The sequence below is a fragment of the Narcine bancroftii genome, chromosome 9, assembly GCF_036971445.1.
Source record: "Narcine bancroftii isolate sNarBan1 chromosome 9, sNarBan1.hap1, whole genome shotgun sequence".
Classification (NCBI taxonomy): domain Eukaryota; kingdom Metazoa; phylum Chordata; class Chondrichthyes; order Torpediniformes; family Narcinidae; genus Narcine; species Narcine bancroftii.
The window spans coordinates 69,922,887-70,067,065 of NC_091477.1; the positions used below are offsets into that span (position 1 = coordinate 69,922,887).

Here is a 144,179-nt window from a genome sequence, read left to right on the forward strand (position 1 = left end):
TCCTCATCTGGTCAGGCATACAGGATTTTGTCCCCGACATATGATCGAGTCCTCCTTGAGCATAGACAGATTGAACGCTTTCATGGTAGAGAGAAGATGGATCACCCCGACTCAGCCCCTATGCTAGATTCTCTCCCTGAGAACCTGTGGTCAGTGGGATCAGCAGATGTGGGTTTTTGTCAGCAGGTTGATCCCATAACCTTCGAACTGTCAGATTACACCCCAATTTGGCAGATGCAGTATCCCCACAAACCTGAAGCTGAGGAAGGTTTGGCAGATACCATTGATGGCCTTATGTATTCAGGGGTGTTGGAACATTCGTGTTCTAGTTGGAATACACCCATCTTACCTGTTCCGAAACAGGACACGGGCAAATATCGGATGGCCCATGACTTAAGGCGCATCAATGGTATTGTGAGAACACCCACAGTTTCAGTACCAAACCCATATACTGCCATGACTGCTTTAACCCCTAACCACAAGTGGTTCTCTTGCATAGATTTAGCGAATGCTTTCTTTTGCTTGCCGCTGACAGAACCATCAAGAGATGTGTTTTCGTTCACGTATAAAGGTAGAAAGTTACGGTATACTAGGCTTCCCCAGGGCTTTATCTTATCTCCAGGGATTTTCAATCAGGTGTTGAAAGAACAGCTGGGGGGGGCTAGCACTGCCAGGTGGGGTAGTTCTGATCCAGTATGTAGATGACATCCTATTAGCAGCACCTGATCATACTTCCTGTTTGGAGGCCACCTGTCTCCTGCTAGTGCAGCTGTTCAAGGCAGGCTTTAAAGTCTCTTGCTCAAAGCTGCAATGCTGCAGACAGGTGGTCACCTTTTTAGGTAGAATGGTCTCAGCGAAAGGCACAGGGATTTCCTCTGCACATCGAACAGCCATACTACATCATCCAAAACCAAAGACAGTTGAGGAAATGCTTTCGTTTTTGGGTTTGTCAGTTTATCCCATCGTATGGTGAGTTGACACATCCACGGCGAACTTTGGTGAATGAGCATGGGATGAGGAATCTGGGAGCTACACTTGATTGGACTGCACAGGCTGAGATGAGTTTTATTCTATTGAAGCAAGCACTTACAACAGCTATAGATTTGACGATTCCAAATTATAAACTACCTTTCTTTTTGGATGTTTCTGAAAAAGCACACACAATTGATGGTGTTCTTTTTCAGAAAAAAGGGGGTGGAAGATATGTGCTCATGTATGTGAGTATCACACTAGACCCGACGGAAGACAGACACCCACCATGTACGAGACATGCAGCGGGAGTAGCAAAGATTCTATAAAAGGTGGCACACATAGTAATGGGACATGGCCTGACAGTATTAACAACACATAGTATTGTAGCATTTGTGAGCTCGACAGCATTTACAATGACTTCGCTAAGGCAGACGAGACTAGAAAAGATCCTGAATGCTCCAAATGTTACGTTTACCCATGAAGGCATTAACATGGCAGACAATATGGGAGAGAGAGAAACACACTGTTGTGAGAAGAGGGTAGTAAAGGATATTAAAATAAGACCTGACTTACAGGCTACACCCTTAAGAGAACCAGATGAAACCTTGTTTACAGATGGGTGTTGTGACAGACACCCCACAGATGGATTGAAAGCTGCCTATGCGGTGGTACGAAAAACTACAGGAGGATTTGAAGAAATCATTACAGGGACAGTGAGAGGAAAGGAGTCAGCACAACTCGCAGAACTACAGGGAATGATAGCAGCATTAGAATGGGCAGAAGGGAAGGAGGTCAATATATATACAGATTCGGCATATGTGGTAGGGACAATACAGGTTGAGCTCAGTCAATGGATTAGAAGTGGGTTTTTAACAGCAGCAATGACCCCAAATAAACACGAGAAGGACGTTAAGAAACTGGCTGAGGCTCTCCTGAAACCAAGGGCATTAGCAGTTCTTAAATGTAAAGGACATGATAGAACAGATACGATGGTGGTTCGGGGAAATCAGGAAGGGCCGCTAAAAGGGCAGCAGGATACGGCCCTCAGTTTATTATGATACAGGTAGACAGAATAGCACATGACTTATTACCACCGTGTAGGGTAGAAGTAATAATACAGGAACAAGCAAAGGTATCACCTCAGGAAAGGATGGTATGGGAGGAAAGGGGGGCAACCGAGGATCAAGGACTATGGAGATCGATAGACGGGAGGCCAGTTTTACCATCTGGACTCATGAAACCCCTCCTCGAGGAGGCGCATGGGCTAACACACTGTGGAAAGAAGCAGATGATAAGGTATTTGATACATTAGTGGCACCCCTTCCTGCCGGCGATGGTGGAGAACCATATTAGAGAGTGTGAGGTATGTATAACTTTCAATGTCAAGGCGACTGTAAAGCCACATGAAGGACAGTTCCCGTTACCTAAGTTACCAGGGCAGGAAATTGTACTTGATTATACGGACATGATTGAGAGGGTAAGTGGCTATCGATACCTCTTAGTAGCAGTAGATGTGTTCACAGGGTGGCCGGAGGCAATTCCTGCCAAAAGAGAAGATGCAAGGACAGTATGTAAATTCCTGATCAACCAGTATATTCCGAGACACTGATTTCCCAGAAAAATTAGGTCCGATAATGGAAGTCATTTTAAGAATAACGATCTACAGGAGGTAGAAGCAATGTTAGGATTGAAACATGCCTTTGGAATGGTGTACCATCCACAATCCCAAGGGAAAGTGGAGAGGATGAACCAAACAATAAAAGGTAAGATCGGGAAAGTACAGGCACGGAGCAAACTAAATTGGGTGGATGCGTTGCCCCTAGCATTAATGTCAATAAGGAGTTCGGTAAGTTCTGTGACAGGATTTACTCCATATGAACTACAAACGGGGCACCAGTTTCCGGGACCGGGAGCTGGAATTCAGACTACGAAGAATGAGGTAAGTTCAATGGGACGCAAGCTTTATTATGATAAACTAACGGCTCTGGTGTCAGATTTTTCACAACAGGTCACAAGTCCCAACAGAAAAGGGGAAACACAGATACCTTCAGTTGCGGAGTGGGTTCTGCTAAAGGTCATCAAGAGAAAGTGGTCGGAGCCCTTCAGGACCCTACAGAGTGGGTCAGACGTCCCACGTGGTTCAACTACTGGGAAAAGGAGAGACGTGGTATCATTGGAGTCAGTGAACAGCAACGGACCCACCTACACGGACACTGGAACAGATTCGAACGGAGGTGACCGAGAACCTATGAAGCAACTACGGACTAAGAACTTTTTGAACGGGTCCCTTTAAAGAGACTATTGGACTACGGTGACTGTATATCAGTGGTTGAATGTATAATCAATTTATTGGCATCAAAACAATGAAGGGAGCTGGGATGAATACTATGTGTGGACTATGGGTACTGGTGTTCCGAGCCCTTGAAGGGGCTGGGGAAGAAAAGCATTGTACGAAGTGTTTGCACCAAACCCCAAGGCATGTATTTGTCCCTACTGCCCTCCCAAGAGTATAATGACTACAAGGGGTCAGAAATGCCGATCCTGGCAATAACTCCGGAGGTCTCGGCCGAATAAGGTAACAGGTGGTTGGTCTCAGTTTCCTGAGACCAAAAGGGGGACTGTTGGAATCTAGGGGTTAAAACATTATGAAAGAAATGATTAATTAATAAGTTTATATTTACTGCATGGTTCAGGGGAAAAGAGGAATGTGATTAAGTGGCAATCACAGCATGGAGCAAAGTTGGCTGAGCAAAATTGTCTGCTCCCAAATACAGGGAGAGGAAATGCATAAAACGATTTAGGAGGAATGCTCAAACTGAAGGAGGTGGTGAGTAGCACAGGAGACACAGGCCAGACCAGAACAAAGAATGGCCTGCAAGAAACAAAGGGAATGGAAAACCAGTCTAGGAGGAAGATTAAGGCATGAGGAGGTGTTAAATAGAACAGCAGAAATTGGCCAGACAGGAACAGAATGGTGATTAGAAATATCTGGGGATGAATTAATTTCTGATCAAAACAACAGGATAGTCTGGCCTGGAGGATTAAGATGGGAGTGCTACACCCCAGATATCTGCAAAACAGGAGATGACTTGTGATAACCCTTATGCAAAAAGATCTAGCAAAGGAAGACAACTTTTGTTCTGTATGACAATGAAATCTAGCAAAGGAAGCCAACTTTTGTTCTCCCTTCTTTGGCTTGGCTTCGCGGACGAAGATGACAAGTCCGATGCGGGACAGGCAGACACGGTTGCAGCGGTTGCAGGGGAAAATTGGTTGGTTGGGGTTGGGTGTTTCCTCCTTTGCCTTTTGTCAGTGAGGTGGGCTCTGCAGTTCTTCTTCAAAGGAGGTTACTGCCCGACGAACTGTGATAAGGTTGATCTATATAAACTGAGCCAACTGGACAATAGGGGTCAGTCTTGGGGGTTCATAGGTCACTGTGCAGGTGACCTATGAACTAACGATTGACCCAGAGCTCTGTTAAGTTTTATTCTTGTGCTGTGTAATAAATTGACTGTTGAACCGAATACCTTCTCCTATCACTTCATTCAAAGAACATGCTGGACTCAGACCACACATAGACTAAATTAAGAGTAAAGTAAAGCCAGAGTTGGACAATACTATGGGCATTCAGATAGTGTCCTTATCTTCATTTGATCACCTTTACCTTGTTTGCACTTAACTTTTAACCCCTCTGCTCTTTATCTTTTAAACTTTTTCTTTTACTTTATCCACACTCTTTTCTTTTGCCTAATCCCTCTCCAACCCGTTGAACCCACCTGAGAACCATCAGATATATACAGAAATAAAATCTATGAACAAAATCAGGACCCAGACACCTTCCCTGAAATAACACATTTTTTCTGGGTTATTTTGTCTTTACACTGAACTTCTTCCTGGCTGACTGTGCTCTGCTGGACGTGGTATCTCGCACACTTCTCACGTGGAGATGGGAATGTTTGCTTCATTTCCCACAGGGATCCTGTTTATCGTGCGTTTCCTAATTGTGGTGGCTACCCTGTCCCATTTTAGCTTCACTTCCCTGTGGTTGACGATTCCTCCTTGCATCCCACTTGGTTCCTTGTTCCAGCCAGGATACGAGATTGGGTTTCCTGCTTCCACACTAGGTTTCCCATTTGGTTTGAAAGCCCATATACTTGTGCATTAAATCTCAGCTGGATACTTTCTCCTCCTTGCTGGGTTTCCCCCACACCCCCCCACCCCACCCCACCGCGGCCCGTCGCAGTCGCTTGGTTTTGGAATCCCCCTTAGAGGGGCATTTCTGGTGGCCTGGAATCCCTTGGGTTGGGGATGCGCCACGGTGGGGGCCGGGGGATTGGGGATTAAATCCCCCTTGGAGAAACTATGTCAACGGTTCTTTCTCCCCACGGAGACTCATCCCCCATCATTTCAGGAGGCAACCTCAGCTGGTTCGGGCAGAGGGGTGGAGAGGGGAGGGGAGCGGCCTACCCGAGCGGGAGGGAAGGAAATCTCCGCGCCGTCGCGGGGCGTGCCGGGAGACGTAGTCTCGCCGGGGGCCGAGCGGAGCGGCGGCGGGCGGGATCGGGAACTCCGACTCCCAGCGCGCTCCGCGGCGCGCGCGCTTGCGCAGTCGGCGGGCAGCGGGAGGGCTGGAGACCCAAACAGTGAGGCGCTGACGGGGTTTTTCTCTCTCTCTTCCGCGGAGGTTCGAGGCGGCCTTCGGAGGGAAGCGATGTCTCCTTGGGCCTAGGTGGAGAGGTTTGCGCTGCAGCCCTCGGACCAGCAGCGCGGCCCGACAGGCCCCATGGAAATGGCTCACATTCGAGACTTCAGTTTACAGGTAGGAACAGAGGCGGCTACTGGCGTTTCCTTGGCTGTGGCTGTGGCTGGTCCAGGGGTTATTTTCTCTCTCTCTCTCCCCCCCCCCCCCTCCCGCCTCCTCCCTCACAAATAGACGCCTCAAGACTCCCATTTTGGTCAAGACCAAGTGCAGCCGGACGACGTGCCGATCTGGCTGCCACGTGTGGGGGTGAAGCCGCCTGATTGGAGCCCACCGAAGGCGACCCCGGTTCAGGTCGGTAGTTCCCAAGTGCCCCCTCCCTCCCTCCCTCCCTTTCTATCCCCGAACCTTGTCGTAAAAGTCACCACCAGTCGTGTGTTTATTTACTGGTTGAAACGTCCTACAAATGTGTGTCTTTAGAGTGATAAGAACTGAACAGTGTTTTTATCACCCTAATTTGATAAATGATTGGAAATCCATTCCAGTACTTTTTATTTTAGCCAACCTACAGAATTCACCTGGTCCATGAGTTCTCATTATCTCAACTGTCCATTGCATTCCAGTCGGTGGGGGGAGGGGGAGGGGGAGGGGGGGAAGGGGAATTGCTATTTATATCAAGATGTTTTACAAGCCATCCAGACAACTCAACCTGTGTTTTAAGTACAGCTGGTAGTGCAACAAAAAAAAACAGTTAGATAGTGCAGAGGCATCATCTCATACCAGTGACGGGTTCATTCATGAGTCGGATAACAGCAGAAAAGAAACTCGTTGACCTGGAGGTTTGTATTTTCCACTTTATCTTTTCTGCTGGAAGAAATTGGGGGGTGGGAATTAAAAACATGGTACTGGAGAGTGGTGACACTTTGCGAACTGTTCCTTGCAGATTTTCCATTCATCTTCATTGGCTAGCTGCACAATTGGATTGGCCACTGGCAATAATTTTCACATGCTCACGTACAGGACTGACGGCAGCTTCTTCTCCCTGGTTTGAATGTCATCAGTTCTGTTCTTGCGCTAAATGTCTTCATTATTTGATAAAATACAACTTCGCTCATTGCAGTCAGTTCAACATTATTTCTTGTTGATCCTGTTAGTTGGGAAGCTGGTGATTATTACATAAATCAAATCCAGGTCCTATGGCATTAAATCAAAACCCCAATCATGGAAGACCAATTATGATGAATGTTTAATCACGTCTGTTAAAAAGGCATACTCAAAGTTTTTATACTGACATTTGAAAATGCATCAAAAGTATCTTTTACATAGAGCCTTCAAGGCAGATTATATCTGGATTTCTTACACTTCACTTACCTGCATGAATTCAAAAACGGTGGATCTGCATCTCCATTTCCTTCTTTCCACATAGGCACCTTTTGTCAGAAGTGACGCAAAGTCACATCGTCTCCTGCCTAAATGGATGAGTGCTAAAACTGGTTTGAAAGGGGGATGGCTAATGATGCAATGATGTCCTTAGCTTGCAACCAAAAGATTTCAAGCACTCTCATCATTTTAACAACTGCAACATATTAAACTGGATTGTTAGTTGGGTGTATACACTAAACCCCGAAACAGAAGCACTGTTTTGACCAATTGTCCTTGGCACATTGAAACTTATCCACGATGACACCCTGTTCTACATCTGCACTGGGAAATAAAGTGGGGGGGCTCAGCAGATGAGTAAACATCCATGGAGAGAAATGAATAGTCAACTTTTTGGGTCACGACTATTCCTCTCCATTGATGCTGCCTGACCTGCTGAGTCCCTCCAGCCTGCCTTTGGTCTCAAGATTCTAGCATCTGCAATTTTTGTGTATCTCTGGGAAGTAATCAGCATCTAAAGTCGCTAAGGGAGATGGTGAAGTGTCAATAATATAAGCATAACCGTTTACAGATGCCATTTAAAATGCCAAAACCAGGGGCTTAATTAATTCCTGGTGGAAAAAAAACTACAAAGTTACTTGGAGAAGCGCGAGGTGTCAGTTTAATTGATTAGGATGGCGTACTTCTCAGGTGGGAATGATGTTCTAGGGAGAGGTGTTCAGCGGAGTGGTATTCGGGAGGTAATGCTGCTCAGGGGAGTGATGTCGGGGGGCGGGGGGGTGATGATAGAGAAAATGATGTTCAGGGAGAGTGATGTTCTCTGAGACACATAATGGCCCTGAAGACTTCTTTCTGTCACAAACTGCCTGGTGCGCATGTACTACATCATAGCAGAGAACGATGCTGCTGTGAATCATGTCCTGCCCCTTTTTCCCCGGGAAACTAGATCCCTCTGTAAAAGGACTCAGCAGTGTACATGCTGAATCCATCTTTCAGATTTCTTTTTTGCATAGATCATGAGTTGGGCAATAAGGTGGCTTCTCTATGTAAAAAGGGTTGTTGATACCAAGGATACCATTATGATGGGCAACAGCATTCAATTGGTGTAAATTTGATTATGAATTTATCATAACATGATCTGCAGAAGGGGCTTGTAACTATGTGGATAAAAGACAAGAGTTTAAGATAATTACCATGTTCCAAGATCAATCTCTGATCAATCTGTTGAGTGTGGCTATACAAGTAATCTCAGATCCCTTCAGTGTTAGTTAAACCATAACCAATGCTATTGAACATTTTGGTCCTTATTGATGATTGTGAAAAGTCAAAACACTGTTAAAACACTGCACTTTGTTGAAACCGATCCGATGATGTGCCTTATGGGTCTTTTGGAACAGAAAGAGCAGCATAGAAACTGCTTCTTCAACCCACCAAATATGCACCAACCATCAAGAAACCATGCACTCATGCTACACTGATCCCATTTTATTTTATCTTTTATTGTATGATGAGGTAAAATATAGTTACAGAATAAGTGTATCACAGCCTCTTCTATGTTTAACCTTCTCTGGTTTGGGTAAAGCATGACAGCTGCTCAAGTTGGTGAATGGGGAACAAAAGGTTGAATTGAGTTGCAGCTGATCCAAAAAAAACTGAAAATTCTGAAATAAAAACAAAATGTTGGGAACGCAGAATTGAGGAGGGAGAAACATCTTAGGTTGTTACCTTTTTATCTCTTCCACAATGCTGCTCAGTATTTGAATTTTCAATTTTTATATTGGCAAACACTGTCACACAGGGCCTTTTTGTCAGCCTTTAATAAATAATTCATCCTAAAAAAAATTTGAGCTATGATAGATATTTAATTGGGTACGATCGATCAGGAAATTTTCTATAGCTTATTATTAGTTTATTTCAAACAGTGTTGTCTGATTAAAAATGTTGGTGTGGCTCTGGCAGCAATATTTTAATAAAAGCAAAAAATGTATGAATATATTCTTCAGTTCAAACCTCTGGGTTTCAAATTCTGGCTGGAATTTATCATGCCATGTAACTTGGGGGGGGAAACAAGAAGGTCTCCAGGTACTTATCTCTAGACTCCAATAATTTTAATACAATTGAAGTTAAGATAATTGATCTTCATCCCTTGCTGCCTTGAGAAATAGGACTAGACAAAGCAAATACATGCACATGAGAAAATAAACTGAAATAATGTGAATTTAACACCCTTCAATGGTACCATTTGTTTTGTTGCGAATTAGTTAATATTAATTTTAAGATCCTAGCCAGGTTACCTTTTCCTTCATCAATCAACTGATGCAAAGTAATTATGCAACATGTCTGCCTTTTCTCTCTATACAGAATACTGGTCTATGTTTATTGCTCCTAGCCCCATTATTGTATTAAAAAATGCACACAGATTGAGTAGGGGCTTCATAGAAGTAGAGGAAACCATAAGCAGTCTGGAGAAAGGTCATGCAGTGGACGTTGTATATTTGGACTTTCAAAAGCCCTCGGACAAGGTGGCACATAAGGCTGCTTAATAAGATGAGAACCCATGGAATTACAGAAAAGATACTATCATAGGTAGAACATTGGCTGATCGGCGGGAATGAGAGTGGGAATAAAGGAATCCTATTCTGGTTGGCTTTCGGTTTACCAGTGGTGTTCTGCAGGGGTCGGTGTTGGGGTGCGGTGTGGAGAATTTTTGGAGGGTTCAAGAAGTGACAAGTCTAAACACAGTTTAACCACAGACAAGGATTTGTATTTACTTGCGGGAAAGTTGCAACAGGGATCTCACACACACTCTCTCTCACTTCATGCGGGTTGGACGCTGGTTAATCACTGATAATCACATCTCCCAATAAATCATTGATAACACTGGACAACGAAGATTTTGCTTCCTGAACACTTTTGGGTTTATTTTATGGATTTTGGGCTGCTGATCACAAAAATCACCTTAAAATGTTACTATTACTTTTTTAGATATAACCTATTTTTGTGATTTTTTTTTTTCTCTCATATTTGTCTACTAGTATATTGCCCAGAAGGCAAGCCCTTTTGGTCAGTCCAAGCGTGCCTGGACATGCATTCAGTGTAGGTGCTATGCAAATATAGTCTTGGGTCTCGACATGCTTAGTCAGGATAGATGTAGACAGGCTATAAAAGCAGCTGGTGTATACATATGCTGTGCATTACATTAATATAGATTAAATGTGTGTTGATGCACATATTCAGACAATAGCATAGTTCTGTACTTTTATTTATTGCATTTGTACTTGGACTTCTTCCCTGCTGATCTTGGTGCAGTCAGTGACGAACATGGTAAAATATATCTAGACAACAAGAATCGATCAATGTGATGAAACATGCTAAATTCAGTAAAAGTTAATGGACAGAGTAGATGTGGCAAAGTTGTTTCCCATGGGGAGTTGAGGACATGAGAGCACAACTTTGGGATTGAATAGTGCTCATTTAAAACAGATATGGAAGAATTTCTTTAGCCAGAGTAGTGAACCTCTGGCATTTGCTACCACAGGCAGCTGGTAGTCCCCGACTTATGACTGTAATTGGTCATAATTGGTCGAATTGGTCATAATTCAGAATGGTTGTAAGTTGGGGACAGCCAGGAGCTGGGACATAGAGCTGCCGCGGGGAGTGGCGACCACTGTATATCGTATTTTTAATACAAAATATGTACTTGTACAGTAGTTTTAGTAAAGATTTTTTTAAAAATTTGGTCATATGTGCAGGTGGACATAACTTGCGTAGGTCAGAAGTCGAAGACTACCTGTATTAAGATATCTGAATGGTTGGTATCAAAGGTTATGGGGAGAAGGCAGGGGAGTGAGCGTGAATGGGACAGCTCATGATAGAATGGTGGAGAAACTCGATGGGCCAAATGGCTTATTTCTGCTCCTATATCTTGTAGTCCAAAACCACTTTTCAGTCTGTAGAGATAGCTCCGAGCTTTTGGCTGGCTGCCACTTTGATTCTGTTCACCACTCCACTCCTTTTGATTTCCCGCAGTGTTGCAATGAAGTTCAATCTAAAGGAATACCACCACCTCTCTGACTTGGCACATGGCAGCTTTCATAGCTCAAAGTTGAATTCAACAACAAATAATCAGTATTCCTTGTTTGATGTAGTTCTATCAAATACCTCTCCCTTGCATTTTAGATTTTGTTCAGCAACTTCCACCTGCACTTCTGGTCACACTCTTTACCAAACACTTTCAGATGGCATCTTCACCATTTGGGTAATTCAGTCTTTTCTATATGCCACAGTAGCAAGGCTACATCAGACCCACATCAAATTTATTGTCATATGATTGAACAAGTACTATCTAATGAAACATTGTTCTCCAGTCTTCAGTGCAAAACATGCAGACACACAACCAGACATAACACACATACAGACAAATAATACACATGCAGTACAAGTATTACATCTAAAAAATATATATATTTCTTTGTACAGTTGAAAGTCTCGGATGGTTAGTGTGAGCAGTTCCTTTGGTCATCCAGCATTCTCACTGCCCATGGGAAGAAGCTCTTCCTCAGCCTGGTGGCGCTGGCTCTGATCCTCCTGTATCTCTTCACCGTCAGGAGCAGCAGAAAGATGCTGTGTGCAGGATGGAATGGGTCCTCAATGATTTTGCATGCCCTCTTCTGACAATAATACCGGCAGATCACGCCAATGGGGTGGAGGGAGACTCCAGTGATCCTCTCTGCCACTTTTATGGTCCTATGCATTGACTCTCCCCCCCCCCCATTCCATTTCTCTGCAGCTACTACCACACTGTGACGCAACTGTACAGGACACCCTTGATAGAGCTCCTATAAAAGGTTGACATTAATGGTGGCCAGTAGCCTTGCTTGCTTCAGTCTTCTCAGGAAGTACAGTTGCAGTTGTGCCTTCCTGTTGTTGAGTGTCCATGATAGATCACTAGTTAAGAGAACCCCAAGGAACTTGTTGCTCTCCACTCTCTCTACTGCAGAGTTGTTGATGTGTAGTGCAGGGTGGTCGTTCCTGGTCCTCCTGAAGTCCACAATCATCTCCTTCATCTTGTCCACACTGAGATTCTCACACCATTTCATGATATTTTCCACCTCTTAGTAGTGTGATTCATTGTTGTTGCTGATAAGGCCGATGACTGTTGTGTCATCCGCAAACTTGATGACTCTGTTGGAGCTGGATCTGTAGCGTGAACAGGAGTGGGCTGAGCACACAGCCCTGAGGTGCGCCAGGGCTCAGCATGACGGCTCTTGATATTCTGCTACTGACCTGGACAGCCTGTGGTCTTTCTGTTATGAAATCCAAGATCTAGTTACAGAGAGGACAGCTTTTCCACCAGCCTCTGGGGGATGATCGTATTAAACCCTGAGCTGAAGTCAATGAACAGAAGTCTGGCGTATGAGACGTTGTTCTCCAGGTGGGCCAGGTGAAGCGATAAGGCTTGAAATTATGGTCACCAATTTATGGGAAATAAACCATTGCACTGAAAAAGGTGTGAAATATATTTGTAAATTTTATCAGAAAAGATTGGATTGGCTGGATTCATTTTTTTTTAATGTGGAGGAGAAAAGGCTGAAAGGAGATTTGAATATATAATGGAGTAGATAGGAGTTCCTGATTCTACTTTAAATAGCAGAGGGGTCAAAACAGAGGGCATAGATTTAAATGATCTGGAAGATGGATTAGTGAGAATCTGAGTTGGGGGTGGGCTATAACTCACTTCCTGGAAAAGTAGAAATCTTCAATGCATTCAAATAGTTCTTGAAAAATCATAACATGACTGCAGACTTGTGCTGGAAAGTGCAATTAAGATAGAACAATGACAGAATGGCCTCTTATTGTACATTTTCCACAATTCTCTTAAATTCCACTCTATCACAGATCTCATCCTATTCTGCACCTTCCCTTACACTTCTCAAATCTCAACTTCCCCAGTTCTGATGAAATATTGGTTAGTTTTTCTCTTCTCCACTGATGCTTCCTGACCCACAAATTATTTCTGACTTTTTTCTTTTTACCTTCCATAATTTTGATGGGAAATTTCTTTCCCTACTCTTGGATCTCTTTTGTCCCTAGTTGTATCTCTCTCAGCAGCAGATATCTGTGTTTTTACATTTTTGTATGCTTTTTCTTTTATTTTTACATAATCCCTATTTTGTAATGCATTGTTCTTGGTTGTTAGTGTATTGCTTTCTTAGAAAAATAAATAATTGCATTACTCTGAATGCCTTCCATTCATACTTTTTCACCCATTCACTTTTGTTCAGTTTATGTTGGGCAATTTCATTCCATTGATGTCAGCCTCACCTAAATCTGTCTTCACAATTGATTTCATGTTGGATTTAATCATGTTATTGCCATTATTAGATCAATGGTAATGTAGTGTGAGGTTAATTACATCTGGAATTGTAACTAAATCCATTGTAGTTTGCATTCCCCCAACTTGGTGAAACATAGTTGCATCCTTCTTCATGCCCTTTTAGCCAATCCATAGTCTGCAAAGCGGTGGGTGACTGTCTCCACCCCATCTCAGTAATCTCAAAGGGGATGAAGAAGGATTGGGAGGGCTCATCGCCCTGCCAGCCAGACCAAACCCTGGTGCTTATTAAAGAGCTCTGGCAATGAGGCATTCTGTCAAATGATCTGGATAGTGCTCAAGAAACTACCCCACAGTATCTATCCAATCCTTGTCCCTCAGTGTCTGCGGGTTGTTCCTTGCTGATAACTGCCTGTCAGACTTTTGTCAAATGAGCTTATCTAGAAAATCTTTTGTACAAAGGATAGGCATGGTGACATGTCCAAGGGAGTTGGACACTGACAGGGTCCTTATTACAGTTCATCCCCAGCAGCAGCAGATCAGAGGATTCTGATTTACGGGCTGTTCCTGGGGAAGCACGCAGTAATGTCCAGAGCTACTGAAAGATCATAAACTCGATGAAAGACTGCCCAAAACTTGTTGATCTTCCAGCCCAATACGATGTTAGTGAGGGAATGCAGCCAACTGAGACTGAAGGGGAGACCCTCAAACATTGAAGGGGAATTAGCAAATTAGAAGATTAATTTTGCAATGTCCTGTATGGAATGTGTATATGAATATGACACTAAGGGTGCAAAAATAATTTTGCACTATTCCCTTTTATAATTTTTAATTTAGACATACAATACTTTTAGCAGCCCATGAGGCTGTGCCGCCTAATTACACCCAATTAACCTACAAACCTTGGTACATTTTTGAATGACGAATAAAATTTATTTTAGAAAAAATATTGCAGAAAATTCAAGAAATTTCCTACATATTAAGCATATTGCAGATTGATTTCACTGGTATGAAAAATTGAAAACATCATTATGCCACATCCTTAAGTGAATTTATTTTTCTCCTCATAATGTTTCCTCTGCCTGCTTACCTCCTGTCATTTAAGTGTCTTCATTCTCATTCACTGAAGTTCCACCACATCTACCTTTCCCTCAGTTTTTTTTCTGCAATTTATTTAGGTTCTGATATTAACCAAATTTCTGTGTTTCAAAATGACTATCATGTCATACCATCCAAGTTAAATTTGCACTTGCAGTTATTTAATAATTTTCCTTCTGCTCCATACATTTGCTTTTGTTATTCTATACAGTAATTGGCTGCCATTGGTTTAAATTGCATTTTTTGGTTTGCACCCAAGCCTCATCTGTCCAACTGTTTCTTGTTTTCACCTGCTGAAGAGGAAATGATTGGATGTTTGTGATGCATTCCAATAAGCCAAAATGTGTTGGAAATCCTTTCTGTTGAATGGCGTGATTTTGTTTTTGTAATTCTTTATTTATCGTACTATGAACTATATCAACCAATGTATTTACAGATGCATCTCTAAATATTCAGTGACATTTTCTCTTTTTTTAATCCCATCCCTCCCTTCCCACCCCCTCCAAAAATAGTAAATATTAGACATATAAAATACAATAAAACAATATCTTTATACAAAAGGAATTCAAACAAAAAAGATGCATCATCTACTTATTCGCATTAAATCTGATCGTCTTTATGTTCGTATCGTTTTAGGTGGTGGTGGTCCAAGGCCTGCTTTTTCTGCCATGTTCCATATATGGTTCCCAGGTTTCCCCAATCATTATAACTTTGTTTTTTAAATTATATGTGATTTTTTTTTTCCCAATGGGATACACTTAAACTTGGTTAAATATTCCATTAATGTTTTTAGTCATTTAGTCCAACGTGACTATCTTGTATCTTTATTTTCACATCTTTTCCACCTCTTCACCACCTCCATCCCTTTTTTCATTACTGTTTTTTAAGTTTTCCTTTTTAATCTCAATATATGACAACACATTTAAGACATGAAATCCCCTAACAATCCCCACAAGCAATAACCCTTTAACCCCAAATTAACCTCCCCTCCTTGGATTGCCTCCTGTCCCTTGACGGCAACCACAACTCCCCTTTCCGTTTGGTTTGTGAACTTACTCGCAAGCGTCAACCGATTTCGCAGTGACCCTTATTCTCCCCACCCAGCCCCCCCCCCAGAGAACATTATTTTCCTATACTTATAACAAAGCATTTTTTATCCTTCTTCCCCCTTCTCTTATCCATCTTTAAATCTTTATATATACATTATCTTTACTTTATATTTATTGCATATTTTTGTATATTTTCTTGCCAGTTATCCTTCTTGTCACTCCTCCTCCTCTCTTCTCCTGTCCTGCAAATGTTCAGCAAATTCTTGGGCTTTCTTTGAGTCTGAGAACAGTCTATTCGTTCCCCAGGAATGAATACTTTGAGTACTGCTGGATATCTTAATATAAAGTTATACCCTTTCTTCCATAAGATTGTTTTCGCCATGTTGAAATCCTTCCTCTTCTTTTAAAGTTCAAAGCTTATGTCCAGGTAAAAAAATATTTTTTGTCCCTTATATTCCAACGGCTTATTGTCTCCCCTAGCCTTCTTTCTTGCCTGCTCCAATATGTTTTCTCTTGTCATATATCTTAGAAATTTTACCAATATGGATCTCGTTTTTGATGTGGCGATTTTGGAACTAGCGCTCTATGCGCCCTATCGATTTCTATTTCTTCATGTGAATCTGTCGTTCCCAGCACCTTCGGGATCCATCCTTTTATAAATTCCTTCATATCTGACCTTCTTTCAGGCCCACTATTTTTATGTTGTTTCGCCTACTGGAGTTTTCCAATTCATCAATTGTTTGTGACAATAAATCTTGTCTCTTTATTTTTTCGGACTTTTCCAACTTCCATCTTAAATCATTTATCTCCATTTCTACAGCAGCTTCTCATTCCTCCACATTTTCTACTCTTTTCCCTATTTCATTCATGACCAACTCAAAGCTTTGCATTCTGTCTTCAGCTCTTTTCGTTTTTCTTTTGATTGAACTAAATTCTAATGATAGCCATTCTTTTAATGAACACATTTGTTCTTCGAAAACGGCTTCATCTAAACTTTGTCCTATTTTACCTTCTTCTTTCCTTTGAAATTCTTGGTGGTCTTCCTTCTCTTCTTCTTTGTCTGTATCTATGCCTGTGTCATCCTTTTCTCTATATCTTTGTATCTTCATCCTTCTCTGGTGAGCTGCTTCTGTATCATTACTGGGCCTCCAGCTGGTGTGTCTCTTGTTGTTGGGCCTCCCGCTGCGGGTCGACCCGTTGTTGGGCCTCCCGCTGCGGGTCGACCCGCTGCTGGGCCCCCCCGGCGGTCGCCCCTTTGCCGCTCATCCTCTTCCCACCCTTCGTTTTCGTTCTCTTTCTCACTATTCCTCTTTTCTTCTTTTACTTCCCCCAGCCGAACGCCCTGATACTGGGCGTCTCTCAGATGGCTGCTCCACAGCTGGCCACTCCTCAGCTGAGTCCCCCTCCCGTCGGCGTTTACATTTTCTTTTACTTGCGCATGCGCAACTCTTCTTGGATCTGAGAGCCATTTTTGAAGTCCGCCTGTTGGGAGGACAGCGCTCCTCTGGGGACTCACCATCATCGAAGATCGGCCGCTCCTCTCCACGGTGGCTCTCTGCTCCGACGTGCAGGTAAGGCCTTCTTTCTTCTCCAGTGATTTTCCTTCTTCCCTTTTCTCTGTTATTCTTTTTCTCCTTTGGGTGCCACCTTCTGTCTCTTCTCGGTAACTTTATCTTTCTATTCCTGTATTTTATGTTTATTGTGCTCTGTTTTTTCACTTTTTTTCCTTTTCTCTGGAGAGGGCTGTTTCCACCCGACCAGCCACTACTCCATCACGTGACTCCTCCTCTCGAATGGTATGATCTTGAGAAATCTCATTATTGAGCCACAGCAGCACATAGTTGTGGTCATAGATATTAAATCCACAACATATTGTTCCAAACCTCTAAATTTAAGGAATCATCAAGCCAATTGGATGGAAAAGGGTTTTAAAGCACATGATTGATGTTTTTTGCTGGCAAGGGGTCACATCAGTGAAGACAATTCCCTTTGTCTGAATTGAAAAAATCAAGTTCTGACAACATTCTGGTTCAATCAAGAGCTTAATCCTGTGTATGTGACCCATTTTACCTGGTGGAATTGTGTTAGAGTTAGAATTACTGACTTGAACTGATTTACAAACGATCAAGGTTTCTAATTGGATAATGTTCTCGTAAGGGAGTTCAAAGAAGAAAATTTGCAGATGCTGGGGTTGAGTGCAATGCACAAATAGCTGGAGAAACTCAGCAGGTCACACAGGTTCCATAAGTAAAGGGTAACTAACATTTAGGGCCTGGGCCCTTCATCAGGTATCCAAAGAGTTTGATGTGATTCAGCAGGAATAATAAGATTTTGTTCATAAAATATTTAGGGTTCAAAGCAGTAATTGCTACCATCTCCCAATGTCAAGGAAACCTTCAGCTTTGGCAAATCTGTTCAGTTGGTTACTTTTAAAGTTACCCATATCTTTGAGAGGAATGTTGGCAATGTAGGTAATGTGGTTGAATGTTATAGAAAATAGTATGTGGATTTTCAGGCAGAGAATTATCAATGTAAAATTGGTAAAATCAATTTTCTATATTCTGTGCGCATATGAATACAATTTCATGTATTTTTACATATATTATGGTTGCATACACTATTCATTTGGTTAGGTAGTTACTTCCCTGTGTGACAGATTATAGATATGTTTTTGGGAGATAAATTAGGGCAGGCATTTTAGTGTAAGTCACATACAAACACTTTAAAAGAGATCTTATTTAAAATACTGGAGCTCTGCTCATGCTAGACAGGCTGGTGCCAAGAGCCTTTGCAAAATCTTTGGAGAGTGCCCAAGAGACTTCATTAACAGATTGTTGCTTACAAAAAGGCAACAGATGAAAGAACTTGTCTGGAGCCACAGGCTCTTTGGAGTGAAACTTGTTGTTCTAAGAGGATCATGTGGTTTTGCAAGCAGAGAGAGAGAGTAAAATAGGCTATCTCTCAGAGAGAGAGAGAGAGAGAGAGAGAAAATCAGTTCTGCAGTTTTACAGTCAGCAACAACAACTGAGACTGGAACAGGACAAGCTGGCAAGCTTGTGGAAAACCCCATTTGGAAGACAGGTTTTGAGTCAAAGCCTGGTCAAAGCCCTTGAGGTTCCTGCAAGAGGAGAGGTCTGGCTGCCTAATGTTTCACTTGAAATAAGTGAAACAAAAAGGAACTCTGTGGTGACCTGAAAGAAAGTGGTTATCATCTGGAGAACCCTGATGGGGCAAGTTTCTTCGATAAGACACTGAAGTGGCTGATTAAAAGGAATCAGTTGTGGATGACCAGTGAACAACAAATCTCTCCCTGAAAATTGACAAGAACCTTCCTGAGTGGTTACCATTTATCTTACAAGTACCAAAGCCTGGTGAACTTCATAAATGTTAAATTCTGTGCACTGTATAAGAATTGCCTGCAACATGTAATCTTGGAGGAATGAGAAGTGAGATTGGTCTGTGAATCAAATAACTTTTCTAAACTTACACACACATTACATACATGTGCACTTAGAATTAGTTAATAGTGATAAGATAAAGTGTGATCTTGTTTTCATGTTTTGTTTAAGTAACTATTTGTCTTGGTGAATATCTATTGCTGCTGGGTTTTGGGGTCCTCTGGGCTCGTACCACCTGGACAATACAAACTAGGGCCCAACTAATTGCAGTTCCTTAATGTTGTTTGCTGTGTTTTCTTGGTATAATTATTTTGTTAATTCCTTTGAGATTGATGTGATCCTTCTGCAAACCTTGGAATCTTATCATTATACTGTGAAAAAAATTTGCTGAGTGTTAGTTTGATTTTTTAAATATGTTTATGGATTCAATGGGGCAGTAATCAGAGAAGTGCCTATTGAGCAATTTACTTTGGGTGCATTCAACAAGACTTTGTAATGTTGCCACAGCATGTTTGTCCCTGGTCCATGAAATGTGTTATCTCTTGCTGGGGTTATAGCCATTGTTCTACATTAATCATTTTGCTGCTAACACCATTCCCTGAAAAGGGTCCGTAATCACCATCTTAACAATTGCTGTTTGTACAACTTTTGAGATTTATAAACAGCTTGATATCCTTGACCTTGACAAAATGTGTATTAAGTTTAGTTCAAGAAATAAGTAATATGACTTGAATGTGTTTAGCATATTTCTCACCCACAATACTTAAATTACTTCAGATCCAATTGTGCTTTTGAAGGTCACTGTTATAATGGAGATTAAGTATGAACGATTTCAAACTAGAGAGTGAGTATAACAACTTTGTTTGCATAGCATCTTGTAAATTAGTAAAAAATTCAAGATCACTTTCAACCCCATTCTCTTGCCTTCTCCCTGTAACCTTCTTAATCAAGAACCTAACCATCTCTGTCTTAATCATACCCAATGACTTGGCCTCTTCAGCTGTCCATGGCAACAAATTCCATAGATTCACTACCCTCTGGGTTTAAAAAAACCCCTAATTTCTTTTCTGTAGGGATAGCTTTGTATTCTAAATCTGTGCCCTCTGGTCCCACAGTCCCCCACCATAGGAAACATACTCTCCACATCCACTTTATCCAATCCTTTCAATATTTCATACCTTTTAATGAGAGTACCCTCCCTCACTTTTAAAAATTTCAGCGAGTACAGTCCCAGACCCATCAAACATTCCTCGTATGGTAGCCCTTTTATTTCAGATATCATTCTCCTGAACCTTACCTGGACCGTCTCCAGTGCCAATCCTTCGATTAGATAAGGAGCCCAAAATTGATGTCAATGCTTTGTGTGGTCTGACCAATGCAAGGCCTCCACATTGTTTCCCTGCTTCTCTATTCTCTTGAAATGAATGCTAGGATTGCATTTGCTTTCCTTGCCTCGTGCAAGTTAACCTCTGAGGAGTCTTGCACACAGGTTCACAAATCCATCTGCACCTCTGATTTTTGAATTAATTGCCTGATTTGAAAATATTCTATGCCTTATTCCTTCCACCACGGTGTACTTCCCCGCTGATTGTACACTTTCCTACATTGTTCCATCTGCCATTTCCATTCACATTGAGACAAGCTGACTAAGAACCAATAGGCCTTTTACACAGAGCTTGAAAGATGGATTTTCTCCACCTTTGAGCTCTGGGTAAAAAAAAAAAATCGAAGGCAAATTGTGAGGGGGGGGCCCAAACTCTCCCATCTCCGATCTGTCAAGAGGGGTACTGCCAGCGGTGGAGCATAGTGCTCAGTGACCAATCTAAAAGGTATAGCCGTTTTGCCGGGTCGAAATGGGAAGGGCTGATGACGTCGTGATGATATCTTCAGCCCATGACGAAAGTACGGGAAATACAAATTCATTTCGAGTGCGCAGCTGTGACAGTTCCAGGAGTGAATGCTTTCTGTCACAGTTAATGTTGATGCGATAAACGTCCTGCCTCCTTTGCTTCGGGAAGCCAGCTTTTTTGTGCTCAGTGTGAACGGCTTCTCAAGACGGGTCATGTCTATGGAGATGCTGTGCTTTGCAATTTAAAATGGCCTAATGTTTCCTCAACACTACCTGCTGTCTCTGTTTTGTCCGCAAACTAGGCCACAAGACATCAATTTCATCATCTAAATCATTAACATATCACGTGAAAAGAAGCATTCCTAGCAGTGAGCCCTGTGGAACACCACTGATCACTGGCAGCCAACAAGAAAACCTTTTTATCCCTAATTTCTACCTTCTGCCAGTCAGCCAAACTTTTATCCATGCTAATATTTTTCCAATCTCGCTAGGAACCTCTTGCAGTACCTTGTCAAAGGCTTTCCAAAATTCCGAGGAGAGAACACCCACTCCCTCTTTGGCCTTCCTTCAATGAATTACAACAGGTTTGTCAGGAAAGATTTACTCTTGAAGACACCATGCTGACTTGCCTATTTTGCTGTGTGTTCTGAAACCTATCATTACCAATAAATACCAAATTTTAATTTTTTTTAAAAACTTAGACATTTAAAACGGTAATAGGCCATCTTCCCAACCATAGCAGTCAGGCTAACCGCCTATAATTTCCTGCCTTTTACCTCCCTCCCTTCTTAAAGAATAGAATGACATTTGCAATTTTTACATTCTTCTGGGAATGTCCTGATATTGTCTCTGTTTCTGTGGGTAAGCACCTACATTTGTATTGTGATCAAAACTTCCTCTGAAACCAATTTTTCCATATTTACTCTTGCATTCATAATTTTCAACAACTTTTGGACTCTTCTTGAATTACAACACTGAGTGCTATGCTATCTACAAGTTTATTCATGACACCACAGTTGTCGGCAGAATCATAAACGGCAATGAGGAAGTGTGCAGGATGGAGAACAGATCAGCTCGTTGAATGGTTTAACAATAACAAACTTGTCCCCAACATCAGCAAAACCAAGGAGATGATTGTGGACTTCAGAAGGAAGTTAGGGGAACACAATCTATTCCTTATCGAGGGCTCAGTAGTGGAGATGGTCAAGAACTTCAAATTCCTGAGTGTCACATCTCAGAGGATCTGTCCTGGAGTCCAGATTCAATCACAAAGAAGGCTCACCAGCAGCTATATTTTGTGAGGTGTCTGAGAAGATTTGGTATGTCACCGAAGATTCTCGTAAAAATCAACCATGGAGAGCATTCTGGCTGGTTGCATCACTGCCTCGTATGGAGGCACCTACTTTCAGACAAGAATAAACTCCAGAAGATTGTTAACTCAGTCTGCGACATCACAGGCACCAGACTTCACTCCATCAAGGACATCTACATGAGGCGGTGTCTTAAAAAATTGGCTTTTATCCTCAAAGACCCCCATCACCCAGACCATGCCCTCTTTACTCAGGGAACATCAGGGGGAAAAGGTACAGGAGCCTAAACGACAGCTTCTTCCTGAATAATCAATGAACAAAGACACTGCCTTACTTTTCATGCACTATTTTTCTATAGTAATGCTGTAAGATGGTTATAATGTGAAAGTTTGTACTATGATGCTGTCGCAAAACACCGAATTTTATGGCTTGTTCATGACAGTAAATACTGATTTTGAGTATAGTTCAAGCAAGACGACATCTTAGTTCTACTGCTGAAGATGTACTCCAGAACATATTAGCTAAGCTGATGGATAGTTACAACCCAAGCATGCAAGCAAGTGTGCAAAATGTCCCTAATAACACAGAACAAGTTCAATATACTTTGTTATTGCATTATCACAACATAACTGTAGAGCCACTGCCTCTCATTGCCAGAGACTCAGGATTGGTAAGTCGAGATTCAATTTTATGTCATAGTAATAAAACAGTGTCATATTACATGAAAGTTCTTCTCCCTGTTGCAAGGCAGACAGATTTGCCACCGGCACTAATTGCCTAAGCGCCTCTTACAGTCAGATTTACCGTCAGAAAGCAAAGCAAAAGAGAATTCCCCCCAGTCACTGAGTCTCTGTAGATTCTCCTCCAGTGCTAACACAGCCCCTGTAGCCACACAGAAAATTGATTGGCCACTGAGGATTGCCAAAGTATGTTGGAGAGTGGTGGGATCTGGGACCCGTTGATAAGAATATGGGCAGAATTAAAAGATAGGATTAGTTTAGGACTGGTGTAAATTGGTTGAGTTAGCTCATGGGTTTGTTCCTATAGAAACAAGAACTGCAGATACTGGAATCTTGAGTGAAAAAATGAGGCTGGAGGGACTCAGCAGATCAGACAGCATCTCTTGATAGAAATGGTCAGTCAGGATTCTTTGCAGAGAATAAACAGCAAAAATATTTCAGCTACCCTAGGAGCAGTTGGTTTAGCAGGTGGAAGTCAAAGTAAATATATTTAAGACAAGGTTGGATAGATTTTTTGCACAGAAGGGAAATAAAGAGATATGGGAAAAGGCTGGAAGGTGGTGATAAGCCTATCATCTGATCAGTCATGATCTCATTGAATGACGGAGCAAGCTCAACAGGGATGGATGGCCTGCTTCTATTTCTTATGTTCTTATTTTGTATTTCTTATAAACATTGGTCATGACAGAAGTCGATGGCAGGTGAAGATACACGAGATTGCAGATGATAAATACTGTACCATCTGCTGGAAGAACTCAGCAGGGTGAGCAGCAACAGTGGAGAAAAAGGAATGATGAAGTCTTCCACCATGTAATTCTTTTATCCCCACTGATGCTGCTTGTCCAGCTGAGTTCCTTCAGCAAATTCTTTTGGGTTTAATGATAGGTGTTGATTACAGATGCTAAAGATCATGTGGAAGCAGAGGGCGTGGCATGGTAATACAGTACAACTCCGATTATCCAAAATGGTCGGGGCCAACCTTATGTCAGATAAACTTTTCCAGAGAACTGGTCATTTTTTAAAAACAGCCCAGTAACAACAGGAAATTACTTATATCAGTGTTTAAACAATTAAAAAAATGACAAGGGAAGGCTTTTTAAGCATTTAAATAATGTTGAATTATCTCCAAAAAAATGCTGGTCGCTGTTGATCCCCGACCCTGACACATTCCCGCTGCTGACACCCCACAGAGAAACATAGAAAATAGGTGTAGGAATAGACCATTTGGCCCTTCAAGCCTACACCGCCATTCATTATGATCATGGCTGATCAGTTCTCGGTTCCTGCCTTCTCTCCATACCCCCTAATCCCCTTGGCCACAAGGGCCAAATCTAACCTACACTTAAATATTGACAGGGAACCGGCCTCAACTACTTCCTGTGGCAAAGAATTCCACACATTTATCACTCTCTGAGAGAAAAAATTTTTCCTCATCTCAGTCCTAAAAAAACTTCCCCCTTATCCTTAAACTATGGTCCCTGGTTCTGGTTTTTCCCAGCATTGGAAACAACCTTGCTGTGTCTAGTCTGTTTAAACCCTTAAGAATTTTATGTTTCTATAAGATACCCCCCCCCTCAATCTTCTAAATTCCAGAGAATACAAGCCTAGTCTATCCAACCTTTCTTCATATGCGAGTCCCTCCATCCCCAGTATCAGCCTAGTGAACCTTCTCTGCACCCCCTCCAAGGTAAGGATATCCTTCCTCAGATAAGGTGACCAAAACTGCACGCATTACTCCAGGTGTGGTCTCACCAAGGCCCTGTCCAGCTGCAGCAGGATCTCCCTACTCCTGTACTCAAATCCTCTCACTATGAACGGCAGCATACCATTCGCCCTCATCGCCTGCTGCACCTGAACGCCCACTTTCAACGACTGATGCACAGCAACACCCAAGTCTCGCTGCATCTCTCATGTTCCTAAACAGATAACATTTAAATAATAATCCTCTTTCCTGTTCTTACCTCTAAAGTGGATAACCTCCCATTTATCCACATTATACTGCATCTGCCACATCCTGGTCCACTCGCCTAACTTGCCTAAATCACCCTGCACTCTCTGAGCATCCTCCACACAGCTAACCCTGCCACCCAACTTCATATCATCTGCAAATTTCGAGATACTGCTATCTGTTCCCACATCTAAGTCATTGATATATATCGTAAACAACTGCGGCCCCAGCACTGAGCCCTGCGGTTCCCCTCTAGTCACTGGCTGCCATTCTGAAAAGAACCCATTTATTCCTCTTTGTTTCCTGTCCCTCAACCAATTCTCTATCCACCTTAATACCATACCTCCTATACCGTGCTCTTTAAGTTTATACTCTAATCTTCTGTGCGGAACCTTATCAAACGCCAGATATACCATATCCACTGGTTCTCCCCTATCCACTCTACTGGTTACATCCTCAAAACATGCTATTTGATTTGTCAGACATGATTTCCCCTTCACAAAAGCATGCTGACTCTGTGCAATGGTACCACTACTTTCCAAATGTACTGCAATTGCATCTTTAATAACTGATTCTAGCACCTTCCCTACTACTGATGTCAGGCTAATTGGTCTGTGGTTTCCCAATTTTTCCCTCCCTTCTTAAAGAGTGGGGTTACGTTGGCCACCCTCCAATCCTCAGGAACTAATCCAGTATCCAAAGAGGTTTGAAACATTATCACCAACGCATCCACTATTTCCTGGGCTACTTCCTTCAGCACTTTCGGATGCAGACTATCCGGCCCTGGGGATTTATCCTCCTTTAATCCCTGCAGTTTAACTAATAAACAGCAAAATTATTTTGGCTAGCCCAGGAGCAGTTGGTTTAGCAAGTGGAAGTCAAAGTAAATCCTGGGCCCGTGGAATGCTCAATGGTGAGTCAGCGGGCTTCTGTCTCCCCAGCCACCTGGGCTCCCTACGCCTGAGCCCCAACTCCAAATCCTTCCCTAGGCCTGCCGCGCATACACATCAGGGAATCCAGTGTGTGTGTGCGGTAGTAAGCCTAGGGGAGAGTTCCGAGTCAGCATCTGGAGCTCCAGTGTGCCAGGGAAGGTGGGGTGGGGGGAGGAAGGGGAGAGGTGGGAGCAAAGGGGAGAGAGGGAAGAGAACGCCACTGAGCCTGTGGTCCCGCTCTTGTCCGGATGCCACTCTCCTTGATTACTCTGGGACAAGGGATTCTTTTCATCACTTGCAACTGGGAGACAGATAGTGGCATACAGTTTGGGAGGGATAGATGGAGAGAAAAGTCAATAGAGGAAGGTAAAGAAGAAATTGAAAGAGAGGGAAGGGAGTTACCTGAAACAAGGATAATCTTCGTTCTAATTTCATGTTGAGTGAATTTTTTTTCAACCTGTCAGGTCAATTTGGCTCCAAAAAAAATTTGGATACGAGGATTTGTGATTCAGATATCCTTATTTATCCAAAAAAATGTTTAAATTGGATTTCAGAGAATCCATTTTTTGGATAATCAGAGTTGTACAGTAATTCCTTTCATCTAACTTTAATTGGGAAGAACAGCTCTACTGGATGGAGATTTGGATTAACTTTTTTTGTGTGTAGGTGAAGCATTTGAGAATCTGGTTTCATTTTGCAATTAGTCCAGAATGAAAATGACAAGCTGCTAGTTATTTTGTAAAATATCTGTTTGGTCACCGTCAAGACAATTGTGTGCTGAGGTCCAATTCTACAGGCAGTGGCTGCTCCATAGTGACTCAAGTGATCATTCCTAATTGTATCAGGTTTGGATCTGGAGCTCGGGTTGCTGATGGATGGCTGCATAGCCTCTGGAGGCAAATCCATGGGCACTCATTGTCTCTGAAGGGACTCTTTTGCTATTCTTCCTTTATTGTTAGGGGGCGCCGGGCAATACTCATGGCGACTCTTTGCCTTGCAGTGGACAAAAGTTGAAATGGATCTAGTTTACAGTAAAATCCCTGGTATACAGCACCTACAGGGATCATGAATGACTGAGAGACACTGTTATAATGTCTAATACAATTGCATTAAGAATAAACAGTTTAAAAGACAAATTGTAATGTAATTTGAAAAAAATCAGTTTGCTGTCCTCAATTATGTAAAATTCATTATAATCAGGTAATTCCAGTATTTACAAATTTAAATTTGAACCCCAGTCTCTGGTGTACTAACTATGCCTCTGTCATAATTAAACAAACCTCCCCCCCCCCCGCAAGTTTACAGATAAAGCCTTACTAATATGCTTAGTCTTCTTTGGCTTGGCTTCGCGGACGAAGATTTATGGAGGGGTATGTCCACGTCTGCTGCAGGCTCGTTGGTGACTGACAAGTCCAATGTGGGACAGGCAGGCGCGGTTGCAAGGGAAAATTGGTTGGTTGGGTGTTGGGTTTTTCCTCCTTTGTCTTTTGTCAGTGAGGTGGGCTCTGCGGTCTTCTTCAAAGGAGGTTGTTGCCCGCTGAACTGTGAGGCGCAAAGATGCACGGTTTGAGGCAATATCAGCCCACTGGCGGTGGTCAATGTGACAGGCACCAAGAGATTTCTTTAGGCAGTCCTTGTACCTCTTCTTTGGTGCACCTCTGTCTCGATGGCCAGTGGAGAGCTCACCATATAACACGATCTTGGGAAGGCGATGGTCCTCCATTCTAGAGACGTGACCCACCCAGCGCAGTTGGGTCTTCAGCAGCATGGATTCGATGCTTGCGGAATCTGCCAGCTCGAGTACTTCGATGTTGGTGATGAAGTCATTCCAATGAATGTTGAGGATGGAGCGGAGACAGCGCTGATGGAAGCGTTCTAGGAGTCATAGGTGATGCAGTAGAGGACCCATGATTCAGAGCCGAACTGGAGCGTGGGTATGACAACGGCTCTGTACGTGCTTAGTACTATTAAAGATAAAGACTCTTACCAGGCAGGGATAGGGAAAAACTTTGCGAGAGTCACTCCAGCGGCATCGCCTGGCTATTCATCCTGGTCACCGGCATTTTATTCAAACACAACTTTATTTAAACAGATGCTGCAGGCGTGGTACTTTGCTGGCTGAATGTTTGCTCCCATCTTTATCAAGGCGTTGTGTGTAACTTCAGAGAACATTTACATTTACAATTTTGAAAGTTAAATTTTTGTTTGTTTTTTAAAATATTTTTATTGATTTTAATAAAGAACATACAAAAAGAATACAATTCAATATGATAATATGAACAATTACATAAGCTAAATAAAATATTCCATACATCACTAACATAAATTGTAAATCATATCCATAATTTATATACCAAATATATACCTTTTTTCTTTTATCTTTTAAAAAATATTTTGTTGTTTACATTATACACAATTAAATGTAAAATTATATATTGTAGTGTAAAATTCAAAAGAGCACAATAAAAATATCCTTACAATCCAGAACCGCTAGCCCTAAGCAAGGTTAAAAGCTGACACTGTAGTCACACTAGGCACACAGCGTGCGAAAGGACCACACAGTCAAAAGTGAGTTTAATCAACTGAGTTTAATAGAACTCTCACATGCGTTTAAATCCCTCAGAACCTGATGATGCTCGCGACTCGCAGGACCTTTATGACATCAGCTGCTAGGCTGTGGGCTTGCCCTGTACCCAGAGCTCTCACAGTCAGATCTGCCATGGATTTGTCCATTACTCCGTGAGCCATTTCGCCTATTGCGTGGGCAAGCTGCCACAACATGTAGGAATCAGGTGATGACAATCTGGAGATGGACAGCACAGCTTTATTTAAATGGGGGTATTTTCCTTGTCATATGTAGAAAGATATAAGCAATACAAGTGAGTCAAAAAAGGATTTGGGAATGAATATTGGTATAGATTGGAAAAAATCTAAAAACTTATGTAAAATGTACATTTTAATAGAATTGATGTGACCAGTCATGGAAATGGATAAAGGTGACCATCTTGATAGCAGTAATTTGAGTAAATAAAGTAGAATTTTTTTTTCCTTAAAAAGATGTTTATAACTCTGAGTAATTGTAATACAGAAATAGGTAAATTGATCCTTGACAATCTTAAAAGGAAAATTAAAAGAACTTGATATAGAACCATTTAAAGGTAAAAGTTATGCAAATTCAGCTTGTACCCAGAAAACAGACTAATATGAGAAAGCAAGGTTAATATGCTTTGTAAAGAAAATCTGTATTAGATACAAAAAGCAAAAGATCATCTACATAAGTAAACCTTATGTTCAATGCCATTCCTATGGATCCCTATAAAATTTCTACTTTCACGAAGAGCAATTGCTAAAGGTTCTAATGCCAGTTCAAAAAAAAAATGGTCTTAAGGACAACCTTGGCGAGTACCCCATTGAAGGTTAAAAGGTTTTGACTGCTGTAAATTAGTAAGAATTGAAGCAGTAAGACATAAATAAAATAATTTAATCCATTTAATAAAACATGGTCCAAAATTACATTTTTCCAAAATGGGAAAATAAATAACCCCATTCCATCCAATCAATAGCCTTCTCTGCATCTAGAGAGAGAACACATTCAGGGGCAGGAATGGGAGATGTATGTAAAATCTTTAATAAATGATGTATATTGAAATATGAATAACAATTTTTAATAAAACAGATTTTTGATCCTCAGAAATGATGAATGGTAAAATATTCTCCAATGTACAGGCCAATATTTTAGACATAATTGTCATATCTTCGTTAAGCAAAGAAATGGGCCTATAAGAAGCACATTCAAGTGGATCCTTTCCCTTTTTCAGAATGAGAAATACAAGCATCATTAAAAGATGATGTAAGATTCCCTTGTTTAAATAAGTCATTAAGTACGAGCTTAATTGGAGTACAAGCAATTTGGAAAAGAATTTATAAAATTCTATAGGGTACACATCAGACAAAAAAATACTTCCTCTTGAAAAATAGGTGTTTCCAGTCTCATACGATTAGTCTGAGAAAGCATAGGCAAATCAAATTGGTCCAGAAAATCCGACATGGAAGTACTATCATTATTAGATTCAGAATTATACAATATACAATAAAATTCTCTAAAGGTATCATTTATTTTAGAATGGTCAGTGGTGTCTGTACCATCTTCCATCAAAAACCATTAATTTGTCTCTTAGCAGCCATTCCTTTCAATTGGCCAGCCATAAACTTGCCAAACTTTTTGCCATGGATACAGAACTGGCTCTTACTCTTCAAAAGTTGCTATTTAATGATCAAATTTATAACCTAATAACAATTACAGTTTAGAAACAGACCATATCGGCCCTGCGCACTGATTTAAGTGAAACTCCACTAGTTTCACTTACCTGCTCCCTGCCCATAACCCACCAACCCCCTCACATCCATGTACTCAACCCATCTCCTTTTAACTGACAGAATTGACCCTGCTGCAACCACCTCTTCCGGAAGGTCATTCCACTCAGCCACCACTCTGAGTGAAGAAGCTCCCTCTCATGTAACTTCTAAACTTTTTCCCCCTAACCCTTAACTTATGACCCCTCTTTCCAATCTCTCCTACCCTCAAGGGGAAGAGCCTATTCACATCTATTCTATCTATCCCACTCATAATTTTATAAACCTCTGTCAAATCCCCCCTCAACCTTCTACACTCCAATGAATAAAGACCTAGTCTACTCAATCTTTCTCCATATTCTAGATACTGAAATCCAGGCAACATTTTAGTAAACCTTCTTTGCATCCTCTCTACCTTATTTATTTCCTTCCTATAATTTGGAGGCCAGAACTGCAGACAATATTCCAAATTTGGCCTCGCCATTGCCTTGAATAGTCTCAACGTCACCTCCCAGCTCCTATATTCTATGCTATGATTTAAAAAGGCCAGCATGCCAAAAGCCTTCTTCACCACCCTATCTACATGAAATTCCACTTTCAAAGAATGATGAACTGTTATTCTTTTTTTAAAATTTTTTTTATTTTTCACACCATAAATCACATTAACCATGGTACACACTTTTTCCTTTTCACACATATACAGTGCCATTTTCTCCCCCCCCTCCCTCCTCCCATCCCACCCTCCCTACCTCCCCCCTCCCGTCCATTTAAGGTATACAATCTAGGATAGATTAAACCAGTCAGACAATGTTGTCATTCAATAAAAATACACCAGAAATTCTACTGAGTCCATTCTTTTCATTTCCTTTTCCTTCCGTTAACTTAGGTAATGATTGTCCCCGGTAGGTTTTCGCTATTGTATTTAATGTAAGGCTCCCATATTTGTTCGAATATTTCAATATTATTTCTTAAACTATATGTTATATTTTCTAATGGAATACATTTATTCATTTCTATATACCATTGTTGTATTTTCAAATTATCTTCCAATTTCCAGGTTGACATAATACATTTTTTTGCTACGGCTAGAGCTATCTTAACAAATCTTTTTTGTGCATCCTCCAAATCAATTCCAAATTCTTTATTTTTTATGTTACTTAGGAGGAAGATCTCTGGATTCTTTAGTATATTGTTTTCTGTTATTTTATTTAATATCTGATTTAGATCTTCCCAAAATTTTTTTACTTTCTCACATGTTCAGATTGCATGAATTGTTGTTCCCATTACTTTTTTACATCGAAAACATCTATCAGATACTGTTGGGTCCCATTTATTTAACTTTTGAGGTGTAATGTATAGCCTGTGTATCCAGTTATATTGTATCATACGTAACCTCGTATTTATTGTATTTCTCATCGTTCCGGAGCATAACTTCTCCCATGTTTTCTTTTTTATCTTTATATTTAAATCTTGTTCCCATTTTTGTTTAGTTTTACCATTTGTTTCCTCATTCTCCTTTTCTTGCAGTTTAATATACATATTTGTTATAAATCTTTTGATTAACATTGTATCTGTAATCACATATTCAAGGTTACTTCCCTCTGGCAAACTCAAACTGCTTCCTAATTTATCCTTCAAGTAGGATCTCAATTGGTAATATGCCAGCGCTGTATCTTGAGATATATTGTACTTATCTTTCATTTGTTCAAAGGATAAGAATCTATTTCCTGAAAAACAATTTTCTATTCTTTTAATCCCTTTTTTTTCCCATTCTCTAAAGGAAAGGTTATCTATTGTAAAAGGGAGTAACTTGTTTTGCGTCAATATTAGTTTTGGTAATTGATAATTTGTTTTATTTCTTTCTACATGAATCTTCTTCCAAATATTGAGGAGATGATGTAATACTGGAGAACTTCTATGTTGTACCAATTTTTCATCCCATTTATATAATATGTGTTCAGGTATCTTTTCCCCTATTTTATCTAATTCTAATCTCGTCCAATCTGGCTTTTCCCTTGTTTGATAAAAATCTGATAGGTATCTTAATTGTGCGGCTCTATAATAATTTTTAAAGTTTGGCAGTTGTAAGCCTCCTTGTTTATACCATTCTGTTAATTTATCTAGTGCTATCCTCGGTTTCCCCCCTCTCCATAAAAATTTCCTTATTATTTTCTTTAACTCCTTGAAGAATTTCTCTGTCAGTTGTATTGGCAATGCCTGAAATAAGTATAATATCCTTGGAAAAATGTTCATTTTAATACAGTTTATCCTTCCTATTAGTGTTAGTGGTAAATCTTTCCAATGCTCTAAATCGTCCTGTAATTTTTTCATTAGTGGATAATAATTGAGTTTATATAGTTGGCTGAGATTTTTGTTTATTTGTACACCTAGGTATCTTATTGCTTGCATTTGCCATCTGAATGGTGATTCCTTCTTAAATTTTGAGAAATCCGCATTATTCATAGGCATTGCTTCACTTTTATTTACGTTTATCTTGTAACCCGACACTTCTCCATATTCCTTCAATTTCTTATATAATTCTTTTATTGATAGTTCTGGTTCTGTTAAGTACACTATAACATCATCCGCAAATAAACTGATTTTATATTCCTTGTCTTTTATTTTTATTCCTTTTATATTATTATCTGTTCTTATCAATTCTGCTAGTGGTTCTATAGCTAACGCAAACAATTAAGGTGATAGTGGGCATCCCTGTCGTGTTGACCTGCTTAAGTTAAATTGTTTTGATACATGTCCATTTACTGTCACTTTCGCTAATGGTCCCTTATATAATGCTTTAATCCAATTAATATACTTCTCCGGTAAACTGAATTTTTTCAATACTTTGAATAAATAATTCCATTCTACTCTGCAAAGGCCTTCTCTGTGTCTAAAGCAACTGCTACTGTTGGTGCTTTATTCCCTTCTACTGCATGAATTAAGTTAATAAATTTACAAATATTGTCTGTTGTGCGTCTTTTTTTGATAAATCCAGTTTGGTCTAGATTTACCATTTTCGGTACATACTCTGCTAATCTGTTTGCTAATAATTTAGCTATTATCTTATAATCTGTGTTAAGTAAAGATATTGGTCTATATGACGCTGGTGTGAGTGGATCTTTCCCTTGCTTTAGTATTACTGTAATTATTGCTGTTTTACATGAATCTGGTAAGCTTTGCGTTTTATCAATCTGGTTGATTACTTCCAGGAGGGGCGGAATTAATAAGTCTTTAAATGTTTTATAGAATTCTATTGGGAATCCATCCTCTCCTGGTGTCTTATTTGGTAATTTTTTTATTATCTCTTGTATTTCTACTATTCCAAATGGCTCTGTTAATTTATTTTGTTCTTCTATTTGTAGTTTTGGTAGTTCAATTTTAGTTAGAAATTCATCTATTTTCCCTTCTTTCCCTTCGTTTTCAGTTCGGTATAATTGTTCATAGAATTCTCTAAAGTTTTCATTAATTTCTTTTGGATTATATGTAATTTGTTTGTCTTTTTTCCTTGATGCCAATACCATTTTCTTAGCTTGTTCTGTCTTAAGCTGCCATGCTAGGATTTTGTGCGTTTTTTCACCTAGTTCATAATATTTCTGTTTTGTCTTAATTATATTTTTCTCCACCTTATATGTTTGTAGTGTTTCATATTTTATATTTTTATCCGCCAATTCTCTTCTTTTAGTAATATCTTCCTTCATTACTAATTATTTTTCTATATTTACTATTTCCCTTTCCAACTGCTCTGTTTCCTGATTATAGTCCTTCTTCATGAACTTGGTTACATAACTTATTATTTGCCCTCTAATGAATGCTTTCATTGCACCCCATAGTATAAACTGATTCCGTATTTATTTCAAAATACATTTTAATTTGTTTTTCAATAAATTCTCTAAAATCCCGACTTTTAAGTAACATGGGGTTTAATCTCCATATATACATTCTTGGAGGGATGTCCTCTAACTTTACTGTCAATATTAAGGGTGAATGGTCCGATAGTATTCTAGCTTTATATTCTGTTTTTTTTACTCTATCTTGCATACGAGCTGATAACAAAAATAGGTCTATTCTTGAGTATGTTTTATGTCCAGCCGAGTAATATGAATATTCCTTTTCCTTTGGGTGTTGTTTCCTCCATATATCCAAAAGTTGCATTTCTTCCATTGATTTAATTATAAATTTGCTTACTTTGTTCTTTCTGTTAATTTTTTTCCCAGTTTTGTCCATATTTGAATCCAAATTCAGGTTGAAATCCCCTCCTAATAATATGTTCCCTTGCGTATCTGCTATCTTCAAAAAGATATCTTGCATAAACTTTTGATCTTCTTCGTTAGGTGAATATACATTGAGTAGATTCCAAAACTCCGAATATATCTGACATTTTATCATTACATATCTCCCTGCTGGATCTATTATTACATCTTCTATTTTAAATGGCACATTTTTACTAATTAATATAGCTACTCCTCTTGCTTTTGAATTATACGATGCTGCTGTTACGTGTCCTACCCAATCTCTCTTTAATTTCTTATGCTCCACTTCAGTTAAATGTGTTTCTTGCACAAATGCTATATCAATTTTTTCTTTTTTCAGTAAATTTAACAGTTTCTTCCTTTTAATTTGGTTATGTATTCCATTAATATTTAAAGTCATATAGTTCAACGTAGCCATTTTATACTTTGTTTATCTTCCCTTTCCATTTCTCCATCATTACCTTTCCTTCTTATCCATTTCTGTTTTCTTGTTTTGAATCCTTTATAAGACAACATTCCTAAAATATCAAACATTTTCCTTATTCTCCTATTTAAAACTTCTTTAGCCCCAATCCCCCCTTCCCCTCCTGAGTTGTCCTTTATCCCTTGTCGGACAACCACATCTCCCCTCTCCATTTGGATTTGTGAATTCACTCGCAAGCGTCAGCTGATTTTGCAGTGACCATAACACCCCCCCACCCAGCCCCCCCAGAAAAGATTTCACTTTTCATATGTGACAAAGGTCACTCTTTTAATTCCCTCCTTATTCCCTCTATTCCTTTTCCTTCCCTTATTAATTCTTGTCTATACTATCTATATTTTCCTCTAAATACGGATACATTCATGTATGCACATTATACATATACACACATATACCTCTTTACCCACATACATATAAATCGTGGTCATTTTTACTCTTATTACATGTGTTCATCTCTCTGTTTGTTTTGTAGTTGTTCTGCAAATTTCCTTGCTTCTCTGGGTCCGAGAATAGTTTTTTTTCCATAAGATCGTTTTCGATGTTTTGAACTCCTTCCTCCTCTTCAGGAGTTCAAAACTTATGTCTTTTTAGTTTGCAGTCTTTTGTACTCTCGTTACACGTCTTCATCTCTCAGTCTATTTTGTAATTGTTCTGCAAATTTTCGTGCTTCCTCTGGATCCGAGAATAGTCTGTTTTGTTGTCCTGGAATAAATATTTTCAATACCGCTGGATGCTTTAGTATAAATTTATACCCTTTCTTCCATAAAATCTCCTTTGCTGTATTGAACTCCTTTCTTTTCTTCAGGAGTTCAAAACTTATATCTGGATAAATGAAGATTTTTTGCCCTTTGTACTCCAGTGGCTTATTGTCCTCTCTTACTTTTTCCATTGTTTTCTCCAGTACCTTTTCTCTTGTAGTATATCTTAGGAATTTTACTAAAACAGATCTTGGCTTTTGTTGTGATTGTGGTTCAAAGGCCAATGCTCTATGTGCCCTTTCTATTTCCATTTCTTGCTGTAGTTCTGGACATCCTAGGATCCTGGGGAACCAATCTTTTATAAACTCCCTCATATTCTTGCCTTCTTCATCTTCCTTAAGGCCCACTATCTTTATGTTATTTCTTCTGTTATAATTTTCCATTATATCTCTTTTCTGAGCTAACAGTTCTTGTGTCTCTTTAACTTTTTTATTAGATTCCTCTAATTTCTTTTTTAAGTCCTCTACCTCCATTTCTACTGCTGCTTCTTGTTCTTGCACCTTGTCCATTCTTTTTCCTATTTCTGATATGGTCATATCTATTTTATTCATTTTCTCTTCTGTGTTGTTTATTCTTCTTCTTAAATCATTAAATTCTTGCGCTTGCCATTCTTTAAATGACTCCATGTATTCTTTAATAAGAGAAAGTATATCCTTTATCTTGCCTTTCCCTTCTTCTATTTCACTGTACTCTTCCTCTTCCTCTTCTTCTTCCTCTGGGTTGGCCATCTGTTGTTTCTTTGTTGCCCTTCTCTTCTTTCTTGTTTTCGTTGTCTTCTATGTTCTCCTCTTGCTGCAGGTGTTCTGCAGCTGTCATTGCCGGCTGTGGAGATCGACTCCCCAGCTGGTCACCCCTCCCGTCGGTGTGTTGTTTTTCATGCGCATCGCGCACGCGCGAGGAGTCGGGCATGCGCGGTTGCGCACTTTTACTCGGCTCAGCGAGCCATTTTTGTAGTCCATATTCTACCGACCTGAGGGAGCGGGTTTCTCTCTCCACCGCGGGCCTCTTCGAACAGGTAAGACCTTTTCCTTCATCTTCCGTTGTCTTCTCTTCCTCTCTTCTTACCGTTGGTTTCGACTTTTCTTTTTTCGTCGTCATCTTCTTTCCACCTTTATATTCACTTTACTTTGATTTTTATTTTTGTGCCTTTGTGTTTTGCTTCGTTTTTTCTGACTTTTCTGGAGAGGGCTGGAGTTCACCGTCCAGCCACTTCTCCATTACGTGACTCCTCCTGAACCGTTATTCCATGATCTCTCTGTCCCTCCACACTCCTCAATGCCCTCCTTCCCCTTCACTGCATATTTTCCTGTTATGATTAATCTTCCCAAAATGAAGCACTTCACACTTATCCACATTAAACTCCATCTACCACCTTTCAGCCCGCTCTCCTAAACAGTCCAAATCCTTCTGCAAGCCACGAAAACCCTCCTCACTATCCACAACTCCCCCTATTTTTGAATCATCCGCATATTTACTCACCCAATTTACCACTCCATCATCCAAATTATTAATGTAAATGATGAACAACAAGGGACTGAACACCGATCCCTGAGGCACACCGCTTGTTACCAGCCTCCATCCTGACAGACAATTAACCACCATGATTCTCTGGTGCCTATCTTTTAGCTACCATTGAACCCATCTGACTATTTCAACATTAATCCCTAGTGCCTGAACCTTTCTCACCAACCTTCCATGTGGAACCTTATCGAAAGCCTTACTGAAATCCAAATAGACCACATCTACTGTTCTACCTCCATCAACCTTTCTAGTCACTTCCTCAAAAAATTCAACAAGGTTTGTCAAACATGACCTTCCCCCTCTCAAACCCATGTTGGGTGCCCCTGATCAATCCCTGCCCCTCTAGATACTTATACATATTATCTCTAAGAATACTTTCCATTAGCTTACGCACCACTGACGAAAAACTTACTGGCCGATAATTGCTGCGTCTACACCTGGAGCACCTTCAAAATAATATCAAATCATTAGTAATTAAAAAGGAAGGCTCCTTAAACTATAAAAATCTACAGTTATTTCTCGTGTTATTATCTTCTGTCATTGGTTTTTCAACATGTTTGAGATGAAGTCTGCAGTCAGACTTTATCATTTTTTGCTGCTTTAGCTCCTTTGGTAGTCATCATCTCCAAAGTAATAATGTTAGATATTGAAGGGACAAAGGATAAGCCACTTTGGTTAAAGATTAAAGATGATTGAGTGAGAAATGTTTGAAAGTTGCCAGGAACACCTAACGACTGCCACCTACTCCATGCGGATGCCAGCCAGAAGTCAGTTTGTTTTTATTTATTTCCTCCGAAAAAAAATTCTGCCAGTGATTGGGTTGCCAGTTACTTGATTTCTGGATACTGGAGATTTTACTATCACATTTTTATGTGAAAATAAAATAACGTATAATGCTGGAGAAACTCAGTAGGTCAAACCGTGTCCTTTATTATAGCAAAGGTAAAAATACTTAACTGACCTTTTAGGCTTGAGTCCTTCATCAAGGTATGAAATATGTTGAAAGGTGTCCGAGCCAAAGAGTAAGGGAGGCTGGTGTAGTCGCAAAGGCAGGAGGGAAAGGGTGGAGAAGGGAAGAATGGGACAGCAGAGATCAAGGGGAGGAGGGATAGCTAGGGGAGGGAGGCCTTCTATACTATATCACCAAGACCATCTGCAAATTGGAGGAACAACACCTGATTTTCTGTCTGAGCACTCTCCAACTATATTGGCATTAACATTGGGTTTTCTGTTTTCTGCTAACCTGCTCTCTTTCCCCTCCCTCCTTCCTTTCCCCTTTCCAGTTCTCCTCCCTCCCTTGGACAAATCAAGGAAGAACATACACAGTAAATGGTAAGGTACTGAGGATTGTGGAAGAATAAAAGGATCTGGAAATACAGATACATAATGTCCTGAAAGCAGCGCCACAGGTAGACAGGGTTGTAAAGAAAGCATTTGGCATCTTGGCCTTCCTGAATCAAAGTATTGAGTATAGAAGTTGGGATGTTATGGTGAGGCCAAATTTGGAGTATTGTATGCATTTCCAGTCACCTAACAATAAAATGGAAAGAGTGTAGGGAAGATTTACTAGGATGTGGCCGGGTCTTCAACAGTTGAGTTACAGAGAAAAGTTAAACAAGTTAGGACTTTATTCCTTGGAGTGTAGAAGAATGAAGGGCGATTTGACATAGGTTTGCAAAATTGATGGGTATAGGCAGAGTAAATGTAAGTAGGCTCTTTCCACTTAGATTAGGAGAGATAAATAAAAGAGGACATGGCTTTAGGGGGAAAGGTTTAGAGGGAGCATTTAGGGGGAATTTCTTCACTCAGAGTGGTGGGAGTGTGGGACGAGGTGATATCTGATGTGGTAAATGTGGGTTGCTCTTAAGTTTTAAGAATAAATTGGATAGATACATGGGTGGGAGAGGTCTGGAGGGTTATGGACTGGGTACAGGTCAATGGGACTAGAGGAATAATTCACCACAAACTAGAAGACCCCAGTTGCCTGTTTTCTGCACTGTAAGGTCTATGGTTGTTCATTGTGAGTTTTTATTTCAACCATGGTGCCTACAGATTATCATGTTTTACATCTAAAATAATGCATTTGGGTCACAGATACAAAATGGTGTTGGGATCCAAAATTATCTGCTGAACAGAAAACAATTCATTAAAAAACAAACATAGCAAACAGGTTAACAAACTTGAGAGAAAAAGTAAATAATCCACTGGATAATATTGCATTTTTTTGTAAAGTGGGTACAATTAAGCATACCATGATGAAGGGCTCAAGCCCAAAATGTTGGCTATGTATCTTTATCTTTGCTATATAATAAAGTACACTGTTTAATCTGCTTTCTCAAGCATTGTTTTTCTGTATAGTAGGTAAAATATTTTTATCAGTGAAATAAATTAATAATCAAATGAGCAGAATACCCATGTACTGTGGTATTGACAGTAAAGAAATCACCACCAGAATAAACTTCAATCTAAACCAACAGTCGATGTAGATATTAAGGAATCATTCAGTTTTCAGGGCTACAATCTTGCAGAAATTGTTGCCAGGTTGCTCACAGTATCTACTTCTCTTTCTACTCATTGTTGATTGATCTGTCTGTACCTCTGATTTCACACAGCTTGTATTCTGCTCATCCTCATTTCTCCATTAGTGCCTGTGACTGAATAGATAATAGCTATGACCCTACCTGAATTTTAATTTTGTGGAAATTAGGATTTCATTGCATTAAGCACGAATCACAATGTTGTTGTCCTAGGACATCAGAGCCATATCACTTCCATGCAGAGTCTCTCTGTCTCCCTCTTAATGCAGATGATCTTCAAAATGACTGAGAAGCTCACAAGGGTCTTCTTTTCTCCAGGAAAGTATGATGGGAGAGCATGAATCAGCATCAGAATTTGTTGCGAATGTCAGGAAATTCATTGTTTGTGGCTGGATTACAGGTGCAAATATTGGTATAAGATACATTTAAAGATTAATGAATTAGTGCAAAAAGAAGAGAAAGTGAGGTAGCATATGTAGTTCATTGTTCATTCCGAAACCTGATGAGCGAAGTGAAGAAGCTGTTTTTGTGCCACTGGGGGTTTGTCTTCAGGCTCCTGTACCACCTTCCTGATGGCAGCAGTATGAAGAGGGCATGGCTTGAGTGGAAAGGGTCCTTGAGGATAGAGGCCACTTTCTCAGACACCACCTCCAGTAGATATCCTCGATGGAATGAAGACTTGCCAACGATGGCCCTGGCTGAGTTCTCAATACTCTGTAGTTTTTCCCTGCCCTGTGCATTGGCACCTCCATTCTAGATAGTGATGCAACCAATCAGAATGCTTTCCTGTGGAAATTTACTGGAGTCTCCTCAAACTTCTCAAGCAAGAAGTATAGTGCTGGCGTGTCTTCTTTGTGATTGAAAGACAAGTATCACAGTAACAAGAGAACAACCACTATTTCAATGGCAATAAGATGAAGGAGATAATCATTGACTTCTGGAGAGGAGGCAGAGATCACACCCCTGTCCACATCAGTGGGGTGAAGATGAGCTAGCTCCATGCATTCAGGAATAAATGATCTGACCTGGGACAAATGTGTTGGCACCGCAGTCAAGAAAGTGTATCACGTCTCTACTTAGAATACTAAGAAAGCTCAGCATATCCTCCTTGTTGCTCAACAACATCTGGTACACCTTTAAAAGTATACTTGCTGGTTGCATCACAAAATGTTGCAGAAGCTGCTCTGCTCAAGATTAGAAGCTACAGAAGATAGTGAATGCAGCTCAGCACGTCACACAAACCTCCCTCCCCTCCATAGTCTCCATCTATATCTCATTGCCTAGCAAAGGCAACCAACATACTGAGAAATCCACCCACCCTGAACAAACTCTCGCCTCCTGCAGTTGTCAGGTTCCTGAATGAACCTCACAGTTGTGATCTGATGCTGTCCTTGCTATGATCTAATTGTTCACTGTCGCCCTACACTTGGTAATATGCTCTTGTTTTTCTGTTTTGACTGCTACACATTAGAGTGGTCTTATTAGATTGCTTGTTAAATGAACTCATTACTGCAACAGGAATTACATGACAATAACCTTAATTTAAAAAAATTCTTGTCAGAATGAATAATGTTGAATTGTAATAATTTGCTGTGCTGGAGAACATGTTTAGTACTCTGAAATAGACGGTGCTTTGTGTAAGTCAACATTAGCGCTGAATGACAATATCAGACTTACCATAATATTATTCATTGGCTTTTGAGTTGGTGATGCATATATAATGAATCACTGTAACATTAAGTTTTCAGTGATGCATTATAAAGCATGCATTGAGCATGCCTTGTAATACAATGGCAGAATTTCCCTTCTTAGCACCATATGACTGGTATTTTCTGATTCTAATAGAACCTTGTGTTATAATTAAAGATGTATAATCATCATAGTTGGCAAATCCCTGCTGCTTGTTGTTATGGCCTTTAAATTCACTTTTGTTTTTATTAACTGAGCCTATTAGTTCGCATGCATGTTCAGTTCCTACTTGACCAGTGATGATGGGTAAGCCTACCTGCCTAGTACATAATATCCATTTTTATGGAATCTAGTCATAGCTGGGCTACTCAGAATCATTTCTATAGACTTCTCTGCTTCCCTATGAACTATAATACCATATCTCAATATGCTATTTCTGCAAGCAGGAGTGATGATGAAGAAGCCCCCTTTTACCTGTCAATTATAAAGTAAATTCATTCTTAAAATATGTGGAATTCATAATCCACAAGGAAATGTAGTGGATGAATTCAGCAGATTAAAGAGAATAAAGGTTCTGAAATGAGCGAAAATGAAATATGTGCTCCTGTGTTTCAACAAACTACTGATAGTATCTTTTTATTGTTAGCTACCTGAAGCAAGTCCATCCTTTCCAACATCACTCTGCTGATCTTCTTGACCATTCACATTTCTTCTTCCCATAAAGATTCTGAAAATGTTATGGCCCAATCAGCCAGGTTTTGGAATTAGATTGTGTATCATTGCCATTTCATGTAATGCCATAGGTCAAATCAAGTTTATTGTCATCTGATTGCACAAGTACAACCTGATGAAACAGCGCTCTCCAGAGCTCAGTGCAAAAATGGCAAACACACAATGAGATGTAACACATACAGACAAACAAAATAAATGCAGGACAAATATTTATATATACAAATAAATAAATATTTTTTTCATGAATATGGGAGTCTCGGATGGTCAGTTTGAGCAGTTCCTTTGGTCATTCAGCATTCTCACTGCCCATAGGAAGAAGCAGTTCTACCACCTGGTGGTGCTGGCTCTGATACTCCTGTATCTCTTTCCTGATGGGAACAGTTGAAAGATGCTGTGTGCAGGGTAGAAAGGGTTGTCAATGATTTTTCCGCCCTCTTCAGACAATGATCCCTGCAGATCACGTCAATTGTGGGGGTGGGGAGAGACTCCAATGATCCTCTCTGCCACTCTAATGGTCCCTTGGATTGACCCCCAATCTATTTCTCTGCTGCAGCTGACCGCACTGATGCAACTGCCCAGGACGCTCTTGATTGAGCTCCTATCGAAGGTTGACATAATGGTTGCTGACAACTTTGCTCTCTTCAGCCTTCTCAGGAAGGGCAGTTGCTTTTGTACCTTCCTGACAAGTGGGAAGATGTTGAGTGTCCACGATAAGTCACTAATTAAGTGAACTCCAAGAACTTGGTGCTCTCTACACTCTCCACTACAGAGTTCTATAGTGGAGGTTGGTTGTTCCTGGTCCTCCTGAAGTCCATGATCTCCTCCTTTGTCTTGTCCACATTGAAACTCGGGTTGTTACACTTGCACCGTTTCACAAAATTTTCCCCCTCTTAGTGCAACTCATTGTTATTGTTGATGAGGCCAACTACTGTCATCTGCAAAATGAATGACACTGTTGGAGCTGTATCTGGTGATGCAGTCATGGGTCAGTAGCATGAACTGGAGAGGGATGAGCACAAACCCCTGAGGTGCGCCAGTGTTCAGCGTGTCAGTGGTTGATGTTCTGCTACCGACCCAGATAGGCCATAATCTTTCCACTAGGAAGTCCAGAATCCAGTTACACCAGCCTCTGGGTAATGATTGGATTAAACACCAAGCTGAAGTGGGTGAACAGCAGCCTGGCGTTCGAGGGATTGAACGCTAGGTGGGTCTGGACGGAGTGAAGGTACAAGGCAATAGCATTGTCTATGAAATGGTTTCTTCCATAGGTGAATTGAAATTGGTCCAACGTCGCTGGGAGGTGTGTCTTGATGTGTTCCCATCACCAGGCACTCAAAGCAATGGTAGAGGTCAGTGCCACAGAGCACTAGTCATTGAGGCCTGTTATTGCCGCTCTCTTGGGTACTGGGATAATGATGGCTGTCTTGAACCCCTGTGGAAACAATTGACTACTGCAATGAGAAGTTGAAGATGTCTGTGAAGACCTCTGTCAATTGTTCTGAGCAGTCCTTCAGTACCTGACCAGTTATGTTGGCTGGTCCCGCTGCCTTATGTGGGTTCACCTTGGATAGGATTCTCCTCACTTCAACCATGGCTATGCAGTAAGTCTGTTAATCTGGGGTACACAGTTTTCTTCGGCATCATCCTATTCTTGCACTAAATCGTGCATAGAAGATGTTCAGACTGGAAGGGAGGCATCATTGTCCTTAACTTCCAAAGTTGACATGATCTGTTATAGTCTTGATCCCTTGTCACCTGCACCTCGTGTCTGGTGTTGTACAGCTGTCTGTGAATATAGTGCAGTTACTTCAGGGCCAAGGAATGTGAGTTTAGAGGAGGAATAGAAGTTCCTAAGGAAGTACAGTTAGGTTCACTTTGAATATCAAAGTGGACTCTAAAGGCCTCATGCAATTATTTTTTTCATGTTACATTTCCAAGAGATTGTTAACAAAATTAATCAAGAATAAAGTTTTCTTTTTCATCCAGTGTACGACAAATTACTTTGTTTGTAACATTTAATTAGGTCAAGAGTGGGCTCTCCCAAATGATAGTCGTAGCTGGATTAAACTGCCAGCTTTTTGTTAAGCTTATTATGGGGTCTGGAAGTGATCATGTTCTGGTTTAATCATTTTCTTCAATGCTGGAACAGACTCAAGATGTTGAATGTCCTCAGTTTTGATCATTCATAATTGCCTAGAAGATTATATCAATAGAAGGGATTCATCACCTCTCTCATCCTGCATCAAAAGTTCTTTTGTGAAATAATACTTGATGTATCTTAATTTTACATTCAACTTTGCATTTTTTAATGTTGAACATTTGGGACTAAAACAATTATAGAATCAAATGTCAATGCTGTGTCATACCTTAACAATAAACCCTCTTCAAATTTAAAAGAAAATATAATAATGTGGTTTTCTCATAGAATGCACGTATGGACCCTGAGGAGCTCTTTACAAAGCAGGAACGAATTGGGAAAGGCTCTTTTGGTGAGGTATACAAAGGAATAGAGAATCGGAGCAAAGAAGTTGTGGCAATCAAAATCATTGACCTGGAGGAGGCAGAAGATGAGATAGAAGACATCCAACAGGAAATTACAGTGCTCAGCCAATGTGACAGCCCATATGTAACAAAATATTATGGCTCTTACTTAAAGGTACGTAATCATTCAATCAGACACTGACACTGTGCCATTTAAACCTATACAACATAGAGTTCCATTTATTGTAACTATTTTGTATTTAGTTTGAAAACTGTTGTAACTGCTCCACTCTATTGTGTTCATAGCAAGACAGTCATGTGGTGTGTTGACACAGAATTTTGTGTGATGGCATGAACTTGCTGAGCTCTGGGAAACTAGATGAATCAGACCCAAATGAAACAGGAAAATAATGTGAAAAATATGAAATGCCTGATGATTTATGCTTTGTTAATTAAACCATTTAGAGTGTGAACCCATAAAATTTCTCACATATACTAAAAAGTCGTTGAATTGTAGGGGAGCATGTCAGTCACTTACTGCTCTACAAAGCCTACAAACAGCAAAAAGAAAAATAATCCATTTAATTAGTGGTAATTGAGAGAAAAAATTGTTTAAATTAGTGGATGAGTTTTCTTTGAATAATAGACTATTATAAGGGTCCTTGTTTTGACTTATTGAGAATATTGCACATCTGACAGTGTAATACTCCCTTTGCATTCAGTGTACAATTTAGGCTCTGATTTTTGAAATAGGTCTTTTTTTTTAAAATTTGAGCAAAATTTCCATCACTGGATTAAAATTGACCTATAATTAGTGCAAGGTAGTATTCTGGGATGTTAAAATAAGTTTTTCATTCAAGATGTCAATTGGTGCAAATTATATGTAATTTTTTCCTTAACAATCACAAGCTTTCAATTTATTATGCCATCGCGTTATATTAATCACTATTATCTTTCCAAGTACTTGCTACACATTTTCGAGCTACAGACAGTACTAAACGTACAAATGTAATTTGAAATTTATCCAGCCCTAATCCCTTTAAAGGAACCATGTAACCCATTAAAAAAAGTAGATGGATCTAATGGTAACTTAATGTTATATAATTTTTTTCAAAATTAACCTAATTTCTTCCCCAAATGGTTGTACATAAACACAAGAGCAAACAGCATGTAAAAAAGTACCAGTACATACACCACATCTAAAACAAAAATCCGAGTTACACTAAAACCATATTTTTTTCAATTTCTCTAGAGTTAAATATAACTGATGTAAAAAATTATAATTAACCATTCCATACCGTACATTCGTCAATTTAGTTACACTGTCGTAATACATATCTGCCCAATAATCTCAGGAAAAACAAAAGCTAAATCATTTTCCCATTTAATCTTAGATTTCTCCCATTCCGATTTATCCATATTGTCTTGTAACACTTGATACATAACAGAAATGTAACCCTTTTTTGGTATAGAAGAAATTAAAGATTCAAATTCTGTCAAATCAGGTAAAATAATTTCTCTATCATATATATCTTTCACCAAAGCTCGAAGTTGATAATAAACAAAGAATTTTCAGCAATATCAAAATGTTCCCTCAATTGATTAAAGGAAAGAACTGTCCTTCTACAAAACAATCCTGTAATGTCTTTATACCCTTTAAGTAATTATTAAATATTGAAAAAGGACTGGGGCCGCCGCCTCCAACACTCTGCCCGGATCAGGGCCTCCGCCTGCCTCACTCGACCGAGGCCGGGGCCGCCGTCTCCCCCTTGCTCCTGCCCGGATCGGGGCCTCCGCCGTCTACCCTTCGCCCGGACCGGGGCTGGGGCCGCTGCTGCTCTCCCTGTGCCCGGACTGGGGCCGCCGCCTCCAACTCTCTGCCCGTATCAGGGCCTCCACCTGCCTCACTCGACCGAGGCCGGGGCCGCCGTCTCCCCCTTGCTCCTGCCCGTATCGGGGACGCCGCCGTCTACCCTTCGCCCGGAACGGGGCCGGGCCGCTGCTGCTTACCCTGTGCCTGGACTGGGGCCGCCGCCTCCAACTCTCTGCCCGTATCGGGGCCTCCGCCTGCCTCACTCGACCGAGGCCGGGGCCGCCGTCTCCCCCTTGCTCCTACCCGTATCGGGGCCTCCGCCTGCCTCACTCGACCGAGGCCGGGGCCGCCGTCTCCCCCTTGCTCCTGCCCGTATCGGGGCCGCCGCCGTCTACCCTTCGCCCGGACCGGGGCCGGGGCCGCTGCTGCTCTCCCTGTGCCCGGACTGGGGCCGCCGCCTCCAACTCTCTGCCCGGATCGGGGCCTCCGCCTGCCTCACTCGACCGAGGCCGGGGCCGGCCCCGGTCCGGGCGAAGGGTAGACGGCGGCGGCCCCGATACGGGCAGGAGCAAGGGGGAGACGGCGGCCCCGGCCTCGGTCGAGTGAGGCAGGTGGAGGCCCCAATACGGGCAGGAGCAAGGGGGAGACGGCGGCCCCGGCCTCGGTCGAGTGAGGCAGGCGGAGGCCCCGATACGGGCAGAGAGTTGGAGGCGGCGGCTCCAGTCCGGGCACAGGGAGAGCAGCAGCGGCCTCGGCCCCGGCGAAGGGTAGGCGGCGGCGGCCCCGATCCGGTCAGGAGCAAGGGGGAGACGGCGGCCCCGGCATCGGTCGAGTGAGGCAGGCTGAGGCCCCGATCCGGGCAGAGAGTTGGAGGCGGCGGCCCCAGTCCGGGCACAGGGAGAGCAGCAGCGGCCCCGGCCCCGGTCTGGGCGAAGGGTCGACGGCGGCGGCCCCGGTCTGGGCGAAGGGTCGACGGCGGCGGCCCCGATCCGGGCAGGAGCAAGGGGGAGACGGCGGCCCCGGCCTTGGTCGAGTGAGGCAGGCGGAGGCCCCGGTCCGGGCAGGGAGTGGGAGGCGGCGGCCCCAGTCCGGGCACAGGGAGAGCAGCAGCGGCCCCGGCCCCGGTCCAGGCGAAGGGTAGGCGGCGGCGGCGGCCCCGGTCCGGGCAGTATGGACCGACCTAGGAGGGGAGGCAGGCCCCTCCAGCCCGGGTAAGAAACCTGCATAGGAGAAGGCCACTCCGATATAAAACCTACGACCCAAGGACCTCGCTGCCACGTCCCAGCTTGCTTGGCCACGGCACACGAACCATGGGTGTAAAGGGTGGGGCCAGTACTGCGCGCACTGCACTCCACCTAAAAGCTCCTTTGCGCTGGCCCGAGGACAGGTCCACGTCCTCCCCCTCCACGTCCTCCCCCTCCACGTCCTCCCCCTCCACGTCCTCCCCCTCCACGTCCTCCCCCTCCACGTCCTCCCCCTCCACGTCCTCCCCCTCAAAAGAAGCTCACAAACTCAAGCTAGCATGCTGGAACATCAGAACCATGCTAGACAAGGCTGACAGCCACCGACCTGAACGTCGGTCTGCCCTCATTGCACATGAACACCTCAGACTTGACATCGACATAGCCGCTCTCAGTGAAGTCCGCCTGGCAGATGTAGGCAGCCTCCAAGAACGCGGCGCGGGCTACACACTCTACTGGTCTGGCAAGCCTTCGGATGAACGACGCCTATCTGGTGTAGGCTTCATGGTCAAGAGCTTCATTGCCTCCAAACTCGAAAACCTTCCGACAGGTCTCTCGGACCGAATCATGTCCATGCGACTCCCCCTTCAAAACAAGCGTCACATCACCCTCATCAGTGTCTATGCTCCAACCCTCCAGGCGGTACCAGCAGAAAAGGACAAGTTCTACACCGACCTGCGCAACCTCATCCAACGCACCCCTACAGCCGACAAGGTTGTCATCCTGGGCGACTTCAACGCTCGTGTCGGCAAAGACTCAGAAACCTGGCCAGGAATCCTGGGCAAGCATGGCGTCGGCAAGTGCAACGACAATGGGCGCCTCCTGTTGGAGCTCTGCGCAGAACAGCGGCTTGTCATTACAAACACCCTTTTTCAGCAGAGGGACAGCCTTAAGACCACCTGGATGCATCCCCGATCCAAACACTGGCACCTCCTGGACTACATCCTGGTGCGAGAAAGTGACAAACGAGATGTGCTCCACACCAAGGTCATGCCTAGCGTGGAATGCCACACTGACCATCGGCTGGTTCGCTGCAAGCTCAACCTTCACTTCAAGCCAAAGCCCAGGAACAATAAAGCCCCCAGAAAGAGGTTCAATGTTGGAAACCTGCAGTTAGACGAAGCGAGAGGAAACTTCCAGGCAAACCTCAAAGCAAAGCTCGACGATGCAACCCGCCTCACGGACCCGTCCCCTGAAACCCTCTGGGATCAGTTGAAGACTACCATACTGCAATCCACTGAAGAGGTACTGGGCTTCTCCTCCAGGAAAAACAAGGACTGGTTTGACGAAAACAGCCAGGAAATCCAGGAGCTGCTGACAAAGAAGCGAGCTGCCCACCAGGCTCACCTTACAAAGCCGTCCTGTCCAGAGAAGAAACAAGCCTTCCGTCACGCATGCAGCCATCTTCAGCGCAAACTCCGGGAGATCCAAAATGAGTGGTGGACTAGCCTCGCCAAACGAACCCAGCTCAGCGCGGACATTGGCGACTTCAGGGGTTTCTACGAGGCTCTAAAGGCTGTGTACGGCCCCTCACCCCAAGTCCAAAGCCCGCTGCGCAGCTCAGACGGCAAAGTCCTCCTCAGCGACAAGATCTCCATCCTCAACCGATGGTCAGAACACTTCCAATCTCTTTTCAGTGCCAACCGCTCAGTCCAAGATTCCGCCCTGCTCCAGCTCCCTCAACAGCCCCATAGGCTAGAGCTGGATGATGTCCTCACCCAGGATGAGACATATAAGGCAATCGAACAACTGAAAAGTGGCAAAGCAGCAGGTATGGATGGAATCCAGACCTCTGTCTGGAAGGCTGGCGGCAAAACTCTGCATGCCAAACTGCATGAGTTTTTCAAGCTTTGTTGGGACCAAGGAAAACTGCCTCAGGATCTTCGTGATGCCACCATCATCACCCTGTACAAAAACAAAGGCGAGAAATCAGACTGCTCAAACTACAGGGGAATCACGTTGCTCTCCATTGCAGTCAAAATCTTCGCTAGGATTCTACTAAATAGAATAATATCTAGTGTCGCCGAGAATATTCTCCCAGAATCACAATGCGGCTTTCGCGCAAACAGAGGAACTACTGACATGGTCTTTGCCCTCATTCAGCTCCAAGAAAACTGCAGAGAACAAAACATCACCTTTGTTGACCTCACCAAAGCCTTCGACACCGTGAGCAGGAAAGGGCTTTGGCAAATACTAGAGCGCATCGGATGTCCCCCAAAGTTCCTCAACATGATTATCCAACTGCACGAAAACCAACAAGGTCGGGTCAGCTACAGCAATGAGCTCTCTGAACCCTTCTCCATTAACAATGGCGTGAAGCAAGGCTGTGTTCTCGCACCAACCCTCTTTTCAATCTTCTTCAGCATGATGATGAACCAAGCCATGAAAGACCCCAACAATGAAGACGCTGTTTACATCCGGTACCGCATCTGAGGCGCCTGCAAGCTCACACCAAGACACAAGAGAAACTTGTCCTTGAACTACTCTTTGCAGACAATGCCGCTTTAGTTGCCCATTCAGAGCCAGGTCTTCAGCGCTTGACGTCCTGCTTTGCGGAAACTGCCAAAATGTTTGGCCTAGAATTCAGCCTGATGAAAACTGAGGTCCTCCATCAGCCAGCTCCCCACCATGACTACCAGCCCCCCCACATCTCCATCGGGCACACAAAACTCAAAACGGTCAACCAGTTTACCTATCTCGGTTGCACCATTTCATCAGATGCAAGGATCGACAATGAGATAGCCAACAGACTCGCCAAGGCAAATAGCGCCTTTGGAAGACTACACAAAAGAGTCTGGAAAAACAACCAACTGAAAAACCTCACAAAGATAAGCGTATACAGAGCCGTTGTCATACCCACACTCCTGTTCGGCTCCGAATCATGGGTCCTCTACCGGCACCACCTACGGCTCCTAGAACGCTTCCACCAGCGTTGTCTCCGCTCCATCCTCAACATCCATTGGAGCGCTTTCATCCCTAACGTCGAAGTACTCGAGATGGCAGAGGTCGACAGCATCGAGTCCACGCTGCTGAAGATCCAGCTTCGCTGGATGGGTCACGTCTCCAGAATGGAGGACCATCGCCTTCCCAAGATCGTGTTATATGGCGAGCTCTCCACTGGCCACCGTGACAGAGGTGCACCAAAGAAAAGGTACAAGGACTGCCTAAAGAAATCTCTTGGTGCCTGCCACATTGACCACTGCCAGTGGGCTGAAAACGCCTCAAACCGTGCATCTTGGCGCCTCACAGTTTGGCGGGCAGCAACCTCCTTTGAAGAAGACCGCAGAGCCCACCTCACTGACAAAAGGCAAAGGAGGAAAAACCCAACACCCAACCCCAACCAACCAATTTTCCCCTGCAACCGCTGCAACCGTGTCTGCCTGTCCCGCATCGGACTTGTCAGCCACAAACGAGCCTGCAGCTGACGTGGACTTTTTACCCCCTCCATAAATCTTCGTCCACGAAGCCAAGCCAAAGAAATATTGAAAAAGGAATAAGCAGGAAGTAACACTATATATTAAAATTTATTTAAAAAGAAGCCAACATTTGTGGTAGTGCAGTTTCTGTGATGTTTATTATTTGAAGGTTGTACAGTGTACAAAACACTGGTACAGTGTTTTGTGAATATTTGCTTGTTTCATCTATTAATCTTTGCACATAGTCCTTACTTTTAATAATGAGCATAAAGTGTTTGGGAAGGGCATGGAGTGGAGGTTGTTATGCAGACAAGCTAAAAGAATCAAAAGTAATCTTTCAATAAAAGGAAAGTAATATGGATGCTAGAAGTCTGAAATAAAACCAAAAAATGTAAGATGTGCTATCGAGTTGGGCATTATCTTTTGAGGGGGAAAAACCTACTTCAGTTTCTGTTATCATCATTGCCTGGAAATGCTTCTCTCAGATGCTGGCTGAATTGCTGAATATTTATAGTTTTTGATATGAGAGGCATCTTGATTAGATTTTTTTTTGGAAAATTTTATTTATTGTTTTACATACTCATATTAGCCAGGGGAACAACCCTCCCCTTTTACAGGTCATTGTTTACCGAGTCCTCCTTTTTCACTTCCCTCCCCCCTCCACCCCACGCAACCTTCTCCACCCCCTCTCCCCAAATCATTCTTCACCCTCCCTCCCACTTCAACCCAGGTAAAAACATAAAAATCAATTATCAAAAATAACAATACAAATGCATAAGGAACACAAAGGGAAAGGAAGCAGTAAAGACTTACAAATTGTCTCCTCGTTCTCAGTATTTCAGGGCTTGTGAGATCCTATTATTCTTATTGAGAAAGGCCATGGGAAGCCTAATCACATTTGCGTTTCGACGTGTCGCAAGCGTCATTCAGAGATTTATGATTTTACCTTATGTAATTTTTGTAGCGCAAGGTACAGCTGGTGCAAAAAATTGTATTGCACCAGCCTATATCTGGTATTAATAATCACCTTTATGCTGTCCTGGCAGAGGTCAGACCAGCATCACTCAGGAATTGTTGTTCCCATCTTTGCGTCACTTTATGGACTCTTGTTTTGGAACAGGAGATACATGGCTGAAATGAATTTGCATGTGATTTCCCCCTTCGAATTAGAGCCTCCACAGCAGCAGGCCCATAGACATATCTAATTTGTTCCTCAAAAATCTTAATTGAAGATAGCAGAAGAAAGTCTTGTTTGATAAGTCAAGTTTGTTTTTTAATTGCTTGAATGACACAAGCTTCCCCTTCTCATAACAGTCCTCGATACACCTGATTCCTTTCTGGCACCGGTATCCAGGATCTTGTTACCCATAGCCATAGGGAATTAATTTGTTCTGGGTTAGGGTTGTTTTAGGGAACAACCCTACTTTTAACCCAATAATCTGGTTTTTTGCATTATTAATTTGGTATCCCATTTGTAAATAATTTATCCAGCTGTCTCCTCCCCTATCGTGTATAGACCAATTTGTGCCCAGGAGGGTAAACCGTCCCCCTCAAAGAAAAAGGTGATAAACCTTGGGCTGCTGAATATTATTTTTTAAAGTCTGGGAGCCTCATTCCTCCCAGGCTATAGTCCCAGGTCAATATTTCCATGGAGACTCTATTCTTCCACAGGAACTAGGATTAGCGTCTGATACATCTTTTAAGTGTTTTGAAAAGAAAACTCTGGGTCAGCGGTATGGGCAAAGATTGAAAGAGGTATTGTAGTCTTGGCATCACGTTCATTTTAATCCAGTTAACCCTGCCAATCAATGTTATAGGCAGGTGCATCCTCCTCAATATTTCCAAATAGGGAGAGCTAACTCAGTTTATATAAATTTTGTAAATTCTTATCTATCCATATTCCCAAATATTTCATCCCCTTTTGCAGGCACTAAAATTTACTCGACTGTTGGTATTTCTAATACTCCCATTTTGTTAGCAACTTTATTTCACTCTTATTGTAATTAATTTTATATCCCAAGATTTTGCATTGTCCTCCAGTATTAGTCTGCAACCTGGCCAATGACCCTACTGGCTCTGTAAAATATATCAAAACATCATTCGCAAATAAATTAATTTGTGTTCTTCCTGGCCCACTCTAAACCCTTTGATGCCTGGATCCTGGCGAATGGCTTCCGCTAACGGTTCAATAGCCAATATGAATAGATGGTGCACAATCCTGTCTGCTAGATCTGGTCAGTGGGAAGGCTGGAGATATCTGTCCATTAGTGACAACTTTGGCCTTGGATTTGTGGTACAATGCTTTAACCCAATTCATGAATGAATGTCCAAACCCAAATTTTTCCATCACTTTCACCAAAAAATCCCACTCCAGTCTATTAAAGGCTTTTTCAGCATCAAGTGGCACGGCTATACTTGGATCTGCCCTTGACTGTGCCAGGTATATTATATTAAGTAGTTTACCTATATTGTCTGCCAATTGTCTTTTATACACAAACCCCACTTGATCTGGATTTACTAATTTTGATAGATACCAAGCCAATCTATTTGCCAAAGCTTTGGATATTATTTTAAAACCAGTATTCAAAAGTGAGATTGGTTTCATAAAATAAAAGAGGATGGCTTTAGTGAGTCCTTATCCTTTTTTAGGAAATACAGTAATTATTGCCATCGGAAAAGACTGGAAGGATATGAGACTCAGCCTTCTGTTCCACTGCATCCATAAATAGTGGCATTTACAGGTCCTTGAATTCTAAATAAAACTCAGGAAGGAACCCATCCTCCCCTGGAGACCTGTTAGTCTGCAGTGAGCTCAATGCTTTTACTATTTCTTCAACCAAGAAGGGAATATCTAATCCTTTCCACTCCTCAGATTCTAAATTTGACAATTCCAAGTTGGACAAGAATTCCTCCATTTTATCCCCCTTCGATTCAGATTTATTTAATTGTATATAAAACTGTCTAAACATCTCATTTGTTTCTTTCAGTTTGTAAGAAATCCTGTCTGGCCCTATTTGAATTGCATTGATTATCCTTGCAGTTTCCTCTGCCCTCAGCTGCCATAAGATGGGTCTCCTGTGAAAAGTCCACATCCATCCTCTGGCCTCAACTGCCAGGACAATATCTTGTGGGCTCTTTCCCCTAGCTTTGCTTGGATCTAAATATTGCTTTTTCCATTTTGTATGTTTGCAAAGAATTGTACTTGAGCTTTTTATTTATTAGTGTTCTGTGCTTTCTCTCAGAGCCTGATCTTTGGTAGCCCTTTTCCAATGGAATTATCTCTTATTCCAATTCATTGTCCTCCCTCATGTGCTCTCTTTTAATACTTTTAGTGTATCCAATTATTTGTCCTCTCAGAAAAGCTTTTAAATGTATCCCATAACAGAAATTTGTTGGCAATAGAGGCATAGTTGGTTTCGTAAAACATTTCTATTTGAGCTCTGAGGTAACGGCAAAACTCCTGTTTTTCAAGTAATGGATTAAGGTACCAGCTGTACATGTGGCTTGTTTATCTGTCATGACAATAGTTAAGGTCAAAGATGAATGATCTTGTAATAGCCTTGCTGTATATTCATTTTCTACAATTCTGTCCTCTAGCTGGTTAATTCTGGTGTAAGAGTTGTGGTGTTTTGAGTAGAAGGAGTAATCCCTCTTCCTCAGATTCCATCGTCTCCAAGCATCCACCAGATTTAACTCTTTCTTGAAGGCTGCGGTTGCTTTTGCCGCCCTAGCTCTTGACACTTGGCTGATTTGTCCATTACTGGATCCAGGCAAAAACTGAATTCCCTTCCAATTAAGACATTTTCCCACCCTTCCACCAATTGCAAAAAGACATTTTGTATACATTTTTTGTCATCAACATTAGGAGCGTATATATTCATGAATGTCAAGGGTTCAGAATATATATTGACAATGTACCATTACCAATCTACCAACTAGGTTTATCACCATGCTTTTGACCTTAACTGGGACATTTTTTCCTATTAAAATAGCTAGTCTCACCCAGGTTCTTTTTTGATGCTCATTATTCATAAGATGGGTCTCCTGTGAAAAGTCAACATCCACCTTCTTTTTTTTAATGTGTGCCAAGACTCTCTTCCTCTTCACTAATCCATTTAAGCCATTACATTGAAGCTCAAAAATTTGATTGTTTCATCCATGTCCTAGCTCTTTTTCCTTTGATTCTTTCCCTTTACCTCTCTCACAAAATATCCTCTTTTTGGCCAGTCCATAGTGCTCTTCCTTTTGATCCAGCTGGTCATGTATAAATCCTGGGAAATTAAGACAGATACCCCAAATAGGTAGTAGATAGCCCTTACACCTTACCCTCCCCCCCCACCCAATCCTTCCATTCCCCTTCTTAGCTGCTCCAGAGCTCACAATGAATGTTTTTTATGACATTTACTTTTGATAAACCAATTACAATATATGCTTTAACTGTATTCACATTGTGTATAGCCAACTGTATACACAGCCTTTAGCCTAGAATTCCTTCTCTCCCCATCTTCCTTGGGTTTTTTTTTGGACAGAAGACAAAGTATTAATGTATTGCAATGCTTCTCCAGCCTCATTTTAAAAAGAAATTCCATGAATATTTTCAGGGTTGCTGGATATAACAAAGTTGACCCAATTCCCTTGTTTTTTGAAATTTTCCTGACCAGATCAAATTCTCAAAATTTTTTAAGGAGCACCGTGATGACATTTGGATGGAAGAGGACTACCCCCTCACCCCCCACCCTCATATTCCATAGGGTTTTCCCTCTCCCTTGCTTGGAAAGCTGCTGCCCATAAAAATTTTTTCCCTATCTGGTCAATCTGATCAGGACAGATGAGGGGTACTGTCCCGGACCCGGCTTTGGAAGGGGAGAGTGACTAGCCCTTTCTATTTGGACCTTCCCCCCCCCCCCCATTCTCTCCCCAATATTTTTGGGATCCATTCCCTAAAGAATGCTATTGGAACTCTCCCTTCTATCTCCTCTTTCAACCCTGCAATTTTTATGTTACTTATTTTGTTGAGTTCTCAAGAGTATCTTGTCTATCCAATATTTTTTCTTTCTCCCTTGGCCAGGTTTTCCTGTCATTTTCCAATCTCTGCATGTTACCTTCCATCCTTTCCTCTACTGTAGTCACCCTTCCTGATAGTTCTTCCATGGCTTTCCTAACTTCACCCAGTTCCATTGACAAATCTCTTAAAACTTTTAAATTCTGTTTTCAGAAGCATCTATGACTCTTTCCATCATCACTTTAATGTCTCTCATAAAAGACTCCAGTCCTCTTTTTCCTTTCTGTTCCATTTTTTTCCTCTTGTCTGTCTCCGAATTCGGGTTGTACTTTTCATCCTGCTCTGCTACTGCCCGATGCCATCACCGCTGGGTTGGAGTCATCTCCGCCGTCGCTGGAGTATTGCTGCTGCACCTGTGATTCACCCCTCTCTGCAGGTAAGGGTAAATCTGTGGTGCTATTTGCACCTTTTCTTCTTCGCTGTTCTTTTGGCGCTGAGCCTTGAATGCTCACACATTCCTTCGCCCCCTCCGTTGATCCCTGTGCTGGTGGTGCCCTTGCCCCTCATTCCCCTCCGTGTGTGGGCCTCACCTAGTAGCGCGGGCATTGTTCCTTCTGTCACAGCGCCCACGTTTTCTTCCGGGCCTGCCCACCCTCATAGCTCTGCTTCCTTGATATCTTTGGGGGGGGGGGGGGGGTGGGGTGATTTCAGTGCCTGTTCGCCTACGGAGCGGGTTGTGACTTGATCATCCTCTTCTCCTCCCCCAAGTGCTTCAGGCAGGCTCTGCCATTTTCGCCAACACGGGGCTGTCACACAGGATCGTCGTGGGGTATTGAGCCAATAATTTTTTTACCATTTATCATCTTCTTCTTCCCCATCACTTCGGTGATTATTTAATTCATTCTGTACTTTCTTTTAATACTAGGGTATTTTTGGCTGTTTTAAAAACAAATTTAGTCTTCCTTGGAGCTCTGTTTTTACATTTCTACTCGCTCTCCAACATCACATCTCTTGATTAGATATTCTTCAACAGACTTTCTATTTTGGACCAAGCAGGTTTGAAAAGCACAGGAAGTACAACTTAATCTAATAGCTGAGTAATCCTCTGTAAGGAAGCAAGTGACTGGATCATGCGATGAAATGATTAATTATATAGAAGTTCCTGTCAGAAGACCTGCGGGCAGTTAGTTTGGAAGATGATGAGAAATAGAGCTTTGAACAAATTCTATAAATTTATCAGAGAAATCAGTATATCACAAAATTTATTGACAAGAATTTTTAAATATAAGAAAATCTTAGTTAGGTCAACTTGTTGTTTTCAACACTTGTTCAGATGGTTGGAAACCAAAACCTGCATTTAAGTTTCAAATTGAGTATGATATATTTATCAGTTGAGTTTGCTCTATCTAATCCTGAAGTGTAATTTGCCACCACATTTTTTTTTGTGGCACCTTGGCCAAATAAATAAATGTTAAACATCACTCATCCATCACCCATCTTTGTTGGCCTACATTAGTCTCCAACTCCACACCTTGAATGTAAAATTGTTTTAAGATTACAGAAAATTATTTTCCTTGTGGAATTAGCTGTACCTAATTTCAAAGAAATTGGGTGATTACTATTAATTTTATTTAGTTAGGTTACATGGTTAAGAGTTCCTTGCACCCTTTTAATTCTGGCTAAAGTCAGTTATACAAAGGAGAAACCTTGGAAATTTAAGTGTGCACAAAAATAAAAATGAAAATGCAAAAAAGAATGTGATTCATGGAAGAAATAAGGGAGAACCAGTTGATTTGGGAAAGTGGCAAATGGAATGGAGTCCTGAGAGCTTTCCATGAGCTCAAGCGCAAGATTGGTGAACAAAAGACAAAATATTAAAGAGCTTAACATTCATAAGTTAGATAAATTGCTTGGTATAGGCAAGAGTTAGCTGCTAAGTAAGCAATGGGAGGAAATGGTGGCCACAGATCCACATTTTCCATCCTCTCTGGTTATAACTGTGTCTGGAACGGTTTGGAAAACTACGAGTGAAGGTACAAAAGAAGAGAGTAAAGAATTTTAGCTCAATCAGTCTAACATCAGTTTGAAGAAGAAATCAGAACAGAATTGAAAGTTACAAATACTTTTTAAGTCACCAATCAAGAGGAGTCCGCATGGATTTGTTGGGATGATCATTTAGGACAATGTTAAACTTTTTAAAGTCAGTGAAGGAGAGGAGTCTGCATAGTCAGAGTTTTAGCAAGGCCTTTAACAACGTTTTACATGAAACACTGATTTTTAAGTAAAAAGATCCATTGGCAACTTGGATTCAATATTGACTCTCACAGGAAACAAAGGATAATGCTGATGTGTTTTAGTTACTGTTATGCTCTTTATAGTGGTTTTGCTGGGCTCAGCAGAAGCTAGCCACTCAGAAATATTAAAGAATTTAGACAAATTTTGGGTATAATTATAAAAGTTTAAAGGTAATAAACTTGCCTGTATAGTTGGTCAAAATCAGTGGGACATTTGATTGTAAAGTAACCTTCATTTCAGGTGTAATTAATTTAAAATGTCAAATATTGCAGGAAATTACAAGATAAATGGTAAGGATATGAAAGGCTTTGAATTTTGGAGAAGTGTATGCATTAAGTGCATAGGAAAGAAATTGGAGAAAGTGAACAAGGGAATGGTGATAGAATGATTGAAACCAAGTAATGAGAAATATTCAAAAGTAATTCTGAGAAAGATTGGGCATGAGGAATTTGACTGGGAAGCATTGGTCTGTCCAGTAAGAAATGGGGAGAGAGAAACCAAAAATTAACATTGGACATAAGCAGAATTCTACAGCAAAACTTTGATTTATGTTGCCCTGAGTTTCAAAGGACAAAGTTGCTGGATATTTTGCCACCGAAATTTGCAGGTGCTGAGAAACTCCATCTTTGGCAAAACAATGTCTGATTTGTACATAATTGCAAGATAGTTTTTTTTCTCAATTTGAACAAGAATGGGATTTTGAGAGAAAGTTAGGAAATTTGTTATCAGTGCAACTTGTGTCAGGTGTATTTGGGGAAAGCCTTGAGTTGTATATAGGGATTGTGGTTAATCGAGAAATTGTTTGGTCTCTAGGGCACAAAATTATGGATAATCATGGAATATCTCGGTGGAGGCTCCGCATTGGACTTGGTGAGTACAGTTTTTAAATTTGATGCCACTGTACTTTGTCTAGGTACGTTCTAATTCAGGAAGCCAGTGCTATCAGGGAATGATATTAAGCTTCATTCTCAGTTTCAGGATTGTTTTTAAATTGTGCTATAAGGATACTAGAGTTTCACTGTCTAAATGTATTTAAACCCCCAAACCTAAAATAGCTTGTAAACTGTTTTCCTCGGTTGCCCTATTCTTTTTTTTTAAATAAAAGTTTAAAATGTATTCTTTTATACATATTCTGCAAGGTCAGACTTCCTGATGGTGTTATTAATTATGAACTTCAAAGATTTCTGGGACCTAGTGAAGTAGTTGCGCTATTTAGCAATATATTTGCTATTGAGTGGAATTTACTGGATGGAATAAATCAAATTCAAAGAAGGAGTCACAAGAGACTGCAAATGATGGAATGTGGAGCAACGTGCAAACAGCTAGAAGAACTTGTTAGGTCAGCAACATCCATGGAGGGGAAAGAATGATCAATCTATCATGGGGAGGTTCTGCTTCAGGGCTAAGAGTAAAGGAAAGAGGACCAGCATAGAGTTAAAAGGGCAGGATGATGTTGGTAGGTGTCGGCAGAAACTTAAAATTAAAGCTAGATAGAGAGAGAAGGATAAATGAAGACTAGTAAGAACAGAATGAGGGAGGGATGATGAGATGGAATGAGTTGGGGGAGAAGGAAGAAGAAACCTGGGTAGATACATAAGTGGGAGGTTTTGACATATTTCTTTCATAAATCTAAGTATTAAGTATAATAGGATTTGGGATGTTATGTTAAAGTTGACATTGGTGGTCAAATTTGGAGTATTGTATACAGTTGTCACCTAACTACAGGATGAGATAGAAATAAGATAGAAGATTTAGCAGGATGTTGTCTGGACTTTAGGGACTAAGTTAAAGGGAAAGGTTAAACAAGTTAAGACTTTATTCCCTGGAGCGTAGAAGAATAAGGGGGGATTTGATAGAGGTATTTAAAATTATGAGGGGTATAGAGAGAGTAAATGTAGATAGGTTTTTTCACTGAAGGTAGGTGAGATACAAACCAAAGTACATGGCTTAAGGGTGAAAGGGGAAAAGTATAGTGGAAACATCAGGGGAAACTTCTTCACACAAAGAGTGGTGGGAGTGTGGAAAGAGATGCCAGCTGAAGTGGTAAATGCAAGCTAAATGTTAACATTTAAGGAAAATTTGGATAGATGTATGGATGGGAGGGATATGGAGGGTAATGGACTAGGTGTAGGTTAGTGGGACTAGACAGAATAGTTCAAAAAAGACTAGAAAGGTTTATTTCTGTGCTGCAATGTTCTCTGGTTCTAAGGGAACAAAGCTGAGAAGTGATAGAGGGAGGGGCTAACTTTGAATGCAGAGAGAAGGGGGAGTGGAGGAAAGAAGGCAGAGGGATAGGGAAAGAGAGAGAGAGAGACTCAAGGGAGGTTTAACTCCTTACCCTGCTTCTTCCTTCCTCTTTCCTCCTCCACCTTTTAATTCATGAGCCTGCCTGTCTTGCTTTTTGATCAACCCTGATGAAGGGCTCCGGTTCAGTGTTGATTACCTTTACTTCCTTTAGATTTTGTTTGGCCTTCTGTGTTTCTCTTGCACATTTGTGTATTGCATGAGAACTTGGGGGGCTGGATAAGAACACAGGGTATGGGATATCTGAAATTGGAACATTTACTGATAAAGCAAAATATGAGGTCCTGATTTTCTTGTTTGTGTTGGCCTTGTTAAGCCATTCGAGAATGCTGAGGATAGATTGGTTGATGTGAGATTTGTAAGGGGAGTTAAAATGACATATAACCAAATGCAAATGCTTGGAAATATCCTGAGCACAGATGTTTTGTAAAATTGTTCCCTAGTAAGAGAAGGTAGAAGTCCAAGTAGGAGAAGGTGCACGTGAATTTCTGCCACAGAGGAATATTTGTTCTGGTCTCTTAGTGGTGGCAAGGGAGGAGACGAAGGGACCAGTGTAGTACTTCTGATGGTTGCAGGGTAAAGTACCATAGACTTGTTGGTTGGAAAGGCATGAACATACCACGGAGTCCTAGATGGAATAGACCCTGTGGAAAGCAAAAAGGGAGAAGGAAAGATGTGAAGGTGAATGAATCTAGTTGGAGCCATAGAAGTGGCCAAGGATGAAATGGCAGATGCAAAAGCTATTGGGGTGAAAGGTGAGGTCTGAGGAATTCTATCTCTATTCTGATAGTTTAAAAGTGGAATGTGCTCAGATGGAGCAGATGCAAGAGAGAATTTCCAGTATTTTCCATCTTTATATTTATTAAAGGCCTATAGTTCACATTAGCTGTCTTGACAAGGCCATCTCCCAATCTGCTTTCTCTGAAGATTCTGTTCCATTCTCCTAGTAATTAAGACCTAGTTTTTCTGACTCTGTCATATCTGTTCTGATAACCACACTTTTACCACTGTCTTTGAGATGACTTCCCTTTCCCTTGACAGTGGCTTTCCCTACTACCATTGCTTTTCCCACCATAGATGCGACTTGACCCACCTTCTCTTTCAGCAGGACCCTGATCTTTTTGTTCTAGGCCCTGCATTCAATTGTAGTCCTTCCACCTAGAGCAAGGATAGGTTCCCCATGTGTTCCTCTTCCACCCACCTCTTTTTCAATAGATCATATTTCATAATTTCAGTCCAATTCAATGAGATATTTTCCCATTGCTTCCTCTCCCCTTTCATCATTCCACTAGGACAGTTCTCTCCGTTATTTTCTGGTTCATTTTTTCATCCCAATGAATTATGTAATTTTTACAACCCTTTCTTGGGCACCTGTCATTTAACCTCTTTACCTTCCCACTATCCAAACACGAACTGAAGATGAAGCAACAATTCACTTGTAGATCCCCATTTCATATATAGCTCATAACTCTCTCTTCACGAGTGAAAGCAAAAAGTAGATGTTTTGCAGAACTCGTGAACTGAATTTCTTCAAAGGACAATCCTGGGCTTCATTGTTGATCATTTTGATGTCCAGTCCACTCTCTGGAGTTTCACATCATCCCAAAATAGCCCAGCAGGAGCCCGAGGAATAAGATTGGGGACATTTTGTTTCTTTGAGGTATTTGGCCAGTTGAGGCTTCCCTTGCATGTTCTTGAAGGTAATTTATTTGCCTGTGATCACAAATGGCCCAAACTAATTCTTCACCTCTGACCTCTGGGTAGTGAAGATTGTTTAAAGCGTTGCAGGTTGCCAATGGAACCAGTGGTTTTCCCACAGAGTAGTCTGATAATTTGCATAACGTTTCCTGGTCCATCAACACAGTTAATTCACTGGTTTGGTCTTTTCAGCTGAAACCAGGCCCTCTGGAGGAGACGTACATTGCCACAATTCTTCGGGAAATCCTTAAAGGTTTAGACTATCTGCATTCAGAACGGAAAATTCACAGAGATATTAAAGGTATGCATATCTGCTGGATACACAATGATTTTCTGCAGTGAAGAAGGCAGCAACTATTTTGTTACAAGTTTAAGTTGTGGTTTTCATCTGATGGATTGGTTGCATGTTTGAATTGGTGATCTCAGAAGTCAAAATGACAGGATAACGGTGTATCAGGCCTGACTACTCCATGGGTATTGCACATCATGGATGACTTCGTATGTCATTCTTGTTCTGAAACTGGACATGAACTCAAACCACAACTCGAGTGAGCTCAGTGCATTTGAGCCAGGAGTAAGAATAATGCAATTGCCAAGTGGAGTTGGGAATAAGGGGAGACTTTACTATTGCTGTGCTCCAGAAGTAGAAAGCCATTTGTTTGCTGTGATTGGCCAAATGTGCCTACCCATTCCTGATCCCAGGTTGTTTTTCATCTGTAATCCAGTGTTACACTTGAGTATCGGTTCAGGTTTTGGTGTTTCAGTCTCGAGTTGGATGTGAACCCATAGCCTTCTGATTCTGGGGACTTAATGAAGCATTGCTGAATCATAGAAATATGTTTTCAGTGGCTTCAGTAGTTCAAGATTCTTTTATTGTCATGTACTAATACACAAATGTCATAAATGTTAATTATAATGTTCTGTTTTGTCACCTCTCCACAGCTGCTAATGTATTACTGTCGGAACAAGGTGACGTCAAGCTCGCAGACTTTGGAGTTGCTGGCCAACTAACAGATACACAAATAAAGAGGAACACTTTTGTGGGCACGCCCTTCTGGATGGCACCAGAAGTCATCAAGCAGTCTGCGTACGACTTCAAAGTGAGTGAACAAATGGTTGAATGTGGTTTTTGGATTTGTGTTCTGGCTCTCTTTCACATTTATCCCTGATGCTGTCAACCAAATACCTTCAGCACATGTAAAACAGAAACAAAAATTCCAATATAGACCACATATCATTCCAGGAGCAATATTTGAATAGTAGTATGTATTTCATTGCTCCATTGATCTGGGTGAATGACTTCCGACGGCTCAATTGATGGAAAGGAGGGAAAATTATATGATATTCAGCCCATCAGTTCTAAGATACGCAGTGTGACCAATTGCTCTGGAGGCATCTTCCTCAAGTGATTTTACTTGATTTAGACCACCTTTGTGGAAATGCAAAGTGCATTAAGGCATTGCCTGCTTTAAAAGGTAACATTTGTAGTTTGCAAAAACCCATTTTATTTTTTCTCCTTTGTCAACTATTGCCCCCTCTTGCTTTGAAAGCATTTCACTATACATTAAAGTAAATGTAGTAAATTTAAATATTTTTTTTTGTGTCATCTTCTGCAGTGATTTCCCTTTATAATATTTATGCAATGTCATTACAACGATGAGTACTTATGGCCAGGCACCAACTCAGAAGCATTCATGGCCCAATTATCTCCACATTCTCAAGATAATGCCTGAGTCTTTACAGTCTCCCAGATGTAACGGAGGAACTGAAGGAAATTCATATTAAGCAGAAAATGGTGTTGGGTACACTGATGGGACTTAACACTGATAAATTTCTAGGCCCTGATGGTCGCATCCCTGGGTACTTAAGGAGGTGTCTCTAGAAATTGTGGATGCATTGTTAATCATTTACCAATGTTCTATAGATTCAGGATCAGTTCCTGCAGATTGGAGGGTAGCTAATGTTATCCCACTTTTTAAGAAAGGAGGGAGAGAGAAAACAGGGCATTATAGACCAGTTAGCCTGACATCACTGGTGGGGGAAGATGCTGGAGTCAATTATAAAAGATGAAATAGCAACACATTTGGATAGTAATAACTGGATCGGTCCGAGTCAGCATGGATTTACAAAGAGGAAATAATGCTTGACTAATCTTTTGGAATTTTTTGAGATGTAACTATGAAAATGGACAAGCAGAGCCAGTGGATGTAGTTTACCTGGACTTTCAGAAAGCCTTTATAAGGTCCCACATAGGAGATTAGTGGGCAAAATGAGAGCACATGGTATTGAGGGTAGGGTACTGACATGGATAGAAAATTAGTTGGTAGACAGGAAAAAAGAGTAGGGATTAACTGATACCTTTCAGAATAGCAGGCAGTGACTAGTGGGGTACGCAAGGCTCGATGCTGGGACCATATTTATCTACAATATACATTAATGACTTAGATGAAGGGATTAAAAGTAACATTTGCAAATTTGCAGATGGCACAAAGCAGAGTGACAGCGTGAAATGTGAGGAGAATGTTATGAGAATGCAGGCTGACTTGGACAGGTTTGTGAGTGGGCAGGTACATGGCAAATGCAGTTTAATGTGGCAAGAACAGGAACGCAGATTACTATCTGAATGGCGTCAAGTTATGAAAAGGGGAAGTACAATGAGATCTAGGTGTCCTTGTTCAGCACTCACTGAAAGTAAACATACATGTACAGCAGGCAGTGAAAAAAAGCTAATGACATGTTGGCCTTCATAACAAGGGGAGTTGGGGAGTTGAGGATAGGAGCAGAGAGGTCCTTCTGCAGTTGCACAGGGTCCTGGTGTGCAGTTTTAGTCTCCAAACTTGAGGAAGGACATTCTTGTTATTGAGGGAATGCAGCATAGGTTTATGAGGTTAATTCTGAGGAAGGTGGAGCAACTGGGCTTGTACACACTAGAATTTAGAAGGATAGGATGAGAGGGGATCTAATTGAAACATAAGATTATTAAGGGACTGGACATGCTAGAGGCAGGAAACATTTTCCCAATGTTGGGGAGTCCAGAACCAGAGGCCACAGTTTAAGAATGAGGGGTAGGCCATTGAAAATGGAATTGAGGAAAAACTTTTTCACCCAGAGAGTTGTGGATCTGTTGATGCTTTGCCTTAGAAGGCAATGGAGGCCAATTCTCTGGATGATTTCAAGAAAGAGTTAGATAGAGCTCTTAAAGATAGCAGAGTCCAGGGATATGGGGAGAAGGCAGGAAAGGGGTACTGATTGTGCTTGATTAGCTATGATCACTGTGAATGGCAGTGCTGGCTCAAAGGGCCGAACGGCCTACTCATGCACCTATTGTCTATTGAATGTGCAGAAGTAAAACCAAAGGACCAACATGATAGGATCATGACGTGTATAATCTTTAGCCTGAACTTCAATTAACAACATTTCATTTTGCAAAGTAATTCAAAGCCACTTCAAAGAAGCGCATAATCTTTGGTTCCAATATTCCTGAGTAATATTTCAATGTTCCAATTCTCTTCCAGTGTTCCCATTTTCTTGTGTGGTGCTTTGTCTCATATCACTACTTGACATTTACATTTCTGCTAATTAAATTGCTTCTCCAATCACAGTAGTATTTAAGTATACCCTTTGAGTTTTTGTGATCTTTGTCTCTGTACCTCAAGTCTAGGTGATCCTTTATTTCCCAAAAGCAAAATACTGGAAATGTGAAATACAACAGACAGAGTGAGAAAAACTTGGCACGTCAGTCAGCAGTCATGGAGAGAAAAAGAGTTGTGATCTGGCCTGATGCTTATATCCTGCTCTGTTCCACAGTCACTCTTGTAGCCCAGTGGTCATGCCACCATAATATAGAGTGGTTATTGAGTCATGTCTTATTCTTGAGTAGTAGATCAGAGATAGACTGATAGGTTCAGAGGAATTTTTATAGGTTGTGAATCATAAATTTGCTTGAAGTATATGTGAAATTAATAATTAATTGCATTGCTCTTTTCAGTCATCATCTGTGAATCCAGCATCACTTGAGCTCGCATCTCACATGTACATCTGACTCTTCAGTTTTTCATCAAGCTCCTTAGCTCAGGACTTTTATGCTCTGCTGAAGAGCAGGTGTACCAGCATCTGATTTCCAGCTCATTCCTGACCTGCTTTGCAATGAACATGCACAGAAGTCAGAAACTACAGCCATCTAGAAGATCTCAGAAGAAATTGATCCAGGTGTAGACATTTGGCCTCTTGTGCCTGTTTTGCCATTCAATAAGTCATGGCTGACTTGCACCAAACTTGATATGCCCAAAAGCTGAGGAATTTATTGATGAAATTTTAAGTTAACTATTCATCTCTTGAATAAACTCATCGACTGGGCCTTTTATGTTGTGAATTCCAAGGAATCACCCCTTACGTTGGGTCTGTGATTTCTCTTTCTTGACACCCCAGACAGGGAAATCCCAGCTCCTCACCTTACCTGTAAAAGCTCCATGGGATTTTTGTTTGTTTTTAATATTGAAACTGCTGATTTGCAAGTACGTGATCCAACCTGACATTAGAGAATTACTCTGATTGACCTAAAACATTAACTGTTTTTGCCCCCATTGATGTGGTCTGACCTGCTCTTTTTGTTTTTATTCCTTTCTCGATGTATTTCATTATTGTGGTTTGTTATTTGTGATTTTACCAGTTCAGCAGTTAACCCTTGAAAAATAAATTAAGAGGTTATTTAAGCAGCAATAAATGAATATTACATATTTGTGAAAATTGGGAAAACTTTAGTAGATCTCAGGTCATTCAGCCAAAGCTGAAATTTTCCAGTTTGAAACTGGAGCCAAAAGAGATAGCAGATGCTGGAATCCAGAGCAAAAAAACAATCTGTTAGAGGAAACTGGCTGATTCACCATTCTCTTTCTCCCATGGATGCTGCTCAATGTCTCGAGTCAGAACCCTTCATCAAGATCTTGCAGCAGATTGTTTTTTGCTCCAGTCTCTTGTCTTTTGAGTGGCTTCTCTCTTCTTATCCACTTTCTTTATCTGATTTCTATTCCTGTACCTTTTTTGTTTCTGTTTTCCCTCTTTCTTTAATTAAACCTATGTTATTCCTCGAGGGGTCATTATTTAATAACTAGATCACAGCAGAAATTATTTAACTCTGCCTATTTTTCATTTGGTTGAAGCCCCAATGAATAAAGGTCCAGTGTCAGGATAGCTTCATATTGCAAATATCATGGGAGCAGGCAAAACTGGTTGAATAAGCAAAGCAAACCTTACCATCATACGAGCAAACAGATTAATCAAGATTATTCTTTTAAATAAATTAAAACAAAGGATAAGAAGCAATGTGAGCTCCTAATTTGTGAACATTTCTGGCAGTGTCTGGGTTTTTTCAAACATGAAGAGAACTGGAATGTTCTTTACAACCAACAGATTCTGCAATGAACAAAATCCAGTCGCTCTGCATAGACTGGAAAAAGCAGGTGAGTTAGGAGTTTAGTAAACTCTGCTGGATGACTTCCACGGTTGTCTCATTTACAAACTGAAACAGTACCAGTTTTTAAAATGCCAGTGTTTTTCATGTGAAATTTGTAATCTGATGTCATCCTGTTCCTCCAGTATCTTCATCCTTGTAAGTAGAAAAGTTGCCAGTAAAGACAAGAAGGAAACTAGTCTTTTTCAAGTAGAGTTTCTCATTCTCTGACATTAATTTTCAGGCAGACATTTGGTCCCTTGGAATAACGGCAATTGAATTAGCAAAGGGGGAGCCACCTAACTCAGAGTTGCATCCTATGCGAGTTCTATTCCTTATTCCGAAGAACAACCCCCCAACTCTGGAAGGAAATTACAGCAAGCCCTTCAAGGAATTTGTAGAGGCTTGCCTCAACAAGGATCCAAAATTTGTAAGTAGGGTTAGTTTGTATGGGAGAAATGAGAATTGTCCAGAGTTTGTGCAGCTAAGGCTGTAACTTACAGAGGTGTGTATCCAGTGATCGTGGTGATGAAAAATGGAAAAGAACTTGTTTCTGTACAACATCTATGATCTCAAATACTTTCTAACCTGAAAATCATTTTAGAGTGTAATCTAGTGAAACACGAAAGTCTGCAGGCGCTGTGATGGCTTTAAACACAAAAAAATGCTGGAGGAACTCATCAGGTCTTGCAGCGTCCATAGAAGGTAAAGGTATATAACCAACGTTTTTGGCCTAATCCCTTCTTCAAGGTATAAGCAAAAAGCAGGTAGGCACCTGAATTAAAAGGCTGGGGGAGAAGGGTAGGGGTTAGGATTAGGCAGCTCAACACAAAAAAGGTAATAATCAGACATGGATAGGAGAACGAGAGAGGAAATATGAGAATTGATCAGGGAGAGTGTGAATGCAGAGCTGGGGGGAAAGAGAAGGGAAGGGAAAGAGGGAAACAGGTCTAGGAGAAAGGAGAAATAGGGGATGGGGAGAGACAGGGGATAGAGCTGACAGAAACCAGAGACGTCTATGTTAATGCCCAGACAGAATATAAGGTGTTGTTCCTCCAATTTGCGAGTGGTCTCAGTCTGGCAGGCATGAGACCACGGACACACGTGTCAGCATGGGAAAGGGATGGGGCATTGAAATGGGTTACTACTAGGAGATCGCCTCTATTGTGGCAGACAGAGCTGAGGTGCTGAATGAAGCAACCCAGTCTGCATCCATTCTCTCCAATGTAGACAATAACAGGAGCACTGGATGCAATAGATGATCCATGAATTGTTGCTTCATTTGGAAGGACTGTTTGGGGCCCTAAATGGTGGTGAGGGAAGAGGTGTGGGCCCATGTTTTGCACATCCTACGGTCACAGGGGTAGGTGTCAATGGTGGGAAAAAGGAGTGGATGGGGGAGTCACAGAGGGAGCGGTCCCTGGAGAAGGTGAAGAGGGCAAATGTGTCTGGTGGTGGGATCATGTATTAGGGGGCAAAAATGGCACAGGATGATATGTTGGATGTGAAGGCTAATGAGGTAGTAAGTGAGGATAAGGGGAATCCAGCCCTTGTTGCACAGAGGGGGTTGGGGCACATATTCAGGTAATGGAGGACATGCAGGTGAGGGCTGAGTTGATGGTTGCAGAGAGGTAGTCAACTTTATTGTCATCTGATTGTACAAGTACAACCTGACGAAACAGCGTTCTCCAGTCCTCGGTGCAAAATGTATAGCCGTACAACCAAAATTAAAACGCGAATACAGATAACAATATATATGCAGAACAAGTATTCATATATACAAATAAATAAATAAATAAATATTGCTTTGTGAATACAAGCATCTCAGATGGTTGTTCAACGTTCTCACTGCCTGTGGGAAGAAGCTGTTCCTCAGCCTGGTGGTGCTGGCTCTGATACTCCTGCATCTCTTTCATGAGATGGGAGCAGCTGAATGATGCTGTGTACGGTTTGGAAGAGGTCATCAATGATTTTGCGCATTCTCTTCAGACAATCCTCATCGATCATGTTGAAGCAGGAGTAGGGAAACTCAAGTGATCCTCTCTGCCATTCTTATGGAAGCATGTATTTTGAAAAAGGAGGACATCTCAGATGATCTGGCATGGAAGACCTCGTCCTGGGAGAAGATGCAATGGAGATGGAGGAATTTGAGAAAGTAATGGAATACTTATAGAGTGTCGTTTAGTAGCTGTAGAGGTTGGTGGATTTGTAGAAAAAGTCTTTCGAGAGTTTGTCTCTTGAGATGGAGACAGATCGAGAAAGGGAGAGTTTTGCTGGAGGTGGACCAAATGAATTTGAGGTCAAGGTGAAAGTTGGCAGCAAAGTGGATAAAGTTCCATGGGTGTATGAGGTAGCACCAATGTAGTTGTCAGTGCAATGGAGGAAGAGTTGAGGAGTCTTGCTTGGAGGCTTCCAATATGCACTGCTCCATATAGGCAACAAAAAGACAGGCAGAGCTCAGGTCCATGTGGGTACCCGTGACTAGATCTTTGACTTGGAGATGGTGGATGTCAGAGGAGAAGTTATTAGGGTGAGGACAAGTTCTGACAGCTGGAGGAGGATGCTGGTAGAGGGGGTGGACTGGCTGGCTCCCCCGGCTGGAGGGGGACTGGGTGACTCCCCCGGCTGGAGGGGGACTGGCTGGGCCCATGGAGAACATTCTGATTGGTTGCATCATTGTCTGGTACAGAGGTCCCAATGCATAGGCTACAGGGAGTTGTGAACTCAGCCAGCTCCATTATGGGCATTACTCCATTAAGGACATCTACAAGAGGCATCGACTCAAAAAATTGGCCTGTATCCCCAAGGATCCTCATCGCCCAGGCCATACTCACTTCTCACTCCTACCATCAGGAAGAAGGTGCAGAATGCTGAAGATGAACACCCAACAACCATATAATACATAAACAGTATTTTCCCACCCACCATCAGGTTTCTGAACAGTCAGTGAACCACAGACACGACCTCACTTTCTCTCTTTTACATTAATTTTTTAAATGTAATTTTTATCAATTTTAGTACCTCCAGTGCTTCTGCAAGCCTCGAATTTCTTGACACGCGTTCAAGACAATAAATTCTGCTTCTTGGTCTGTTGTTGAGTGTAGTCTATATTGTAAAGAAATATAGCAGCCAGTTTGTACATTGCAGGAGAAAAACACTATCTGCTGGAAGAATCCGGCATCACCAGAGGGAGTCAATGATCAGAGTTGGAACACCACCAAGAATGAGAGAGTAGCTGCTGACTCGCTCTCTCCCTCCCACACCTATAGGCCAAAAAGCGCCACCATATTTTCCTTGGCAGGCTCTGGTATAGAGAAATATGGTCAATGCCAGGCTTTGGCAAAATTAATTGGTTTGAATATGGGATCAATCCACTTCTGATTGTGCTGTGAAATCCTTTATTCAACTGAGCAGGAAAGAAGAAAGCACACAAACTTTGGCTTTCCATCTTATCTGAGGATGACATATCTGAAACAGTAGCCTGAACAATGCTTTAAATAAAGGTTAATTTTATTTGAGACTGAGGGAGGCCAAAGATTATCATCCAGCCAAGACATGTTAAACAATGACCTTTAGTAGAAAAGTGCTTGAGCTGCTACTCTCTTGTTACCTGCAGATAATGATGAAAAAAGGTTAAGGGTGTGCAGTTAAATGGAGAATGCACTTTCATGTATGAATGTAGATAAACCAGTTTGTTAAATGAACAAGTAAACTAAAAGGTGATATGGATTGTATTAGAAAAAAATTAGGTGCGGCAAATCTTCAAAAGTTATAATCCAATTTCAAGGAGAATTTGCTTGGACTTAAGAATGTCTTCTCTTTGGGTCGTTCCCAAGAAATGATCATCGCTTGTATGAGAAAGCGATGGCTTCTTTGTGTCCATATGTAATACTTTCAAATGGTATTATTTGATGGCAATAGGCAGCAGAATCCATCTCTCTGCCACCCTATCCCTTTCTGTCATGTGGATTGCTCTCTAAATGCATCAGTCATTTTGGTTGGTTCTTCTTGTCAGCATAACTTTGTAGTGCACCATGAGCTGAATTCTTGTATTAGACCTCAAAGGGTTCATTTGCAGATAGCAAAACCAATTTATGTTGCAGGGAGAGAATATTGGAACTTATTTTTTCTGTTTTGGTTCATCAACCTAAGTGGTTCATTGTCCGTTGCTAATTGTAACCAACTTCCTTCAACTGCCCAGTGTTATAAGCTCGTCTGTGCCAGTATTATCTGAATTAATGTAGTTGAGTAAATAGTGATCCATAAAATAAAACCAAAAACTCTAAAATTAGAGAAAAGCTTTATTGAAATAAAAGAAAAAAAATAGAAAGTAAAAATTATCAAAAGGAAACAAAGTGAATCAGAAGCTATAGGAAGAAAATGTTACAAGTTGTAAGTTGTCAGAATGCAAATTAAAGGAGTTAAGTGATAAGAGGAATGGCGGCCCATTAGACAGAAATATAGACAAAATCGTAATGCATAATAAGGAAATGGATTGGTACTTAATTGTGTACACCATGTTTTTAAATTGAGGAACAGATCAATATACCACTGATAGAAAAAAACCTAAAAATCTCAAAAGGAAGAATTAAATAGAATACACAAATTTTAAAATGGAAATGCAAATCAAAATATAAACAACCTTCAGGTCTTGGCCACAAGAAAGATTCCAGAGAACTGTGAATAGCCAATGTTGTTCCCTTGTTTAATGTACAATAGGAACAATCCATGAAATTATGGCTAGTGAGCCATGCATCCGTGGTAGGGAAATTGTTGGAGAAGATTCTTGTGGATGGGGTCACACCTGGGGGAAAAAAGCACAATTTTGTCAGGAATAGTCAACATTGCTTTGTGTGGGACAGGTCATGTCCTACGAACAATGAGTATTTTGATGGGAGTTGGGCACTGGATTTTAAACTATTTGTTAGGCTGATCCAGAACGTATGAATCTACAGAGACTTGTCAGATTGGCTTCAAAACTGACAGCCATGGGAAGCAGAAGGTACTGATGGACGAATGTTATTTTAATGGGATGTCTTTGACCAGTGGTGATCCACAGGGTTCAGTGCTGGGATCTCTGTTGTATATGATACAGTAAAATCGCCAGTATCTGGCACCTACGGGAATTGCGGATGCCAGATATGAGAATTTTCCAATTGAAACAAAAGACAATGTAAAGTAATTTGAAAAAAAATCAGCATTGTCCTTAATTATGTAAAGTTTGCTTTAATCAGATAATTCTGGTAACTTACAAAATTTAAATTTGAACCCCAGTTCCCCCCCCCCCACCCCGCAAGTTTACAGATAAAGCCGTACTAATATATTTAATACAAATTAAGATCAAAATGTACTTAATAAAGACTTACCAGGCAAGGATAGAGAGACACTTTGGGAGAGTTTCCCCAGCGGCGAGCTGCATTGGCCAGCTCTTCATCCTGAGTGGAGCCATTTTATTCAAACACAACTTTATTGAAACTTTATTTAAATAGCTGTTGTGGGCGTGGCATACCCGGGGCACTCCACTGGCTAAATGTTTGCTCTCATCTTCACCAAGGGGTTGTGTGTTGCTGTTACAATTTTAAACTTTAAAAAAAATTATTTGTTTTTATTTATTTTAATTTTATTTATTTCATCTTTTTTTTTGCCGGTTGCTTGAATTCTGAATACCAGGAATTTTACTGTAGATATAAATGAGGTGGATTGTCATTTAGGTGGTCTGATTAATAAGTTTGAAGAAGATACAAAAATTGATAGAGTGGACCAGCTGACAGAGGTCCTAGTGTACATCTTCAGTATCTCAATGCTATCCACTGTCCCTGCAAGAATCAAGGTGGGCACCATCATCCTAGTGCCTAAGAGGGTGACTGTAACTGTACTAAATGATTGCTGCCCAATGACATTGACCTTTTATGATCACAAAATGCTGTAAGCAAATGGTAATGGAACACGTCAGATTGCACTTCCCAGAGACATTGGACCCATTCAGTCTTGCCTACAGTCCAAACCAGTCCATGATATAGACTTGATTCTTCACTTCATCCTGACCCACCAGGAGAATAGTGCTTGATTGCATTGACTTCAGCTCAGCATTCAACACGATCATACCTTAGAGGCTGGTGAATAAACTGTCCTCGCTGGGACTCAGCATCCATCTGCAATTGGATTCAGGACTCTTTGAATGAAAGACCACAGTCAGTCCAGGTTGGTACCAGTCCCTTCGTACTGAGGACTGGCACACCTTTGGGCTTTATTCTCAGACCACTACTGTTTATGCTGCTGACTCATCATGTCTACATTGCCAAATTCAGTTCCAATAGAATTATCAAGTTTGAGGATGATACAACAGTACTTGGCATCATGAGCAACAATGATGAGTCGCCTTACAGAGAGGAGGTTGGCAGGCTGCGAGAACAGCCACCTGAGTCTCAGTGTGGACAAGACAAAGGAGATTATTGTGAAGTTCAGGACGATGAGATAGAACCATTGCACATCAATGGTTCTGTTGCGGAGAGAACAAAGATCCTTAGTGTGCATATAAACGATGACCTATACTGGGCACAGAACGCCACCTTATTGGTCAGAAAGTGCAGCAGTGCCTCCACTTCTTCAGGAGGTTTAGGAGGGCAAGGCTACTGGCCCCCAAATTGACATAATTTTACAGGAACACAAATGAAAGTGTCCTGTCTGGCTGCATTGATGTGTGGTTCGGTAACTGCAAAGCATTGGACTGGAAATCAATACAGAGAATCATCAAAGTGGCTAAGAAGATTAGTGGGGTCTTCCTTTCCTCTACTGATGACATTTACCGGGAATATTGCTTAAATAGGACTCAATGAATTATAAAGGGAACTTTATATCCAACACATTTATCTTCTTCAAGAAGGAGGTAGAGAAGCATTAAAATCAGGATTGCCAGTTTGGGAAATAGCCTCTTCCCACAGACTGTGAGATTGATGAAAAGTACCCTGGAATCTGAGTAAATCATCTCAATATATATACTTTATATTATTATGTATATATGTGATTATTATGTGCTGTATGTGTGTCCACCATGGTTAAGAGAAATGTTGTTTCATCTGGTTGTCTATGTATAGTCAGATGACAATGAACTTGGTGAAGATTATCAAAGGATGCAACAGAAATGGATCATTTAGAAATATGGGCAGAAAAATGGCCGATGGTGTTTATTCTGGTGTTGCACTTTGGTGTCAAATGTAACAGGAAAGTTTACAATAAATGGCAGGACCTTCTCGAGCATTGATTTACGGAGTGATCTTGGGATGCGTCCATAACTTCATGAAAGTAGCAATGCAGATGAATAAGGTAGTAAAGGAAATATAAAGCTTCATTGGTTAAGGCACTCCGTATAAAAATTGACAACCCGTTGTGTAGAGCTTTGTTTATGGCATATTTGGACTATTGTTGGCAGATGTGGTCACCCTTGTAACAGGAAAGATGAGGAGAATCTAGAGATGGTGCACAAGAGATTCACCTGGACTGGAGAGTATTAATTGTAAGGAGAGGTTGGACTAACCTGAAATGGGTTTTTTTCTGAGCACTGGAAGTGTTCTGAGAGACATAGATAGGGACGAGGGTCAAAGACATTTTCCCAGGTTGATAATACCAAACGGGAAGGACGTAATGAGAGGGAGAAAGTTGAAAGAGAATCTGAGGTGTTTTTTTTTTCCTCACATAATAATAAGTACGTGGAACACACTGCCAAGGTAGATGGTGGAAACAAATCATTAGGAAGATTTACAAGGTTCTTGGAGCAGACCGGGTTTGAAAGTTTGCAGACTATGTGCAGGGAGACAGAGGAGTTTAAAATGACAGTATCGTCAGCACAGGAATGACAGCCAAAGGGTCTGATGCTCCATAGTGATGCATGTTTGATGATGAATTGTAGGGAATTTATGATCATTTATCACACTGAGCAGGGACTGACAGCTTGACTAAAGTGTTGACAAAAATCGTGATTTAAATCAAGTTATTTTCAAGTCGTTGATTACCATCTGATTGCACAAGGTCAATCTGATGAAACAGTGTTCACCGGTCCTTAGTGCAAGACAACCATGCAAGCAAACAATACATATGCAGGACAAATATTCATATGTGCCAATACAGTGCCCTTCATAATGTATGGGACAGACGCTTTTTTCCTTTACTTACCTCTGTACTCCACAGTTTTAAATTTATAATCCAAACATTCCATATGTAATTAAAATATACATTCCACAATTTATTCAAGGTTATTTGTACACATTTTAGTTTAACCATGTAGAAATTATAGCACTTTCTAAACATAGTCCTTTCATTTCAGGGCACCATAATGTTTTTGATATTTGGGTATTTGTGAGCACAAGAGAGCTAGGCTTCTTCAAAGCTTTTGATCAGCTTTGGAGTCTGTCGTTACCATTTTTCTACATAAGGACCAGAGTTGTGCCCACAAAAGTCAAAAAAGGCATTGAGGCTGAAAAACAAGGCAATGCCCAAACCTTAGGATGACCAAAATCAACAGTTTAGAGCATCATTAAGAAGAAAGAATGTACTGGTGGGCTAAGTAATCACAAAAGGGGCTGGTTGGCCAAGGAAGGCCTCCACTGCTGATGACAGAATTCTCATCATTATGAAGGAAAATCCCCAAATGCCAGCAGATCAGAAACACTCTTCAGGAGGCAGGTGTGGATGTGTCGATGACTACTGTCTGCAGAAGACTTCATGAAATGAAATACAGAGGCTACACTGCAAGATGCAAACCGCTAGTTAGCCACAGAAACAGGATGGCCAGATTACAGTTTGCCAAGGAGTATTTAGAAGAGCCTGCTGAATTCTGGAAAAAGGTCTTGTAGACAGCTAAGACCAAGATGAACCTGTATCAGAGTGATGGCAAGAGCAAAATATGGAAGCGTACAGGAACTGCATTCCACTTCATCTGTGAAACATGATGGTGGGGGTGTTATGGCTTGGGCATGTATGGCTGCCACAGGTACTAGTGATGATGTACATCATTGATGATGTAACTGCTGATGGCAGTAGCAAAATGAATTCTGAGGTGTATAGAAGCATCTTATCTACTCAAGTTCGATCAAATGCCTCCAAACTCATTGGATGGCACTTCATCCTACAGCAAGACCATGATCCCAAACATACAGCTAAAGCAACAAAAGAGTTTTCAAAGATGAAAACTGGAAAATCCTTGAACTGCAGAGTCATTCACCTGATCTAATTCTAATTGAGCATGCCTTCCATATGCTGAAGAGAAAACTTAAGGGGACAAGCCCCCAAAACAAGCAGGAGCTGAAGATGGCTGCAGTAGAGGCCTGGCAGAGCATCACCAGAGAAGATACTCAACACCTAGTAATGCCTATGAATCACAGACCAGGCAGTTACTGCATGCAAGGGATATGCAACAAAGTACTAAACAAGACTACTTTAATTTGCATATTATTGCTGTGTCCCAAATATTATGGTGCCCCGCAATGAGGGACTATGTATAAAAAGTGCTGTAATTTCTACATGGTCAAATCAAAACGTATACAAATAACCTTTAATAAAATCTGGAATGTGCACTTTAATCTTATGTGAATTGTTTGATTACAAATTTAATTTTATGAATCACAGGGGCAAATAAAGGGAAAAAAAAAATAGTCCTTATCCCAAACCTTATGGAAGGCTCTGATACTTCTATATGTTTCCCAACAGGCGCAGCTGAAAGATGCAATGTTTGAGGTGGAAGGGGTCCTCAGTGATTCTTCAGATAAAATCGTTGGGAGGAGGGTGTGGAAGGAGACACCAGTGATCATATCTGCCCCTCTTAATAGTTCTGTGGATTGACCTCTGATCCATTTCTCTGCAGCAGCCATACCACACTGTGGTGCAGCCGGCCAGGACACTCTTGATAGAAAGGTGACATGATGGTGGCCAGTAGCCTTGTCCGCTTCAGTCTTGTCAGAAAGGCGCAATATCAACTGTACTTCCTGAGAAGTGAGGAGCTGTCCACTATAGGTCACTAGTTAAGTGAACACTAAAGAACAAGGTGCCCTCTACCCTCTCCACTGCAGATCTAGTAATGGATTGTGAAGGATGGGTTGTCAGATTAAACTGGACATATTGTGAAAAGCACAAACATGTTGAAAGTGGTGGGGGGGGGGGGGGGGGCTTCATGGATACAAAATACTGTACATTTTGGTGTATAGGTCAGAATCAGGATTTATTGTCGTGAACAAATTATGAAATTCAGTGTCTTGCGGCAGCATCGTTGTACAAACACATCTTACGACATTATAAAAATTAAAATAATAATTATAGTGCACAAAAAGTAAGGCAGTGTATGTTTCATTGGGAAACCCATTCCATGAAAGGGCTGGATGGGTTGGAGTTTGTAAAATGTGTGCAGGATAGCTTTTTACATCAATACGTGGAGGTACCAACTAGAGAAGGAGCTGTGTTGGATTTACTGTTGGGGAATGAGGTGGGTCAGGTAACAGAGGTATGTATGGGGGAGGACTTCGGGTCCAGTGATCATAGGGCCAAAGTAATTATGGAAAAGGATAGGTCTGGGCCCAGAGTTGAGGTTTTTAAGCAGGGAAAAGCTAGGTTTGAGGAGATGCAAAAGGATTTACAAGGGTTGGATTGGGACAATTTGTTTTCTGGGAAGAATGTAATAGAGAAATGGAGGTCTTTTAAAGGAGAGATTTTAAGAGTACAGAATATTTATATACCTGTTAGGTTGAAAGGTAAGGTCAAATGTTTGAGAGAGCCATGGTGTCTTGGGTAAACTTATACCTCTCATTTTGTTCATTTTAGATTGGTCACAGTGTTTGAGCTACCGAAAGAAAATAGATAGACACACCGAGAGCAGTTCAGTTTATACAAATGATTATTACAAATTCAAAAGCTGATTTCAAACTACAATATGCAAGCCCTTCCCAACTATACTCATCAACGCCTGGACTAGTCCCAACTGCCGAAGCAAGGCAACGACTGCACACTTGTAGTAGGTTGTCAGGGCGCCAGTAGCAGCTTCTCCACCTCCCCCGACCGGGATGTTGGCTGGACTCTAGAAGTTCTTCTTGCTGAGAGATGTTGCACCTCTCGGAGGGTCTCAAACTTCAGCAGCAAGACCATGACTTACATTACCCAAAAACTGCTTACCCAAGCACCTATTCCCAGCACAGTAAGAAAGATAAGCGAGCAAGCTAGCATGCTAGGCCTCTATCGAATAACATAATTTTCAGCTTATCACTTTGAATACAATGGTTTATTTTGCATCAAGGCTAGGTCTCTGACAGTCTGTGACCAAAACAAGCAGGAAGATTAAATGTTCTTGGTACACAGATGTCCTTTCTTCAGATAACTGCATCTCTGGCCCCTCGGTGGAATTTAGCTTATGTCTGCTGATTCTAAAAAAACAAGCAGGTGCTCAGCCTTGCAGAAGCAAAGGCTGCAAAAGTAAATAAAAAATGGTTTAAATCTTCCATTACACACGTTTCTCAAGGGATATTGGAAACTTGGTTTGAAAAAAGAGGGACTACTACAATAAATATAAGAAACAGGGAAAAGAGGAGATGTTTGGGTACTATATTGAATGTAAAAAGAATCAAGAAAGAATTTAGAAAAGCTAAAAAAAAAAGTAAGAGGTGGCTATACCAAGCAGGGTGAAAATAAATCCAAAGGGTTTCTACACATATGAAAATAGCAAAAGGAAAGTGAGAGATAAAATTGGTCCAATAGAGAATCAGAAAGGATAAATGTGTGTGGAGCCAAAAGAGATGGGGGAGGTCTTGAACAATTTATTTTCCTCAGTATTTACTGAAGAGAAGGATATTGTAATGTGCAGGGTAAAGGAAGCAAAGGGGGTATATATGGAGACTATAGTGATTAAGAAAGAGGTAGTACTGGAGCTTTTGAAACATATAAAGATGGATAAGTCTCCAGGTCCTCGCAGGATTTTCCCCAAGACCTTGAGAGAAGTTGGTGAGGAAATAGCGGAGGCTCTGGCAGTGATTTTTCAAATGTCATTAGAGAAGGATATAGTGCTGGAGGATGGTGTGTGGTGCATGTGGTTCCTTTGTTTAAAAAGGGTTCGAGGAGCAAGCCTAGCAATTATCGGCCTGTAAGTTTGACGTCTGTGGTAGGTAAATTGATGAAAGCGTTCTTAGAGATCGTATATATAAGTATATGGAGGGACAGGGTCTGATCAGGGACACTCAACACGGATTTGTGCGTGGAAGGTCGTGTTTGACCAATCGTTGAATTTTTTTGAAGAGGTGACTAGGAATGTTGATGAGGGTGGATGTTGTCTATATGGACTTCAGTAAGGCCTTCGATAAGGTTCCACGTGGGAGATTAGTTAGGAAGGCTAAGACCTTGGATATTAATTTGGAGTTAGTCAAATGGATTCAACAGTGGCTGGAAGGAAGGTGCCAGAGAGTAGTAGTAGATAATTGTTTGTCAGGATGGAGGCCGGTAACAAGCGGTGCACCTCAGGACCGTTGCTGTTTGTCATGTATATTAATAATCTGAAGGATGGGGCGGTAAATTAGATAAGTTAATATGCAGATGATACTAAAATAGGGGGAATTGTGGGTGATGAAGAGGGTTTTCAAAGATTGCAGAGGGATTTAAACTGCGTAGAGGAGTGGGCAGAAAGATGGCAGATAGAGTTTAATGCTGATAAATGTGAGGTGCTTCATTATGGAAAGAATAATCAAAGCAAGACACATGTGGTAAATGGGAGGGCATTGAAGAATGCAGTGAAGCAGAAAGATCTAGGAATAACAGTGCATTGTTCCCTGAAGGTAGGAGCGCATGTGAATAGGGTGGTGAAGAAGGCCTTTAGTATGCTTGCCTATATAAAACTGCATAGAATATAGGAGTTGGGAAGTAATGATGAAACTGTACAAGGCATTGGTGAGGCCAAATTTAGAGTACTGTGTGCAGTTCTGGTCACCAATTTATAGGAAAGATATTAACAAGATAGAGAGAGAGTGCAGAGAAGATTTACAAAAATGTTGCCTAAGTTTCAGCATCTGGAATACAAAGAAAGATTGAACAAATTAGGTCTTTATTCCTTGGAACATAGAAGGCTGAGAGGGGATTTGATAGAGGTGAATGAGAGGGATCGATAGAGTTGATGTGGAAAGGCTTTTCCCATTGAGAGTAGGAGAGATGGATACAAGAGGTCATGGGTTGAGGGTTGATGAGCAAAGGTTTAGGAGTAACATGAGGGGGAATTTATTTTCTCAGAAAGATGGTGGAGGCAGGGTTAATTTTGTCATTTAAGAAAGAGTTGAATAAGTATATGGATGGGAGGGGGATGGAGGGATATGGGCAGAGGGATATGGGCAGAGGGCTGGTAAGTGGGATTAGAGGAGGATACTTGGATCAAATTGGCCTGTTTCTGTGCTGTAATTGTTATATGGTTATTATTCAGGAATCTGATGGCAGTGGGGAAGAAGCTGTATGTGCCGCTGAGTGCTTGTCTTTAAGCTCCTGTACCTTTTCCCTGATGGTAGCAGAGTTTAAAAAGGCATGACTGCATGGTGGAGGTCTTTGAGGATAGAGGCTGCTTTTTTAAGACCTCGCCTCACGTAGATGTCCTCAGTGGAGTGACAGCTGGTGCCTGTGATGTCGCAGGCCACGTTATTTTTGTCCTAAGAGTTGGCGCCTCCATACCAGGCAGTGATGCAACAAGCCAGAATGCTCTCCACGGTACCCCTGTAGAAGTTTGAGAGTTTTTGGTGACGTGCCGAACTGCCTCAAACACCTCACAAAATATAGCCACTGGTGAGCCTTCTTTGTGATTGCATCAAAATAGAGGCTCCAAGACAGATGGTTGGAGATGTTGACACCCAGGAATTTGAAGTTCTTGTCCCAAGTTGTGAAACTCAAAAATTCTTTAAAAAAAGGGTGGGGGGGGGGGGTCGACGTACTCTAGATATCCTTTTGATACCTTAAATTCAGCTCAAAATCCGATCCATGCCGATTTGGTCTATAAGTTGATCCATTAAAACCGATCCAGCGTTCAAGTCAACCCTTGAATAAAACCAAAAAAAAAACCTGACTGTGACAGATTTTCATTGATATTTTTATTGAAAATAGCAACACAATTAGAACTCTTCAAAATCACTTACTATCATCATCTGAGGCAAAGATGGCGGCCAGCACATCCATACTCACACTGTTTAAAGTCATCATACGAGTCCCAGTCTCTGATGAGGCAGTTTCAGCTTCGTCATCAGTGTCCCACAATAAACCATCTTTCGTGCTATTAATTGCACGAGAGATATTGCACTTTTTGAATGATTTTATCACAGACTTTAACTTTGTCCCATTCCTTGAGCATGAAGTTACATAGCACATCAAGTGATTCAGCATGCATTGCCCCACCTTTTGTAAACTACTTTTCTGCACTCGACATCCATGTATTTCATTCCTCGTGCACATGGTCTTTGAATGGCTTGTTCAAGCAGACATCGAGAGGTTGCAATATAGATGTCAAACCAGCTGGGATAACCACCACTCAAGTATTATTTAGTGTTAATCTACTTTGTGTTTTCAATTAAGTGGCCACGAAACATATCCCACACCAGCAAACTCTGTTCTTTGTGTAAACTGCCTGGCTGCCTTTTCCACACTTTGTCTATCCATAGTTTTACACCATTTTCATCCATCCACCCTTTTTCAGGAAAATGTACAAAAATATCCGCAGTGTATTTTATTTTAGGTTTAATTTTGCGTATGAAGATTACCATGGGTCTTTGTCCCATCGGCCATGCACAATAACACCATGGTAAACCTGGTCCTTTCATGGCTTGTACTTCTGGTTTGCACAGTTTTAACACTTTTACATCCCACTGTTGGACTCCCCATCCCAACTCTGGCCAACGAGTGATTCGTTTTCTCAATGAATGTGGCCTTTTTTTGGTATTTTTCTTAAAGTCTCTTTCTTCCTCCAATCTCTTACCAACTTCTCATATACATCAAATTTTCTTTCAGCAGCCCAGTTGTTAGTTTTTTGGCCAACTTTCAGTTTAAAACTCATTTCATACTTTTGTCATGAGATGAATTGTTTTGATGGACCCTCCATGATAGCAATCCTCTGCAGCCAATGCCCACTGGATCAATCTTTGCAATATTTGGGGTCGACTTGTATGCCATTCAACGTGCCAATTTGGTCATCCCGAAAATTGGGGTCGACTTATTTGCATGATATATGCCGAAATACATGATACTTTTTCTGAATGCATTTCAAAATATGCATTCATTAGCAAAGATGACAATGTTTGGGATTGAAAGTAATCTTGTGAAATAGGTTGGGAGGTAGAAGCAGAAAGTGAGGATAACGGATCTGCTCTCATTATTGGCAAAACAAGGTTCTTTGCAATTCTTTACTCGATCTTCAAATTTTCCCAGTGTATACTTGGGTAAGGAGAATTGTGGGTCTAGTTACTAATGTCACTAAGTTTGGTGGTGAAATAAGTTTTGTATATTGGATCATGTAATCATAAAGCTGGCAAGGTGAGGTGCTCAGTATGAGGATGTGCAAAAATGCCAATTTTGGCCAAATCAAACCAGGTTTTTTTCAGAACTAAAGCGTGAAAGATTTTTGAATGTTCACGCAAAGATTGCTTAAAAGCCTTGTGTATTTTAGCCTACAGTAATCAAAAGTATGAAGGACTGTTTAAAGTGGTGGTACCATTTTCAGCCAGAGATGCCATGTAGATTTTTCTTCACATCAAAACCAATTTTCAACCGATTTACTTAAATCTATATTATATGAAGCATTGAGCACACTAAATTAACAAACGGCATGAACTCCAACAGTATTTTGACTATACTGCTGAGATTTCTGGTTTAGATCAAGCTGTCTCGAGCCAAGCTGTTTCAGTACACCCATCTACCCAAGAAAGAGTGAAAGTAGTTATGTCCATATCCATAAAAAGATTTTAAAAAGTACTTCTTATCTAACCAGTTAATCACATTAACCTGCTCTCAATCATGGAAGGTGATGAATACATTTACTCACTGTTAATCTCAGGAATGCTGATTTTTTTTTTTCTGCAAAGATCAGATAACTGTGTTCTTCAGCACAGCCTTGCTTTAAGCATGTAGAACCAGTAGAGAGCCCTGGGTTTTCAATTTGAGGTAGAATTTAAATGTGTGACACCAATGAATCTAAGTAAGCAGGAACCTGAGAAATTTTACACTGTTACAAATTCACGTCTAACCTAGGGGATTGTTACTTCTGCTTCTAGGGAGCAAACCACCTGTAGATTCAAGACATCTCTACGTCTGTCCCAAGGGAGAGTGTGTGAGGTACACAGTGACCCTCCCCATTTAGAATATGAAAACATTAGCTTCATTCAGAAACTTTCATAGTTCATGCTCACATGCAGCAATACTTGGATAGCCTTCAAGTTCAAGTTGAAAAGTTGTGAGCCAATGCCCACCAGATCCATGTCACACATGTACCAGCCAATTATCATATTTAAAAATCACCCTCCCTGAATTACAAAAATCAAATCCCCATTATCAATATCATGAATGTCATTTTTGATCAGAAATTAATTAAGACAGCAAGGTAAATACATTGGATTTATTTTGACAACAGAATCAAGAAATATCTCTGAGGATCTGTTCTGGGGCCTCCATTTCCATACAATCACAAAGAAGGCTTGCCAAAGGCTATACATCATGAGGAGTTTGACGAGATGTGGTATGTCACCAAAGATTCTTGCCAATGCACAGGACAAGAAAAAAAAGCTAGAGTTGTGAACTTGCCAGTGCTACCATGGGTATCAGTCTCCACTCCATCGAGGACATCTACAAGAGGCAGTGTTGTAAGAAAGCAGCCTCTATCCTCAAGGGCCCTCACAACCCAGCCCATGCCCTCTTCACTCTGCTACCTTTGGGAAAAAGGTACAGGAGCCTGAAGACAAGCAGTCAGCAACACAAGGGCAGCTTCTTCCCCATTGCCATCAGATTCCTGAATGATCAATGAACTGTAGACATGACTTCACTTTTTCTTATTTTTGCACTAATTTATTCATTTTTAAATTTAATATTACAGCAATATTTGCACAGTAATGCTGCCGCAAAGCAAAGAATTTCATGACATGTTTGCAACAATAAATTCTGATTCAAAGCCTTTCCCATGCATCAGGAATTTGATGGAATATCTTGTAGGCATGCAGTTCCAAGAACACCTAGCAAAGCTGGACACTAAACAAGCCAAAGCAATCTTATTGGCTCATATCCCTCTAAGTACTTAATCTTTTTATTTAAGCGTGAAAATTCCAACTACAAGATTCACTACACTGAATTGCAAAAGCTCCTCCCAACACTGAAAAGAACAAGAGCTGAGACCTTCTCTTTTTCTCTAAACACCTCCACCTTTAAATTCCTGTGGTTACCATGTTGGAGGACCTGATCTGGACTCATCATATTAATGTCATCGTGAAGAAAGCACATCAGCACCTCTACAGGAGTTTGCAGAAATTCAGCACGTCATCGGAAACCTTAGCAAACCTCTTGCAAATCTGGCAGGGGAAAGCGTGTTGATCGGCTGCATCATGGCACCAATATGTCTGAGTGAAAATCCCTGCAAAAGGTAGTCCACTCAGCCTAGTACATCACAGGTTAAACTCTCCCCACCTCAAACGTCTACAGGAATGTTACAGTCACTCAGGTTCCACACCACCTCGCACACCCTCTTCTTGCTGCTGCTGTCAGGAAGGAATACAAGTGCCATAGGCCTCACACTTCCCATTTTGAGGCTACCCCTCAAATCCAGACTCCTGAACATACTCATTGAAAGATTTGTTTAAGGGCTTGTATTTTGCTCATTATTTGTTACTGAATATTTATATTTCTGTATTTACACATTCAGTTTACATTTCTTTCTTTTGCATGTTATTTTTCTTTCATTGAGTATGATTTTCGTTAAGTAGAAATTCTGCCTGGTCCACAGGAAAAGAATCCTGGGGTTGTATGTACTCTGACAATAAATTTGAACTTTCAACATTTTCTCTGTCAATTTTGACTTGAGTGACAGTTCCTTCATTGTTGCTCTTGCAAAGTTCTTGACTTCTATCAGACAGCACAATGGAAGTATTACATGGACTTCAGAAGTTCAGTAGAATGGTGCTTGGAGACCTGCAAATGTTGGCCTTGTCAGAAAAGCACTAAATATAAGGTTTGGCACAAACCTGAATGTATGGGCCTTGAAGAGGTGCATCCTGCATTCAGCAGAAAGGAAGGAGTTAAGTAGAATAAAGTGTCAAAATTATATTTTGACATTTCCTGTTGTTAAAGAATGATAATCTTTGAATGTTCTGACAATTTCCACTTCTTTACAATAAATTGCCTTCAAATTCCAAGATGAAATTACCCCATCATTTTTTTTAAATTTGGAAATGCAGCACAGAAACCGGCCCCAGCCCTTCCAGACTATGACCTGTCTGCCCAAATACAGACTCCATGCATGTTTGGAGGGTGGGAGTAAACCAGAGCACCCCATAGGAAACCTACAGGGAGAACATGCAAACTTCTTAACGAGAGCGCCAGATTTGAACCTGCTTCACTGCCACTGTTCATAACATTTAGTTAGCCATTGGTCATCTAATTAAAATATCCATGTGGGCATATTTTTAATACCTGTGAGAAGTATTATACAGTATCTTGCAATATAAAAGGAAGTTATTGTTGCTATGTAGAATGCCTATGAATGTTGCCTAACGCATTGAAAGCAGATTCACTTTATTTGCTAAAGATTAAGGCTAGCTTTTATAACTCCAGAATCTAGGAGGTTTACTCCTGTGGTTTGTGTTTAACAACCATAATTGGATGTATGGAATAAATTTCCTGGTGACATTATTAATAGGAATATTGAAATATAATTCAAGGTTTCAAGTGAATCATAGGTCATCAGTAGCATTGAGTTGGAGTGTGAATGTTAACATGGAATAATAAAAAAAAACCCAAGTTCTGTACACTAAACTGAGAGGAAGATGCTAGGGAGATTAAGAGTTTCTCCTTATTCTTTAAAGAAGGAAGGGCTCGGGCCTGAAATGTCAGCAATATATCTTTCTCTCCTCTGGATGCTGAAAGACCAGCTGAGTTCCTCCAGCATTTTGGTGTGTTTTTATTAGATTAAAAGAGGACTTTGGACCGTAAAACTTTTTTTAAATTCTAGAGGCCAACAGCAAAAGAGCTTCTAAAACACAAGTACATCCAGCGCTACACAAAGAAAACCTCCTACCTAACAGAACTGATCGACCGCTACAAACGCTGGAAATCGGAAGGTCACGGTGAAGAGTCTAGTTCTGAAGACTCTGACCTGTAAGTATCCCCAGATTTAGCCATGATGGGTTGGGAAGGAGGGATAAACTAAAAGTGAATGGACTGTTCCTGGGCCAAATCTATCCTGAAGGTCTGGTAACTTTAAAGGAACACTATGTCACTTCAGAGTGCACTTTGCTTCTGTTTAGTGCCCATTCTGTTCATTGGCTTGTCAGGAATATTCTTCCCTATCTGATTATCCACTTCTTCATTAACAGCTTTGATTTTTTTTTTAAATTATTTGTACTTTTCAAATATGTCTGTATTGGTTTCATCTCTGCTATTAATATGGACACTATTGGATGTTTGTAAGGTTATAGGATGGGTGTATAAATGCAAAATTAATTTTAATATGTGTGAGATGTTACCTTTTTTCAGAAGGAATAGAGCAGGAGTACAAATGCAGGTTAACTAAAAACACAAGTATTGCCTGAAAAAGTGAAGGAGCACAGGAGTTGGACCTGTAATTCAAATGGGGTGTTTACTGGCATTTGTAGTTTAAACTTTAAGTCCTTGTTGGTGCTGCCATGAATATCAATGCCTTTGAGGTGTGAATGACTAGAAATATTGAAGCTATGCTATAAAGATAAAATGAAGATCCCTGTGTGGGTTTGATGTCGAGCATTTTCACAGGAACTTGCTATCTGTCTACAGTGAAGCTGATGCAGATGAAAGGGATCAGTGTCCCGTTTGGACTTTCCCCACTGTGCGTCCCAGCACCTTAAGTAAACTTCAAAATGGAACGCCCGTGCAGAGTTCTCAGAAGGTAGGTGTGTAAATGTCCAATACCCTCTCACTAGCATTACAGCAATAAGCAGTTTAGAAAGTTTGTAATACTTATAGAACTTGTGTGGTAGAATTTACTTTTTTTTAAAACTTGAGCACTCCTTTAACCCTTTGGACTCTGTGTCCAACCTAGTTTATACTGGTGTTCGTACTGTAGTTTACCCATAGACCCAGTCCAAAGAATATACAAGTACAGAATCTTTTATCTGAAACTCTTGGGACCAGATCCTTTTCAGAATTAGGAATTTTTCAGCTAATAGAATAATAGTAGCGGCAGTATGTTAAATAATTGTGCTGATTTCAGATTCACCAAAACAAAGACACTCCGACTAGAATGGTTTCTGGACAGTGTGTTTGGAGGGGGAGGTTACAGCGGCGGGTTTGCGGTGGTACTGGACAGGGGAGGGGTTGTTGCGGTCTGGACAGAGGAGAAGTTGCAGTGATGCTGGACGTGGTGGGGGGGGGGGGTGTTTGAGGCAGCCATCCAAGCTCCTGATGCCTGAACAGTAGACCCTCACCCCAGCAGTCCACACATTGTAACTCACAACACCCCAGCTGCCCACCTTCTGGAGCTCCCAACGCACCTTCAGAGGGCCCTCGCCCCAGCTTTCCACCCACTGGAGCTCCCGGTTCCCCAGCTGCCCACCTATCCGAACCCCTAACGCTTGCCCATCTGAACACCTGACCATAGATCCTTGCCCTAACCTACTGCCCATCTGAGCTCCTGATTTGGATGCTGGATGGGGGTGGGGGGGGGGTTGGTTTTGCGGCAGCACAGAATGGGGGTGGGGGTTTGCAGTGGCATTGCGGCAGCGCTGGTTGGGGGTGGGCGTCAAGATGTCAGGCCATCTACAACAAATTGGGGTCTGTATATAACGAATTGGAGGTGCTGGACTCTTCTTTCTGCTGGCACCTATAAAGTAAGGATTCCCTCGGGTTCCACTAATTACTGACACAGGATATTCAAGCACGAATTGAACGTGAGTCACATCAGATCATGTTTGCCGCCAAACGCGAGCTTTGGTGTGCAGACGACATCCGTGGAAAAAACATTCGATTTTCAGAATTTTGGATAAAAGATTACATATCTTTTTTTTTAAATAGCCGGAGTCCAGAGGGTTAATCCTGTTGCTGTGAATATGCAGATTTTTTTTCCCTCATCTCTGGACAAAGCAGAGGCAGACTGTTATGGGATCCAAGCCACGCTTTGTACCCATTTATGCAGCAAAATGTGTAATTGAACAAAAAACAAAAATGGCAGGGAACATTCAGCATCTGAGACCACTTGTCCGAACTGGGAAAGAGGACACATGTTAGTTTTGAACAAAAGTTACTTACAATTGAAAACCAACTTGCAGAAAATCTAAAATAATATTTGCTAAAATGCTTAGCAGGTCAGTCAGCATATGATGGAAGTGAAGCCGTTAACATATAAAAAGAGAAACAAAAGCATGAACATCATTTTCTCTAATTTCTGTTAAACCCCCTCCCCTCCCCTGAGTCTCTCTCTTTCCCTATCCCTGTCTCCTTTCCTCCACCTCCCACCCCCTTCCCTCTCCTTTCAGAGAGTTGTCCCCTCTGCTATCTCTCAGATTACTTGTCAACCCTCCCACCTATATCCATCTATGACCTCTTCTCAGTTAGTCTGTGGTTCTCACCATTACCCCACCCCCCCCACCTTTTTATTCAGACATTGCCTATTTTTGCTTGTACCTGACAAAGGGCCCAGACCCAAACGTTGGTACCTTTTACTTCCTATATATGATGTATAACTTGCTGAGTTTCTCTGGCACTTGGTCCCAGAATCTACAGACTTTCTCCTTTCAGAATAAAAAAAACAGCAGATGCTGCAATCGTGAGCACAAAGGAATTGATGGGGGAACTCAGCGGGCAGGAAAATGTCCATGGGTAGTAATGGTATATCATTCTTTCAGGTCTGGAGGCCTTTATCATATGCAATGCTCTTGCAAATGGTCCTGGAACTGAAACATTGAGTTTCTCATAGCACATGCTGCTGACTGGCTAAGTCTTTCAAGCATTTTATGCTTTTATTTCAAATCTCATTGGTTTCCATGGTAAGGGAAGGGAGATTAGAGAAAAGCATTGATCATGGTATGAAATAGATGCGAGTGTGATTGAGGTCAGATGTGAGGAATATTGGCCATTGGTTTGCTCACTCTTTTGTTTTTTTTTAAACAAAGCCCTCTGAACCTATGAAGCGACTGCCAAAGTCAAAGTGCTTGACGACCCTGGTCAATCCCATGTTCAGAGAGGTAATGTAGCCACTGAATGTGTGTATGTGGTGCTTATGGATACACCAGTGCTTATGCCGCTAGCTTTTAACCACAAGAAATTCTTTCCACATTGATTAATCCCAAGAGCGTTCGTTGGTTGGTTAAAGCCTTTTCTGCCTTCACCAAGTCTGTGATTTCCCTCAGCTTTTACTGCAGACTTTTACACATCAAGAACCTTAAGAGCTCCTAGAACAAACCTAATCATCCAAAAGTCAGCTTGCACTCTTAATGCAAGTTATGACTGGATTACATGGAGCTGAGATCAAAGAACTAGATTCATCAAGGTCTTTTGCATTCCCCAGAGTGACCACTTACTTTCACCTCTATTCTCACAAAACATGATCTGCATTCATGCTCCAAATGCATAAATTAAAAACAGTGGCTGTTTCCCCTTGTTTCTTTACATGGACTGGATATGTAACATCCTTGAGGAGAAACATCATTGTTTTAATGCGTCATGTGCTAAATGTTCATTGCATTCAAAGAATACTGTTTTCATAAAAACACAATGTTGAAGGTACCGAGGCAAACATGCCAGAACACCTATTAGTTCACTTGTCTACACAGGTTGACTGATTTCCCTCCCTTGCAAATGGAGATAAACACTAGAATGAGGCCAATCGGGAGGAATGTTATACTAGCTCTCCACACAAGTGGAAACCATGCTATTGACGTGGCATCCAGATGTTGCCCATTATTTTATTTTAAGATGTCAAAAATCTAACCCACATCTCCCTTCATTATTTAAAGTGTTTATTTATTCTAACTTGCCTCCACAAGTGAATGTATTGGGATGGCATTAAAGTAAAATGGTTTCAGTTACATTGAAACTTTTATTAATGATTAAAGATCACAGAATTAGATGGTAACGTGGGGCATATAGTGAATTTTTATATCAGGATAGCTACAGAGAAATATGAAGCAGTTATTGACCAAACAATGAGCTGCTGGAGGACCTCAGCAGCATCTGTGGCAGAAATGGTTAGTCAATATTTTGGGTTTGAATCTTTTGTTTTTATTGAAATTATTCCCTGCCTTGATCTCCTGTTGAAGTAGAAATCCCACCCCTCATTACTTGAAGCTAGTTACTTTTGTGTGGCATTAGCATGTTATTCAACATTTTATTTTTGTTTTGGTGGAGCTCCAAGAAAAGCACAAAGTCAGCGGAGGGAATCTGGGTGCCATTGAAGAGCTGGAGAATGCTTTTAATCTAGCAGAGGAATCCTGTCCAGGCATTTCCGATAAACTGGTAGCACACATGGTGGAGAGGGTACAAAGGTGAGTGAGACCCTGAGAAGGAACGATTGAGCAGAAATGTATTCACAGGATTAAGTGCGTCACAGGTTTTGGTGCAGTGATCGTGCATCTTCACAACATTTTTATGATTTGGAATTTGTTATTATTTTAGGATTAAACAGAGGGTGAATTTGTCTGTTCAATTTTCAGAAGCAATTTCAACTTGTAGTCCATTCAAGTAGGAGCAGTCCCCTAATAAATTGCAAGTTCTGGTTTGGCTCAGTAATTAATGTTCTTGGCTTTTAATGAGGTCTGCCCTCATTGCACATGAACTCCTCAGACTTGACATTGACATAGCCGCTCTCAGTGAAGTCCGCCTGGCAGATGTAGGCAGCCTCCAAGAACGCGGCGCGGGCTACACACTCTACTGGTCTGGCAAGCCTTTGGATGAACGACACCTATCTGGTGTAGGCTTCATGCTCAAGAACTCCATTGCCTCCAAACTCGAAAACCTTCCGACAGGCCACTCGGACCGGATCATGTCCATGCGACTCCCCCTTCAAAACAAGCGTCGCAACACCCTCATCAGTGTCTATGCTCCAACCCTCCAGGCGGAACCAGCAGAAAAGGACAAGTTCTACACTGACCTGTGCAACCTCATCCAACGCACCCCTACAGCCGACAAGGTTGTCATCCTTGGCGACTTCAACGCTCGCGTCGGCAAGACTCAGAAACCTGGCCAGGAATCCTGGGCAAGCATGGCGTAGGCAAGTGCAACGACAATGGGCGCCTCCTGTTGGAGCTGTGCGCAGAACAGCAGCTTGTCATTACAAACACCCTTTTTCAGCAGAGGGACAGCCTTAAGACCACCTGGATGCATCCCCGATCCAAACACTGGCACCTCCTGGACTACATCCTGGTGCGAGAAAGTGACAAACAAGATGTGCTCCACACCAGGGTCATGCCTAGCGCAGAATGCCACACTGACCACCGGCTGGTTCGCTGCAAGCTCAACCTTCACTTCAAGCCAAAGCCCAGGAACAGTAAAGCCCCCAGAAAGAGGTTCAATGTTGGAAACCTGCAGTCAGACGAAGTGAGAGGAAACTTCCAGGCAAACCTCAAAGCAAAGCTCAACGATGCAATCCGCCTCACGGACTCGTCCCCTGAAACCCTCTGGGATCAGCTGAAGACTACCATACTGCAATCCACTGAAGAGGTACTGGGCTTCTCCTCCAGGAAAAACAAGGACTGGTTCGACGAAAACAGCCAGGAAATCCAGGAGCTGCTGGCAAAGAAGCGAGCTGCCCACCAGGCTCACCTTACAAAGCCATCCTGTCCAGAGAAGAAACAAGCCTTCCGTCGCGCATGCAGCCATCTTCAGCGCAAACTCCGGGAGATCCAAAATGAGTGGTGGACTAGCCTCGCCAAGCGAACCCAGCTCAGCGCAGACATTGGCGACTTCAGGGGTTTCTACGAGGCTCTAAAGGCTGTGTACGGCCCCTCACCCCAAGTCCAAAGCCCGCTGCGTAGCTCAGACGGCAAAGTCCTCCTCAGCGACAAAATCTCCATCCTCAACCGATGGTCAGAACACTTCCAATCTCTTTTCAGTGCCAACCGCTCAGTCCAAGATTCCGCCCTGCTCCAGCTCCCTCAACAGCCCCTAAGGCTAGAGCTGGATGAGGTCCTCACCCAGGATGAGACATATAAGGCAATCGAACAACTGAAAAGTGGCAAAGCAGCAGGTATGGATGGAATCCCCCCAGAGGTCTGGAAGGCTGGCGGCAAAACTCTGCATGTCAAACTGCATGAGTTTTTCAAGCTTTGCTGGGACCAAGGAAAACTGCCTCAGGACCTTCGTGATGCCACCATCATCACCCTGTACAAAAACAAAGGCGAGAAATCAGACTGCTCAAACTACAGGGGAATCACACTGCTCTCTAGTGCAGGCAAATTCTTCGCTATGATTCTCCTAAATAGAATAATACCTAGTGTCGCCGAGAATATTCTCCCAGAATCACAGTGCGGCTTTCGCGCAAACAGAGGAACTACTGACATGGTCTTTGCCCTCAGACAGCTCCAAGAAAACTGCAGAGAACAAAACAAAGGACTCTACATCACCTTTGTTGACCTCACCAAAGCCTTCGACACCGTGAGCAGGAAAGGGCTTTGGCAAATACTAGAGCGCATCGGATGCCCCCCAAAGTTCCTCAACATGGTTATCCAACTGCACGAAAACCAACAAGGTCGGGTCAGATACAGCAATGAGCTCTCTGAACCCTTCTCCATTAACAATGGCGTGAAGCAAGGCTGTGTTCTCGCACCAACCCTCTTTTCAATCTTCTTCAGCATGATGCTGAACCAAGCCATGAAAGACCCCAACAATGAAGGCGCTGTTTACATCCGGTACCGCACGGATGGCAGTCTCTTCAATCTGAGGCGCCTGCAAGCTCACACCAAGACACAAGAGAAACTTGTCCGCAAACTACTCTTTGCAGACGATGCCGCTTTAGTTGCCCATTCAGAGCCAGCTCTTCAGCACTTGACGTCCTGTTTTGCGGAAACTGCCAAAATGTTTGGCCTGGAAGTCAGCCTGAAGAAAACTGAGGTCCTCCATCAGCCAGCTCCACACCATGACTACCAGCCCCCCCACATCTCCATCGGGCACACAAAACTCAAAACGGTCAACCAGTTTACCTATTTCGGCTGCACCATTTCATCAGATGCAAGGATCGACAACGAGATAGACAACAGACTCGCCAAGGCAAATAGCCCCTTTGGAAGACTACACAAAAGAGTCTGGAAAAACAACCAACTGAAAAACCTCACAAAGATAAGCGTATTCAGAGCCGTTGTCATACCCACACTCCTGTTCGGCCCCGAATCATGGGTCCTCTACCGGCATCACCTACAGCTCCTAGAACGCTTCCACCAGTGTTGTCTCCGCTCCATCCTCAACATTCATTGGAGCGCCTTGATCCCTAACGTCGAATTACTCGAGATGGCAGAGGTCGACAACATCGAGTCCACGCTGCTGAAGGTCCAGCTGCGCTGGGTGGGTCACATCTCCAGAATGGAGGACCATCGCCTTCCCAAGATCGTGTTATATGGCGAGCTCTCCACTGGCCACCGTGACAGAGGTGCACCAAAGAAGAGGTACAAGGACTGCCTAAAGAAATCTCTTGGTGCCTGCCACATTGACCACTGCCAGTGGGCTGATATCGCCTCAAACCGTGCATCTTGGCGCCTCACAGTTCGGCGGGCAGCAACCTCCTTTGAAGAAGACCGCAGAGCCCACCTCACTGACAAAAGGCAGAGGAAAAACCCAACACCCAACCCCAACCAACCAATTTTCCCCTGCAACCGCTGCAACCGTGTCTGCCTGTCCCGCATCGGACTTGTCAGCCACAAACGAGCCTGCAACTGACGTGGACATTAACCCCCTCCATAAATCTTCGTCCGCAAAGCCAAGCCAAAGAAGCAGCTGAACATTGAACTAGGCTAACACTTTACAGGAGGAGGGCTAAATTGCCAGGTGCTCTTTCTGTTGAGGTTAATGTACAGGTTGTACCTCTTTAATCCGGTGACGTTGGGACCTGGGCATTGCTGGACCACAGAAAATGCTGAAAAACTAAAATTGGCCCCTAAGGGAGCCCCCTATGTAAACATATCAAAGGTAGAACAAAACTTAAAGCAGGAAATAATACTGTGGGGCAGCACAGTCAGCGTGGTGGTTAGTGCAACGCCTTTACAGCGCCAACGATCGGGACTGAGGTTCGAGTCGCACTCTATAAGGAGTTTGTACTAACAGTGGCAGATTCAAACGTGCCAGACCATGGGAGTTGCTGGTCCACAAAGTACCGGATAAGAGAGGTACAACCTGTACAAAGTTTCATAACATTGAAAAACAATGTTCATCTCCTGGCTGATTTCCCTAAAATAGCAACTTGCCTTACTTTGGGGTAATATAGGATGCACAGGTGCTCTATAAATGCAAGTTTAGTAGTTAAATAAAGTAGACACCATTTTTTATTTAAAAACAAAATCAGTTTTAAGACTGTATATTTATGGCCATGTATCTTGTTCTGCAGTTATCAATACTCCCAAAATGAGATGATTTAGTAAGTGAGATGTCGTAAACTGGAAATGTTCTTGGTGGTAGTTTTTATAACAGCATCTATGCTGCATTCTGTGTCTATTTAAAATAAAAGATTACAATAACCCATTCCACTTTGAGGGAAAGTAGTTCTCCTAAAGTTTCCTGCTGAATCTTCTCCTCAGGTACTAATTCAGGTTTTTTTTAGACGTACGGTCCATTAACAGGACATTTTGTCCCATGAGCCCGTGCCGCCCAATTAACCTACACCCCCGGTATGTTTCTTACGATGGGAGGAAACTGGAGCCCCCGGGGGAAACCCACTTAGACATGGGGAGAATATACAAACTCCTTACAGACAGAGTGGGATTGGAACCCTAGTCCTTATTGCTGGCACTGTAAAGTCATTGCGCTAACTGCAATGCCGACCTTGCCGCCCAATCTGAATTTTTGTTATATATGAATTTTGCTTTACGTGACAATAGTGTGAGGTTTAGGAAATTAACTTTGAAAAAGCAAACTGCACAATGGGTTTTATTTTTATTGCAGCACCAATGAACATTTTTTGTTTTCTGTGCTCAACTAGTCTTGGGAGGAATCCCTGGTAAAGATCTTTGCATGTCTGAACAGTCATTGTATCTTCCTTTTACATCGCTGTGGTTGCACTACATTGTGCAGTGCATTTCATGTCTATTCCACATTGATCCTTGTTGCATGCTGTATTTCACTGTATCTTGATACAGCACATTCCTTTGTTCCACACACCTTCCTCTAATTTTCTTCCTCGCATATGGAAAGATTTCAGTCACAGACAGATACAGTACAGAATCAAGACATCAAAAATGCCAACCATCCATTAATACTAATGTAACATTAATCCCATTCTATTCTCCCCACACTCTCATCAACTACCCTCACCCACTGCACACCAGCAGGAATTCATACTGGCCAACCAACCAGCACATCTGAAAGACAACACCTCTGGCAGTGCATTGTTCTCTTACTGAAGTCTTATACTGATGAGTCCATACTGCCCGGACCGGGGCCAAGGCCGCCGCAGCTCACCCTGTGCCTGGACTGGGGCCGCCGCCTCCCACTCTCTGCCCGGATCGGGGCCTCCCCCTGCCCCACTCGACCGAGGCCGGGGCCGCCGTCTCCCCCTTGCTCCTACCCGGATCGGGGCCGCCGCCGTCTACCCTTCGCCGGGGCCGGGGCCACTGCTGCTCTCCTTGTGCCTGGACTGGGGCCACCGCCTCCCACTCCCTGTCCGGACCGGGGCCTCTGCCTGCCTCACTCGACCGAGGCCGGGGCCGCCGACTCCCCCTTGCTCCTGCCCGTATCGGGGCCGCCGCCGTCTACCCTTCGCCCGGACCGGGGCCGGGGCCACTACTGCTCTCCCTGTGCCCGGACTGGGGCCGCCGTCTCCCCCTTGCTCCTGCCCGTATCGGGGCCGCCACCGTCTACCCTTCGCCCGGACCGGGGCCGGGGCCGCTGCTGCTCTCCATTGGCGAGAAATCAGACTGCTCAAACTACAGGGGAATCACGTTGCTCTCCATTGCAGGCAAAATCTTCGCTAGGATTCTACTAAATAGAATAATACCTAGTGTCGCCGAGAATATTCTCCCAGAATCACAGTGCGGCTTTCGCGCAAACAGAGGAACTACTGACATGGTCTTTGCCCTCAGACAGCTCCAAGAAAAATGCAGAGAACAAAACAAAGGACTCTACAACACCTTTGTTGACCTCACCAAAGCCTTCGACACCGTGAGCAGGAAAGGGCTTTGGCAAATACTAGAGCGCATCGGATGTCCCCCAAAGTTCCTCAACATGATTATCCAACTGCACGAAAACCAACAAGGTCGGGTCAGATACAGCAATGAGCTCTCTGAACCCTTCTCCATTAACAATGGCGTGAAGCAAGGCTGTGTTCTCGCACCAACCCTCTTTTCAATCTTCTTCAGCATGATGCTGAACCAAGCCATGAAAGACCCCAACAATGAAGGCGCTGTTTACATCCGGTACCGCACGGATGGCAGTCTCTTCAATCTGAGGCGCCTGCAAGCTCACACCAAGACACAAGAGAAACTTGTCCGTGAACTACTCTTTGCAGACGATGCCGCTTTAGTTGCCCATTCAGAGCCAGCTCTTCAGCGCTTGACGTCCTGCTTTGCGGAAACTGCCAAAATGTTTGGCCTGGAAGTCAGCCTGAAGAAAACTGAGGTCCTCCATCAGCCAGCTCCCCACCATGATTACCAGCCCCCCCACATCTCCATCGGGCACACAAAACTCAAAACGGTCAACCAGTTTACCTATCTCGGCTGCACCATTTCATCAGATGCAAGGATCGACAATGAGATAGACAACAGACTCGCCAAGGCAAATAGCGCCTTTGGAAGACTACACAAAAGAGTCTGGAAAAACAACCAACTGAAAAACCTCACAAAGATAAGCGTATACAGAGCCGTTGTCATACCCACACTCCTGTTCGGCTCCGAATCATGGGTCCTCTACCGGCACCACCTACGGCTCCTAGAACGCTTCCACCAGCGTTGTCTCCGCTCCATCCTCAACATCCATTGGAGCGCTTACATCCCTAACGTCGAAGTACTCGAGATGGCAGAGGTCGACAGCATCGAGTCCACGCTGCTGAAGATCCAGCTGCGCTGGATGGGTCACGTCTCCAGAATGGAGGACCATCGCCTTCCCATGATCGTGTTATATGGCGAGCTCTCCACTGGCCACCGTGACAGAGGTGCACCAAAGAAAAGGTACAAGGACTGCCTAAAGAAATCTCTTGGTGCCTGCCACATTGACCACCGCCAGTGGGCTGATATCGCCTCAAACCGTGCATCTTGGCGCCTCACAGTTTGGCGGGCAGCAACCTCCTTTGAAGAAGACCGCAGAGCCCACCTCACTGACAAAAGGCAAAGGAGGAAAAACCCAACACCCAACCCCAACCAACCAATTTTCCCCTGCAACCGCTGCAATCGTGTCTGCCTGTCCCGCATCGGACTTGTCAGCCACAAACGAGCCTGCAGCTGACGTGGACTTTTTACCCCCTCCATAAATCTTCGTCCGCGAAGCCAAGCCAAAGAAAGATACTGATGAGTGAAACCTTGAACAAAAGTTGTGATTTCTTTCCTATGTAATGATCTGGCTCCCTTTTAAATCTCTCCCCTCTCACTTTAAACCTATGCCTTTTAGTTTTAGAATTTGCCTTATCCATACTCCTCATGATTAGACATAGGGAAGACCCAGTCTATCCAATCTCTTCTTTTAATTCAATCCCTCTCTATTCCCAGCAACATCCTTGTGAATCTTCTTGGCACCCTTTCCAAATATATAGGATGTCTATCCCATATCCAGGTTACTGTTCATAGTACTCCTAGTCTCACCAGCACTTTATAGCTAAATCATGAGAATCAGATTTGTGAGCCACACACAAAGTTATGCTGGCGACCTTCAATCCTACCAAAATCCCATATTTCCAGTGGCAACAGCAGGGATTAATCATTGAACTAGAAGTCAGCTCTTTATTAAATTAAATCTCCATCCAAACTGTCTACCTTTAGTCTCAATTTTCAGTAGAAATTTTCTTCTTCAGAGATCCTAGTTCAGCTGGCTTCCTCAGAAACATGTTTAATCTTTGGTATCCCCAATGCTGTATTACTATTTTCAATGAACAATTGAGACCTTCTGTAGTCAATGTTCCCAAATTCCCTGCTCTTGACCCAGTTGATACACAGCAAATCTGTGGGTGTGTATGCACATGTGTGTGCATGTTTGTCTTGTGGCAGGACAGGTTGAATTGAGTGGGTGCAGTAGAATCTGTGCACCTATGACCAGAGGGCTAAAAGCTGCTCCTTTTGACTAATTTGTCTCTTCCCTACCCTTCTCAGGTTTTCATTAAGAAGTTCCAGCAAGAATTCAGCACGGTGAGGATCTCGGCACCTGCGGGGGCTTCCTATGTGCCCTGTGACCCAGGACCCAGCAAAACCCTTCCTGCTGCAGTTAGGAAAGTCCGTGACTGCTGATGTCACTGTGCTTCATGGCCAAGACGCTGAGACTTGATCACACTGTTGGATCAGAACTGAAGATGTTTTACTTTTAACTCTGCTGCCATGATCGTGGCACCAAATATGAGGGGGTGATTTTTTTGTTTTAATTAGAAGTTATGATATTTTTACAGTTTCTTTGTATGCAGAGAAGGTTCATTGTGTATATCAAACTGTATTAGTAATGTACTGCAAGAAAGAGACAGCATCTCTTGCCTATCTTTGTTCTGTTTCAGTTTTCAAAGGTTAATTTTTTTAAATGGTTTTTAAATTAAATAACACCATTTATAAGGGTGCTAGATTATGGATTATTATATAAATTCAGGGTAGCGATTCTGGGATGGTGTACAACTTTTGCTGAACTACTTTCAAGATGGGGCTACGTTCTGCTGCTTACTACTGAGATGTTAGTTGGTGCTTATCGAGACCTTGGATCAGCCAGCTCATCCTCTAGGAGTAATCTGGTGGATCAGGCAAAACGGCCTTCGACGCACAGGCCTGTTTTTTTTTCAGTCACTCCAATCTAACCTGATTAAGGGAGTCTTCTTGAGAAACAGCCCTCGAGGTGGAGCATTGAGGATATTGAGGTTGGCCAGCTCAGAGCAACTGGAAGGGAGAACTTGTGAAGGATAAAGAAAAGTGAAAAGTGTTATTAAAAAAGAAATGTTGTGTTTACTCCTGAATATATAATAATCCTTCATATAAGACAGCATTTCTCCCCTCTCCCCCACCCCCCTTACAAATTACAGTGTCATGCCCACACAGTTATATTTTTGCTCAGACCTGCAATAGTGATTCTATTTGTTTGGAGGTCATTTCCTCAGTGCTGAACCATGGGGTTGGTTGACAAGGTGCAAGTCATGCCTGCTGGGGATTTCTTGATTCCCCACAACTGTTTTGATCGAAGAGAGACAGAAATGCACTGCTTCCCAAAGTGAAATCTCAGTTTAGGTAAGCACTTCACGCTGGGTTATTATGTGAGAGCATAAATCAAATGAAGCAGGACATTACTCGGATTAGCTGGTAAGGAAATTTCACACTGTATCTTGAATCTGACGCAGAACAAATCTAGATCGGTTGGTGTCTGCAGGTTAACACTCCAAACCTTTTATTTCTAAATGGGTGGAACCTTTCGACAACTGAACAAAAACCATTCTCTCTGTTATAAGGTCAGATCCAAAAGGTAGAGATGACTCAAATGTTTTACTCACAACCTGCCCCCCCCAAAAAAAAAACCCCAGTACTGATTTTACACTGTTAGTACTCGATTGCAGGTGCGTTGAAGTATTATTTTATTACTCTTGTACAGCAGTAGAGTTGCTGTTGCCAAAGGATCACTAGATCATTGGAGATCTGTGGAACTGTGTTCAGTCTTTTAACTGAAACGCTACTGGCTGATGTCTTTAATGGCATTGACATGGACTTTCCTACTGAACAAACTGGGGAAACCCTGGTATTGGCAAGATGTGACAAAGTAAGTTTTTGCAATAGTTTTTTATTTCATCTACTTTCAAAGGAAGTTTCTTAATCTCACTTGATGTAGCATACAAGAAAAAAATTCCCATAATATTGCATCCCAATGAAGATTGTGCTTTCTTCTGTAAGTACATAAATGTGACATTGTGCAAGTAAGAATGCATTCCGTCTAGCTTTTATGTAGTTTGGAACCAGTGATAATCTTGAAAGGATCCTCTGTATAGCCTCTAGGGGCATGGCAAACTGGATGGATTATTCTGCTTTTGCACTATGCATTGGGAAGATTTAGAATGAGTACTGGTATAAACCTTCCCCGCTTACACATGGTACAAATGTCAATGATCCAACTCGAGGCAAAGAAACAGAAAGAGCAAAGTAAAACCATTCGGGTTTTTGTGGGAGTGTAGGCATTGTGTCTGGGTCTTCAATATTCCTGATGTAAATGGGTTTTTTTAAAGAAAGAAAATATTTCATGATGTGGTACTAAGGTTTGGGCCAAAATGAGTTGTGCAGAAGATGCTTCCTGGAAGTAACATTGGTAACATCCAGGCAAAGGCTAGATTGGCCTAGAAAGGGGCAATAACCTGCCAGCATTCCAGCTGTGACTTTTCCAAGAGCCTCTGGAAGGGCCAACTGACCCATTTTGCTGGGTTTTACTTCTGTTATGGAACTCGCTATTTCTCTGCATTTTGGTTTTGCAGACATGATTTTTGTTTTCTTCGCTTTACATCGAGCGCCTCTTCCTAAGGTGATTTCAGGTCTCACACAGGAGCTGTATGCAGTTCCAAGCTCCAGGTGCCTGCATCCCATGGAGATGAGCAGTAACTCCACAACCTTGTCAGTGAACCAGAGGATTGTGTTCCTGTCAGTCTTATATACTGCGTGGCATTAACAGTGTACAAATGCACACGTGGTCTGCACACCCCTATATAACCCACCTTAAAATTCACTTTAGGTTTGATTGTAGTTATTTATGGTGAAGGACAGTATCCATGCTCTTGGAGCAGTGGATTGTGTTTTATATACAGTGTAATGGACAATAAAATACAAGAATGGGCCACCTGTTCTTTCTGTCTTTATTTGCAGCAACATTTACAAGATGGGTCTATTTTCTCCTATTTGTGGCTAATTTGTTTTTGTGAAGGAGGAATTCAGGCTAAAGTGGTCTAGCGAGCTTCTTTCACTGCCAGCTTCGACATCAACTGAGCCACAACAAGAAGGACTTTCGCTAACATTCAAAGGGAGGCAGTAGAACAAAGGTGGTTTTATTGTACCTTTGAGTCTTTTCACCACCACTACCAACTGTGCTTGGATGTATTTTTGATGCATCCAAAGCTCAAAGTTATTTTGACCATTCTCTGAATGACCTATCTATGAACTATGAAGCTTTTCCTGTGGCTACTGCTTTAGTCTCGACAGCAACGTTCTACCAGTGTGGTGAGGTACAGGGCTGCATTTCAGTCCAATGTGGTCACAGACATCTTCCCAAGTTATTTGGGTCAGCCACATTTGACATCAAGTGAGTGGGAAGGAGCAAAAGTTCTCTGGAAAAGAATTGGAAATGAGGACTTGATCAAGCCATATGTCAAGGTAAATGACAGAGTACAATTGTGGAGAGATGTGGAATAGTTGCCCACCTATATGGTGTGTTAAATAATGTTATATTGGGTCCCAGAATGAGTGACAAGTGTAGTGGGTGCCACTTATCCCTGTCGGTTTCCCTGGGCAGCATTGGTTCAGTTTGCAGAGCTTTGGACCCAGGTTCAATCCTGATCCTGAGTGCTGTCTGCAGTTTGTACATTCCCCCTGTGTGGCTTTCTCCAGATGCTTGTTTCCTCCCAGATCCCATTGTGGGTCAGAAGGTTAATTGACTGCTGTAAATAATCCATAATGTGTGGGTGCGAGGGAATTGATGAGAATGGGATGCATATAAATGGGTATTTGATGGCGAGCACAGAACTGATGGCTGTTTCACTCTGACTCCAGGTATGCAATGAAGACCTGTATTCTATGTCCTTCACCCCCATGCAGATCTCCCTCCAAAACCCAGAGGTGCCTGACTGCACAACTACTTGCTTTCACCCATTTGTACTTCCTGAGGTATAAGGACAAAGGTGTTTTATTAAAAGATACAGGCAGAATATCAAAACTATTCTACCTTTTCTGATCCTTAAATCTGTACTCAATATTCCAGCTGAGACACATACTTTGTACTGGTCCCATATCTTAAAATTCAACCTCCTTTGCAATGAAGCTAAAATGATGTTTGCCTTCCACTATTTAGTAGACCTGCCTCCTAATTTTGATTTGTGCACTTTGTGTGACTACAGTACGGATGAGATTTATTTAATATAGGTCTGTACTATGTTGTATCAGCCCATGATGTGTTGACCAATATTAATGTAATCCACAATCTAAACCCATAACCCTCTTTTTCTTGCATCCCTGTGCCTCCCTGAGAGTCTTTTAAATGCCTCCATTGTACCAACCTCCAATACCATCAATGAGTTCCAGGAGCCCACCTCTGTGTGTGGGGGGGGGGGGGGGCTCACCTCTTGACGTTTCCCCGAACTTCCACTCACCTTCAACAGATGTCCTCTGGTATTTATTTGTTTTTGTCACCCCACATAAAAGGTGCTCTCTGTGCACCCTATTTAAGTCCCCCAATCTTGTACTCATCTATTAACCTTCAATTGAAATATGCAGTTTTGCAGTTCTTCAAAGCTAAAACTCTCAAGTCATGCCTCGTGCTTCCAGCCACAAACTTCCCCATTAACTTGATAGGACCTGCCCTTTCCTGGTCCTCTTTGTACATTTAAAATGCTTTGGAATCTTCCTTAGTCTTGTCTGCCAGTGACACTTAGTTTCATCACAAATGCCCCCATGGAGTACAAACATGGTTCCTGAAGGATCTCACCCGTTTTCCATTTTCTCTACCTGCCATACATTTTTTTTTTGCTGCATCGAGCTCTCAAGATGCCTTGACAGCCAGGGTTCCCTGGATTTTGTTTCCTTTGTCCCTGACCATTCTTTCCCTTGTTGGATGTCATCTACAGTAGCTGTTCCCATGCTACTTTCGCCAGGTCTCATTTTATGATATTAAAATTAGCTTTCCAAAAGTTGAAACCACCCTTATCACTTTCAGTAACTACCTTGAAACAGTTCTAGTCACACTTTTCAAAATGCTCACTCACCGACCCTTCAACTAGCTGCCTGCCAATAATAATAGGACTCTTCAATGTGGCCATGGGCGGAGCTGTGGAACACAAACCGACCCAGCTTGTCCATGCTGAACAACGTGCCATCTTGCCTTCTTCCCGCACTCCTCCAATCCCTTCTCAAAAATATGGATGCATTTTAAAAAGTCTGTCCCCTCCCAAACACTTTTTGCTACAGATAGCCATTATATTAGGGAAGCAGAAGTCCCCCATCACTATAACTTGATTATTACTCTGCCCTGTGATTTGCCTACACATTTTCTCCTCTATCTCCTGTTGAATGGTGGGAGATCCATATTATACCCCCAGCAAAGAGAATGTTTTATTTAACAGCTCTATCCTCATATGGCAACGAGAACTTCCTCTAATGCAGTAATCAAGTCAGAAGTTCTCCGCTTTTATATCTTCTCACATTGAAGCTGCTTTTTTTCTGGAACTTTGAGGAGCCAGTGCTCTCTCTTTCGATTACATCCTGTGATTGAAATGATGTCATATTCCCATCTGCTGATCAACACCCAGAGTTGATCTGCCTTACCAGTCATGAGGGGTCCTGAAACATATCCCTGTGGAACACAATTTAACTTCCCATGCAGAATACAAACCATCAATAACCACCCTCTGCCTTCTCTGCGCAAGCTGATGCTGTGTCCACAATGCCTCCTTACTTTCTGAATGAGCCTTATCAAATGCCTTGCTGAAATCCATATACACTACATCCACCACTCTACTCTTTAATGCTCTTTGTTACATCCTCAAAGAATTCAATCATGTTTGTCTTTGTCACCCTCCCCTAAAAAAGCCATGCCAATTATCCCTAATCAGAATATACCTCTCTAAATGCTTGCAAATCCTGCTTCTCAGGATCTTCAACAGCCCACAAGTGAAGCAAGGCTCATTGGTCTGCAATTTCCTGAGTTATCTCTACTCCCTTTCTTGAACAGGGGAACAACACGTGCAACCCTCCAGTCCTTCTTTCCCCAGTGACACTGGGAAGATAATCCTCTCTGGTGAATACTGAAGCAAAGTATTTATTAAGGACCTCTGCTACTTCCTCTGACTTCATGCACAAGTTTCAACTATCATCCCTGATGAGTCCTCACAACTCATCTTAGATTTTTTACATCCCTTGTACACCATGGTTCTTTCACCTTACCATCTGTCCCCTACTGAAATGCAATAATTATGCAGAGCACCATACAAATGTTCTCTGCATGTTGGCCATATTTCTGCCACATTTCACACCACCCCCTCAGGACATCTGCTCCTAATTTATGCTCACAAATTCTTTCCTAAATTTTTTAGATATAAAAGTCATTCCTGCCCACGAGTCTGTGCCACCAAATTTACACCCGATTAACCTACACCCTTTAGGTGTTTCAAATGGTGGGTGGAAACCAGAGCCCCTGGGGAAAATCCAGGGGAGAATGTACAAGCTCCTTTCAGACAGTGCGGGACTGAACCCTGGTCTCAATCGCTGGCACTGTAAAGGTGTTGCACTAATGGTGTAAAATTAAATGCTTTCTTCCTCCATCAAATATTTTTCCCAATTGTCTATTGTGGTCCTTCTCCAGCACTATGGTAAAGGAGAGAGAGTTGTTCAAGAACTGCCTCCTTCACCCCCTGCCCCTAAAGGCTCTTTAACCTCCTCATATCACCTGACCCATGACACTCTGGGATTATTGTAATTTGTGAACTAATTGCAACTGTGAATATTTAACCTTTTACATATCCATGTGGCTGCAGCAACCAAGAGTCTCAGTGTATCTGCGTATTGTACGTGAACATCAATAAACATCTCAGAAATACACAAAAGGCCATGATATTTGCCTCACACACAACCTTATTCTGAGTAAACATACAGACATCCTTGTCACCAGCGAGGTAACAATGAGAAGCTCAAAATGCTTGTCTGCTCCCCTTACAATAAACCCCCCAAACCTATAGTTTTGCTCGTCTTTCCCCATGGCAGAGCCAATTTTGTGCCAGAAACCTGGCTATTCAGCTTTCTCTCCACTAACAGTATCCAACATGGTGTTTCTGTTACAGGTTCCCATTCTCCCTACATGTGCTCCCTGCCCCACCTGCTGGTCACCCCCTGCTGTTGCATCTACAACCAGAGACCAAGGTGATTTAACCTACCACCCACACTGGGCCTCATCATAGATGCTCCAGTAACCCCATCAGCTCCAGTGGTGAAAGAGGATCAGCAAGGGATGCAGTTGAATAACTGACTTGGGTCACCAGAGTCACTGGAAATCTCACTGCAGGATAGCTATTGCATGAGTCCAAATTTCCCTGCCAGGATGACCCATGAATTATCCTGGTGCCATGTTATCAGGAGTGGAGGATTTGTGTTATGAGAGAATGGATAGACTGGGAATTACTCCCCCAGGGCCATCAAAGCTAAGTGGAATAGAGAAGTCCCCACCCCCTTCCCCTCCCCCACACACTGCACAATGCCCAAGAATGGGAGAGTCTAAAGTGAACAACCATAGATTTAAAGCAAGAGGTGGGTAAGATTTATAAAGGGACCCAAGGAACAACTTTTGATGGAGAGGATGATGGTATGTGGAATGAGCTACCAGGGAACCATTAGAAGTAGATACCCTTTCCTTTGGAAACATGTTCCACATCAATTATGGTACAAGTAAAAATATTTAGTGAGGAATGGCTGGAACCAGCAATCTAACATACAGCAATCTGCAGTAGCTCAATAAGCTTGTTCACCACAACCTTCTGAACCAAACCAAGGATGGTTTTGTCTCTAATATTTACTATGTATCTATAAAAAACAAAGTCCTCATTATCAATGTTAAATTCTGTTTGGGTAAACTACCTATCTAGAATTAATTGCCGGGGTACGATAATGATGGTGACTAGATTACTTCTAACAAGTGTCACTCCCTTTATATCACAAGTAATTGTTAAAAATGGAAATTCTTTCCACTGCAATAGTACGGTGCAAGGTGTCATTGTCAATCAGGTGCAACTCGCCACACATCATTAAAGCCCTCAAGAAAAGTATTCACCGCTGAGGCAATGATGCACGTGCTCGGGTCACAGGAAATAGCAAATAGAAACATAGCTCATACCAAAACATAGTTTAATTAATGACCTTGAATATAAATTGCAGCATTAATTACATCAACATTCATTTCAATACCTCATGGCAGCAGTCCATCATTCCCCCAGGGTTCAAGACAGCCAACATCATTCCAGTACCCGAGAGGGTGACAATAACAGGTCTCAATGACTTCCGCCCTGAGACACTGACATCCACCATTATGAAATGCTTCAAGCATCTGGTGATGGAAAGCATCGAAGCACACCTCCCAGAAAATCTGGACTTTTTTCAATTCACCAGTAGAAGAAACTGTTCCACAGACGATGCTATACCCTTGTCCCTTCATTCCATTGTATCTGCATCTGGAGAACAAGGCCTTGTATGTTGTTTAATACGATCATTTCACTGGAGGCTGGTGGAAAAGCCGTCTTCATTGGGACTCAACAGCATTGCAGGTTGATAGCAGGCTCGATGGCCCAGATGGTCCACACCTGCTCTGCCATTCAATGTGATCATGGCTGATCTGATGATAGGCTCATTTCCACCTGCCTGCCTTTTCCCCATATTCCTTCATTCCACTACTACATAGAAATCTATTAAACCTTGTCTTAAAAATATATGCTGAGGTTGCTTACACAGCTTCAATGGACAGAGAATTTCATAGATTCACCACCCACTGAAAAAAGCAGTTCCTCCTCATCCCTGTATGAAAGAATAAGTTTTATGAATATGCTTAATAACGGGTTAATGGATGCTGGTAAGGATACAGTAGCTGCTTGTGCAAATGTAGGAATATAATTGCCTTCTTAACATCTGTACTATAGTGAGATAACTAAGTTTACAAGTATGAATTCACAAGTATGAAATAAACCTTGAATTCAGGACACTGAAGTTCTCAGAATATTTGTAGATATTACAAGGTAACATGTAAAATGGCAAACACAAAATCCAGGTGTGTGAGGCTCATGTGGAACTTGTGAGGGTCTCATGCAGACCCCTGCCCAAATTGTGTATAAATGAATGATGAACACTCCAATGCTTTGAGTGTGTGGGACTCTTTCTTGAATCCCCTCACTCCTGCTAGCATAATAAAGGGTTAATAAACAAGCTGTTGTATGTTCACTTGGTTCTGTTGTTTTTCTGCTATTTGTTTTCTTACAGCGCGGGTTGACTTTAACATTGGCATAGTCGGCAGATCTCTCCGGGACTAAAGGCGCTTCACACCAAGTAAGAGGCCATCAGCAGTTGGGATGCTGGAGGGATAAAGAGGTGTTTTCAGATCCATTGTATCTGCCTCCAATCCAGTTTCTGGGAACACTGTGGTCCTTTGTCCAAGGTTGATATGATTCTCTGCCAAGATCCAGAAAAGGACCAGGATAGACAAGAAGACAAAGCATACAGGTCTGTGAAATATATATGGCATAAGGTTATACAGTTAAATTAATAATCGAATACAGGATTGCTTGAAGTTAAATTTTCATATGACTGGTTGGCCAGAGATGTCTAGATAAAAGATCAAATCAGGCAGGAGATTGTGGATAAGGTTTATAGGGGCGTCTTTGTACGATAAATGTGTTATTTGAATTTTGACAGCTGTTGGCAGCAGTAACAAATAGACTGGGTAATGAGGTATGGCCAGTCAAAAGAAACATGGATATTGAAAAAACAACTACTATGGGGAAAAAAAAACATAGGGAATAAATGGAGAAAGCACATACAAGAATGGAAGGAACAAGGACAGAAAAATTGACAAAAATCTAAAGAGAAATGTTGGAGGGAAAATGCAGAGGGTTAGTGTTAGTGTGGCCACTGGGATCACAGAGGACATGATGAAATAACCACGCAAGATGATTTTTGAGTGAATCAAATGAATTTACTCTTCAGAATGTGCTCAACCTTTTAAAAGCCTGAATCACGTGCTCAAAGCACACTGACGTCATTAGGCACTGATGTCACATGGCCATTTTTTATTTTTCACACCATAAATCACATTAGCCATAGTGCTGCAATACCCCCCCCCAAAAAAAAACAGCCAGAAAGGTTTGTCTGTCTTTTCGGTGGTCAACCTCTGTGACGGACTGTTGGCTGCTGCAGTGGGGAAGACTTGTCCATGTGAGCTGGTTTAAGCCTGTCAATAGTGAAAAATTGTGGCATCCCTCCAATGTCCAAAATGCAGGCCAACATAGTTTATCTGAGTATCCTATAAGGTCCTTTGTAAGGCATCTGCAAAGGTTGACCAACTGTTCCCCTAAGGACGAAGGCACATTTGCAGTTTTTGAGGTCTTCAGGCACAAAGGAAGAATGTTCTCCATGCAAAGATGGTGGTATCGGTCAATTTTCCTATGGTCAACGGTTCCTTAGGATCATTGTTGGAGATGGAATGGTAGGAGACAAACTCCCCTGGGACCATACATGAGCTCTGCAGAAGAAGCTTAGAGATCCTCCTGTGGAGTTGTGCTAATGCCCAGTAATACCCAGGGCAACTCATCAGCCCAGTTTAGGCCCTCTAACTGAGCCATCAAGGCTGACTTGAGATGTCAATTAAATCTTTCCACCATTCCATTAGCCTGGGGATGATAGTCATTCATAAGAAGAATTTTTGCATCGAGCAAGTGAAACAAGGCTGTCCACAGCAAGGAAGTAAATTGTTGTCCTCTTTCTGAAGTAACATGAACCTGTAAACCAAAACGAGACACCCAGGAACTGAGGAATGGCTGAGCACAAGTGTCTGTGGTAGCATCTACCATAGGTACTGCCTCAGCCCATCGCGTAAACCTGTCTATTACTGTAAGAAGATAATGGTATCCTCTTGAAACAGGAAAGGGACCAATAATGTCCATGTGGACATGAACAAAATGATGAGTAACTGCCGGGAAGGACTGCAATGGGACCTTAGTACTGCTGAGCCTTTGCTTTCTGGCAGGACCTCGCCATTTGTATAATTATGTAAATTTAAAACCAAGCCACGTGAACCTGTCAGAAACCATAAAAACGGTCAATCTAATCGATGGATGTGAGAGACCATGCACAGAATCAAATACTCGACGTTTCCATGATGCTGGAACTACTGGGTGTGGGTGGGCTGTTGATATATCACAGAGGAGGAGTTTGCTGTGAACTCCAAACTGGACATCCTTCAATTGCAGGTTCGTGATTGCAGTCTGATAAGCATTCGTCTCATGGTCACGTTCTTCTGCTTGGCCAAAGCTGTATTGTCAATACCTTGATCTACAAACAAAACTTTGAGTGCAGCAAAGCGGGAAAGTGCATCAAGTACTACATTGTCTATTCCAGAAATGTGTAGTACTTTTGTGGAGAATTCTGAAATGAATGATAGTTTTTTTTTATTAAAATTTTTTATTTTTCACACTATAAATCACATTAGCCATGATATACACTATTTCTTTTTCACACATATACAGTGACTTTTTCTCCCCCCCCCTCCTCCCAAGCCACCCCCCCACCCCCCCCCCCCCTCATCCATTTTAGGTATACAATCTAGGTTGCATTAAGCCAGTCAGACAATGTTGTCATTCAACAAAAATACAACAGAAATTCTACTGAGTCCATTCTTTTCTTTCCTTCTCCTTCCATCAACTTAGGTAATGTTTGTCCCCGGTAGGTTTTCGCTATTGTATTTAATGTAAGGCTCCTATACTTGTTCGAATATTTCAATATTATTTCTTAACCTATATGTTATTTTTTCTAATGGAATACATTTATTCATTTAAATTTAGTAGTTTCTTCCTTTTAATTTGGTTATGTATTCCATTAATATTTAAAGTCATATAGTTCAGCGTAGCCCTTTTATATTTTATTTATCTTCTCTTTCCATTTTTCCATCATTACCTTTCCTCCTTTTCCATTTCTGTTTTCTTATTTTCAACTCTTTATAAGACAACATTCCTACAACATCCAACATTTTCCTTATTCTCCTATTTCTATCTTATTTATCCCCAATCTCCCCTTCCCCTCCTGAGTTGTCCTTTATCCCTTGTCGGACAACCACATCTCCCCTCTCCATTTGGATTTGCGAATCTACTCGCAAGCGTCAACTGATTTTGCAGTGACCGCTATTTCCCCCCACCCCGCCCTCCCCAGAAAAGATTTCACTTCTCATATGTCACAAAGGTCACTCTTTTAATTCCCTCCTTATTCTCTCTATTCCATTACCTTCCCTTATTAATTCTTGTCTATACTATCTATATTTTCCTCTAAGTACAGATACTTTCACGTATGCACATTGTCTCTATTCACTCTTATACCTCTTTACCCGCATACATATCAATCGTGATCATTTTTACTCTCATTACCCGTCTTCATCCCTCAGTCTATTTTTGTCTTTACCCACATACATATCAATCGTGATCATTTTAACTCTCATTACCCGTCTTCCTCCCTCAGTCTATTTTTGTAATTGTTCTGCAAATTTTCGTGCTTCTTCTGGATCCGAGAATAGTCTGTTTTGTTGTCCTGGAATAAATATTTTCAATACCGCTGGATGCTTTAGTATAAATTTATACCCTTTCTTCCATAAAATCGCCTTTGCTGTGTTGAACTCTTTTCTCTTCTTTAGGAGTTCAAAACTTATATCTGGATAGATGAAGATTTTTTGCCCTTTATACTCCAGTGGTTTGTTGCCCTCTCTTACTTTTTCCATTGTCTTCTCCAGTACCTTTTCTCTTGTAGTATATCTTAGGAATTTTACTACAATAGATCTTGGTTTTTGTTGTGGTTGTGGTTTAGAGGCCAATACTCTATGTGCCCTTTCTATTTCCATTTCTTGCTATAGTTCTGGACATCCTAGGGTCTTAGGGATCCACTCTTTTATAAACTCCCTCATATTCTTGCCTTCTTCATCTTCCTTAAGGCCCACTATCTTTATGTTATTTCTTCTGTTATAATTTTCCCTTGTATCTATTTTTTGAGCTAGTAGTTCTTGTGTCTCTTTAGTTTTTTTATTAGATTCCTCCAATTTCTTTTTTAAGTCTTCTACCTCCATTTCTGCTGCTACTGCCCGCTCTTCCATCTTGTCCATTTTCTTTCCCATTTCTGTTAAGGTCATCTCTATTTTATTCATTTTCTCTTCTGTGTTGTTTATTCTTTTTCTTAAATCCTTAAATTCCTGTGTTTGCCATTCTTTAAATGATTCCATGTATCCTTTAATAAGAGAAAGTATATCCTTTATCTTGCCTTTCTTTTCTTCTTCTATTTCACTGTACTCTTCCTCTTCTTCTTCCTCTGGGTTGGCCATCTGTTGTTTCTTTGTTGCCCTTTCCTTCTCTTCTTTCTTGTTTCTATTGTCTTCTGTGGTCTCTTCTTGCTGCAGGTGTTCTGCAGCTGTCGTTGCCGGCTGTGGAGATCGACTCCCCAGCTGGTCCCCCCTCCCGTCGGTGTGTTTTCTTTCATTCGCATCGCACATGCGCGAGGAATCGCGCATGCGCGGTTGCGCACTTTTACTCGGCTCAGCGAGCCATTTTTGTAGTCCATTATTTACCGACCTGAGGGAGCGGGTTTCTCTCTCCGCAGCGGGCCTCTTCGGACAGGTAAGGCCTTCACCTTTTTCCTCCTTTGTCTTCTCTTCCTCTCTTCTTACCGTTGCTTTCGATTTTTCTTTTTTTGTCGCCATCTTCTTTCCACCTTTATACTCACTTTTCTGTAACTTTTATTTCTGTGCCTTTGTGTTTTCCTTTGTTTTTCCCGACTTTTCTGGAGAGGGCTGGAGTTCACCGTCCGGCCACTACTCCATCACGTGACTCCCCCTGAAATGAATGATAGTTGCCGTTGTGATCGCGTTGACCAGAGCTCTGCAACCTTTGAAAATGCAAATGTTAAAGTCCTGTGGTCGGTGTACATAGTAAAATCTCTGCTTCCAAAATATAACGCAAGTGTTGAATAGACAAGTAAATGGCCAAAAGCTCCTTATCAAAAGCACTGCATTACTTCTCTGCTTCATGAAAATGGCGACTGAAGAACACTAATGGTTTCCATTGCCTGTTGACATATTGATGAAGTGCACCTCCTACAGCCATCAGCAGTTGGGATGCTGGAGGGAAGATAAAGAGGTGCTTTCTGATCCATTGTATCTGCCTCCAAACCAGTTTCCGGGAATACTGTGGTCCCTTGTCCAAGGTTGATATGACTCTCTGCCGAGATCCAGAAAAGGACCAGGATAGTCAAGAAGACAAAGCATACAGGTCTGAGGAATATATGGCATGAGGTTATACAGTTAAATGAATAACTGAATACATCTGTAGAAAGGGCAGTGGCTGCATTTAAAACTGGGTAACTGAGCATGGTGACATGAGTCAACAAATCTTTCATCTTCAAGAAGGCATTGTTTTACCTCTTCAGTCCAATGGATGGTTCTGGCATTTCCAGACAGTAAATCAAAAAGAGGCTTCATGTTATGAGGTGCTCCCAGAAGAAACTGGCAGAAAAATGTACCATTCCCAAGAATTCCTGCAGGCTCTTGACTGTAGCAGGTCTTGAGTACTTGCTAATGGCCTCAACTTTGGATGGCAGTGGCCCATGCCTTCTGGAGTAATCCTATGCCCCAAAAAATCAATCGATTCTTGTCCAAAAATGCATTTGTCCGAATTGATGGTCAGTCCAAATTCTTGAAGATGAATAAAAAGTGTACAAATATGTTCCAAATGTCCCTCCTTGGTCGCACTGGCCACTAAAATGTCGTTGAGATAAATGAAGACATTGGTCATACCACGTCCTAAAACATCCATCACCCGTTGAAATGATTAAGTGGTCTTCTTTAATTCGAATGGCATTTGTAAAAATTCATACAACCCAAACGGGGTAATTATTGCTGTTTTGGAATGTCTTCTGGCTCTACTGGTCTTGTAAATGAGAGGTTGTGAGTTTATTCATCGCTGGAGCCTCATTTCAGAGAGGGGCGCTGGACAAAGTGGCGACTCCCTGTCTTCCTTACAGTAGACAAAGTTAAATAAATTCATGTATGTTACATTCTAAATGTAGTACTACGTGGCAATAATGAAATCTTTACCTTTATATATACCCCAGCAACCACAACCCCCACCATAGCCACCAGTCCCGTCTCTTGGTAGTTGTGATAAAAAGGAGGAGAAGCAGCTAAACGAGGTTCCAACTCAGCTTTGATGGAAAATTGTTGGTCATTTTGGGGAAAAAAGAAACTTGAAGAAGTTTGCCTCCCACCTTCCAGCCTCCTTGAACACTTTTGTTCGTGTAACAATACTGTGCAGAATGTGAGGAAGAAGGGGTTTCAAAAAAAGCCTCAAACTGAATATATCGTCAGCAGTAATTTGAACCCTGCCCTCTAGAATGCTTCAGTCCTAATGGAATGAATCTCCTCTTTTACAAACATGCTGCAATGTGTCTGAAACAAAGATAAGATCTGCTTCACTAGTGCTTTGTAGAATTAAACTGGCAGACGCATATTACAGGGCAACTATCAATTCAATGTAAAAGCCAATGCATGCTCAGCTTCACAGCTATTGGACATTAAAGTGATAGTTATGGAATGTTGTTTATAGCCCACCATGCTCCCAGCAGATATAAAAATTCAATGGGATTTGTTAACTATGTCATCAACTCAAAATATGCATGGGTTCAACCCAGAATTTATTTTCCCTGTACCATTAAATTTTGATTGCTGAGGAAAGTGTTAAATGATGTGGGGGGGGTGGGGGGGGCGGTTTGCATACGTACACTGCTGGATCCCATACACAGACAGCACCAGCCCCAGTCAGTCAATCAGATAAATGTCATGCTCCCAAAAATTCCTGTGCAGTTTCTTTGGAGAGGGGCTTACCCTAGTGCACATCGAAAGAACCAAAGACTGGTTAATCCAAACCAAGGCTTTTATTAACTAAAAGACTGGAGCATATCACAAGTAGGTCGACCAGTCCAGAATGACATGGTCTGGCTTGGAGCAATCCTTTAAGACCTGCCAGTAGGTGTAGCTACACTCTCAGCCAATTACAGTCATCCTACACTTTCTTTTTCTTCTTTTTTCTTTGGCTTGGCTTCGCGGACGAAGATTTATGGAGGGGTAAATGTCCACGTCAGCTGCAGGCTCGTTTGTTGCTGGCAAGTCCGATGCGGGACAGGCAGACATGGTTGCAGCGGTTGCAGAAAAAATTGGTTGGTTGGGGTTGGGTGTTGGGTTTTTCCTCCTTTGTCTTTTGTCAGTGAGGTGGGCTCTGCAGTCTTCTTCAAAGGAGGTTGCTGCCTGCCGAACTGTGAGGCGCCAAGATGCAGCCCACTGGCAGTGGTCAATGTGGCAGGCACCAAGAGATTTCTTTAGGCAGTCCTTGTACCTCTTCTTTGGTGCACCTCTGTCACAGTGGCCAGTGGAGAGCTCACCATATAACACGATCTTGGGAAGGCGATGGTCCTCCATTCTGGAGACGTGACCTACCCAGCGCAGTTGGATTTCACCTGGGTTTCGGAAGGGCCTCAGTTCCCTCTTTATTCCTTGGCCAGAAGGCTATCAGAGCTCTTCTAGATTGTTCTTTGTTATTATCTGACCAGTTTCAATTAGTCTTAACTGACAATGCAGTTTTTTTTCCTCTCTGATAAGCATTGTATAAGGATTGCATTAAATTGAGCTCAGGGCTGGCCATCGTTAAATATCTGATCTCCAGCACAAGTCTGGTGTGCTACAATAAAGTGCTCTCAAAATTCCTGTGCGGTTTATTTGGGGAGGGGCTTATATTCCAGGCAAAAGAGTCGCTTTTGCCCAGAATGTATGTGTGATAGTACAGATTCTATCACCAATGTGCTCTTCAGTGCTTGACGTCCTGTTTTGCGGAAACTGCCAAAATTTTTGGCCTGGAAGTCAGCCTGAAGAAAACTGAGGTCCTCCATCAGCCAGCTCCCCACCATGACTACCAGCCCCCCCACATCTCCATCGGGCACACAAAAATCAAAACGGTCAATCAGTTTACCTATCTCGGCTGCACCATTTCATCGGACGCAAGGATCGACAATGAGATAGACAACAGACTCGCCAAGGCAAATAGCGCCTTTGGAAGACTACACAAAAGAGTCTGGAAAAACAACCAACTGAAAAACCTCACAAAGATTAGCGTATACAGAGCCGTTGTCATACCCACACTCCTGTTCAGCATCACCTACGGCTCCTAGAACGCTTCCACCAGCGTTGTCTCCGCTCCATCCTCAACATTCATTGGAGCGACTTCATCTCCAACATCGAAGTACTCAAGATGGCAGAGGCCGACAGCATCGAACCCACGCTGCTGAAGATCCAGCTGCGCTGGGTAGGTCACATCTCTAGAATGGAGGACCATCGCCTTCCCAAGATCGTGTTATATGGCGAGCTCTCCACTGGCCACCGTGACAGAGGTGCACCAAAGAAGAGGTACAAGGACTGCCTAAAGAAATCTCTTGGTGCCTGCCACATTGACCACCGCCAGTGGGCTGATATCTCCTCAAATCGTGCATCTTGGCGCCTCACAGTTCGGCGGGCAGCAACCTCCTTTGAAGAAGACCGCAGAGCCATCCTCACTGACAAAAGGCAAAGGAGGAAAAACCCAACACCCAACCCCAACCAACCAATTTTCCCTTGCAACCGCTGCAACCGTGCCTGCCTGTCCCGCATCGGACTTGTCAGTCACCAACGAGCCTGAAGCAGATGTGGACATACCCCTCCATAAATCTTCGTCCGCGAAGGCAAGCCAAAGAAAAAAAAAAAGAAATAGACTCTCATGCTTTCTGAGAATGACATTTTTAGTGATGGGTATTACATCCAGGTCCTCACCTCGAATCACATCCATAACATCTGTCTTTGGCATGTTCGATATGACCTCTGCTATTAATAATGACACACAATAGTTGTTAAAAGCCTCAGCCATTTCCTCATTGTTCTTTTTTGAAAAAAATATTTTATTTTTCATTTTTTATAAATATACATAAGTAGAATCTTCAATATCACTATATATTAAAGATTTTCATGCAAAAACACAAAGAAAAACCTCTTCTCCCTCCGCCCCCCACAAAATGTAAATCCACATGCCGTCAGAGCTCACATTTATGCTATCCGTAAAAAATCAATGCAGGGAAGTCACATCTGTTTATATATTGTAACAGCATCTGTTATTATCTTTATTATAACTGGGCCCCTCTATGGTCCAAATCTGGCTGCTGTATCTTGACAAATGTGTCATACTTGTTTTTTAGATTGTATGTAATTTTCTCCATAGGTCTACAACTATTCATCTCTGCAGTCCATCACACTATGGGTCAGGGAGAGTTGGACTTCCAAGTAATTGCAATACACTCCTTAGCCACTGCTAAAGTGACTTTAACAAAAGAACATTAGAATTTAGTTAACTTCCTACTTTTTTCATTAAAATCTCCCAGAAGATAAAGCTCTGGGTCATCTGAGAAGTTCGGTCCTGTTAACCTTTCCACAATATCCTGCCAAAAAGGCTTCACCTTCACACACGACCATGTAGCATGTATAAAAGTTCCTGTTTTTATCCCACATCTAAAACACATCTCTGATATTTCAGATTTTGACCCATGTAGCTTCTGTGGTGTAAGATATAATTGGTGTAGGAAATTATATTGAACTAATCCATATCTTGCATTTATAATTGATGTCATACTGTATAAACACCAATCAGACCAACATCTATCTGATATTACAACATCTAAGTCCGACTCCCATCTCTCTCTTGTCCTCTGTAAACATGGCTTTGCACTTTCACTCTGGAGAGCATAGTTCCTTTTTGCTATAAATTTGGGTGTATTCCCCAGCCAGACCATTCACTCCATTTCACTAATTTCAGGTTGGACCAACATAGGTCCCCATCTTTCTCTCAAGAATGATCTTAGCTGCACAAAACAGAAGACCCCATTAACTACACTATATTTCTGTTTTAGTTGATCAAAAGACATTAGTGTTCCCTCTACATAGCAGTCTTCAATGTGTTTTATTCTCTTGTCATACCAGAAGTTTAATATTCTATTACCTATATTCATAGGCAACAACACGTTCTTACATAATTGTGCTGTTAATAATATCCCTGCTTTTTCCCCAATACACTCATTAATTTATTGCCATACTATAATCAGTAATATTAATATAGGATTATCCATCTTGACTTAACACTCCACTTATAGTTAAAATCCCTCACTGCCTCCTCTTTCATTGAGTATAGACAACAGACTCGCCAAGGCAAATAGCGCCTTTGGAAGACTACACAAAAGAGTCTGGAAAAACAACCAACTGAAAAACCTCACAAAGATAAGCGTATACAGAGCCGTTGTCATACCCACACTCCTGTTCGGCTCCGAATCATGGGTCCTCTACCGGCACCACCTACGGCTCCTAGAACGCTTCCACCAGCGTTGTCTCCGCTCCATCCTCAACATCCATTGGAGCGCTCACACCCCTAACGTCGAGGTACTCGAGATGGCAGAGGTCGACAGCATCGAGTCCACGCTGCTGAAGATCCAGCTGCGCTGGATGGGTCACGTCTCCAGAATGGAGGACCATCGCCTTCCCAAGATCGTATTATATGGCGAGCTCTCCACTGGCCACCGTGACAGAGGTGCACCAAAGAAAAGGTACAAGGACTGCCTAAAGAAATCTCTTGGTGCCTGCCACATTGACCACCGCCAGTGGGCTGATAACGCCTCAAACCGTGCATCTTGGCGCCTCACAGTTTGGCGGGCAGCAGCCTCCTTTGAAGAAGACCGCAGAGCCTACCTCACTGACAAAAGGCAAAGGAGGAAAAACCCAACACCCAACCCCAACCAACCAATTTTCCCTTGCAACCGCTGCAATCGTGTCTGCCTGTCCCGCATCGGACTGGTCAGCCACAAACGAGCCTGCAGCTGACGTGGACTTTTTACCCCCTCCATAAATCTTCGTCCGCGAAGCCAAGCCAAAGAAAGAAAGAATCCCATTTGAATCTGGGGTGGGGGGGGGGTGTGCTATGTTCCTCAAAGAAAGATGAAAGAAATCTGGCTTTTCTTGACAAATAATTCTTTCTAAAATCCGGTAGTCTAAGTCCTCCTAGTTTATAATCCCACATTAATTTTTCCAGCAAAATTCTCGGCACCTTATTATTCCATAGGAATTGCCTCATAAAATTATCTAATAATTTAAATAAACTTTTCAGCAAAGAAATAAGCAGTGATTTTAAAATATATTGTAATCTTGGCATCACTTTCATTTTGACACAGTTAACCCTTCCAATCAAAGTAATCGGCAAATTTTTCAATTTCTGCAAATCCTTTTCTATCCTCCACAACAGGGGAGTATAATTTAACTTGAACAAATTTCTATGATTCCTAAGAATTTAATTCCATCTACTTTCCATTTAAATTGACTTCCTTTTTGATATCTTTCATAATCAAAATTCATCAATGGCATTATTCATATTATTTTTATTCATATTAATTTTATTACCTGAAACTCTTCCATATTTTGCTAGTGTTGTTTCCAATTTCTCCAGAGCTTACACCAGGTCAGATAAATATAATAAAACATCAGCAAATAGGCTGATTTTATGCTCTTCTTGTCCAACTTTGAAGCCTTTAATTTTTCCTTATAATCTCCACCAGCGGTTCAATCACAGGAATGAAAAGTTCTGGGGACAGGGGACACCCCTGTCTACTTAATCTATTCAAAGGGAAAACCCACTGACATTTGACATTTTTAAAGAACACCCTACCATTCCCCTAATGACTTTCTTACCCATGGGAACAGGAAACACAGAAATTTGCCTGAGCAGACAGCAACTTGCCTTGATCAACAACATAACCAAGATAAGTGACAGCAGCATGGCCAAAATCACTTCTAACTAAATTAACAGTAAGGTTTTGAAAGTTTGCCAAACAATTTCTCTAACTCAGAGATATTTCCTTCCCAGGTATCAATCCCTGTAACCAAATTATCAATATAAGTATCCATATTCTCGAACATAGTGATTCCCAAAGTGGGCACATCTCCCCCCCCCCCACCACAGCCCCCTCTCCCACCATGGGTGGTAGAACGATCCAAGGGGGCAGTGAGGATAAAGGGGCATTCCAAACCTTCAGTCTTATTATTCAGTTTGCTGCAAAGTTTAATGAAGAAACCAGTGCAGTAATTTTCTGGCCAGACTTGGGGTGACAGTACTGAACAAATAAACAGCAACAAGGCATTCTTGTGAGAGCTGGACTTGGTGGCCACCATGTTGTACTGGTCTTACTACCCCTCACTCAGCGCCGCCACCACCACTAGCCCCCATCCCTGCTCAACACCAACACTAAGCCATTCCCTCTGCTCAGAGCCATCACTGCCCCACTACAGTGCTACCACCACTGTCCCCTGCTCAGCACAACTGCCACTAGCATCTTCCACAATGCCACCAATACCCCCCACCCACTCAGTGCCACTACTACCCCCCCTCTCAGCACCACCTCTACTATCCTCCTCTCAGCACTGCCACTACCCCCCTCAGTGCCACCGCCACTGCCACTACCCCAGACTCAGCACTGTCACTAATCCCCCCAAGCCCTGCCACTAACCCCCTCTCAGCACTGCCACTAACCCCCCCTCAGCACTGCCACTAATCCCCCTCTCAGCGCCACCTCTAACAGCGCCTCTAAACAGCATTTTGCACAGCGAGACGCAAAATCATCTCTTGGTCTTGATAACGTAAACATCAAATAAGAACTGCTCGTGGGGATTGACCTGGAAAAGTTTTTTCTGCAATGCCCGATGTGCTCTATCCAATTCCAAACCATCTGGAAAAGCCTCAACTCCTAACACCTCCGGAATCCATTTCCGAAAAAATGTTACTGGTTCCGGTCCTTCAATATCTTCTGGAAGCCCAACAATCAGACGTCTCTGATTCTCTAATGAATCTATCTTCTTCAACAATTCCCTCTTTTGAATCTCCCAACCAGTAAAGGAATCTTCAATATTATCCATTCTTTTCTTATATTGGCCCACTTGATCTTTACATTCAAATAAGGCTTCTTCAAGCTTCTTAAATTTGCCTTGCACATTATCAACAGCCCTCAAACAGTTATTAACATCCATTTTAACTTTTGAAACATTAGATTTCACTTAAAAGTTCACCACCAATATCATTCATTTTTCCTTTCATTTCAACAAATTGTTCAATCCTGATTTACTTGCAAAACTAGATTTTCCATCTGTCTGGCAATGTCCATCAAAACTAGACTGGAAGCTCCAGATGCAGTAGATACAATTTTTGAAACCTGAGGCCGCCACCGCCACCTTCTTCTTCTTCTTCTTCTTCTTCTTCTTCTTCTTCGTTGTCATCGTTGTTTTCTTCATCATGCAGCTCAGCCGCCACTGTCGGGCACGCAGCCATGCACCCGTGCTCTCCGCTGTGCGCGTCACCGCACACCTCCAACACTCTGGCTGTGCACTGATCTCCATGCATGTGCAGATACCCCTCAAACGATTGAGAGATGAGTAAAACTGATATAAAAATATGAAGATGAGGAAACTAGTATGGATATATGTGTAATGAATAAAGCCAGTATGAACAGGATAAGGATAGATAATAGAATGTAGGAAGTAAAGTTAGTCTGAATAAGATAAGGGTCTTCTAGCCTTAGACAGAATCAGCAAGTTCTGCATATAAGAAGGTTGTAGCCTGAGAGTCGGGAAGGTGTGAATTAGAACAAAGGCAAGTTTGTGAATAAGGACAATAAGGACAATGACATGATGGGACACCGACAGGATATCCCCCTGGTCCTCCGTTCACAGAAACAGCACGTAGGCAGACAGGATTGCCTAATGCCAAACTCATCCAGGAGGCAGAAGAATGTAAGGGGGAGGGTACTTCTATACTGAAATCAACTGTATAAAAGTTGGGTGAGCCCCATTGTGTGTGTGTATTCTGTCGGACTCTGGCTTTACCTTACTCTTAATTTAGTCTATGTGTAGTCTGAGTCCAGCGTGTTCTTTGAATGAAGTGATAGGAGAAGGTATTCGGTTCAACAGTCAATTTATTACACAGCACAAGAATAAAACTTAACAGAGCTCTGGGTCAATCATTAGTTCATAGGTCACCTGCACAGTGAGCTACTCCCCAAGACTGACCCCTATTGTCCAGTTGGCTCAGTTTATATAGATCAACCTTATCATACAGAACAAAAGTTGGCTTCCTTTGCTAGATTTCATTATCATACAGTACAAAAGTTGTCTTCCTTTGCTAGATCTTTTTGCATAAGGGTTATCACAAGTCATCTCCTGTTTTGCAGATATCTGGGGTGTAGCGCTCCCATCTTAATCCTCCAGGCCAGACGATCCTGTTGTGTTGATCAGAAATTAATTCATCCCCAGATATTTCTAATCACCATTCTGTTCCTGTCTGGCCAATTTCTGCTGTTCTCTTTAACACCTCCTCCTGCCTTAATCTTCCTCCTAGACTGGTTTTCCATTCCCTTTGTTTCTTGCAGGCCATTCTTTGTTCTGGTCTTGGCCTGTGTCTCCTGTGCTACTCACCACCTCCTTCAGTTTGAGCATTCCTCCTAAATCGTTTTATGCATTTCCTCTCCCTGTATTTTATTGCCATCCAGTTGGTGGGTGCCCAAACAGGAGATGAGGTGTTGTTCCTCCAATTTGCAGGTAGTCTCAGTCAGCCAACTTTGCTCCATGTTGTGATTGCCACTTAATCACATTACTCTTTTCCCCTGAACCATGCAGTAAATCTTTCTTTTCTTCTTCTTTGGCTTGGCTTCGCGGACGAAGATTTATGGAGGGGGTAAAAAAGTCCACGTCAGCTGCAGGCTCGTTTGTGGCTGACCAGTCCGATGCGGGACAGGCAGACACGATTGCAGCGGTTGCAAGGGAAAATTGGTTGGTTGGGGTTGGGTGTTGGGTTTTTCCTCCTTTGCCTTTTGTCAGTGAGGTGGGCTCTGCGGTCTTCTTCAAAGGAGGCTGCTGCCCGCCAAACTGTGAGGCGCCAAGATGCACGGTTTGAGGCGTTATCAGCCCACTGGCGGTGGTCAATGTGGCAGGCACCAAGAGATTTCTTTAGGCAGTCCTTGTACCTTTTCTTTGGTGCACCTCTGTCACGGTGGCCAGTGGAGAGCTCGCCATATAATACGATCTTGGGAAGGCGATGGTCCTCCATTCTGGAGACGTGACCCATCCAGCGCAGCTGGATCTTCAGCAGCGTGGACTCGATGCTGTCGACCTCTGCCATCTCGAGTACCTCGATGTTAGGGGTGTGAGCGCTCCAATGGATGTTGAGGATGGAGCGGAGACAACGCTGGTGGAAGCGTTCTAGGAGCCGTAGGTGGTGCCGGTAGAGGACCCATGATTCGGAGCCGAACAGGAGTGTGGGTATGACAACGGCTCTGTATACGCTTATCTTTGTGAGGTATTTCAGTTGGTTGTTTTTCCAGACTCTTTTGTGTAGTCTTCCAAAGGCGCTATTTGCCTTGGCGAGTCTGTTGTCTATCTCATTGTCGATCCTTGCATCTGATGAAATGGTGCAGCCGAGATAGGTAAACTGGTTGACCGTTTTGAGTTTTGTGTGCCCGATGGAGATGTGGGGGGGCTGGTAGTCATGGTGGGGAGCTGGCTGATGGAGGACCTCAGTTTTCTTCAGGCTGACTTCCAGGCCAAACATTTTGGCAGTTTCCGCAAAGCAGGATGTCAAGCGCTGAAGAGCTGGCTCTGAATGGGCAACTAAAGCGGCATCATCTACAAAGAGTAGTTCACGGACAAGTTTCTCTTGTGTCTTGGTGTGAGCTTGCAGGCGCCTCAGATTGAAGAGACTGCCATCCGTGCGGTACCGGATGTAAACAGCGTCTTCATTGTTGGGGTCTTTCATGGCTTGGTTCAGCATCATGCTGAAGAAGATTGAAAAGAGGGTTGGTGCCAGAACACAGCCTTGCTTCATGCCATTGTTAATGGAGAAGGGTTCAGAGAGCTCATTGCTGTATCTGACCCGACCTTGTTGGTTTTCGTGCAGTTGGATAATCATGTTGAGGAACTTTGGGGGACATCCGATGCGCTCTAGTATTTGCCAAAGCCCTTTCCTGCTCACGGTGTCGAAGGCTTTGGTGAGGTCAACAAAGGTGATGTAGAGTCCTTTGTTTTGTTCTCTGCACTTTTCTTGGAGCAGTAAATATACACTTATTAATTAATCATTTATTTCATAATGTTTTAACCCCTAGATTCTAACAATTCCCAGGGTAAGGGGAAAGCACCCAACTTTGCATTGTTGTATAATAAATGTTCTTTGTTCTCAATTTTTGTCTCGAGCAATTTCTCTGAAGGTACTTCTGTTTCTCACAAATGGGGGCTCGTCCGGGATCCCACTCCCTCCACTGACAGAGTGCCCGACGACGAGGGTAGGTGCACCCCAGCTGATTCAGCTGGACTCACGGACGGCGGGTGACTGGTCAGTGGATGAAGTGAGTGATATCCGAGAAGAGGCATTGAGAACAAACGACGGGAGGACGTTAAGGAAGCGCGCTAGGAATAGCTACTGGATCCCGGTAAGAGAAATTTTACTTACCTGTTAGTATGGAAGGTGTGAGTAGCGTGGAAGATAGTCCTAGGGAAGGATGGGACGATCAGATAACTAAGCAAAGTCCATTAGGATTAATGCTATCTGAATGCGGTGCGGGGAAAACCCGTGGTCAGGTATTGCTGTCTGGAATGGGTTAAAAGTCCGATAAAAGGGAGTTCGGTATATTGGCCAAAGTTCGGATCCGAGGATGACTGGATGTGTCAGGCATTGAACATCTGGCTCTATCAAAACCAAAGAGATAATATTGAGAGCAGGGAATATGCAGCCTGCTGGCTCAGTGGATCGGTTGATCAACTGGTTTTGAATAAAAAGGAATGCAAGGACAAGAAGGATGAGGAACTTTTTGTCCCTGAAACACAAGGATGGAATGTGTTACATTCCCTTCCTCCACCTTATGCTTCTCCTATGCCGGCTCCTATCTTTCCCCTCTCTCCTATGCTCTACCCTTCTTCTCCTTCCCCTCCTCCCCCACAGCTAAAGAAAGGAGAAGAAAGTAGGGGTGGTATGATGAGCTGTTCACAAAGTACTGGATTACCACCTCAATTGACGAGAGGGAGGAGACTTTGATTCAAAACAGTATGAGACCCTCCGGGAGGGAAGGGCAGAACCCTTTGATTCATTTCCCGGAGAGCAGGAATCTAGACATTATAAAGGAGAGGATAAGCCAGAAATGAACTGGATGAGACCTTTACGGGAAGTTCCCATGGGAGGGGGTCTCGGTTTCGTAAATGTGCCCCTGCCTAGTACGGAGGTGCATAATTTTAAGAGAGAATGCCCAATAAACAGAAAGGAAAGGCTAATATTTTGATGCAGGCAGTCAAGGAAATCGTGGAGGGACAGCAAGGAAAGGGTAGGGGCTGTGTGCCAGCTCCTGGACATTGGGAGGAGCTCCGGGAGTGGGAGAGTAGAATCCAGAGCAGGGACAAGGGTAGAGGGGAATTCCGGGGACGACGACCATTCCCTGGACCTCGTGGTAATCCCGGTAGGAATTGGGAAACAGGAGCATTAGTTTGCTACCATTGTAAAAAGGAGGGACATTTTAAGAGAGAATGCCCAATGCGAGCCAGGGAGATGCGATCTTACGCACTGATGTGTTGGAATATAGGGGTTAATTAATCATAGAAAATATGTAGAATATATGCTTATGTACTATTCAGTTTGTATACATGAATCCAGTACTATGTAACAATTTAATATTTACCTCATGGTGAAGGGAAAGAGTAATGTAAGTAAGGGGCAGCCACAGTATGTAGCAAAGTTGGCTGATTACAGTAGGTTTAGAATTGCCTGCTCCCAAAATACAAAAGAGAGAATATGTATGAAACAATTTAGTAGGAATGTTAAGGCAAAAGAAGGTGTTGATTAGCACAAACAAAAAGAATCCTGACAGAGACTGTCAGAAACAAAGAGAATGGAATCAGTAAGAAGCTAAGACAGAAGGAGGTGTTTAGTAGAACAGAAGAATATGGCCAGATGAGAACAAAGAAATAATTAGAAATATCTGGGGTATGAATTGATTTCTGATCAAAACAACAGGATATTCTGACCTTGAGGATTAAGATGGGAGCTCTACACCCCAAATAACTGCAGAGCAGGAAATTACTTGTGATAAATCTTATGCAAGAAATCTAGCAAAGGAAGCCAACTTTTGTTCTGTATGATAATGAAATCTAGCAAAGGAAGCCAACTTTTGTTCTGTATGATAATGAAATCTAGCAAAGGAAGCCAACTTTTGTTCTGTATGATAAGGTTGAGCTATATAAACTGTAGAGACTGGACAGTAGAGGTCAGTCTTGAGGAATAGCTCACTGTGCAGGTGACCTATGAGCTAATGACTGAACCAGAGCTCTGTTAAGCTTCATTCTGTGCTGTGTAATAAACTGATTGTTGAACCTTCTCCTATCACTTCATTTAACGAACACGCTGTACTCAGACGACACATAGACTAAATTAAGGGTAGGGTAAAGCCAGAGTCCGACAGATGGAAGCAGATTATGAATGGGGGGGTCACGGTTCTCAGTCAATACACACCGTGGGGCTGCACGGAGAACCATTGGTAAATTTAAGCATAGGACCCCACAGTGACAAGATGACCTTTTTAGTAGATTCTGGGGCAGCCCGGTCTAGTATTTTACAACCACCCGAGGGTGTTAGGATAGAGGGGACAGTGATGATTTCGGGAGTAGGAGTGTGAGAGATGAGTAAAACTGATATAAAAATATGAAGATGAGGAAACTAATATAGATATATGGGTAAATGAATAAAGCCAGTATGAACAGGATAAGAAATGGATATTAGAATGTAGGAAGCAGAATCAGTCTGAGTAAGATAAGAATCTTCTAGCCTTTAGACAGAATCAGCAAGTTCACTGTATGAATGAGATAAGGATAGACAATAGATAATAGAATGTAGGAAGTAGAGTTAGTCTGAATAAGATAAGGGTCTTCTAGCCCTAGATAGAATTAGCAGGTTTTGCATATGTAATTAGTAAGCCCTAGACAGTATTAGCAAGTTCTACATATGAAGAGGTTGTAGCCCTGAGAGTCGGGAAGGTGTAAATTAGAACAAAGACAGGTTTGTGAATAAGGACAATGAGGATAATGACATGATGAGACACCGACAGGATACCCCCTGGTCCTCCAAGTTCACAAGAAACAGCAGGTAGGCAGGCAGGATTGCCTAATGCCAAACCTATCCAGGAGGCAGAAGAATGTAAGGGGGAGGGTATTCCTATACTGAAATAAACTGTATAAAAGTTGGGTGAGCCCCAGTGTATGTGTGTATTCCCAGGGTAAGGGGAAGCACCCAACTTTGCATTGTTGTATAATAAATGTTCTTTGTTCTCAATTTTTGTCTCGAGCAAATTCTGTGAAGGTACTTCTGTTTCTAACAGGAGGAAGAGTTTTTACGGTCCCTGTATTAAGGGATGTAAGAATACAAATGGGAGAGAAGATAGTAACGGAGGACATTCTACTAGTTCCCCAAGCTGGAGTTTGTTTGTTAGGACGAGATTTACAGGACCTATTGGCTATCGGCACCAGACCACAGGAATCAGGTATCGGGGTTCAATTGTATGTATTAACCGAGGAGGATCGGGAACTAATAAATCCTGGAGTATGGGCAAAAAGAGGCAATAGAGGAGTGTTAGATATTCCTCCCTTGCAAGTTACTTTAAAAGATCCTGAGCAAGTAATTAGACGAAAGCAATATCCAATTCCGATGGCTGGCCAAAAGGGGCTGCAGCCAGTAATTGACCAGTTGGTGAAAGATGGTATACTCGAACCTTGTATGTCACCTTTTAATACCCCTACCCCTGAGGCGAACGACCAATACATATCCAAATATTTAAAGGGACTTTCTGCCTCTCTATGCGAATTAAAACGGAAGGGTTTATTAGCTCAAAACCCACCCCTGGAGCATCCTATTCATTTTATTAAATCTGGTGATTGGGTATATGTAAAAGCATGGCAAGATCACCAACTAAAACCTGTCTGGGACGGCCCCTATTGTGTACTTTTGATTACAGATACTGCAGTGCGAACGAAAGAAAAGGGGTGGACTCACATAGAACAAATTAAACAAGCTGCTGATCCACGGACTAAAGACATTGATAATCTACCCTCCACCTGGCGTGCAGTCCTTCATCCTTCTGATCTGAAAGTTACACTACGCCGGGAAAAAGTGCTGTAATGTTGTTTTTACCATTTGCTGTTTTGTTTACTTGTTGGTTCTCAATTTTGGGGAAATCACCAAATTTCTCACAATGTATTAAGTCCTCCTGGAATAGGGGCAGCAGAGGTGACAATTATTTACCTTTAGAATGCAGACAGGGCACAGGTATAGAGTATAGTCATAGTGGGGTACCTTATTTAGTATGGGTTAATATAGGATCCCAAAATGGACCAGGGGAACAGAACGGCCCTAGGGGAGTAGACTTGGTTTGTATTCTGGCCTCTACAGATATTAAAAAGAGGAGTTTTAAAGAGATAGCACAAAGAAGATGGTGGGACAATGACAGACAGAATGTTAGTCAGGATTGTACATGTAGCAGAGATAGAGTGAATACAGATGCTAATGTTCACAGACAGGCTGCAACTCACATGTTAAGTGACAAGAAACACCCCTCCCCAACTTGGTCTCCTGTAAATCATCCTTTGGGTCACACAGACATTCAGAATGTTAGAACCACCACTGTAAGGGGAGTTCCAGTTGTAAACGACATAAGCTGCTCCAGAACACCACAGCTGCTTGGCATTTAAATCGTTTAATCAGACTCCAGGCAGCCTTGGAGATCATCACTGAACAGACAGCAATGGCCCTGAATTTATGGGCTGAAGAAAGACGACAGATACGAGCCACAGTTCAACAAAACCGCCTGGCTCTCGATTGCTCGTTGGCTGCTGAAGGCAGCGTTTGTGAAAGACTGGTTAATGACAATGCTCACAACAGTCAGGCGGTTAAAGACACTTCTTCAGGAGTTCGAAAATCTTCCCATGCCCAGGTTCAGACTTGGCAACCTCAATCCAGTGTGGGATGGACTAGACTTTTTATTGGTAACTGGAGTCTGATACCCATAGCCCTTATAGCAGCTGGACTCGCTATTATGCTGCTCAACAGACCCCTTGTCAGAACTCTATAACCCAAAGGATGTGTGTTTCCCTAATTCTGTCTGATGATGCTGAGACTGCAGTTCGTTTACTGACCAGCTGGGAAAAAGACCAAGTTTACAAGTAATACATTCCAGTTGAGAAGTCACGAAGCGTAGCTAAAAGAAAAGTGAGGATTGTGAGAGATGAGTAAAACAAATATGAAAATATGAAGATGAGGAAACTAGTATCGATATATGTGTAATGAATAAAGCCAGTATGAATAGGATAAGGATAGATAATAGAATGTAGGAAGTCTGAATAAGATAAGGGTCTTCTAACCTTTTAGACAGAATTAGCAAGTTCTGCATATAAGAAGTTAGTAAGCCCTGAGGGTCGGGAAGGTGTGAATAAGGACAATAAGTACAATGACATGATGGGACACCGACAGGATACCCCCTGGTCCTCCAAGTTCACAGGAACAGAACGTAGGCAGACTGGATTGCCTAATGCCAAACTCATCCAGGAGGCAGAAGAATGTAAGGGGGAGGATACTTGTTTCTTTGGCTTGGCTTCGCGGACGAAGATTTATGGAGGGGGTAAAAGTCCACGTCAGCTGCAGGCTCGTTTGTGGCTGACAAGTCCGATGCGGGACAGGCAGACACGGTTGCAGCGGCTGCAGGGGAAAATTGGTTGGTTGGGGTTGGGTGTTGGGTTTTTCCTCCTTTGCCTTTTGTCAGTGAGGTGGGCTCTGCGGTCTTCTTCAAAGGAGGTTGCTGCCCGCCAAACTGTGAGGCATCAAGATGCACGGTTTGAGGCGATATCAGCCCACTGGCAGTGGTCAATGTGGCAGGCACCAAGAGATTTCTTTAGACAGTCCTTGTACCTTTTCTTTGGTGCACCTCTGTCACGGTGGCCAGTGGAGAGCTCGCCATATAACACGATCTTGGGAAGGCGATGGTCCTCCATTCTGGAGACGTGACCCACCCAGCGCAGCTGGATCTTCAGCAGCGTGGACTCGATGCTGTCGACCTCTGCCATCTCGAGTACTTCGACATTAGGGATGAAAGCGCTCCAATGGATGTTGAGGATGGAGCGGAGACAACACTGGTGGAAGCGTTCTAGGAGCCGTAGGTGATGCCGGTAGAGGACCCATGATTCGGAGCCGAACAGGAGTGTGGGTATGACAACGGCTCTGTATACGCTTATCTTTGTGAGGTTTTTCAGTTGGTTGTTTTTCCAGACTCTTTTGTGTAGTCTTCAAAAGGCGCTATTTGCCTTGGCGAGTCTGTTCTCTATCTCATTGTCGATCCTTGCATCTGATGAAATGGTGCAGCCGAGATAGGTAAACTGGTTGACCGTTTTGAGTTTAGTGTGCCCGATGGAGATGTGGGGGGGCTTCCATTAACAATGGCGTGAAGCAAGGCTGTGTTCTCGCGCCAACCCTCCTTTCAATCTTCTTCAGCATGATGCTGAACCAAGCCATGAAGGACCCCAACAATGAAGACGCTGTTTACATCCGGTACTGCACGGATGGCAGTCTCTTCAATCTGAGGCGCCTGCAAGCTCACACCAAGACACAAGAGAAACTTGTCCGTGAACTACTCTTTGCAGACGATGCCGCTTTAGTTGCCCATTCAGAGCCAGCTCTTCAGCGCTTGACGTCCTGCTTTGCGGAAACTGCCAAAATGTTTGGCCTGGAAGTCAGCCTGAAGAAAACTGAGGTCCTCCATCAGCCAGCTCCCCACCATGAAGATACTTGTATACTGAAATAAACTGTATAAAAGTTGGGTGAGCCCCAGTGTATGTGTGTATTCCCAGGGTAAGGGGAAAGCACCCAACTTTGCATTGTTGTATAATAAATGTTCTTTGTTCTCAATTTTTGTCTCGAGCAATTTCTGTGAAGGTACTTCTGCTTCTCACACGATGATCCAGGCACCACTGGAAATATCAGCACCATCTTGCAAATCAGAACGCAAGACAGGCGCCAGTGTCACATTTAACTTCCCGAAGTCCTCTGGGGTTTAGACAACAGTTCAGTATGTGAGAAACAGAAGTACCTTCACAGAAATTGCTCGAGACAAAAATTGAGAACAAAGAACATTTATTATACAACAATGCAAAGTTGGGTGCTTTCCCCTTGCCCTGGGAATACACACACATACTGGGGGGCTCACCCAACTTTTATACAGTTGATTTCAGTATAGAAGTAGCCTCCCCCTTACATTCTTCTGCCTCCTGGATGAGTTTGGCATTAGGCAATCCAGTCTGCCTACGTTCTGTTTCTGTGAACTTGGAGGACCAGGGGGTATCCTATCGGTGTCCCATCATGTCATTGTACTTATTGTCCTTATTCACACCTTCCTGACCCTCAGGGCTTACTAACTTCTTATATGCAGAACTTGCTAATTCCGTCCAAAAGACCTTATCTTATTCAGACTAACTTTACTCCCTACATTCTATTATCTATCCTTATCCTATTCATACTGGCTTTATTCATTACACATATATCCATACTAGTTTTCTTCATCTTTCATATTTTCATATTAGTTTTACTCATCTCTCACGTTGATTCCCAAGTCTCCTTCTGGAAGGTAGGCCGCAATTCTTCTGCACTTTCAGCTCATTTCAAAGTCAGTTTCCTCACTAATTGTCCTTTTAATTTCCTCATAGCTGCTTTGATCAATATTTAATCCACTTTTTAACTCTTTCAAAACTTTTATCAGGCACTTAAAAATTGGGCTTTAAATGGTTCAGCTGGGGAGAGGTGTCTTCCCACATCCTCTTCTATGCCATCTTGTCATGCTCCCCAAGATCATTCATAAGAGAAAGAGGGGGACCAAACTTGGTGAAATTAGTGAAATGGAATGAATGATTTAATGGGGAATACACACCTAAATTTATATCTAGGATGTGTTTTTGTTTTCTCCAAAATGAAAGTGCAAAGCCAGGTTTACAGAGATTGAGAGAGAATTGGGAGTTGGATTTAGGAGTTGCAATATGGAAAGATGTCGGTCTGATTGATGTTTGGATAGTATGACATCAATTATAAATTCAAGATATGGATTAGTGCAATATAATTTCCTACACCAAAACTTACATAAATCAAAATCAGAAATATCAGAGATGTGAGAGATGAGTAAAACTGATATAAAAATATGAAGATGAGGAAAATAGTATGGATATATGTGTAACGAATAAAGCCAGTATGAATAGGATAAGAATAGATATTAGAATGTAGGAAGTAAAGTTAGTCTGAATAAGATAAGGCCTTTTAGACAGAATTAGCAAGTTCTGCATGTAAGAAGTTAGTCAGCCCTGAGAGTCGGGAAGGTGTGAATAAGGACAATGACATGATGGGACACCGACAGGATACCCTCTGGTCCTCCAAGTTCACAGAAACAGCACGTAGGCAGACAGGATTGCCTAATGCCAAACTCATCCAGGAGGCAGAAGAATGTAAGGGGGAGGGTACTTCTATACTGAAATAAACTGTATAAAAGTTGGGTGAGCCCCAGTGTATGTGTGTATTCCCAGGGTAAGGGGAAAGCACCCAACTTTGCATTGTTGTATAATAAATGTTCTTTGTTCTTCATTTTTGTCTCGAGCAATTTCTGTGAAGGTACTTCTGTTTCTAACAGAGATGTGCTTTAGATGTGGAATAGAAATAAGATCGCTCTTGCATGCTATGTGGTCATGTGTGAAGGTGAGACCTTTCTGGCAGTATATTACTGAAATATTAACAAGGATACCAAGTGGCCTTCGCCAACAACCCAAAGCTTTATCTTTTGGGCAATTTTATTGAAATAAGTAACAAACTAACAAAATTCCAAATTTTATTTGTTAAAATAGCTTTAGCTATGGCTAAGAAATGTATTTTGATCACTTGGAAATCTGACTCCCCTCTAAAGATAGCACAATGGAAGACAGAGATGAACAGTTATATATCTAAATCACATATAATCTAAAGAAAAAATATGACATATTTATAAAAATTTGGCATCCTTATTTGGATTATATAGGGCACAAATATGAAAAAATAAAAAGTGCTACTATTATAAAAATATAAGTGATCTCTCCAATGAAAACTTTCTTTTTTAACCCATCTGTAAACCTCGCAGTGTACGGATTTATACTGTGAAAGGGTGGGCGTGGGGGGGGGGAGAAGGGGGGAAGGGGGTTGTGTTTTTTAAGAAAAATATTTTAAAATTGTTATTATTATTTATATTTATATCTACATACCTTGAAAATGGAAAATTCTGACATGTATATTTATGGGAAAAATTTAAAAATAAAATATTTTTTAAATAAAGGAGGTGAGAGACAGTGTGATCAGACTGCCAAAAACTCATTAATCCTTGTTTAGTTGCTTTCAGAAAATTACAAATGGTTACTACTATAGAAGTTAGCTATGCTTTGGTTTGAATCTGAAGAGCATTGTGGGAACCTTGACTAAAGTTCTTGCAGTTAAAATCAGTTAAAAATTGTTCTTCTGATGCTACCAAGCTATGGAGGAAGTAAGGGAAGGTGAAACGGATTGTGAGCCAAAGTGTTGGTCTGTGGTAATGGTAGGAACAGTGAAAAACAAACTCCTTTTGTGGAATCCTTCCAGTTCACAACACCCCTGTGTGAATTTCTGTGTGCTTTGTTATTGACGACTTCGAGTGGTACATACAGAGCTTGCAGTATTTGCACATAAAAGTTAAGAGAAGAAGAAAATATTACTTGTTGTCGCATATAAATCTGTTAGCCTGGGTAAATTTCAAATAAGGAAGTAATTCGGAAATCAGGCTAGGGACAATGGGACGGGCTATGGACAAAAGTGATGGGGTTCCCGGTACAACACATATCACAAAAATCCAGACAAAGGAAGGGGCTATCGACAATTGTCCGCGGTATTAACTAAGAGATTAGGAAATGAGGCATGGCCAGAAGGAGGAACATGGAATGTTCAGACTATAGCTAATGCTCATTTGGAATAGATATGCAGCTAAGAGATGGAAAAGGAAAATTAAAGAGTGGAAGGAGGCACAAAGGGAAGGGCAGAGTAGGAGCTGGAGAGATGTCCCCTCAACCTCAGCATCAGCATCCCTGCCCAGCCAAGAACAGTCGGAGGACGAGGGAGAATCAAGCCAGACAGGCGTCCTTTGTGCCCCCAGTATAGCTGATGGCGTGAAGTGCCGCAAAGATAGAAAACACACCAAACCCGGAACTGCATCCTGCACCACGGGTATCTTCCATCGTCAGGGGCCCCCATTCAAAACTCACTCTTCGTTCACAATCTCCACGTCCAGAGGAGGCAGCTGCGAGAGGACGGCACCCCCTTATTTGCACAGGTGAGTCGCAAGAGCTGCTGAATGAAACAGTAATGTCTGACACGGGGGAGGTGGAACAATCCCAGAGGGACGCCTCTGATCAGGAGAAAGAGGAATGGAAACGAGAGGGATGCGCCATTGGCAGTGCCACTGGTCTTTGGCTCACCCCTCTCGGCCACGTGTATGTGCCTGATGCTCTCTTGCCTTTGTTACACATGCGGGTAAGGAGGGAATGATGGAGATGTGTAAGGCCACATGGTAGCACCCAAACATTAATCAAGAAGCAATGAAACAGGCTTGACAGTGTGAAATATGCAACAAACGTCACCCAGGAAGATCAATTCCCCCGCATTAAACTGAAAATGCCCTACCCGCGAAACCTTTAGATTGTATGAAGATAGATTTTATTGAATTACCACTCGTGCAATGTTATACGTATTGTTTGGTGATAATTGATGTGTTCAGCCGCTAGATAGAAGATATCCCTACAACAAATACAACCGCCGAGACTACGGTAGGAATGATATTACAAGAGATTATCCCTCGTTTTGGTCTACCGGCTAAGATTTAAGCTCAGATAACGGGCTGCATTTTGTGGCCAACATCAATGAAGAAGTCTGTAGACATTTAAAAATCAAACAGCAGTTCCACTGTGCCTATCACCCACCAGCTGCAGGCATTGCTAAGAGAGAGAATGGCACACTGAAAACCAAGTGAGCTAAATTATCCGAAGAAACGGGACTAAATTGGGTACAGGTTCGACCCCTGGCCCTGTTCCAAAACCTGTACCTCTCCACACACAGCCACACAGTTGACACCAGCCAAGATCAAGTATGGGAGGCCCCTAAAACTCCTTGGTTGGGGGGGGGGGGGTGCGGGATGGCTGCCTTGAAGTGGATGTGACTTTAGATTTACATGCATTGAGTGATAATTACTTATGTGCAGTGTCTAACCGAATCCTTGTCAGCCAAAGGCAAAGGAGACCCAGCAGGAGACCCCGACAAGGCTCGCTCCACAACCAGGAGACAACGTACCGATTCGCAACTGGGACCGTAGGAAGCTGGGACCTCGGTGGTAAGGACCTTTCCACGTACTACTGACAACTCCTATTGCTGTAAAAGTGGAAGGACTCACCTGGCCAACTGCAAGAGAATGGACTTGCAAATTCAGAGGAGACTATAAAGGGGGCGGTGGGTGTTACGGGGAGAGCCATGTTAATGACTTGCTTCACATTTTGCCTGTTACGTCAGCCTACTTTGCTTTTACGGGACAACTTGTTTTTTCCAGGTACATAAACAGCTGCACGGTATTGTTATCCCTTGCCTGGTTCTACACTCTCTATGTTTGCCGCAACTCCGATGAGAACGGATCTTTGGGGCTTTCTGCCTTAGACACATACAGTAACGTTCGTGCGAAGGGACTAGCGGAACATTCTCACTATACGGTTGGGGACAGAGCTGGTTTGGGAAGGCTTATGCACAGGACATTAACCATGGGATTCCTTCCCTTCATTGCCATATGGGCCTCAACATCACCATCATTCATAATTCGGTCAACAATGGGGACACCCTTACTGGGGTGCTACAGACCAGGGGTTCCTAATGCCATTCCCTTCAGGACAATGCCACAAGTCACTCCTTTTGCTATAATGGCAACGGTTGGGCTTGTGTGACTGTCAACGTTGCAAAAAAAAAATTCCATTGTCGACAACACAGATAGTGCAGGCGTGACCGCTGTCTGAGATCCGAATGTCTGCCACTTCCATCAGGGCTCCAAGTGGCTTCAGTAACGGTCCTCATCTAACCCGTAGGAATCTGACTCCCTGCTCCATTTTATTTATTTTTTTGAATATAACCAGCCATTCCCGAATAAATTGCAGTGCGCCACTTGTGCTTGTGTTAGGAAGGGCTTTATATTCCTCTTTAATGGGACATATACCATTGGCACACCCACACTGCCCATTTATTTCGCCATCGGGACCATAGAGTCCTTCACGGTCACGATGATGACTCGTGCTTAGAACTGTGAGGTGTACAAGGATTGGAAACCTTGAGTTCTCCCCTCGGTTATGGCATATTGTGCTCCCTCACAGCGGGCGGTGGGGTGGGGTCTTGTTCACTATCACTCTATTATCCTGCTTATAGTTGTCCTTTTGCTGCTTGACTCTGCTGTGCAGCTCTGCTCGTGGCTTGTAACGTTATTATGGAATAACCAAAGGGAGAAGGTAGAAGTTAGCTTCGCTTTGGATAGAATCTGAAGAGTATTGTGGGATACTTCACTAAACTTCTTGTGGTTAAGATCAGTTAAAAATTGTTTTACTGATACAGCTGAGCTATGGAGGAAGTAAGGGAGGAAGTAAGGGAGGAAGGGAGGAAGTAAGGGAGGAAGGGAGGAAGTAAGGGAGGAAGTAAGGGAGGAAGGGAGGAAGTAAGGGAGGAAGTAATGGAGGAAGTAAGGGAGGCTGAAACGAATTGTGAGCCAAAGTGTTGGTCTGTGGTAATGGTAGGAACAGTGAAAAACAAACTCCTTTTGTGGAATCATTCCAGTTCACAACACCCCTGTGTGAACTGTCTAAAAGTGTGCCTTCTTATTGTTTACTTCAAGAGGTCCGTCCAGTGCTTCCAATATATGAGTTGTAATCTGGCCTCTCCAACTAGATTACTTTGAGGCAAAGAAACCCTTCACTGTAACTCTGTTGTGTTCATTTGAAGCTGTTGGTGTTCCTGGTTCAGTTTATCTTACAGCGGGGACTGACTTTAACACCACAACTCCCCTTTTACTTGCATAGGGAAACGAAATGTGTGACTTCCAAGATGCTTCCAAAACCCAAGCAGCATTCAATGAAGCAATTCTCCTGTTTCCTTTACCCAGATATGGGGCAATCAAAATGACCATTACAATGATCACAGTGGTTCAATAATTTCCCCTGACAAGGAGAATCAGCAGAGTTGTCCAATTCACAAAGAGTTACCTCTATGTTTATCGGATGGCTGGCTAGTCAATACTTAACAGTGTCACTCCATCTCACTACAAGCTAGAAATGGTGGCAGCTTGCACTAATCCTTAAAATGACAGTCACACTAAATGAGATGTGATCTTGTAATAGTAGAAGGTTTAATTGTCAACTTTCAAGGATATTCTCAAAATGTATTGTTCCTCCCCCTCAACCTGCTGTCCTAAATAGGATACAATCTACACAGCTTAAATCAGTGAAGCAGAAAGGTTGGAGTGGATGAGGTTAAAACTCCATGTGTCCTGAGGATCAGAGCAAGTCACCTCCACATCTCCTCAGAGAGTATACATGTTCCAGATCTCTTAAACTCTGTTTACAACCTGAAGTAAATTACACACCAGAAAGTAGTTTTTCATGAACTTCAAGATCCATCTGTTCAAAATTTAGGTTTGTTATCAGTGTGCATACACTACACTGTATATAACCTTGAGACTTTTTTCCCTACAGCCTAGGCAGAATTTCTACTTATCTGTAGTGCAAAAAAAAACTACTCAAAATAAAGATAATTAGCGACTTCTTGTTGGCAGCAGTTTGGAGTGGAAGCTTCAGCCTGCTTTATATATTTTTTCACTCCTTCACTTTATTTCACAGCCAAATCTTTAATCCTTTTTTTCACGTCTGCCTTAAAATTGCTTCAAAAAGTTGCAAATCTGCAACAAAAGGTGCTATGGCGAAGAGCCTCACAATGAATCAGAATTACAATTTATTGTGATGAACAAGTCATGAAATTTTGTGTTTTGCTACAGCATCAAAGTGCAAACATTCATATTATAACCATCTTACAACATTACAATAAATAAAATAAAATAATAGTGAATGAAAAGTAAGGCAGGTCTTTGGTTCATTGATCATTCGGGAATCTGACAGCAGCGGGGGAGATGTCCTTGTGCCGTTGAGTGCTCGTCTTTAAGCTCCTGTACCTTTTTCCCCAATGGTAGCAGAGTAAAGCGGGCATGGCCTGGATGGTGAGAGTCTTTGAGGATAGAAGTTGCTTTTTTAAAGACACTGTCTCATGTAGATGTCCTCAATGGAGTGAAGTCTGGTGCCTGTGATGTCGCAGGCTGAGTTAACAACCCTCTGGAGTATTTTTCTTGTTCTGAGAGATGGCACTTCTATACCAGGCAGAGAAGCAACCAGCTTGAATGTTTTCCTGTAGAAGTTTACGAGAGCCTTTGGTGACATACCGAATGTCCTCAGACACCTCACAAAGTACAGCTGCTGGCAAGCCTTCTTTGTGATTGCATCAACATGGAGGCTCCAGGACAAATCCTTGAAGATGTTGACACCCAGGAATTTGAAGTTCTTGGCCCTCTCCACTACTGAGCCCTCGATGAGGACTGGGTCATGTATCGCTACCTTCCTCCTGAAGTCCACAATTATCTCCTTAGTTTAGCTGATATTGAGCCTAAGATTGGTGTTGTTACATCATGAAATATGCTGATCTATCTTCCTCCTGTACGCTTCCACATTGCCATTTGTGATTCTGCCAACAATTGTGATGTCAGCCGTAAACTTGTTGATGTCACTGAAATTTTGTCTGGTCATACAGTCATGGGTGCTTAACAAGTAGAACAGTGGGCTAAGCACGCATCCTTGGGGTGCGCATGCATTGATAATCAGTGAGGAAGAGACATTTCCAATTTGTACTGACTGTGGTCTTCCAATGAGAAAGTCAAGGATCTAGTTGCAGAGTGGGGTATAGAGGTCTAGAGTTTGCAGCTTCTTATCCAGCACTGAAGGAATAATGGTATTGAAGGGTGAGCTGTAGTTGATGAACAGCAGCTGTATGTATGAGTTGCTGTTTTTGAGGCATTCCAGAGCTGAGTGGATTGCCAGTGATATTCCATCTGCTGTGGAGAGATTGTGACGATAGGCGAATTGCAGTGGGTCCAGATCTTTGCTTAGTTACATGTTCATTGTACCCATGACCAGCATCTCGAAGCATTTCATCACAGTAGAAGTTAGTGCTACTGGGTGATAGTCATTGAGGCAACTCCCACTACTCTTCTTTGGCACCAGGATGATTGATGCCCTTTTGAAGCAGGTGGGAACCTCTGACTGCTGCAATGAGAGGTTGAAAATGTCCATCAACACTCTGGCTAGTTGGTTGACACTGATTTTTAGTACCCTGCAAGGACCTGATGCCTTATGAAGGTTCACCCTTTTGAATGATGTTCTGGCATGACCCTCAGAGACAGATATCACAGGGTCCTCAGCCTTTTCAGGGAAACTAGTAGGCATTGTTTGGTTCTTCTTCTCAAAGCAGGCATAGAAGGTGTTCAGCTCATTGGGTAATGAAGCATCACAGCCATCTATAGTGTTCGTCCTCACTTTGTAGGCTGAAATAGCCTGCACTCCCTGCCATTACTGGTGTGTATCTGTCTCCATCTCTGATACAAATGGTCATAATATCTTTGTCTCAGGGAAATTATATAATAAAATTGTAGTTTTTGCCAATGTATATGCCCTTACTGTGGATGATGTGGGTTCTTCAGAATTTTTTTTTCTTCCTTACCAGATCTGACCTCATACTCTTTTATAATTTGCAGAGATTTCAATTGCTGGTTGGATTGTATGCTGGATTGATCTTCTCCAAACTCTGACATAATGAGTAAGTCCAGCTCACTTATTTAGTCCTTCCTATCTAATTATTGTATTTCTGAGGTGTGACATTTTCTCCATCCAAATAGGAGAGAGTATTCCTTCTTCTCACATGTTCACCATACCTTTCCTAGGATTGATCATTTTCTTATTGATAATTTACTGATCCCATTGGCCTGCTCTTGTGATTTTCATGGTATAGTGATATCAGACTATGCCCCTATTGATTATTATCCATGACCCTTCCTCAAATAAAAAAAAAGACATTGGAGTTTCAATTCAACCTTACTGTCAGATAATGATTTTGTAAAATTTATGAGGGAGCAGGTAAACTTTGTACAAACGTCTCATTAGGAACCTCCAGCCTGATTGTTTGAGATGCTTTGAAAACCTTCTTTAGGGGACAGACAGTGAATATGAAAAGGAGGGCCAATAAAGAGTTATTAGAACTAGTCAATCAAATTAAAGAAATTAATCAGCAATATGCTCGTTAAAAATCCAGAATGATATAAAAAGTGAGTGGAACTCCAAACTAAATTCAACGTCCCCTCAACACATCCAACTTGAATGCCAACTTTTGAAGAGTAAGTGTCTGCTCTATGTCCACGGTGGCAAAACTGGTAGGCTGTTAGCTAATCAGTTGAGAGGGTTTGATGTAAGATAGCAGATCAAAATTCAATTTGTTAATGGCAAAGTTACTTCAGATCAGTCTAAGATTAATGACACATTCAGGAATTTCTATTTTCAACTTTATATTTCTGAATTTATTTCTTTTTAAATTATTTTTATTAAGTTTTATCAGAAAAACAAGCAGTGAATCAATTGCAATGAAAGCTTTGAAGATTTGCAAATAAAAACATACGGTAGTTGCTTCTAAATCCAATAAACAGTAATACAACAATATTATAAGAGGTATTGATGCAAATTAAAAATATATTTTTTTTAAATTAAGAGGTATGTTACGAGCCCAAAGGACCCCAAAACTCAGCAACAATAGATATTCATCAAGACAAATGGTTACTTAAACAAAAGTTGCTTTTAATTATCTTTAAAAATGAAAATAGAAACAAACTTTAACTTGTATATCATTATTAACTTACTTAACATAACCTAACCTAACCCCCTTCTAATTCTAAGCTCACGTGTGTGTAATGTGTGGTAAGTTTAGAAAAGTTCTTTGGTTCACAATCCATTCTCACTTCTCATTCTTCATAGTTCACTGGTTGCAGGCAATTCTAATACTGTGCACAGAATTTAACATGTATAAAGTTCACCAGGCTTTGGTGCTCAAAATGTAAATGATTACCACTCAGGAAGGTTCTTTGTAAGGTTTGCAGAGAGAGATTTGTTGTTCCAGGATTTCCACAACTGAGTTCCCACCATTAGTCACCTCAATGTCTCGCTGATGAAACTTACCCCATCAGGGTTCTCCAGATGATAACCTCTTTCTTTCAGGTTATCACAAAGTTCCTTTCTGTTTCTATTATTCCAAGTGAAACATTAGACAGCCAGTACTTTTAGCCATCTTCCACTCTGGAGCTTCTGTTTCAATTCCAGCAAGCTTCTGTTGCTTGTCCCAGCTTTCTTTCTCTCTCTCTCTCTCTCTCTCTCTCTCTCTCTCTCTCTCTCTCTCTCTCTCTCTCTCTCTCTCTCTCTCTCTCTCTCTCTCTCTCTCTCTCTCTCTCTCTCTCTCTCTCTCTCTCTCTCTCTCACACACACACACACACACACACACACACACACACACACACACACACACACACACACTCCAACCTTCAGTCAGAGACAACTTTTTCCCTCTGCTTGCAAAAACCACCTGACCTTCTCCATCAAACAATAGGTACCAGTCTTCTGGTTCATCTGTTGTTTGTAGGTAAACAAGAACCCATCAGTGACCTCTCTGAGCACTCTCGTAAAAAGCCACCATGTCTCCACTTTAAAGACAATAGTCCATTCATTCCACCACATCAGTCCAATTAACACCTACTTGTGAAAGTCTCCATAGGCCTTCTTCAAAGTTTCAGTAAAGTCACCCTGTGAACATGAAGTCTCCAGTATTTCAAATAAGATCTGTTTTAAAGTGTTTGTCTGTAACCTACTCTAACTTTTCCCAATTTATCTCGCAAAAATATTTCAAATACTCTGTCACACCTTCCCCCTTTAAAGGAATTTTAACTCTTGAGTTAAAATTCACTTATAACTAAACTGTCTTTAAACTCACTAAAGAGATAAAAATTTGCAATATATATAACATGTTAAAATAAAGTAACAATGTTGAAAGCATTTGTATACATGATCAATTTTAACATCTTGACAAACAATCTGCCATAACATTATTTGAACCTCTGATATGAATAATTTGCAAATTTTATTCTTGTAATATTAAATTCCAGTTGTTTTTGTTCTTCATTTTATTCAAAAACACCAGAGGATTGTGGTCAGTAAATATCACAACTGGTTCCTGAGAGGTACCGAGATATACATCAAAATTCTGCAGAGAAAATATGATAGACAACAGTTCTTTTTCAACAGTGGAATAGTTCCTTTGATGAACATTGAATATTTTTGAAAAGTAGACAACTGGATGGTCAATTTCATAATGTTTTTGCAATAAAACTGCCCCTGCTAAACATGGACTGCTAAATAAAATGGTTTATCAAAATAAAGAGATTTTAACACAGGATAATGGCATAGCATATCCTTTAAATTTTCTAAAGCTGTCTGACAAACTTTAGTCCACACAAATTTCTCCCCTTTCTTCAAAAGTTTGGACTGCTTTCTTGCCATTGAGAGTAGGAAACTCAGAAATTTTATTCACCTTAGCTTGAATAGGCACAACTTTGCCATGGCCAAAGTATGTTACAGTGGCATTTGCAAATTCACTTTTTGCTAAATTAACAATTAAGTTTGCTTTGGATAATCCAAACGATTTGTTCAATTCCCTCAGATGTTCTTCCCATGTGTCACTTTTTGTGACTAAGCCATCAATATAAGCATCTGTATGTGTTAATCGGATTAACGAATGCAGGGGCATTTTTCATGCGAAAAGGTACCACATTATATTCATATAAACCGGGTGGAGTTACAAAAGCCAAAATGTTCCTTCCTCTCTCAGTTAAAGGCACACACCAGTAATCATTCAACAAATCCAACTTAGTAAGAAATTTAGCTCTCCCAATTTTATCAATACAGTCATCTATTCTCAGAATAAGATAAGCATCTGTTTTAGATACTGAATTAACCTTCCTGTAATCTGTACAGAACCTAACAGTCCATCTGGTTTCATTATCAAAATACAAGGAGTTTCAAGGTCTAATAACATCATTTCTCAACATATATTCCACCTCCTGATCCATGATTTTACTCTTTTGAAGGTTTATTCTGTATGGGTGTTGTTTAATAGAACTTGCTTCTCCTAAATCCACATATGGTAAATCACTGATGTCCTTTTTTCCACATCAGCGAATAAATTTGTATATTTCAAAATTAATTCTTTCAACTGCATCTGTTCTTGTGACTTAAGATGGGCTAACCTTTCCTCCAAATTTTCCAAAATTGCTGCGTTAGACAGGCACACATGAACGATCGTTTCTTTAAGGTTACCCTCACAAGACTCTGTTTCCATAATCTTATGATCCATTACTACCTCAACCCTGTCAACAGCTAACACCTCTGATAAAGATTGTTCTCCACTCCTCATAATAAGAATCCAACATTTTTAAATGACAAACCTGAGTTTTATTCCTTCTATCTGGAATCTTAACAACATAGTTAACATCATTTAGCTTTGATTTAACTAGGTACGGTCCAGAAAATCTACTTCTCAAGG

The 144,179-nt window shown here is 42.0% G+C and overlaps 1 protein-coding gene across 4 annotated transcripts; it reads left to right on the forward strand.

The window, feature by feature from the left end:
* The first annotated feature begins 5,559 nt into the window (after positions 1-5,559).
* Positions 5,560-102,071, forward strand: stk25b (serine/threonine kinase 25b). Of its 4 annotated transcripts, XM_069896362.1 has the most exons (12): positions 5,560-5,791; positions 5,906-6,025; positions 44,456-44,686; positions 59,092-59,148; positions 62,473-62,581; positions 63,223-63,380; positions 67,974-68,159; positions 86,928-87,073; positions 87,728-87,839; positions 90,061-90,132; positions 91,295-91,431; positions 99,382-102,071. In XM_069896362.1, the coding sequence occupies exons 1-12, from the start codon at positions 5,756-5,758 to the stop codon at positions 99,419-99,421; spliced, it is 1,404 nt and encodes a 467-aa protein (XP_069752463.1). In that variant the 5' UTR covers positions 5,560-5,755; the 3' UTR covers positions 99,422-102,071. The 4 variants fall into 4 exon arrangements, with proteins under 4 accessions (XP_069752463.1, XP_069752464.1, XP_069752466.1 ...); XM_069896363.1 differs by lacking the exon at positions 5,906-6,025; XM_069896365.1 differs by lacking the exons at positions 5,560-5,791; positions 5,906-6,025 and adding an exon at positions 28,421-28,501.
* The last annotated feature ends 42,108 nt before the right edge of the window (positions 102,072-144,179 follow it).

Bases quoted from the DNA above. Each gene is read 5' to 3' on its own strand.
- stk25b (XM_069896362.1), top strand. From the start codon at position 5,756: ATGGAAATGGCTCACATTCGAGACTTCAGTTTACAG. The intron at 59,149-62,472 runs GTGAGTACAGTT...TGGTCTTTTCAG, and splicing joins GAGGCTCCGCATTGGACTTG to CTGAAACCAGGCCCTCTGGA. The intron at 90,133-91,294 runs GTAATGTAGCCA...GTTTTGGTGGAG, and splicing joins TCAATCCCATGTTCAGAGAG to CTCCAAGAAAAGCACAAAGT.